General features: G+C 43.9%; 5 protein-coding genes and 1 pseudogene across 19 annotated transcripts; 3 read left to right on the forward strand and 3 right to left on the reverse strand.

Moving 5' to 3' along the window:
• Positions 1-523: 523 nt before the first annotated feature.
• Positions 524-23,209, reverse strand: LOC133230924 (orphan sodium- and chloride-dependent neurotransmitter transporter NTT5-like). Of its 2 annotated transcripts, XM_061388995.1 has the most exons (12): positions 21,952-23,209; positions 6,686-7,084; positions 6,109-6,266; positions 5,811-5,934; positions 5,461-5,636; positions 5,147-5,257; positions 4,739-4,980; positions 3,206-3,392; positions 2,615-2,816; positions 2,338-2,497; positions 1,088-1,250; positions 524-852 (listed from the first exon to the last, which is right to left on the reverse strand). In XM_061388995.1, exons 2-12 carry the CDS (start codon positions 7,026-7,028, stop codon positions 571-573), a joined length of 2,148 nt encoding a protein of 715 aa, XP_061244979.1. In that variant the 5' UTR covers positions 7,029-7,084; positions 21,952-23,209; the 3' UTR covers positions 524-570. The 2 variants fall into 2 exon arrangements, with proteins under 2 accessions (XP_061244979.1, XP_061244980.1); XM_061388996.1 differs by lacking the exon at positions 1,088-1,250 and having other exon boundaries at positions 741-852.
• Positions 23,210-23,300: 91 nt separating this feature from the next.
• Positions 23,301-65,862, reverse strand: SLC6A16 (solute carrier family 6 member 16). Of its 6 annotated transcripts, none has more exons than XM_061388993.1 (13): positions 65,677-65,862; positions 50,471-50,546; positions 48,597-49,090; positions 48,002-48,159; positions 47,687-47,813; positions 47,296-47,471; positions 46,950-47,060; positions 46,535-46,776; positions 27,084-27,270; positions 26,542-26,743; positions 26,241-26,400; positions 24,143-24,225; positions 23,301-23,932 (listed from the first exon to the last, which is right to left on the reverse strand). In XM_061388993.1, the coding sequence occupies exons 2-13, from the start codon at positions 50,473-50,475 to the stop codon at positions 23,736-23,738; spliced, it is 2,142 nt and encodes a 713-aa protein (XP_061244977.1). In that variant the 5' UTR covers positions 50,476-50,546; positions 65,677-65,862; the 3' UTR covers positions 23,301-23,735. The 6 variants fall into 6 exon arrangements, with proteins under 6 accessions (XP_061244977.1, XP_061244976.1, XP_061244974.1 ...); XM_061388992.1 differs by having other exon boundaries at positions 24,143-24,305; positions 26,241-26,346; positions 65,677-65,861; XM_061388990.1 differs by having other exon boundaries at positions 24,143-24,305; positions 65,672-65,857.
• LOC133230925 (GTP-binding nuclear protein Ran-like) lies at positions 59,937-60,605 on the forward strand (annotated as a pseudogene).
• Positions 65,863-74,920: 9,058 nt separating the features above from the next.
• CD37 (CD37 molecule) lies at positions 74,921-80,045 on the forward strand. The gene is made up of 8 exons (XM_061389008.1): positions 74,921-75,123; positions 75,226-75,298; positions 76,330-76,454; positions 76,582-76,656; positions 77,173-77,277; positions 77,985-78,218; positions 78,564-78,647; positions 79,659-80,045. Exons 1-8 carry the CDS (start codon positions 75,055-75,057, stop codon positions 79,734-79,736), a joined length of 843 nt encoding a protein of 280 aa, XP_061244992.1. The 5' UTR covers positions 74,921-75,054; the 3' UTR covers positions 79,737-80,045.
• Positions 80,036-94,331, reverse strand: TEAD2 (TEA domain transcription factor 2). 5 transcript variants are annotated; one of them, XM_061388997.1, is made up of 13 exons: positions 94,247-94,331; positions 92,375-92,612; positions 91,924-91,988; positions 91,385-91,447; positions 90,264-90,275; positions 89,927-90,034; positions 89,769-89,827; positions 87,295-87,359; positions 86,101-86,249; positions 83,400-83,573; positions 82,188-82,349; positions 81,351-81,503; positions 80,036-80,839 (listed from the first exon to the last, which is right to left on the reverse strand). In XM_061388997.1, the coding sequence occupies exons 2-13, from the start codon at positions 92,604-92,606 to the stop codon at positions 80,726-80,728; spliced, it is 1,356 nt and encodes a 451-aa protein (XP_061244981.1). In that variant the 5' UTR covers positions 92,607-92,612; positions 94,247-94,331; the 3' UTR covers positions 80,036-80,725. The 5 variants fall into 5 exon arrangements, with proteins under 5 accessions (XP_061244981.1, XP_061244985.1, XP_061244982.1 ...); XM_061389001.1 differs by lacking the exon at positions 90,264-90,275; XM_061388998.1 differs by lacking the exon at positions 90,264-90,275 and having other exon boundaries at positions 89,927-90,031; positions 91,370-91,447; positions 94,247-94,330.
• Positions 94,332-94,347: 16 nt separating this feature from the next.
• Positions 94,348-100,130, forward strand: DKKL1 (dickkopf like acrosomal protein 1). Of its 5 annotated transcripts, none has more exons than XM_061389006.1 (5): positions 94,348-94,428; positions 96,040-96,214; positions 96,645-96,785; positions 96,918-97,010; positions 99,741-100,130. In XM_061389006.1, exons 2-5 carry the CDS (start codon positions 96,059-96,061, stop codon positions 100,050-100,052), a joined length of 702 nt encoding a protein of 233 aa, XP_061244990.1. In that variant the 5' UTR covers positions 94,348-94,428; positions 96,040-96,058; the 3' UTR covers positions 100,053-100,130. The 5 variants fall into 5 exon arrangements, with proteins under 5 accessions (XP_061244990.1, XP_061244987.1, XP_061244988.1 ...); XM_061389003.1 differs by lacking the exon at positions 94,348-94,428 and adding an exon at positions 95,403-95,458; XM_061389004.1 differs by lacking the exon at positions 94,348-94,428 and adding an exon at positions 95,435-95,458 and having other exon boundaries at positions 96,918-96,959.
• The last annotated feature ends 7,070 nt before the right edge of the window (positions 100,131-107,200 follow it).

Below are 107,200 nucleotides of genomic sequence, written 5' to 3' on the forward strand. Positions count from 1 at the left end.
TATTGACAAGGTCACCAATTAGCAGATAGTTAACTACTTTGCCATAATCAGTGACTCTACTCTATTTAGCCTAATGTACTTATAGGAAGAACCAGGAAGAGAGAACCTGGGGTTCTAGCATTTGAATTTAACAATCAATGGGAGGCAATACTGGAAACTGGGATTTTCTTTATGACAAAAGTAAAGTTTCACTGAACTGATTAATTTACCAGGATTATTTTTGCCCTGATTTCATAGGGACCAGACCTTATACACCAATTCCAAGAGGAAAGTAGCCTAGGAGAAGTAGTATCAGCATTTACCATTAACCAAATACCAGAAGTCAAGAACACCATTGTTATAGGTCTGGTGAGGGAAAGTATGGGAAATACAGGGAATGACTGCTAATGTTAATCCCTATCAGGCCAGAAAAACTCTGCCAGTCCAGGAAAACTAGTATTTGGGTCCAGTTACATTAGCAGTTTCTGCATTTGCCTCTTCTAATACAAGTTACCAACCAGAGAGTTCCACCTTGATAAAGGAGTGATGTTGTGCCAAATGAACCAAGTCTTTATTTCCAATAGGAATTATTCACAGGAAAGAAAGTTTTCCCTCTGTTTTTGGTTTATCCATTTTAATAATCTTTTGTCTTTTTTGCCTCACCTGAAGCCGTGGACCAACCTTTGGTGAGTCCCCCTTAGCTTCAGGTTGGAAGGTTATTATGGCCGTATTGTGGCTCATGGAGACAGGAGAAGCCACCCGAATGATGACGGTGTAGAAGAAGTAGACAGGGACAGGCAGGACGGTGATGACGACGAGGAATATAAGCAAGGCTTTAGCCCATGATGGATAAATTCGGGTCACCTCATGTGACTATGGAGAAAAGGGAAGAAGGTTTAGAATGCCCAGGTTCTCTGAAGTGGAAGGCTGAAGAGGGTAGGGATAGGAGACAAACCAAGGCCACAGACTAAATAAATGAATCCCCAGGGAATCAGATGAGTCTGTCCTAGTTGTAAGAGTGGATTTAGGAGTGGGAGTGGGGAGGAAAAAAAGTGGACTGAAAAGTCTCATGTCCACTCCTTAGGGGGGTCTGGGGAGGGAGGCTCACAATTCTTGAGTCCCAGGCCAAGTAGGTGATCTCCTTCACAGACAGGTGAATCAGGGTGCTTAAAAACAGGACTAGCAGCACAAATGGAGACAGAAAACACCACAGCCAACGATAGATGGGGGAGATGGGGTGGCCCATCATGATACTCAGGTCTGTAAGGAACCTGGGAGGAAGGGTCACAAGACTTTGGGAGGCCCATTCAAGCCTTACCCAGCCTTGGTGTGGGGGTCAGTCCAAACCTAACCTGGGAGAAAACCCTTAACATTTCTTAAACCTTTCTGTTCACACCTCCACAACCAGCCTTCTTGCCACTAATTCATCCACTTTCAGTCTGGTTTCTGTCCCATCCCAGGGTTTTTCTTTTAAATCTCTCTCCTCCATCACCCTTCAGGATAAAAGCCCAACTTTCTGAAAGTAGGTTCTTTAAGCCCACACATCCAGCTTTCTTTGGTGAACCTTCTTAATCCCAATACATACAATTCAGGTTCCTTCTGCTTAGAACACCCTTCTCTCTTTCTCTCCCTTGACAAACTTCTCCTTCATCTTTCTATATTCTATTCATGCATCCTCTCCTTGACTGACTCTTCGATCTTCTTTAGATAAAAATCTGTGTTTCTAGAGTGCCCTCAGTTGCCTCCATCCTGCTCAAAGATATGTCTTTCTCCTTGGACTCTGAGAGCAGAAACTAAATTTAATTTATCTCAGTATCCCCCAGTACTCACCACAAGGCCTGCCTGGCACATAGGAGGCTCTAAGAAATATTTGAGAGTGACTGGTTGCATGAATGAACAAACTGATGCCAAGAGTCACTGTCACCTATAAACACGGCCACCCTTGGATTACACGGGGCCTCTCAAATGGTAGTGTGCATATGAATCACTTGAGGTTCCTGTTAAAACACAGATACAGATCCAAAGGTCTGGGGTGGAGCCCAAGGGTCTGCATCTCTGATAAGCTTCCAGGTGCTGCCAATGCCACTGATCCACAGAGCAAGCTTTCAGAAGCAAGGGATTACACATTTCAGATGTCCACACTACCCTGGTTGAAAGAAGAGCTCAGGAGCCCCTAGGACTTGATCTAGACTGCTCGCCACTTTCCCTCTTTATATTGATATTCCCCTGGAACCAGCATGCTCTTCTTTTTTCCCACCCTCTTGGGATCTCTCCATATGCCCTGTGATAAGAGCCTGGCAGTGAGAGCAAAAGGGACTCTTAGTTGTGTGGCAGGAAATCCTGGGATTGGGACATCACCTCCTGGCCCCATAGATCCAGGCCATGGCGATGGTCTCAAGGATGACGATGAAGAAAAGGGGCAGAGATACCCAGTAGTCATCCAGCAGGTTCACATAGTAGCTGCCGGAGGGCCTCACAAAAAGGAGGCTGCCCAGGAACATAGGCACACAGACACCCACTGGAGAGAAACATCAGATATAAATCAAGATCAGTACCGAACTTGTGCTGTGTAAGTCCCATTGGGGTTACAGTAAATGATGGCCATAGGTGGGAGTAGAGTCATAGGTCCGAGTACCTGTGAGCAGCTTTGAATGCTCCCTGAGGGAAGAGAAGGTATCCTGGAGAGGGGTGATGATGCCTTGTATGATTCCTATCACAGTGCTCAGCCCCAGGTTCACCAGCAACAGGAAGGTAACGATGGACCAGAAGGTGGGTCCAGAAAACAAAGAGACGATGTCACTAAACGTCACAATGACCACACCTGGACCGATCATAACCTGTGAATGAAGGAAAGAACGGTGAGGGCTCTGAGCTCAGTCTGGGGAGCCCTAACTCTGTTTCCATCCTCTCCCCTAGAAAACTATCTGTAGCCCTGTTCATGGCTATTATTATACTCATTTGGCCTTGAGGCATGAAGATTTCCTCCTGGTCTAGCAACTCTTTGGGGTTGGGGTAAAGAAGCTTATATGAATTCTAGTGCTTTGTGCTACAAAGGCTACAACTGCCTTATCACAAAAGGATACTATGAATCTTGGTCTTGGTTGTCCAAGATGCTTCTGAGAATTGCCTTTCCGAATTCTACAGACATCTAAGCAATGTGGAAGTTTCTGGTGCTCTGGGGGCTTTAAGGGGAACTCTACAGCCCTATCCCCAACCCCCTACCTACCTTATTCAATTCCTTAGATAAGTCGCAATCGGTCAAATTGGGTAGGATTCTGCTTTTGATGTATTCAGGGAGGTTGTTGAGCCACTTGGGGTAGATGGAGCTCGGATCATGGTACAGACTGTCTGGAGGGTGGGCCTCAGGCGGCAGGACCTGGGCAGTGACCAGATCCATCACTTTTTCAGCATTCCTGGGGACAGGAGTAGAATTATATAGAACCATTTGGCCTTTGATGATAACCTCCTCCCTCAGCCTCTAGATGAAGAGGGAAATTACTAAAGTTTTTGATTTGATTAAAGTAGGGCCTGCACTGAATCCTAGGTATCCAGGATCCTGCATGACACCTATTTTCATAATCACAGAAATGTTTGTGTGAGGCCAGAGAATTTCTGACTGAGGCAGACTCTTGGAGGGGTCTTTCCTACAGTACCATTGAGGGTTTTCAGATTTTTACCTCCTACTGGACAATCTCAGGATAATGTTATGGCTTCCCAGCTTTCTTGACCTGCTGGCCTCTTCAACTTCTTTACTCACAACTCTCTCAACCTTCTGTACTTCAGCTGTCCTCAATTACTAAGCCTTTTTCAACTTGCCATGCTCTCTCGATTGTCTTAGTGTCTTGGTCCCTGATGTTCTCTCTGCTTAGAACTATCCTATTCTATCCGCACTTAGTGTACCCCAATTCTACCCCCTAAACATTCTCCACTTGGCAAATTCCTCCAAATCCTGACTCAGCTCACTGTACTATTTACTCCCATGGAAATCTGTTCATGATCTCTTATGAGGGCAAAGCAACAAACTGCAGAAAAGTAGTACGGTATAGGCCAATTTTTTAAAAAATAACATGTTTTTATAAACGGGTCTGTGAATTCGAAACACTTGAAAGAACACTCCCAGTGATTACTTGTCAGGAAACAAACTCAGCTCAGGATTGCCTCTACCAGGAAACCTTCTCTGACTTCTCCCAGTTAGTAGCTCCCTCCTCTGTGTCCATTCATCATCCCTACCACTAGTCCTCATCTAGTTTGTGATTATCTGTTTACTATTTGCTTCCTCATTTTCTTGAAGTCAGGGATGGTAGTCTAGTTTACCATTGTCTGTGCTGACAGAGCTCAACACAGGGGCTGGTAGATAGGAGATGTTTTTATAAACGTCTGACGAGCATTTTTGGAATGAACATTATAGGAGAAGAAAATGGGGAACAGGCTATGGGGACCCTGGTGCAGCAGGACATTTTTTTGTCTAATGGTTCAGCTGAAAGTATCCTCTAATTTGTCCATGGCAGCCTCCAGTTAAGAATGGGGTGAACACACTTTTGAAAACTTCCAACTTTGGGAATTTCCTAGTTTAGAAAAGCATCTCTGAAAGAGACAGAGGTGGTAGGATTCAGGTGTTTCTAAGGTTTAGGATGCTCCAATTGGAGGACCCCATATTGACAGCCAACTTCCTTGAGTGATGGGAGCCTAGACTGGAGTTGTGTGGGCTATTTCTAAGACTGGTTTTTGTGATGATCTCCATATGAAAGATTGGGCTCACATCAAGTAACATTTTTCGTTGTTTTTTGTGGCCAAGTGGCCCATTACAGCAAATACAAACACTGTGGTAGTCAGTGAAACAAGCAAGTTGAGAAAAGCCACAGCATAGGCATCAATGACACAGTTATTGGACCGAGGGATATACGAGCTGATTGCTGTGAAGCTGCCAAAGCCGGGGCCCAAGGACAAAAAGAGCTGGTTTCCTGTTCGGCGCCACACTTCCACAGAGTACAGGGCTGGTACCTGAGAAGGAAAAGTACCATGTAAATGGGGATACATAGAGGGGAGAGACAAGCCATGATGGAAATAGAAGATGAGAAGGGAGTGAAAGAGGGAGCTAGGAGGGTTTCTATCAGACTATTAACCCTACTATTTGGATAAGAGACTTAAAGAGTAGGTGATGCCTTACCTTGGCAGCCAACAAATTCTTGAGGCCAAAATATGCGCCTTTCATCGTGAGACTCCGGATAAGAAGAGAGAAAAGGATGATGTAGGGAAGGAGTACTGAGATATACAGCATCTGAGTAGGAAGTATGATTCACAAAGAAAAGTTCAGCAGAGGCAGAAGTCTGTAGAGTAAGATCAAAGGCTATTGGGAATCAGAGGGAGGTCAGATTAGAGGGAATGAGAAGTTGGAGATGTATAGGCATCAAGTTAGGAGAATATTAGGGGATCTCAGATAGAAGGAAGTCCACCGCATTAGTAAGTCAGAGGGTAGCTCACCTTCCCAGTGGACTTTGGCCCTTTGATCATGGAGATGCAGATGATTAACCAGATCACAAGGACAGAGGCACTCAAATGCATGACTGGTTTCCCATCTATCTCAATTTCATCTGTGGCCTTCAATACCTTCCGGTACCAGAAGTATGTGGTGGGGCTGGTCCGTGCGCATTCAGAATCTGAGGTGAACTGGCCATGGAGGAAACTGCAAGGCCAGGTGTGCCTCCCCCTTCTTCACATCCACCCACTCCTTCCAGTCCCATTTCATCGTATTCTCCCAAGGATCCTTTTCCTACTTCATTCCTCTGTCCTCTCAGCCCTCCCATTTACCCTTTTCTTCCCTCACTTCTCACCAATACTGGAATTCTTTGATAGGGGGCACAATAACCAAGGTAGTGGAGACTGGAAAGACTGAACCAAATAGAAGAGATTCCATGCCATGAGCACACTGTAGTACAAGCCCACGATGATGCACACCTAGGGACCATGAAGAGTTCTGGAGATGAGAAAAAGGTAGGCTAGCCGGAGGGAGAGCTGGGGAACCGAACAGACTTCACTCTTGGAAGCGAAGTCATGGGACCCATTCCAGGATGAGGGTTAGGATGGGGATGGGGTGTAAAGGGTAGGCCTGGGCAGCCCAGGGCTCCTTACCATGAAGCTTGTATACCCTACACCACCAATCCAGGGGCTGATGACCTTCCACACACCAATGCTGCCCTGACGCATCCTCTGACCAGCTGCCATCTCCAGGAAGAGGAGAGGAATCCCAACCAAAAACATCATCAGGATGTAGATGATGAGAAAACTGCCTGTGCAGGGATTCAAGGAGGAGGTCTCAGAACCAGCCATCTGGCCTGGACTTCTTCATAGGTCCAGGAAGACATGTTCCCCACCAGTGACCTCCCTCAGGGCCACAGGCATCAAGGGTCAACTGCTTCCACATCCCTCACAGTCCCAGGTGTCTAGACCCCAATTCCTGGGAGACCAAGATACCTAGTCTCTCTCGCCTTGACCCAGGCCTCTAGCTTCACCGTTCTTATGAAACTAAGTATTCAGATATCCTGCTCCCACCCTCCCAAGGTTCCAGGGGTTCAGGTACTTGGCCCCTGCCTAGGTCAGTTTCCCAAATCTTCAGCCCCTACATATCTCAGGGACCCCAGAGTAGCCAGGACAGGTCTCTGGCTCCTCACCCCCTTGTGGGTCCATGATTTCTGGTCCCCAGGCTTACCACCTCCATTGTGAAAACACAGATAAGGAAAGCGCCAGATGGTGCTCAGCCCCACAGAGAAGCCCACCTGGGCCAGGAGATACTCAGTTTTATTGGCCCAGATTGGCCGTTCATGGGGGGCTTCATACTTTGGCCCATCTTTGTTTGGGGTCTCCAGTATGTCTTCATTATCTTCATCAGACCAAACGTGTGCTGACAGGTCAAACTTCTGGCTCTCCTCAGTAGGTATCTCGGACACTAACTGGTAAGCTGAGGTAGTAGCAGTGAGGGATATGGAAGTTGAAGGTACAGACAGCTGAGATTTCTCTTCCTGAGACTCCGTGTCTTCATTAACAGTTGTCATCCTGGGTGAACTCTAATTCCTGCTTCTGCAGGGATGGGGCCTTCTTCCTCGTTGACCTTAAGGACATTAAGAACTGCAGACTTTAGGTTTATGAGCTAAAGGGAAGACGAGATTAATCCTGCAAAAAACCCCTGAGGCCTCCCCAACCTTCTTATCCTTATGTGGTAAGAATATGGAGTCTCCACTCTAGAAAAGATCTCTAGGAAATAATAACTTAAAACAATACCATCTACAATACCAAAAGGCTTAAAATAATTTTATGAGGAATAATTTTATAACGAAAAATAAGAAGACCTTTACACACACACACAAACTATAAAATGTTGTTGAGAGAATAAAGAAGCCCTAACATGCTCATGAATTGGAAGTCTCAGTAGTCTAACAACATCCATGTTGCCCAATTTGATCTATAGATTCAATACAGTTCTTATTAAAATCACATCAGGGTCTTTGAGAAAATCAACAAGCGAATTCTAAAGTGTATATGAAAAGCCTAAACTGGTTAACACAATCTTGATGGAGAAGAAAAAATGGAAAGACTAACTATAAAGATATAGTCATTAAAAGAGTATGGTATTGATAGAAGGATCTACAGCACAAATAAATCAATGGAGTAATATGCTACGCTGTCCAGTGTGATAACTACTAGCCAGGGGCTATCTAAATTAAAACTAAGTAACATTAACAATTTAGTTCCTCAGTCATACTGCCACATATCAAATGCTTAGTAGACACATGGATACCATATTAGAAGGACAGATATAAAAATTTCCATTATCACAGAAAATTCTCTGGATACCAGTGGGAGAGCTCAGAAACACACTCACACATATACAGACACCTGATTTACAACAAAGATGGCACTGCAAAGCTGTAGAGAAAGGACACTGCTTTCAATAAATGACTAGTTGCTTGCGCAATTGGATATTTATACAGAAATAAATGAACCTCGGCCTCCTCAACACATTAAATAAAAATATATTCACAGCAGACTGTAGTTATATAAAAGGTAAAACAACAAGATTTAAGATGAAAACCCCAGGAGAATACCTGTATGACTTGAGGGTAGGCACAGATTTCTTAGACAGTAGTGCACAAAAAGCACTAGTCATAAAGGAAAAGTTTGACATATTGGACAAAATTAAAAATAGAAGTGTCTTTCAATCAAAAGTTACCATTAATTGAGTAAACACAGACAAGTCACAGAAGATATCTGCAACGTACATGATGGAGAGAATCATGCCCTCTTCCAGGATATCCACATCCTAATGCCTGGAACCTGCCAATATGTTACCTCACATTTCTATGTGATTAAATTATGGATCTTGAAACGGGGAGATTATTTGGGATTATCTATGATAGACACATAGGTAAGAGAAATGGCAATTCCTGGAGAAGGAAATGGCAACCCACTCCAGTATTCTTGCTTGGAGAATCCCATGGACAGAGGAGCCTGGCGGGCTACAGTCCACGGGGTTGCAATGAGTCGGACATGACTGAGCAACTTCACTCCACTTACTCATGATGGACACAATGTAATTACTGGGTCCTTGTAAGGGAAAGAAGGAGATAGCAGGTTCCAAATCACAAAAGGAAATAGGATAGCAGAAGCAGAAATTGGAGTGATATCCTTTGAATATGTAGAAAGGAGTCATGATTCAAGGAATGTAGATGAATCCTAGTATGTGGAAAAGGCTAGGAAATGGCAAAGCTTAGGTCCTATGTAAAGAACACAGGCCTGCTGACAACTTGCTTTTAGTTCAGTGAAACTGATTTCAGATTTCTGACCTGCAGAACTGTAAGATAATACATTCATGTTGTGTTAAGCCACTAAGTTTGTAGTTATTGTTACAGCAACAAAATACATAATCAAAAAGGGCATGTTTTTCCTCTAAAATTTATTTTAAAAAAAAACACCCACAAATAAATAACAAAAGGCAGGGAGGGAAAAAGTGGAGGGAAGGAAACAGAAAGCTCAAACAGGCATATTATCAAAGAAGACATACAAATGGCCAAGAAAGAGGAAAAGATACTCAATGCTCAACTTCATTCATCAATAAGAAAATGTAATTTAAAACCATAAATGAGAACAGATGGGTGTATATGTGATAAATCAAGTAAGGTAATATGTTAACTGTAGAATCTAGGTTGATGGGTATATGGATGGTCACTGTATAAATCTTTGAACATTTCTGTATGCTTAAGAATTTTTTCACAATAAAATATTTTGAAGGACACCACAATAAGATACCACTATATATCCACTAGACAAGCAAACATGAAAAAGACTGATTAAACCAAATAATGGCATGTGTAGAAACTTCTGGAACTCATATACACTGCTGGTAGGAACACAGATCGATACAGCCACTTCAGAAAACTAGTTGAATGTACCCACATACTTTAAATATTCTCATACGTTATCACCCTTTTCAAAGTGATTATCTAACAGAAATGTGTACATAAGTGCGCCAAAAACCACATCCAAGAATGCTCATAGCTGCAGTATTCATAACTGCCAAACCTGCTGCTGCTATGTCGCTTCAGTCGTGTCCGACTCTGTGCGACCCCATAGACGGCAGCCCACCGGGCTCCCCCATCCCTGGGATTCTCCAGGCAAGAACACTGGAGTGCGTTGCTATTTCCTTCTCCAATGCATGAAAGTGAAAAGTGAAAGTGAAGTCGCTCAGTCATGTCCCACTCCTAGCGACCCCATGGACTGCAGCATACCAGGCTCCTCCATCCATGGGATTTTCCAGGCAAGAGTACTGGAGTGGGGTGCCATTGCCTTCTCCGGCCAAAACCTGAGAACAGCTCAAATATCTTTCAACAGTAGAATTAATAAGTGAGAGTATATTCATATAATGAGGAGACAACAGTAAAGAGTTAATTACAGGTATGTGCAACAATCTGGATGAATCTCAAAAATCTTTTGAATGAAGGAAGCCAGGCCCAGAAGAGTACATACTATATAATTCTATTTATAAGAACAGGCAAAACAAATTTATGGTATCAGAAGTCAGGATAGCATGTTCATGTTGTGACAATTTATCTAGCCATAATTATGATTTGCACATGCCTTAATATGTGATACTTCAATAAAAGTTTATCTAAAAATAAACGTTTGGGGGAAAAGCTGGATTTCTATACAAAACAATAAACAGAAAGTGGATTTTAAAAAGAAAGATAGCACAGTAGCAACAAAAACTTTATGACATCAAGAAGTAAATATAAACAACATTAAACGTCTTAAATAAAAGCAGAAATATTCTATGTTCATGGGCATAAATACTCAGTATGGAATTTCTCCCCCAAATTTATAGATTCAATGCAATTCCAATCAAAATATAAACTTTTTTTTTTTTTCATGAAAGCTAGCAAAGATTTTACTCTATATTTATTTGGCTGTGCCAGGCGGCATATGGGATCTTAGTTCCCTGACCAGGGATCAAACTCACACCCCCTGCATTGGAAGTACAATCTTAACCACTAGGCCACCAGGGAAGTCTCTACAATTTATATAGAGGAATAAAGTGTCAAAAATAATGAAGAGACACTGTCTGTTACTGGCCAAGTTGGAGTAAGCTAACGATATATAACCAATCCTCACTAATTAGCTAAAATCTCTGGATAGAATATAAAAAGCAACTACCTGAGGACTTTGAAAAGTAAATAGCAGCAGTCAGAATGGGTATTTAACTTGAACAATGACTTATAATGGAGAGAATGAGTGTCACATATTTTTTCCCTCCTTTGTCTCTGGTCCAAGAATAAGCCAAATCATAGAACTGTACAACAAGCACTAAATAAAAAAAACTCCAGGAGAAATCTCCTATTTCTCAAGGACCAGGAAAAGGAGCTCCTATGCCTACTCCTCCCCCCAAATAGGATGGAGGAAATACCAATTTCCCCTTCACAACCTGGAGGCTCACCTCTGAACTACACAAGTATGGAACGAATGCAAAGAAGCACAGCAAGGCTTTGAAAACTGAACAGTGTAGAAACAACTTCCCAAGCCACAGACTAACCCTGGGGTGGCACATGCTAACCCAAATAGCATCACAAAGGCTGTGAAAATTGAACTAACACTAACCACACCCACAGAAGATATGACAAAATTTTCCATCTGAACTCAACCAGGTTGATGGTCTGTTAAAACAAAATAAGCAAACAAATTCAACATTCTCCAGAGGATATTAACAGGATCTTGAGTCTCAAGACATAATATTCAAATTTTCCAGGATACTAGCCAACATAACTCAGCGCTTACACACACATACACACACACACACACACACACACACACAAATCTGACCATTTCCCAAGGGAAAAGACAATAGATGTCAACCCTGAGATGACCCAGATGATGGAATTATTACACAGACTTATTTTAAAATTTTTTATTATTTTTCCAGCTTTAAGGAGGTATGATTGACAAGTAAAAATTGTAGGGGCTTCTCTGGTGGTCCAATGGCTAAACTTCATGCTCCCAGTGCAGTGGGTCCAAGTTCAATCTTTGGTCAGGGAACTAGAAGCCACATGCCACAACTAAAGATCCCCTGTGCTGCAGCTAAGACCCAGTGTAGCCAAATAAATATATACATATGTAAATACATGTATATATATATTTTTTTTAATTATATATATTTATGGTATACATGTGATGTTTTGATATATGTGTTCATTGTGAAATGATTACTACAATGAAGTTAATTAACATCTCTCACCTCACACCATTAATTTTGTGAGTGTGGTAAGAATACTTAAGATCTACTTTCTTAGTAAATTTCAGATTTACAATACATCATTAACTGTAAAGTCATCGCGCTGTACATGGAGAACTTACTCGTTTTATAATTGAAAGTTTGTTCTCTTTGACCAACAACTTCTTTTCCTCCTTCCCTCTGCCCCTGTAATCACTCTTCTTCTCTTTGTGTGAGTTAGACTTTTTTAGATTCCACATATAAGTGAGATCATGCAGTATTTATCTCTCTGTGCCTGGCTTATTTCACTTGGTTAATGTTCATGAGGGCTTCCCCCATGGGTCAGCGGTAAAGAATCTGCCTGCCAATACAGAAGACTCAGGAGACGCAGGTGCAATCCCTGGGTTGAGGAGATCCCCTGCAGAAGGAAATACTCCAGTATTCTTGCCTGGAAAATCCATGGACAGAGGAGCCTGGTAGGCTATAGTACCGTAAGGTTGCAAAAGAGTCAAATAAGATTGAGCACAGCACACAGCACAATGTCCATGAGGTTCGCGTGGTCACAAATGGTAGTTTCCTTAAGGTCAATAATATTCCAGGGTGCACACGTATGTGTGTGTACATGTGTGTGCTGTTAATACATTTTCTTTACCCCACTAAACCACTGTGGACACTTGGTTGTTTCCATTTCCTGGCTGTTGAGGTGAACGCTGCAATGAATGTGAGAGTGCCGATATCTCTTCAACATTCTGATTTCATTTCCTTTCAATATATACCCAGAATTGGGATCGCTGGATCATATGGTAGCTCTATTCTTAATTTTTTGAGGAACTGTCATCCTGTTTTCCATAGTGGCTGTTCCAAGTTACATTTCTACCAACAGGGTATAAGGGTTCCTTTTTCTCCACATCCTTGCCAACATTTGTTATCTTGCGACTTTTTGATAATAGCCACATTAACAGACGTAAGGTGATATCTCATTGTACTTTTGACTCGCATTTCCCTGATTAGTGATTTTGAGCACCTTTTCATATAACTATCGGCGGTCATTTCTATGTCTTCTTGGAAAAAATGTTTATTTTTGAAGTTGGATTTTTTTTTTGCCAAAGTTGTATGAGTTCCTTAGTATATTTTGAATGTTAATACCTTATGGATACATGGTTTGCAAATATTTTCTCCCATTTCATAGGATGCCTTTGTATTTTTTTGTTTCATTTGCTGAGGAGAAACTTTTAAATTTAATGCAGTTGTTCTTGCTTTTGTCCTGTGTTTTTGGTATCATAACTCCCTCCCTCCAAATCATTAGTTCTAGGAGTTTTATGGCCTCTGGTCTTCAAACAACACAGAATTGTTTTGTATGGGGTTAGATAAGGGTCTTATTTCTTTCTTTTGCATGTGAGAATCCAGTTTTTCCAGAACCATTTATTGAACAGAATATCCTTTTCCCACTGTGTATTCTGGGATCCTTTGTTTAAGATTGGGGATTCCCTGGTAGCTCAGCTGGTAAAGGATCCGCCTGCAATAAGGGAGAACCTGGTTCAATTCCTAGGATGGGAAGATCCCTTGGAGAAGGGATAGTCTACCCATTCCAGTATTCTCGGGCTTCCCTTGTGGCTCAGCTGGTAAAGAATCCGCCTGCAATGCGGTATACCTGGCTTCAATCCCTGGGTTGGGAAGATCCCCTGGAGAAGGGAACAGCTACCCACTCCAGTATTCTGGCCTGGAGAAGTCCATGGACTGTATAGTCCATGGGGTCACAAAGAGTCGGACATGACTGAACAACTTTCGCTTCACTTGTTTAAGATTAGTTGACTGAATATGTGTGGCCTTATATCCAGGCTCTCTATTCTGTTCCATTGGCCTAGGTGTCCGTCTTTATGCCAGTACAATATTGTTTTGATTTACAATAGCTTTGCAATATAATTTGACATTAGGAAATGTGATGCCCCCCAGCTTTGTTCTTCTTGCTCAAGATTGCTGTAGCTATTTGAGATCCTTTACAATTCTGTACAAATTTTAAGATTGTTTTTCCTATTTCTATGAAAAACCATCACTGGAATTTTGATAGGGATTGCATTTAATCTGTAAATTACTTTGGGTAGTATGGACATTTTGACAATATTAATTCTTTCAATACATGAACACAGGACACACTTCCATTTATTTTCATCTTATTCAGTTTCTTTCATCAGTGTTTTATAGATTTCAGTGTATAGATATTTCACCTCTTTTTTTAAAATTGTGTTTCACTTTATTGCACTTTGCAGATATTGCATTTTTTTCTAACTGAAGGTTTGTGGCAACCCTGCACTGTAAGATGATGGTTAACATTCTTTTAGCAATAAAATATTTTAAAATTATGTACAATTTTCAGACACAATGCTATTGCACACTTAATCATATGGTAGTTTTACTTTAAAATTTTGAGGAAATTTTTTTATAAAAATAGAAAAATTCATCCTAAAATTCATATGGACTCTCAAGGGATCCTGAATAGCCAAAACAATCTTGAAAAGAAGAATAAAGCTGGAGGACTCATACTTCCTGATTTCAAACTTTACTACAAAGCTGCAATGATCAAAACAGTGTGGTACTGACATAAAGATAGACATATAGACCAGTGGATTAGAATGAAGAACCCAGAAATAAAACCCTTACATATACAGTAAATTGATTTTTGACAAGGGTGCTAAGATCATTCAGTGGGAGAAGAACGGGGTATTTTCAATAATTTGTGCTGGAAAAACTGGATATCCACATGCAAAAGAATGAAGTTGGACCTTTACCTAACACCCTATACAAAAACTAACTCAAAATGGATCAAAGATCTAAATGTAAAATCTGAAATTATAAAACTACTAGGAAAAAACATAGGGCAAAACTTGCACGATACTGGATTTGATTTCTTGGATATGATACCAAAGGCACAGGCAATAAAACTATATGTAGATAAACTGGACTCCATAAAAAATTTTTGTGTATAAAAAATAATACCACTAAAGTAAAAAGGTAATCCACACAATAAATATTTTCAAAACCATATGTCTGACAAGGGATCAATATCCAGAATATACAGTGTGTATGCTAAGTCGCTTCAGTTGTGTCTGACTCTGCAACCCAATGGATGTAGCCTGCCAGACTCCTGTGTCCATGGGATTCTCCAGGCAAGAATACTGGAGTGGGTTGTCATGCCCTCCTCCAGGGGATCTTCCCAACCCTGGGATTGAACCCATGTCTCCTGCATTGGCAGGCAGGTTTTTTACCACTAGAGCCACCTAGAGAACACCACAAATTCATTTAAAAATGGTGAAAGGATTTGAATAAATATTCTGCCAAAGAAGATATATAAATGATCAAGAAGCACATGGAAAGATGCTCAACATCACTAATGGTGGTTTCGTCGCTAAGTCGTGTGCAACTCTTGCCACCCCATGGACTGTAGTGTGCAAGGCTCCTCTGCCCATGGGATTTCCTAGGCAAGAATACTAAAGTGGGTTGCCATTTCCTTCTCCAGGGGATCTTCCCAATGTAGGGATCAAACCCGGGTCTCCTGCACTGAGGGTGGACTTCTGCACAGGAGGTGGATTCTTTACCAACTGAGCTCCGAGGGAAATACAAATCAAAACTACAATAAGATACTATATCACATCCATGAGAATGGCTACTTAAAAAAAAAAAAAAAAACAGAAAATAACAAGTGCTGACAAAGATGTGGAATGACTGGAGTCCTTGTGCCCTGTTGGTGGGAATGTAAAATGATATAGCTACTGTCTGGAAAATATTATGAAGGTTCTGCAAAAAATTAAAAATAAAATTGCCACATGATCCAACAATTCCACTTCTGGCTATATACCTAAAGTAATTGAAAATAGGGTCTTGAGAATTTTGTACGTTCATATTTATAACAGTATTATTCACATTAGCTAAACGTGGAAGAAATCCAAATGTCCACTGACAGATAAATTGGTAAACAAAATGTGGTATATCCATGTAATGGGATATTATTCAGCCTCAAAAAAGGAAGGAAATTGTGACATATACTACAGCATGGATGAACACTGAGGACGTTATGTTCATTGCTAAGCCAGCTACAAAAAGACAAAGACTATATGTTTCCACTTGTATGAGATACTTAGAATAGTCAAAGTCATAGAGACAGACAGCTGTAGAATGGTACTTGTTAGGGTTAGAGGGAGGGAGTAATAAGGAATTACTGCTTAATGGGCAGAGTTTCAGTTTCACAAGATGAAAGAAGTTATGCAGATGGATGTTGGTGATGGTTATGCAATATTATGAATGTATTTAACCACTGAACTGGACACTTAAAAATGGTTGAGATGGTAAATTTTATATTATGTGTATTTTTCCACAATAAAAAAAAAGGGAAAAAATGGAATGCACGGGGTATAGCCAGCTTGGAATCAGATAAGATTGCAGTTTTAAAATTGACCTTAGAACAGATTTTTAATGAATAAAAATGAGAAATTAAGGGATCTGGAACACAGGAAGAGAAAGTCAACATAAAGGTGAATATAATACTTGGGAAAAAACAAATCTTTTCATATTTGTAGTTTATCACTTCAGACTGTTGTTAAAAAGGTTTCCTTTTTTTAATTAAGGGAGAAATAAAATTTAAAGTGGAAAATTCTGGCTTTTAGACTGGCAGCTGCTTTTACCTACTTAAACATCAACTTCTGGGATTAATCTGTTCACTGAACAAATATTTGACTGCCCGTTTGTCCTTAAAAATACATGTCTGACACTGTTCTAAGCCTTATAGACAGAGCAGTAAACAAACAAAAGTCCCACCTTCCTTGAGCTTACATTCTAGTAACTTAAAGTTATCTGTGTATAAAATCTGAAAAAAAATGTACAGATTTAGAGAAAATTACATAATCTTAGCATACTATCATCTCTATTAGCTCTTTAATTTTGTGATAATTCCCTTATGCTTAAACATTAAGTTTACCCAACAAATCTGTGGGATTGTTTCACCATCTCCATTTGACACATAAGAAAGCTAAGAACAAGAAGAAAAAGCAGCTTGCTGAGAGACTCAGAGAATGACCTAAGGATATGGTATAACATGAACACAGATTTGTTTGTCTCCAAATGCTATTTTCTTCCCACCAGGCCCAGAAGCCTCTCAAGACAGGGATTGGAACAGCAGAACCATCAGTGAGTACATCTGGGATTAGTCTTGCTGCCCACGGACCACTAACACAGTGAGAGAACATGTGAACATTTCCATTTTAGATGGGTACAGACCCTACCACAAAGAGTCCTAAAACAACGTTCGGCTCAATTTCCTACCTGGACTCTAGGCCCACCAGGTCTAGGTCCACCTGCCCTACTCCCTAGGTGGAAACACACATGTAGGTCTGGGGATGGGGAAATTGATGAGAGACAATTGATAAGAGACAATTTGGGGAAATGATGAGGGTGAGGGCATGTGGGTACCAACTTCTAACTGAGAAACAAACATCAAGAGCCTCAACTGGCGATTTCCCTGGTGGTCCAGTGGCTAAGACTCTAAGCTCCCAATGTGGCGTGGGGGGCCCAGATTCAGTCCCTGATCGGGGAACTAGATCCCACATGTTGCAACTAGGGGTTCACATGCCTCAACCAAAGATTCTGCAACTAAAGATCCCACATGCTGCAAATGAGACCTATTGCAGCCAAATAAAGAGATTTTTAAAAAAGAGAGAGAATCTAAAACCACATAGAGAAAAAAATATATAAAGTAAGATCCAAGAGGCTAAGTAAAAACTCTATAGTCCTAAATTTGAATTGAAAAAAAAATAAGTATGCATTTATTATATATTTTTAGGGAAAAAAGGATTTCTTACCTGTATCTATTAAAATGGCTTACAAACAATGATCAATGCAATACAACAAACACTGCAAGCACAAAATTGTAATCTCTAAATAGGAGAAAGAGTACATCAAGGCTGTATACTGTCACTCTACTTATTTAACTTATATGCAGAGTACATCATGAGAAATGCTGTGCTAGAGGAAGCACAAGCTGGAATCAAGGTTGCAGGGAGAAATATCAATAACCTCAGATATGCAGATGACACCACCCTTATGGCAGAAAGTGAAGAACTAAAGAGCCTCTTGATGAAAGTGAAAGAGGAGAGTGAAAAAGTTGGCTTAAAGCTCAACATTCAGAAAACTAAGATCACGGCCTCTTATCCCATCACATCATGGTAAATAGATGGGGAAACAGAGGCTGGCTTTATTTTTCTGGGTTCCAAAATCACTGCAGATAGTGAGTGCAGCCATGAAATTAAAAGACGCTTGCTCCTTGGAAGGAAAATTATGACCAACCTAGATAGCATATTAAAAAGCAGAGACATTACTTTGCCAACAAAGGTCCGTCTAGTCAAGGCTATAGTTTTTCCAGTAGTCATGTATGGATGTGAGAGTTGGACTATAAAGAAAGCTGAGCGCCAAAGAATTGATGCTTTTGAACTGTGGTGTTGGAGAAGATTCTTGAGAGTCCATTGGACTGCAAGGAGATCCAACCAGTCCATCCTAAAGGAGATCAGTCCTGGGTGTTCATTGGAGGGACTGATGTTGAAGCTGAAACTCCAATACTTTGGCCACCTGATGAGAGTGCCAAAGAATTGATGCTTTTGAACTGTGGTGTTGGAAAAGACTCTTGAGAGTCCCTTGGACTGCATGGAGATCCAACCAGTCCATTCTAAAGGAAATCAGTCCTGAATATTCATTGGAAGGACTGATGCTGAAGCTGAAACTCCAATACTTTGGTCACCTGATACGAAGAACTGACTCATTTGAAAAGACCCTGATGCTGGGAAAGATTGAGGGCAGGAGGAGAAGGGGACGACAGAGGATGAAATGGTTGGATGGCATCACTGACTCGATGGACATGGGTTTGGGTGGACTCTGGGAGTTGGTGATGGACAGGGAGGCCTGGCGTGCTGCGGTTCATGGGGTCACAAAGAGTTAGATGCGACCAAGTGACTGAACTAAACTGAACTGAGCTGAAATAGCATTTTTCATTAAAATAAATTAGGTATTCTTGGAAAAATAATTGATTTCAGATTTGGGCCATAAAATGTAAGATAATTTCAAGGTTAATTTCATTGACCATTCAGTCAGTACCAGAAAGCAAGGAAATTTTATATATACTCGGGTCTTGTCAAAAGGACTCAGGAGTCAACTTGAAGACACTCCCATGGGTCCAAGATGAGATGATTTGAGCATCAATAAGAATGACTGCAATGGACTGAAATACATCAAATAAGTTTAAATCAGTGAGTTCAGAGAGATACTAAAATAAAAAATTTCAGTGATCATATTCAGAGGATATTAGGCAATGAACTCATTTTTCAAGCTGGTAAATAAAGGAAAAGAATAAAAATTTATTTTGCTTTTCCTGTACAAAGTGTATGCCAGGGTAATGAATGTTTGACATGAAGTTCTCTTCCTAGGATTATTCCAACTAAGAAAAAAAGAAGGAATAATAAACATAGAATACCACATCTTATCTCTCGTTGAAAGGCGAATCTAGACAATGATCATCAATGGCCGCTAACACCACAAAAGGAGAGCCATCTGGGCATTTGAGGGGTTTTTTTTGTCCTCCTAATTGAAATATATAAAACCAATCATGAAGTATTCTTGCCAGAATATTGAACCTAGAAGTAATAATCTTCTTCACCTAATTACCAATTTACTTGAAACACAGGAAACATAAGAATATATTAAATAACATCACAAGAGGTAATCAGCAAATTCCAGATGGCCAGAAATTGTACAGGACAAATAACCCAGTTTTATCAATAAATACATTTCAAGGGGGGAAAAAAGAGGGAGGGAGACCTACACATTAAAAGATGCTTAAAAGGTATAGTAATGGATTGCAACATATAAATTTTATTTGGATAATGATTCAAACCAACTTTTTAAAAAGTTATGAGACAGTCTCTCAAATAGTTACACATAGAGTTAGCATATAATCTAGAAATTTCACTCCTAAATATGTCAACAGAAATAAGAACATATGTCCAACCAAAAAAACCCACTTTTACATAAATGCTCATAATAGCATTATTATTATAATAGCCCCAAAGTGGAAACAAGCCAAATGCCCATCAACTGATAATTGGATAAATAAAACGTGTTATATCCATACAATGGACTATCATTCATCAATAAAAAGAAATGTGTAATGATACATGCTACATATGGGTGGATTTGAAAACATGCTATGTGAAAGAAGCCACTCACAAAGAATTACATACATCGCATGATTCCATTTACATGAAATGTGCAGAATAGGTAAATCTACAGGACAAAAAGTAGATTAGTGTTCATCTAAGGCTGAGGTTGCCAGCTGGGGCAGTTACAGTGCTGGCTAAGGAGTGTGGGGTTTATTTTGGGGGTAATGAAAATGTACAAAAGCTGCAATGACAGACACACAACTCTGAATATATTAAAAGCCAGTGAATTGTAGATTTTAAATGAGTGGATTGTATGGTGTAAGAATTACTGATATATCTTATATCTCAATAAATCTGTTAAAAAATATAAAGCTACCAGAAAAAAATTATGAAACAATCAGAAAATTTTAAATATTGAATGGATATTTAATGATATTAAAGGATTACTGTTATTTGGTTTTGGTGTGATAATAGTTTTTCAGGTTTTTTAAAAGTGTTTTTATTTTTTAGAGAATATACTGACATCTACAGGTGAAATGATAAATTTGGGATTTGCTTCAAAATAATGGAGGGAGCTTGACAGCCAGGCCTGTCGAGCCTGGCAGCCTTGGGGAAGGGTCTTTACTACAAGGACTCCCTCCACCCTCCAGGGTCCTTTCGGGTTGCCTTTCTTCATGCCGCGGAGAAAATGCAGAAGATTGTATTGCAGCTTAAGGAAGGTAAAATAGACTGTCTCCTTCCCCCAGGCACAATTAGCAAACCCAACTCCAGAGACCCCTGTCCGCTCCGTCAAGCCAACCCCCTGGCCCGATCTCTGAGCCGAGCTTACCTTGTGGGTCACTCTGGGCACAGCCTCTTACCCTGCTAGGACCACTCTGGGTCCAGCCCCGCCTCCGATGCAAGGTTACCTCTAGCTGGGACAGCTTTGTAGGACAGTCCTGTCCCAGACTAGCTCGGGCCTCTTCATGGATCTGTGTCTGACCCTGGGCACTCTGTGACACGTTTCCTTTCCATCCGGGGCGTCTTAGTGGGCTACGTCCAGCCTGGCCACACCTCTAATTGGGCCCCCTAATTAGGCTCTGTCCTCTCCGATGGAGAAGGCAATGGCACCCCACTCCAGTACTCTTGCCTGGAAAATCCCACGGATGGAGGAGCCTGGTGGGCTGCAGTCCATGGGGTCGCTAAGAGTCCGATATGACTGAGCGACTTCACTTTTCAATGGAGAGGCATGTAGTGGGGAAGGAGAGAGAGAAAATCGTATTTGTGGCAAGTTGGTCATTATTGAAGATGGGTGATAAGTGCAAAGCAATTCACTACATTATTTTTTCATATGTGTTTGAAATTTTCCAAAATAAAATGGCCAGAGGCCACAAGACAAGAATCTTTCTCAGGTTTTACCCCTGACTTCCTTTGTGAACCTCTCTTATTGCAGGGTTCCCGATTAAACTTGAAAATGACAATATCTTTATCTCACACCACTCTTGTGAGGCATAAAAGTGAAGACGTGTAAGGTTCCCTCCCCAAGTAACAGGGCTCCATTTTGTCTAACACGGACAGGGATTCCCAAAAACAATCCAAAAGAAAATCCGCTCATCACATATACTGTGCACGAAACCCAATTTTAGACAATATGAACCCAGAGTAGAGAAACACTCTCTGTAGAAATCAGTCTGCCTATCTCTAATCACTTTCCTTTACAGCAATGTGAGATACTCCCAATTTAAACATCCTTGACGTTAGGTGTCAACGGACATTCAACAGGTGGTGTGAGGAGAGAAAGATTTAGAGTGGGAGGCAGAAAAACACCAAGATCTTCATTCCTCTCCCTTTGGTTTATCCGGTAAAACCCTACTTTCCAATCCTCCCTGCACCGACAGGTTCTATTCCCCAAACTGGAACTGGAGCAGCGGGGTGTAAGTACAGAGGAGGATGAGCTCCCGGTTTCCCAGATAGGAGGAGGCTGAAAACTCAAGACTATTTGATCATGAGACGGTGACTGCCTCCTCTCTCTGATTCCCACCTTACCCGACTCAATAGAACGGGACTTGAAGCAGACGGATCGTTTGGATTGGGGTGGGGGGTGGGCAGGCACAGCAGGAAGGAAGGAGCGTGGGAGGGTGGGGCTACAAGGTACCGGAGCCAATGGGTGATGACCCGGAGGTTCACATCCCTTCCAGCCCTGCAGTCTTCAAGCTTGAGCTCGAAACGTCCGAGGTCCGGATATATCTGGGATCTCTGCTCTTCCCATTCACCAGACTCACCTAGGGGTCCCACGCTCCAGTGGTTGAGGATGTCCGCTCTTTCTTCTTTTGTCACAGAAACTTACACAGGGACAACCTCCCTGTGAGTCCTAAGCAATTTGAAGTCCTGGGATCTCTTGAGCGTTTAAGGGAAACCCATTCCCTGGATCTTCGGAAGTCTCCAAAACCTCCACCCACAGCCTCCAATCCCCAGTCCCTAACGGACTGACCCCACCTCCTCTTGAGAAGTGCTTCAGCTGTTATGGAGTCACCCCTCCCACAAGTTTTGAAATACTCAGTTATCATCCACTGTGGGGGTTCCCCGGCGGCTCAGCGGTAAAGAATCCGCTTACAGTGCAGGAGACATGGGTTCAATCCCTGGGTCGGGAAGATCCTCTGGAGAAGGAAATGGCAACCCACTCCAGTATTCTTGCCTGGAGAATCCCATGGACAGAGGAGCCAAGTGTGTTAGTCATTCAGTAGTGTCCCACTCTCTTGCGACCCCATGACTGCAGCCGTCCAGGCTCCTCTGTCCATGGAATTCTCCAAGCAAGAATACTGGAGTGGGTTGCCGTTTCCTCCTCCAGGGGATCTTCCTGACCTAGGGATCGAAACCGAGTCTCCTGCATTGCAGTCAGATTCTTTACTGTCTGAGCCACCAGGGAAGCCCTATCATCCACTAGGCAAATTCATTTGACATAGCTCTGTGGTAAAACCTGCCATGTCTCTCTTACCAAACAGATATGGGACCCTGATGGGCTCAGCAATACAATTTGGTAGTTCCCCAAGCTGGTTGTGTGTCAATTCACAGATACACAGTCCACAACAGTCCTGGAATCTATTGAAAATTAATTTTTAGACGAATGATAGGGTTACCACTTCCCATCAGCAAGTGTATTAATATCCTTTACATCTTTATTGAAGTCACCATTTCCTGGGTTTCTTCTGGCTCAAGGTCAATCCTTGGATAAAACAAGTCGAGTAATCTAGCATTTAATTTACCATGGCAAGGAAAGGCAGGAACTCAGGGCTGGACATTTGGCTCTCAAAAGAATGGAAGCCTCATGAGAGGAAGACTGAACATCTGAGATATTTATAGAAGAAGAAAAAAAAAAATCTGCTCACACCCAGTGCTTAGAACCCAGTGGACTAATTTATTGACCAACAGCATTATTCCTCCAGATTCATTCCAGAAACTGGGTAAACCAGTTGAGAAGCAGGTTCTGTAGGCATCACCAATGGCATATAAAATGGTAAGTGTATATACTCAGGCAGGGATGGGGAAAACACAATGAAAGTAGTGACCAGGGAGGATGTGGTCTAGGAGACGAACTGCAAAGCCAGGCTCCATGAGCTCCCCCACCCCTCCCAAAAATGTCCCTATCCTTGGGAATAAAAGCAGCTCTGGGTCTAGAGACAAAGACAGTTGCAATTTGATATTGACTTGCCTATTAAGAGCTGCTTTGAGGGATATATGATGTCAGGCCAAATAAATAGTTAGGAAGTCACACTACAGGTTGATCAGCAATTTCAATATCACCTTGGAGGATTTCTTCATTTTCGACCTCTTTAATGGGTGTCAGTTGGAAACTTAGGGGTAAGGACTTGGAGGATATCACAGGCTTGTCCCAGCTGGTGGAGTTGAAGGGAATCCCATGAGTGAAGCAATATACAAAGTATATAGGGATGGGAAGGATGACAATGAGTAAAAGGGCGAACAATGTGAACAGCCCCCAGGATGGGTATTGTCGAACAATTTCTTTTGACTGTGGAGAGATGGGAAAGGGGTTCAGAATGTAGAAGTTCCCGGAACAGGAAAGACTGGGGAAGGGGAAGGTCAGAGGAGAACCAGGACAGAGGACTAAGGGTTTTCAGGGAGTCGGAGAATGAGATGATAGTCTTTAGACCAAGAGTGGATTGAAAAATCTAGCCCCCCACTCCCTATGAAGGTCGGGGGTCTGAGGAGGGTGACTTACAGTGCTTGAGTCCCAGGCCAAATAGGTGATATTCTTCAGAGATAGTTGAAATACAGTGGTCACAGACAGGGCTAGCAGCACAACTGGAATTAGATAGGACCACAGCCAACGAATGATGGAGTACATAGGATGGCCCCACAGGTTAGCCATGTCTGCAAAGAAACTGAGAGGAAGGGCCACAGGACTGTAGAAGGGCCTTACAGTTGGGCCTTACCCAGGCTTGGAGGACAAGATCAGCCAGACCTTAGCCCCCGCCTCAGCTCAAGCCTCATCCTCTATCTTCTTCTCAGTCAGTCTTCTATCCCTACTCAAGAAAAAAATTTCAAACATTCCTCTACTGCTCCAAAACATTTCATGGATATCAGTGCCCTCAGGATAAAGGCCAAGTCCCTTTCATTCACTGTGAATATGAGAGTGTCTATGACATACCAGGGATTCTTCTAGTTGCTGGGTATCCATAGTGAACAACACAGACTCTAAAAGAGTAACATTTGGCCCTCCTTCAGCTTTTCTTCCCTGGAGAAGGAAATGGCAATCCACTCCAGTACTATTGCCTGGAAAATCCCATGGACAAAGGAGCCTGGTAGGCTGCAGTCTATGGGGTCGCAAGCTTTTCTTAGCTTCTTCCAGCCAATATATTCAGCCTCCTTTACTGCATGTTCTCAATCTCAATGAATACACAAATGGGGTCCTTTGGTCTAGAGTGCCCTTCTCTCTCCCTCTTTGTCTGCATATTCATCTGTCCAGACTAAGCTCAACCATCCTCTCGCCTAGGATGCTTTCCCCGACTCTCCAGATGCCTCTAAATGTCCCAGGCTACCTCTACTATAGGCTTTCCTTCTTGTACTGGGATTGTCTGCTCATACATATCTTCCTCCTTGGACTCTGCCCTCTTTGAGAGGAGGAGCTTATTCCATTCATTTGTACCCCAGTACCACAAGACTTTCTTGACACAAAGAAAGACTCAAGATACATGTGAGTGAGTTAATGAATGAGTAAACTGACTCCAAGAACCACTGTTAGCTGAAAACCCTGCCACCTGAAACTTCTACCCTTAAATTATACCACGTAGATGACTACACATCTGCCTGTTTAAAAATTGGGCCTGGGAGTTGTTTGTATTCCTTGTATTTTATTTGGATTTTCCCACTCTTCCTTCCAGTTATGCTTGATGTTCCTGATTATCCTGTTCCCTCTTCCTTAGTAGCTTTTCCTTGCAGAATTAGACCACATCTCTCAATCTACACCTCTCCCACCTTAGCCCAAGCCATTCAATAGCTCCCATTTGGAATATTACAATAGCTCCTAACTGCTCTCTTTGCTTCACTCTTGATTCCTCATAGTCTATTCACCATACAACAATCAATCATAGGTATCTTTTTGAAAAAACAAACCTGATAATGTCAATCCCCTTCTCAAAACCCTTCCATACCTCCTCTCTCATTCTACATAAAAAACTAAGTCCTGCCATAGCTAAAAAGTCCTACATCATCTCCCATTACCTCTCTGGTGTCAGCTCGTAACATTCTATTCTAATCTCTGATTTCCTCATTGCTCAAAAACTTCAGGAATGATGCTTCCTCTTGCTTTGGTACTTACTGTTTTCTCTACTTGGAATGCTCTCTCAAAATTTTTTCATGGTTCCTCCTCTCATTTCATTCAGGAGTCTGCTCAAATGTCACCTTACCAGAGAGGCCTTCCCTGTGATCCTATCAAAGTTATTAATAGCACATACTCCCACTCTTGATCATCTTATCTCACTTTTTTATTTTTCTCCTGTCAGTTATCACCTCTTGACATTTGTATTTGTTCATTTGGTTATTATTATGAATCTCTACCACTAGAATGTAAACTCCCTGGGGACAGGGAGTTTTACTCAATGCTTGTTTTATTCAATGCTCTGTCCTTGATTACTGAAACAGTTCCCAGCACATATTAAGCACCCCAGAAATATGTTAAATGAATGAATGAATAAAAGGTTTCTCAGAAGGCCCTGGAGTTGCCTGAAGTTAAGGGTCCCTATGTCACTGTTGTCAAGTGAAAATAGAGGCAGGCAATAAGAAAGGGGTCAACCTTCCCTATAGACCCAAGCTATCACCTGCTAGCCTCTCTGGCCCATTTCACAGCCAAGTTTTCAAATATGATGACGATGATTATAGGGAGGATTGTCCAGTAGTCAGTCAGCAGTCTGATGTAGTAGCTGCCTGAAGGTCGAGTGAAGAAGAGGCCACACAGGAACATGATCATTAAGACAACCACTGGAGGGAACATTGGATTTAGATCAAGGTCAGAGGTCTGGCTGGGTAACAAGGGCTAGGCAGAGGTGATAGACTAGGGCTGGATAAGAATCTGAATGAAGTCAGGGTCATTGATGGGTATACACATGTAGGTCAGAGTACCTGTAAACAGCTTTGTATATTTCTGGACAGAAATAAAGATGTCTTGGAGAGAGGTAATGATGCTGTCCATGATCCCTATCATGGTGGACATCTCCAGATTCAGCAACATTAGGAAGAACAGGAAGGACCAGAAGACAGACCCAGGAATGAAAGACATGGCTTCAACGAAGGCCAGGAAAGCAAAGTTTGTGCTCTCCTTAATCTGTGAAGGGGAGAAAGGGCAGGAGTTAAAGTGTCCTTGAATTTAACAAAAACAACAAAAAGTACAGAGATACATCCTATCTTTCCTGAAAATGTTCTTAAAACCCCTGTATCACTGAGAAAACCAGATTTCCAAGCTGACCCTCTGACATGGAAAACCAATCCCACCTAGTATTACTCATAGAAGGGCATTCTGCAAACTATAGTTCTTTGCATTACCAAGGTTGCAGCTTATCCTGGTGCTTCTGGGATTTTTTTTCTGGTGCCAACAAAAGCTGAAATTTCTGTTTTACAAAAGGTTTTGAAGGAACTCTAGGACTCATTCACCTATTTTTACTAACCTTCAAAAACTGCTCCTCTAAGTTGCACTCAGGCACATGGCTGAGGACCTCCTTCTTGATGGGGTTGGAGAGGCTGTTGAACCAGGATGTGAAGATGGAGGTTGGGTTGCCAATCAGATTTTGAGGTGGCTGGGCCTCAGGAGGCAGTATCCCCATGTTTACCAGATTCAAAAGTGTTTCAGTATTCCTGAGGATAAGGAGTTGAATCACATAGAATCATTTTGCTTCTTAGAAAATGATCTGCTTTTCCCTTATCTTCCAGATAAGAAAGGACATCATGTTACTGATCTGGGTAAGGTAGAGCATAAGATTAAATCTAGAAGCCATCCACCTTCAAAGTCATGAATTGTTATGAGCCTGGATAATTTATGACCCTAAGGGGATGGGGCAGAAGCCTTTCCTATAGTCTTCTTGAGTCTTATAGAGTTCTTGGAAACTCTGAGTCTCTGCTCCAATGATGGGGTCTCTTATTCACTCCCTACCTCTTATTCACGCCCTACCTCTTTCTTAGACTAACAGGTGGAAGTCAACCTTCTAAGCTTTGTATAACTGAATATCAGGGAGCATTTACTTAAGTGTACCATATGCATAACAGTCCCATGAAGTTGTACTATGCTGTGAGAAACTTCTTGCACTTTTTGATCTGGGTCCTGCTCTTTATTTTATCCCATGACCTTCTGCAGATCTACTCAGCTCACACTTAACTTCTTACAGTTTCAGGGCATGCGATGCTCTCTCATGCTCAAGACCAACCCAACTCCCACCATCATTCTTCACTTGGGCTAATTCCTATAAATCCTTAAAACTTCAGCCCATTGCTCTATAATAACTTCAATGGAAGGTTTGCTGATAATAGCAAAATGCAAGTGGCAGAGATCAAACCAGTCAATCCTAAAGGAAATCAACCCTGAATATTCACTGGAAGGACTGATGCTGAAGCTGAAGCTTCAATACTTGGGCCACCTGATATGAAGAGCTGACTCACTGGAAAAGACCCTGATACTGGGAAAGATTGAAGGCAAGAGGAGAAGGGTAGGACAGAGGATGAGATGGTTGGATGGCATCACCGACTCAGTAGACATGAGTTTGAGCAAACTCCGAAAGATGGTGCTGGATAGGGAAGCCTGGCTTGCTGTAGTCCATGGAGTTGCAAAGAGTCAGACATGACTTAGAGACTGAACAGCAACAATAAAGTGGCATTTCTAATCACGTTTTAGAAAATAAAATACTATGTGCTCTTCTGGTAATAGGCAAGTTAAATATTTGAACCAAACTTCTCACTGGAAATAATTTAAAAGACTCAAAGATATTTTTAAATCTTGAAAAATAAAAATACTGACAAGATAATAAGGAATTACAGTATTGGACAAAAATCAGAGTACAAACAAAAGCAGTGGGGAAAGAAGACTTGCAAAGCAATTTTGCCTTGAAGGGTATGTCAAATACATCAAACTATACCTGAAGTGTCCAGGCATAGTTTGATGTAAAAGCACCAGAGCATGCCCAAAGTAAGGATCAGAACAGAAGGTCTTCCCCTAAATCTGGCATTTCAAAGGGTTGCACCTTCAATAATAAAAAATGAACCAGAAGCTTGCACCCAACTGTTCCACACCACAGGGAACACAAGGAGGGCTGCTTCAGAAAAGGGCAAAACAAGGGCAAATTTTTAAGGATCCTGAATGTCATAACCACAGCCAGCCCTAGCTTAAACTTGGAGCCCAAATATTTGAGCCCGGTTGTCACAAAAACTCAAGTTGGAGTCTTTCTAATGTCCCTATGTATCAAGTAAAAGCAAAAGTCCTATCTGGATGAATATACCCTCTTCTTAGGCCTTAAAGAATTCTTACAAATAATAGTCAAATAAATAGGACATGGAGAGAACCACACACATAAAAACAAGACATCATGAGAAATAACACAATAAAAATATCCCTAAAGTTACTACAAATATTAGAATTACAAAAAAATATAATACAACTAAGTTTACTATGCTTAAATAATAAAAGACAAGCTTGGAGATATTTGCAGGAGACAAGAAACTATAAGTCAACCATAACGATTTTTAAAAATGAAACAGAACCTCTTGAAATAAAAAGTAACTGAGATTTAAAAGTCAGTATGGATAATTCTAATTTCACAATTAGGCACAGGGGCACAACTTATCCTCCCACTTTAAACAACTATACAGCTGGACAAAATGTATAAAACAACTGTTTTTAGACATTAGATAACAGGCAATACAGAACTGTGATCCCTGCTGCTGCTGCTGCTGCTGCTGCTAAGTCACTTCAGTCATGTCCAACTCTGTGCGACCCCAGAGACGGCAGCCCACCAGGCTCCCCCGTCCCTGGGATTCTCCAGGCAATAACATTGGAGTGGGTTGCCATTTCCTTCTCCAGTGCATGAAAGTGAAAAACGAAAGTGAAGTCGCTCAGTCGTGTCAGACTCTTAGCGACGCCATGGACTGCAGCCTACCAGGCTCCGCCATCCATGGGGTTTGCCAGGCAAGAGTACTGGAGTGAGGTGCCATTGCCTTCTCCGTGATTCCTGAGAAAAGGAAAACAAATGAGGTGCACCATGTAATTATCCTGGTTTTCTGCCTGAAAGCACATTCTAATCTGCAGAGCAGAAAAGATCACAAGTAAACCATGGCAGTCTCACTGAGTTGGGGACACAAAGAAGGAGTTCAGGGAGGCCAAAGAAGTTGAAGTTCCAAGGAAGAATTCTGGAGGAAATGTAGTTATGAAGAAAAAGAGTTCTAGAAATTTGCATCCAGTCTGTTGAGTGTGTGCTGAATTTTAAGATTCACACATACAGGATGAAAATCTGCAAGGCTATATATAAAGAATAACTCAGTTCAGTTCAGTCGCTCTGATTCTTTGCGACCCCATGAATTGCAGCACGCCAGGCCTCCCTGTCCATCACCAACTCCCAGAGTTCACTCAAACTCACGTGCATCGAGTCGATGATGCCATCCAGCCATCTCATCCTCTGTCGTCCCCTTTTCCTCCTGCCCCCAACCCCTCCCAGCATCAGAGTATTTTCCAATGAGTCAACTCTTCGCATGAGGTGGCCAAAGTACTGGAGTTTCAGCTTTAGCATCATTCCTTCCAAAGAACACCCAGGGCTGATCTCCTGTAGAAACAATAACTGGAAAACATCCAATCTGAATGGGGTATTCGGCAGAGAGTCCAGGAGGGCCATGCCTTCCAAATGGGACTGAGGGACTCCTGGAGGAAAGAGGGCTCTAGACGCACCCTACTGAAGCTTAAAATCAAAACTCAAAAGTATCAAACTGTAATTACTTGCTAGAACAAAGCTCAATCAATACTCATTCAAGGAAGGCAACAAAAAGTCAGACACTCAAAAATACAGAATTCACAAAGTCCAATCTCCAGTCAAAAATTAGTAAACAAATGAAGAAAGAGAAAAATGTGACCTTGATCAGTATAAAAACCAGTAAATAAAACAGTCACAAAATAGAGCAATAAATGACAGATGAAGGACTTAACAGTCAGGGATATTAAAATATCTATTTAAAAAAAAAACAATGTTAAAGTATTTTTTAAAAATATGAACCTAACAAGTAGAGAAATGGAAGAGAGAAAAAAGAACCAGGGGAGACTTCCCTGGTGGTACAGAGGATAAGAATCCACCTGCCAATGCCGGGGACACAGTTTCAAGCTCTGATCTGGGACGATCCCACATGCCATAGAACAACTAAGCCCGTGTGCCGCCACCACTGAGCTTGTGCTCTAGAGCCTGTGCTCCACAACAAGAGAAGCCACCAAAATGAGAAGCCCACACACCACAGATAGAGAGCAGCCCCCACATGCCACAACTAGAGAAAAGCCCATACAGCAACAAAGACCTATCAGAGCCAAAAATAAAAATAAATAAATGCTTCAAATTAGTTTTTAAAAAATAACACTTGATGAAACAAAAAGAGCCCCACAATATACTAGATAAATTGAAGTATAATTAAGAATCTTCCCACAAAGAAAATTCTAGGCCCAAATGGCTCACTGGCATATTCTGTCAAATAATTTGAGTCAGAAATAATAATATTACAGAGATTCTTTTGGAAACCAGAAAAGGAGGAGCTATTTCCCAGGTTGTTTTATGAAGCCAGTATTACCTTGATAGTAAAACCATGCAAGGACACTAGAAGAATATCGCACATCAACCTAGATTCAACATCCTTAACAAAAGTCAACAGACTTAATCCAGCTATAGATAAAAATATAATACACCATGATCAAGTGGAGTTTATTTCAGGAATGCAAGAATGTTTAAACATTCAAAAATCAACCAATATCATGGATCACACTAAAAATACAGAAGAAATAAACAATCAACTCAGTAGTTGTAGAGTAACTGTATAACAAAATTCCAGCATTCATTTATGTAAAAAATTGCACAAAACAAGGAATATAAGGGAACTTGCTTAACCTAATTAAAGACATCTGGGGAGGAAATCCTGCAAATAATATGGTACATACTAGTGATTCACTGCTTTCCCCTGAAAATGGCAAAATGCGTGAATGTCCATTCTCACTCTTTCTATCCTCTACTGGAGATTCTAGTCAGTGAAATAAAGCAAGTAAAATAATTTTGTTAGAGGTTAGAAAGGAAGAAGTAAAAGTCTTCATATGCAGATATGTGATTGTGTATATATAAAAACCTAAAGCTACAAAAATAAGTGAATTTATCAAGGCCAATACCCATAAATTAGTTATATTCCAATATACTAAGAGTGAACAATTAAATGATTAAAATTTCAGAGTATTATTTACAATAGAACATAAAACACAAAATCATTATAGAAAAACTTTACAAAATATTATAAGACATGCCATATATTGAAATTTACAGAATACTACTGAAAGAAATTAAAGAACATATAGGTATATACCATGTTCTTAAACAAGAAGACAAAATTTTGTTAATTATTCGTTCTTCCCAAAATGATCCATAGATTCAACGCAATCTCAACAGCAGAGCATAACTCTTTTTGTAAAAAAAAAAAAAAAAATTGACAACCTATTTCTAAAACTTACATGGGGGACGTGGCCAAGAGGGTGGAGTACAAAGACCCTGAGCTCACCTCCTCCCACAGGCACACCAAAACTAAAATTATTTACAAGGCAATTATTGATATGAACAACAAGAAGATTAGTAGAAAAAAATCTTCTACAACTATCTTTATATAAAGATATAAAGAAGGAAATACAATAAGATGGGTAGGAGGAGCAGAGACAAGGTACAAGCAAGACCCCAGGGCAGGTGACTCACAAGTGCGAGGATAATTACAATTGTAGAGGTTCTCCCCAGGGAGCAAGGGGTACAAGCCTCTCATGGGGCTCCCCATCCCCTAGGTTCTGTACTGGGAAGATGAGACCCCAGAATCTTTGGCTTTGAAGGTCAGTGGGGCTTATTTCAGGAGAGTCAGGGCTATGGGAAATAGAGATTCTACTGTTAAATGGTGCACACAAAATCTCATACACTCCAGGACTCAGGGCAGAAGCAGTAATTTGAAAAAAGCTTGAGTCAGACTCACTTGCTGAGGGAGGAACCAAGATGGCGGAGGAGTAGGACGGGGAGAACACTTTCTCCCCCACAAATTCATCAAAAGAGCATTTAAACATCGAGTAAATTCCACAAAACAACTTCTGAATGCCGACAGAGGACATCAGGCACCCAGAAAAGCAACCCAACTCTTCGAAAGGAGGACCTCATCAAACGCCTCCATACCGACACTGAAACCAAGCACCACACAAGGGCCAACGAGTTCCAGGGCAAGACATACCAAGCAAATTCTCCAGCAACAAAGGAGCACAGCCCTGAGCTTCAAGATACAAGCTGCCCAAAGTCACCCCAAAACCACAGACATCTCATAACTCATTACTGGACATTTCATTGCACTCCAGAGAGAAGAAATACAGTTCCACCTACCAGAACACCGATACAAGCTTCCCTAACCAGGAAACCTTGACAAGCCACCTGTACAAACCCACACACAGCGAGGAAAAGCCACAATAAAGAGAACTCCACAAACTCCCAGAATACAGAAAGGACACCCCAAAATCAGCAATTTAAACAAGATGAAGAGACAGAGGAATACCCAGCAGATAAAGGAACAGGATAAATGCCCACCAAACCAAACAAAAGAGGAAGAGATAGGGAATCTACCTGATAAAGAATTCCAAATAATGATAGTGAAATTGATCCAAAATCTTGAAATTAAAATGGAATCACAGATAAATAGCCTGGAGACAAGGATTGAGAAGATGCAAGAAAGGTTTAACAAGGACCTAGAAGAAATAAAAAAGAGTCAATATATAATGAATAATGCAATAAATGAAATTAAAAACACTCTGGAGGCAACAAATAGTAGAATAACAGAGGCAGAAGATAGGATTAGTGAATTAGAAGATAGAATGGTAGAAATAAATGAATCAGAGAGGATAAAAGAAAAACGAATTAAAAGAAATGAGGACAATCTCAGAGACCTCCAGGACAATATTAAATGCTACAACATTTGAATCATAGGGGTTCCAGAAGAAGAAGACAAAAAGAAAGACCATGAGAAAATACTTGAGGATATAATAGTTGAAAACTTCCCTAAAATGGGGAAGGAAATAATCACCCAAGTGCAAGAAACCCAGAGAGTCCCAAACAGGATAAACCCAAGGTGAAACACCCCAAGACACATATTAATCAAATTAACAAAGATCAAACACAAAGAACAAATATTAAAAGCAGCAAGTGAAAAACAAATAACACACAAGGAAATTCCCATAAGGATAACAGCTGATCTTTCAATAGAAACTCTTCAAGCCAGGAGGGAATGGCAAGACATACTTAAAATGATGAAAGAAAATAACCTACAGCCCAGATTATTGTACCCAGCAAGGATTTCATTCAAGTATGAAGGAGAAATCAAAAGCTTTTCAGACAAGCAAAAGCTGAGAGAATTCTGCACCACCAAACCAGCTCTCCAACAAATACTAAAGGATATTCTCTAGACAGGAAACACAAAAACGGTGTATAAGTTCAAACCCAAAACAATAAAGTAAATGGCAACGGGATCATACTTATCAGTAATTACCTTAAACGTAAATGGGTTGAATGCCCCAACCAGACTCACTTGCTGATCTTGGAGAGCCTCCCAGAGAGGAGGAAGACAAATGGGACTCATCCTGGGGACAAAGACACTGGTAGTAGCCATTTTGGGGAACTCATTCTACCACGAGGACAGTGGAGCTGGCAAGTGCCATTTTGGAAATGTACCTCTAGCTTATTAGTCCCAGGACCCAGATCTACCCACCAGTCAGTTGGCACCAGTCCTGGGATGCCTCAGGCCAACCAGGTAGCTTGATGGAGACCCAGTCCGAACCACTAGAGGGCCCAGGATTCAACCCCACCCACCAGAGGACAGACAACATACTGGAATCTTTTATGACCAAACACTATGCAACTAAAAATCAACTACAAGGAAAAAACTGCAAAAATTAAAAAAAAAACAAAACCCACAAACACACGAAGGCTACACAATATGCTACTAAACACGGAAAGAAATCAAAGAGGAAATTTTAAAATACCAGGAGACAAATGAAAATTAAGACACCACAATCCAAAACCAGTGACAAAAGAGGCAAGAGTATACAACGGGGAAAAGACCACCTCTTCAGTAAACGGTGTTGGGAGAGCTGGATAGTTACAAGCAAAGGAATCAAACTGAATGACTTTTTCACACCACATACAAAAATAAACTAAAAATGGATTAAAGACTTAAACATAAAGACCTGAAATCATAAAACAGCTAGGAGAAAACTTAGTATACTTTTTGACATCAGTCTTAAGAATGTATTTTCTCAGGCAACAGAACAAAAGCAAAAATAAACAAATGGGACCAAATCAAACTTAAAAGCTTATGCACAGTGAAGGAAACTATTAATAAAACAAAAAAAGGCCACCTATTGTATGGGAAAAGATATTTGCAAATGATATACTAGCAGGGGGCTAAAATCCAAAATATACAGAGAACACATACAACTCAACGTAAAAACAACCCAATTAGAAAATGGGCAGAGGACTGAGTAGACATTTTTCCAGAGAAGACAAACAGATGGACAACAGGCTCATGAAAAGATGCTCAAGATCACTAATTATTAGAGAAATGCAAATCAAGACTACAGCAAGATATCACCCAACACCTGTCAGAACAGCTATTATCAAAAAACAACAATAAAAAGTGTGCTGAGGAAGTGGAGAAAAGGGAACCCTTATACATTGTTGGTGCAATGTAAACTGCTACAGCCACTCTGGAAAACAGTATTGAAATTCCTCAATAAATTAAAATAGAACTACCATATGATCCAGCAATTCTACTCCTGGGTATTTACCCAAGAAAATTAAAACACTAATTTGAAAAGATATATGCACCCCATGTTCATTATTACTTACAATAGCCAAGATATGAACTCAACCTAAATGTCCTAATAGATGAATGGATAATAGGTAAAACTGAATCTCTTTGCTGTACACTTTAAACTAACACAACATTGTTAATCAAGTATGCTCCAATATAAAATAAAAAAAATTTTTAATTGATGAATGGATAAAGAAGATATATATATATATATATACACATACACACACACACATACACACACCAAGCTTCCCAGGTGGCCCTGCTGCTGCTGCTGCTAAGTCACTTCAGTCGTGTCCGACTCTGTGCGACCCCATAGACGGCAGCCCACCAGGCTGCCCCGTCCCCGGGATTCTCCAGGCAAGAACACTGGAGTGGGTTGCCATTTCCTTCTCCAACGCAGGAAAGTGAAAAGTGAAAGGGAAGTCGCTCAGTCGTGTCCGACTCTTCGCGACCCCATGGACTGCAGCCCACCAGGCTCCTCCGTCCATGGGATTTTCTGGAGTGGGGTGCCATTGCCTTCTCCGCCAGGGGGCGCTAGTGGTTAAAAAAAAAAAAACAAAAAACACACCTGCCTGACAACGCAGATGTAAGAGACTCAGGTTCAATCCCTGGGTCTGGAAGATCCCCTGCAGAAGGAAATGGCAACCTACTCCAGTATTCTAGCAGGGATAGTTCCATGGACAGCCTGGCGGTCTATAGTCCACAGGGTCGCAAAGAGTTGGACACGACTGAGTGACTGAACAACAACTATATATATATATATATGTAAAATGAAATATTTACTCAGTCACAAAAAATAAGGAAATCTTGCCATTTGCAACAATACAAATGGATCTAGAGGATATTATGCTAAGTGAAATAAATCATACAGAGAAAGACAAATGTTGTATGAAATCACTCATACACGGAATTTAAAAAACAAATGACTGCACATAACTAACAGAAACAGAGTCATAGATACAATCATAGTTATAGAGAACAAACAGATGGTTGCTAGAAGGGAGGTGTTAAGGCAGGAGAGAAATTGGTGAGGGAGATTAAGTTACAAAATAAATGAGTCATAGGTATAAACTGTACCATGTGGAGAATACTGCCAATATGTATGTAATATCTTTGTATGGTGACAGATGATATCTAGACTTACATTTTGAAATGTAGAGAAATAGTGAATTACTGTGTTATGTGCCAAGAATGAACACAGTGTTGTAGGTCAATTATACATCAAAAAGAAAGAAACTCATAGAAAAAGAGATGAGATGTGTGGTTACCAGATGCATCGGGGCAGGGAGCAGGAGGAACTGGATGAAGACAGTCAAAAGGTACAAACTTCCAGTTATAAGTAAGTACTAGGATGGACTGAATCGGAGGTAAGTTGGTGAACTTAAATATAGATCAATAGTGTTATACAATCTGAGGAGCAGGAAACCATATTTTAGAACATAGTGAACAGAGCCTCAGGGGCTTACAGGATGTAACAGAGTTTAACATACATACACGTAGTTTAGAGTTCAAAAAGGAGGAGAGAATGAGGCAGAAAAAATATTTAAAGAGAGAATGATGGTTAAGTTCTCAAAGTTGGTGAAAAATACACATTTACAAAGTTACAAAGCTTAGCCAATTCCAAGTAGGATGAACATTTTTTGAATGTCTTCTCATCAGAAATGACAGAGTTCAGATGTACATTCTACCCTACTTTCATCTGATGCAACTGAAAGTCCTGTACACGAAAGGACTCTGAAAAGTAAGTGGTAGAGACAGGCAGCTCAGAGAAGGAAAGCCAAATTCAAAGTACCACTGTATTAGCAGTGAATTTACAATGATTTTTCCCAATAACATCTCCTGACCTGGACTCAAAAGTAGCCTGAAACCAAGAACTATCTATCGAGTATGGACATAATTCCAAGAGAAAAGTCTGATATTTCTGGCCCAAGGAATAGAGGCCTCAAATTTCAGAGAGAACAAGAGAAATCCCCTAATTTTTCTTGTTCTTTTCTGTTTTATCAAACATGTCAGACAATCCTGCAGCGACAGAGGTGGCTGGACGAGCACCTATACATCTGAGATGGAAATCCTCCTCTGACCAAATAAACTGTGGTTCCAAGTACACGCATAAGGGAGGAAAATCCATGTTACTTTAAATATTTTTTCTATTGTCTCAATATGTAGCCCTGGAGGCAGATGGAGTTGATGAAATGAGTAGCAGAGCAGGGAAACTAAAGCTCTAGTTTTCTAGGCAGAAAGCCAAGTAGCAGGGCTTCTTAAGAACTGGAAAGTGTTGGGGAGACTTCAGATAAGAAGGAGCTGAAGAAGGCGACCCCATAAAATGTTATATGAAATTCTTGGTAGCACAGGGTTATATCTGACCCTGAACAGCATTCCAAAGACTGGGACAACTAGAAAATAAGGTATACCACTGCCCAGCTTCCAAACTATTAGTGGCACACAACTAAATGGATCCAAACAGCACTGAAATTAAAAACTGAACTGACATTGGAACCACAGCCCACAGAAGATGGGAAGAAACTTACAACATAAATCTAGCCAGGGCAGTTCTCTCATAAAACTGTAAAAAAAAAAAAAAAATTCTCCAAAGAAAATGGATACAGTCTCATATATGTTTAAAATAACTATATACAACACAAAATTACTTGATGTATAAAGAATCAGGAAAATCTCAATATGCCACAAGGAAAAACATAATCAATACATAACAACCCCAAAATGACATAGAAGTTTTTACTATCAGACTTTAAAGCAATTATTATAATCATACTCTGAGAAGTCAGAGTGAACACTCTTGAAACAAGTAGAAAGACAGACTATCAGCAGACAAAAGATACAAGAAAAATACTAAGTGGAAAATTTTATAACTGAAAAATACAATAACAGAAAATTCACTTGACTGGCTAAATAACAGAATGAAGATGACAGAAGAAATAGTCAGTGGCCTGGCTGAAAAAGTTCCCTGAAACTTTGGAATTTGGTCAAAGTCATAAAACTTTAGATTCAAGAATCTCAATGAAACTTAAACAGGAGTTGATAAACCTGAAAAACCTATGCCTAGACACATCAAAATCAAACAAATGAAAACTAAACATGAAAAAATCTGGAATATATGGATTTGTGTATGCAGTTTGCTGTATACCTGAAACTAGCAACACTGTATATCAACTATACTTCAGTTTTTTACAATTGTTTTTAATCTGAAAGCTGCCAAAGAAAAACAACACATTATATACAGGGGAACAACAATTTGAGTGACTGTGTTTCTCATCAGAAATGGAGACCAGAAAGAAACAGTACATTTTTTAAGTACTGAAAGAGAAGGATTGTCAACACACAATTCCTCCAAGAAACAAGTGTAAAATCCTCACTCACCTAGAGCCAGACATCCTGGAATGTGAAGTCAAGTGGGCCTTAGAAAGCATCACTATGAACAAAGCTAGTGGAGGTGATGGAATTCCAGTTGAGCTATTTCAAATCCTGAAAGATGATGCTGTGAAAGTGCTGCACTCAATATGCCAGCAAATTTGGAAAACTCAGCAGTGGCCATAGGACTGGAAAATGTCAGTTTTCATTCCAATCCCAAAGAAAGGCAATGCCAAAGATGCTCAAACTACCACACAATTGCACTCATCTCACATGCTAATAAAGTAATTCTCAAAATTCTCCAAGCCAGGCTTCAACACTTTGTGAATCTTGAACTTGCAGATGTTCAAGCTGGTTTTAGAAGAGGCAGAGGAACCAGAGATCAAATTGCCAACATCCACTGGCTCATGGAAAAAGCAAGAGGGTTCCAGAAAAACATCTACTTCTGCTTTATTGACTATGCCAAAGCCTTTGACTGTGTGGATCACAATAAACTGTGTAAAATTCTGAAAGAGGTGGGAATACCAGACCACCTGACCTGCCTCTTGAGAAACCTGTATGCAGGTCAGGAAGCAACAGTTAGAACTGGACATGGAACAACAGACTGGTTCTAAATAGGAAAAGGAGTACGTCAAGGCTGTATATTGTCACCCTGCTTATTTAACTTATATGCAGAGTACATCATGAGAAACGCTGGGCTGGAAGAAGCACAAGCTGGAATCAAGATTGCTGGGAGAAATACCAATAACCTCAGATATGCAGATGACACCACCCTTATGGCAGAAAGTGAAGAGGAACTGAAAAGTTCCTCTTGATGAAAGTGAAAGAGAAGAGTGAAAAAGTTGGCTTAAAGCTCAACATTCAGAAAATGAAGATCATGGCATCTGGTCCCATCACTTCATGGGAAATAGATGGAGAAACAGTGGGAACAGTGTCAGACTTTATTTTTGGGGCTCCAAAATCACTGCAGATGGTGACTGCAGCCCTGAAATTAAAAGATGCTTACTCCTTGGAAGGAAAGTTATGACCAACCTAGATAGTATATTGAAAAGCAGAGATATTACTTTGCCAACAAAGGTCCATCTAGTCAAGGCTATGGTTTTTCCAGTGGTCATGTATGGATATGAGAGTTGGACTGTGAAGAAAGCTGAGTGCTGAAGAATTGATGCTTTTGAACTGTGGTGTTGGAGAAGACTCTTGAGAGCCCCTTGGACTGCAAGGAGATCCAACCAGTCCATCCTAAAGGAGATCAGTCCTGGATGTTCATTGCAAGGACTGATGCTGAAGCTGAAACTCCAATACTTTGGCCACCTCATGTGAAGAGTCAACTCATTGGAAAAGACTCTGATGCTGGGAGGGATTGGGGGCAGGAGGAGAAGGGGACGACAGAGGATGAGATGGTTGGATGGCATCACCGGCTCGATGGACATGAGTTTGAGTGAACTCTGGGAGTTGGTGATGGACAGGGAGGCCTGGAGTGCTGCGATTCATGAGGTTGCAGAGTCGGACACGACTGAGCGACTGAATTGAACTGAAAAGGCATTATTAGATGAAAGAATCTCAAAAAATTCATTGCCAACATATCTTTAATATTAAAGAAATGCTAAAAGTTTTTCAGATGGAATGGAAATAATACTGGAGGGAAAATTCAAACTTCAGAAACTAAGGAAGAGCAATAAAAATGATATCCAGGTAAATATAGCAGGGTATTTTTCTCCTCTTAAGTTGGAGAATACGTATGTCAGTTGAAGGTAAAATGTATAACATTGTTTGATAGAATTTTCAGTGTATGTGGTACATATGACAACCATAAAACAAAGTGGGGAAGACAAAGGGTCTTATTATGATTATACAGTTTTACATGTCACTTAAAGTGTTAAAATATTAATTCTAATTAGACTGTAAAAAGTGCACATTTTTATTGGGTTGTTTGCCTTCTCATTGAGTTGAAAGATTTCTTTACATATTCCAAATAACATGTAGTTGATCCTTCAACGAAATGGGGGTTAGAGATTTCCCTGGTGGTCCAGTGATTAAGAATCCATCTGCCAATGTAGGGGACACAGGTTCAATCTCCGATCTGGGAAGATTCCACACGCTGCAGGGTATCTAAGCCCCTGTGCCGCAACTAGAGAAAGATCTATCACAGCCAAAAATAAAATAAATTTTTTTCAAAAAAGCTCATTGAAAGTTATCTATTTTTTAAAAATGGGATGTTGGGAGAGCCATCCCTCTGCACGGTTGAAAGTCCACTTTTAACTTATAGTCAGACCTCCACATCTGCAGCTCCTCAGTATCCAGTTCTGTATCCATGGATTCAGCCAATTGCAGATCATGTAGTAGTGTAGTACTATTGAAAAAAATCCACGTATAAGTGGGCCTGTGCAATTCAAACTTGCATTGTGCAAAAATCAACTGTGTACAGAATATATAAATTCCTCCAATTTTGTAACATGTACTTTCATTATCTTAATGGAATCTTTCAAAGAGAAAATGATTTTAATCCCAATGGTGTCCAATTATTAACCATAATAAGGGCTCTCCTACTAGCAGCAATGAGAACTCTATGAAGTATAGAAAAATAGCAGATATACAGAATGGCAGGCAATACCACTAGGCCTAAGGCAAATTAATAAGAAAGGAACAAATGTGAAAGAGTGATTTCTAGGATATCTTTTTAAATTCTTTAAAACTGGAAAACAAGAGTATATATAGTATCCCATCTTCTGTGTAAGAAAGAAAGTAAATAAGAAGATACACATTTTTCTACTTATTTTTACAAATACAAGAAGGATAAAGTAAAAAATAATGAGTTTTCTTCAGAGGACAGGTGAGAATAGGGTTGAAGAATTGGTTGAGAATTGGATGAAGGTCAGTTCAGTTCAGTTCAGTCACTCAGTTGTGTCCAACTCTTTGCAATCCTGTGAATTGCAGCATGCCAGGCCTCCCTGTCCATCACCAACTCCCAGAGTCCACCCAAACCCATGTCCATCAAGTCGGTGATGCCATCCAACCATCTCATTCTCTGTCATCCCCTTCTCCTCCTGCCCTCAATCTTTCCCAGCATCAGGGTCTTTTCAAATGAGTCAGCTCTTTGCATCAGGTAGCCAAAGTATTGGAGTTTCAGCTTCAACATCAGTCCCTCCAATGAACACGTAGGACTGATCTCCTTTAGGATGGACTGGTTGGATCTCCTTGCAGTCCAAGGGGCTCTCAAGAGTCTTCTCCAACACCACAGTTCAAAAGCATCAATTCTTCAGTGCTCAGCTTTCTTTATAGTCCAACTCTCATATCCATGCATGACTACTGGAAAAACCATAGGGTTGACTAGATGGACCTTAGTTGACAAAGTAATGTCTCTGCTTTTGAACATGCTATCTAGGTTGGTCATAGCTTTTCTTCCAAGGAGCAAGCGTCTTTTAATTTCATGCCTGCAGTCACCATCTGCAGTGATTTTGAAGCCCCCAAAAATAAAATCTCTCACTGTTTCCACATCTATTTGCTGTGAAGTGATGGGACAGGATGCCATGATCTTCGTTTTCTGAATGTTGAGCTTCAAACCAATTTTTTCACTCTCCTCTTTCACTTTTTTTTTTTTCTCCTCTTTCACTTTCATCAAGAGGCTCTTTGGTTCATTTTCTGCCATAAGGGTGGTGTCATCTGCATATCTGAGGTTATTGATATTTCTCCCAGCAATCTTGATTCCAGCTTGTGCTTCTTCCAGCCCAGCGTTTCTCATGATGTACTCTGCATATAAGTTAAATAAGCAGGGTGACAATACACAGCCTTGACGTACTCCTTTTCCTATTTAGAACCAGTCTGTTGTTCCATGTCCAGTTCTAACTGTTGCTTCCTGACCTGCATACAGGTTTCTCAAGAGGCAGGTCAGGTGGTCTGGTATTCCCACCTCTTTCAGAATTTTACACAGTTTATTGTGATCCACACAGTCAAAGGCTTTGGCATAGTCAATAAAGCAGATGTTTTTCTGGAACCCTCTTGCTTTTTCCATGAGCCAGTGGATGTTGGCAATTTGATCTCTGGTTCCTCTGCCTCTTCTAAAACCAGCTTGAACATCTGCAAGTTCAAGATTCACAAAGTGTTGAAGCCTGGCTTGGAGAATTTTGAGCATTACTTTACTAGCGTGTGAGATGAGTGCAATTGTGTGATAGTTTGAGCATCTTTGGCATTGCCTTTCTTTGGGATTGGAATGAAAACTGACGTTTTCCAGTCCTATGGCCACTGCTGAGTTTTCCAAATTTGCTGGCATATTGAGTGCAGCACTTTCACAGCATCATCTTTCAGGACTTGAAATAGCTCAACTGGAATTCCATCACCTCCACTAGCTTTGTTCGTAGTGATGCTTTCTAAGGCCCACTTGACTTCACATTCCAGGATGTCTGGCTCTAGGTGAGTGATCACACCACCGTGATTATCTGGGACAGTGACATTTCTCTATATCTTCTTGTATAATTTTGTCTTGGGAATCCATATTAATGTTTAATAAAATAAAATTAGGGGCCCTAAAATGTCATACAAACAGAAACAAATGAACATAACTGTATTTCAAGTGAATAACGTAACTACACTGAACTGAGGAGAAAGAACTAGCCCAAGTTAGTTTTGAACACAGCATTCTGGCCATAAAGTTCAGGATAAAGACAAGTTGTCAGTGAACACTGGAACATAGGATCAGTGTAGTGTGTGTGTGCATACACGCTCAGTCGTGTCCTACTCTTTGCTACCCCATGGACTATAGCCCACCAGGTTCCTCTGTCCATGGGATTTCCCAGGCAAGAACACTGGAGTCGGTTGCTATTTCCTCCTCCAGAGGATCTTCCTGACCCAGGGATCAAACCCACGACTCCTGTGTCTCCTGCACGGAAGGCAGATTCTTTACCACTGAGCCATCAGGGAAGCCATATTCTAGTATCAGAATTAAGCAATGGGTGTGTGTGAGAGACAGACAGACACAGAGAAACACTGTGGAAAGCAATTTGCATTATCTAGTGAAGCAGAAGATAGATGCAGTAGATTGAAGAAACATGGTCACAATATTTAACAGCTCTTCCCATCAAGAGACAAAGTCTATTTTTCCACTCCTTGAATCTGGGATGTCTTTGTGAATTCCTTTGACCAAAAAAAAGTAACAGCAGTGACAACTGGAGCAATCTCATGCTTAGGCTTCAAGACATTTTTCTGATTCCACCTTTATTCTCTGTGAGCTGCCATATGAGGAAGCCTAGGCTAGCCACAAGGTGAGGCCTCCTGGAGAGAACAGCCTTTGCTGACCCGCCAACTGTGCAAGCAGAGTGAGCCCAGCTACCACCATACACAGCAGAGCAGTGCTGCTCCAGCTGGGCCCAGCTGAATGCAGACATGTGAGTTAACCCACCCACACCCAGAAGAAGAACTTTCCAGTAAACCCACAGAATCAGAAGGAAATAATAAACCACTGCTGTTTTCAGCCACTTACTTTTGGAGTGATATGTCTCACAGTAATAGATAACTACACTCCAACAATTTCACTTATACTTATATACCCTTGAAAAATGTACACACAGGTAGTGCACTGAGGAAAATGTATAATGTTTAGAGAAACATTGTTTCAATAGCCAAAAACTAGAAAGATTGTACAAACATTCACTAGTAGTAGAATGGGTAAATAAACTGTGGTATGTTCATTTACTGGAATATTATACAGCACTAAAAAAAGCACAGACTAGAGGAAGATACATGGCACCCCACTCCAGTACTCCTGCCTGGAAAATCCCATGGATGGAGGAGCCTGGTAGGCTGCAGTCCATGGGGTCACTGAGGGTCGGACACGACTGAGTGACTTCACTTTCACTTTTCACTTTCATGCATTGGAGAAGGAAATGGCAACCCACTCCAGTGTTCTTGCCTGGAGAATCCCAGGGACGGGGAGCCTGGTGGGCCGCCGTCTATGGGGTCACACAGAATCGGACATGACTGAAGTGACTTAGCAGCAGCAGCAGAGGAAGATACAACAATACGGATGAATCTTTCAAGGACAGGTTGAATTTAAAAAAGTAAAACACAAAAGAATACAAAGAATATGTGTATGTAAATGAACAAATTAGACTACATAAATGGATACATTAAACTACTGCTTTGTATAAATGTTCAAATTAAACTATATTGCTTAGATAAGCATACATATAAGAAAATGGAAAGAAAATAAAGAACTAATTATCATAAAAGTCATGATAATGGGTACCTCTAGGAAGGAGGAAAGAAGTAATAATTAGAAGTCCCTCTATATGTATGCAATATACAATAAATGTTTTTTAAAATATTAAAAATACCATTACACTCCTACCAGGCTGGCAAAATTTTAAAGTTTGACCAAGCTTAATCGAGTGTTGTGCAGAAAGTGAAATACACGGAATTCTCACTATCATAAACCATGTTGAAAACCAGACAATGTATGTTAAGTCTATAGGTGTGCCAACCCTACCCAGCAATTCCATTCTTAAACATATATATTAGAGAACTCTTGCAGGTGTGCGTCTGAATATGCCCAGCCTTCTAGAAGGAAAACAGTGGCCATTTGCATGGATTAGGATTACCAGCGATAAATTCAGCTTAGGTTTGCCTCCTCTGGGAGTTCTTCTCTGAGTAGCTTAGGAGGAATGAATAGCTCTGTATTTTGTCCTCCCCATGACTTCTGCTCCTCGTTATCATGAGTTTAAGACCATATAATCAAGTATCTAATTCCCCTCCCCTTCTCCTTCCAAATCTTAAAACTCAGTGAAGGCAAGGTCTATGGTCTGATTCACCTGTCCAATCTTCATGTTATACAAGGAGTACTTTCTAAATGTTTGATGAGTGTTTTTGAAATTAATGCCTAAAGTATTAAAAATGGGGATGAATTAAAGAATAAAAATAATTTAAAAATAAAGGCTTTAGTTCTGAGAGTCCTTTTAGGGTTAAGTATGATAGACTGGGTGTTCATTGGAAGGACTGATGTTGAAGCTGAAACTCCAATACTTTGGCCACCTCATGCGAAGAGTTGACTCATTGGAAAAGACCCTGATGCTGGGAAAGATTTGGGGCAGGAAAAGAAGGGGACGACAGAGGATGAGATGGCTGGATGGCATCACCGACTCGATAGACATGAGTTTGGGTAAACTCCGGGAGTTGGTGATGGACAGGGAGGCCTGGCGTGCTGCGGTTCATGGGGTGGCAGATAGTCGGACACAACTGAGCAACTGAAATGAACTGAACTGATGACAGACCAACAGAAATCCCTAAATTTAGGAGCTGACGGTAAAGAATGAAGGCATTCAAGAAGTGGAGAGTTCTACAGATGACTGTGGTTCTGGATGCGATCTGGGACTGGAGTAACCTTGAATGCTTTCATATCTCTGTGGTGGTACTCTGAGGTAAACAGTTGGCATTCTCAGAGTTTGAAGATTTCTAGGACTAAAAAAGGGCTCTAAGAAGGATACTATATGACAGGGATTCTACTGTCTGTTTTTCACTCTAGGGAAAAGTAGAGGCTTGCAAGTACACCTGAGATTGAGATGTGTGAATGTAGGTCTTTGTAGAAACTTTAAGGTTAGGCTCCCTGTGTTTTGTAGTTCCCTGAGGTTGGGATCCTCAACTAAGAGGTTGGCCTTACTTCTCATTGCAGCGGTGCGTGAGCTGTGTGGCCCAGAAGCCCAAGACAGAGAAGATAAAAGGTGTGACAAGCATCATGGAGATCAGGTTAGCCAGAGCCACAATAACGGCATCATTGAGACAGCTGCTGGATGATTGAATGTGCGAGGCTATGGAGATAATGGAGCCAAAGCCGAGGCCCAAGGAACACAAGACTTGGTTCCCTGCTCCGCGCCATACGTTCACGTTGTATATAGCTGATATCTAAAAGGGAGAAGACAAGTGTTAAGGGAAGATGTCAAAGGAGAGGAGAATCTTAAAAGGGTTAAAATGGGGGAGAGGGGACACAGAGAGAGATAATGGGGAAAGGATGCCCTAAGAATAAGCAGGAAATGTCCTCCAAAGCCTGAGAGGGGAATGAGGAAGATACACCTTACCTTGACAATTGTCATATAGTGAAGGCCAAATACTGCCCCTTCTAGCATTATACTCCGCACGACAAAACAGAGCATTATGAGACCGCTGCTTGATACCAAGACGCACATTACCTGAATTGAGAGTGGGACAAAGCATGTACCAGTGGGAGTCAACAAATAATCAGCAAAATCAAAAGTTCTGAATCAGAAATAAGGAGGAGTTAGAAGACAGCTTCTAGCAGGGGTCAGGGGCTACTGGGAGTAAAAAGTCAGAGGGAGTGAAAAATTAGGAAACCAAGGAGTAACAAAGTTAGGTGAGGACCAAAGCATCTGAGAATGTCAAGATATAAAAAAAATGGTGGCTCACCTTCCCAGTCCACTTGAGCCCATTAAGCATGAAAACACCAAGAAGACACACGGACAGGAATAAAGGCAGGCACAGACTGAACACTGGTGGCCCATCATCCTCAATACTGTCTGAGGCCTTCAGAGTCATCCGGTACCAGAAGTACAGGGTGGGTGTCGTCCGTGCACATTCAGGATCTGAGGGGACCTGGCTCTGGACATGCCTGCTAGACAGGATGACCCCTCCCCTCTTCTTTATCCCCCCCCCACTTCCCCCTCTTCCTTTCCCTTCCCCCCATTTCTTCTTCCTTCCACAATCTTCCTCTTCTTTATCACTCCTTGCTCCTTTCTCCTCTTCCAAATTTCCTCCTACCTCTCTGTTTCCCCCTTCTCATCTTTCACTTCCTCCTCACCAAAGCCACTGGCGTTCTCCAGTAAGGGACATTTCTCCCATGGGACAGGATACTGGAAGGACTGACTCAAGTAGAAGAGGATCCAGGCAGTGACCACATTCAAGAACAAGCCGTTGATGAAGCACACCTAGGGGCCAGGGAGGAGGTGGCTGGGGAGGAAGGGAGGGATCAGGAAAAAGGAGGGGATTTGACAGAGGATTGGGGAACTGAAGGGATCTGACCCATGGAAGTGCAGTCTTGGGACCCATTCCAGGATGAGGGTTAGGATGGGGATGGGGTGTAAAGGGTAGGCCTGGGAAGCCCAGAACTCCTCACCATGAAGCTTGTATACCCTACACCACCAATCCAGGGGCTGATGACCTTCCACACACCAATATTGCCCTGACGCATCCTCTGGCCAGCTGCCATCTCCAGGAAGAGGAGAGGAATCCCGATCAAGAACAGCAAGAAGATGTAGATGATGAGAAAAATGCCTGTACAGGGGATTCAAGGAGGAGCTCTCAGAACCAGCTGGCTTTTTGGTACCTGGACTTCTTCATGGGTACAGAAAAACTCGTTCCCCACCAGTGACCTCCCTCAGGGGCATAGGTATCAGGGGTCAACTGTTTCCACATCCCTTACAGTTCCAGGCGCCCAGTTCTTTGGTCTCTAATTCCTGGAAGACCCAAACATCTAGTCTTCACCTCCACCCTTGACCCAGGCTTCTAGCCCCACCATCCTCCTGTTCAGATATTCTGTACCTCTAACCCCTCTCATGATCCTTCACGTTCAGGCATCTGACTCCTATCCTGCTCAGAATACCAAGTCTTTATCCTCTACAGGTCCCAGAGACCTTGGGAGTTTGAAGTCTAGACAGGCCTCCATCTTGTTAGCCCCTTGTGGATCCGTGGTTCCTGGTACCCAGACTTACCACCTCCGCTGTGAAGCCACAGGTAGCAAAAACTCCAGAGACTGGCTGGCCTCATGGTATAGCCCATCTGGGCCAGGAGGTACTCAGCCTTGTTGGACCAGAATGGACGAGTAATGAGGACTTCACTCTTCTCCTTCTCTGGCACCTGAACTTTCTCAGGTAAGAGTCTCTGTTTTAGGACTGGGGCAGCCTCTGCCTCCGTGACAGGGGTTGCCTTGGGATGGCTGGCCCTGCTCTGAGCCTCAAAAGCTTGCGTCTCCCAGGCCTGAGCCCTCACAGCCCGGGCCTCAAAAGCCTGGACCTCGGAGACCCAGGCTGTCAGAGACCAGGTGGCAGTGCCCTTGTCTTCCAAAGCATGACTTCCGGGGGAGCTTTCAGCAGATGAGACTTTAGCCAACGATGTTCCTGAAGCCTGGGCGTCTGTTGTAATTTCAGGCAGACTTTCAGGAGCAGCTCCAACTTTCGCAAGGGAGGATTTGATTTTGTAAGTAGACCTGAAGGACACCAAAAACTAGATTTTAGGTTTTAAAGTAAAAAGATGACTGAGTTACACAACAATCCTCAACACCTCCTAAGGAAACCTTCCATTTCTGTCCCTGTGTGTATATGCTAAGTCACTTCAGTCGTGTCTGACTCTTTGAGACCCCATAGACTGCAGCCCGCCAGGCTCCTCTGTCTATGGGATTCTCCAGGCAAGGATACTGGAGTGGGTTGCCATGCCCTCCTCCAGGGGACCTTCCCGACCCAGAGATCAAACCCACATCTCCTGCATTGGCAGATGGATTCTCTGCCACTGAGCCACCTGGGAAATCCCAGATTTTACCATGCATGTGTGCGTGCTAAGTGGCTTCAGTCATATCCGATTCTGTGCAAGCCTATGGACTGTAGCCTGCCAGGCTCCTCTGTCCATGGGATTCTCCAGGCAAGAATACTGGAGTGGGTTGCCATGCCCTCCTCCAGGGGATCTTCCCAACTCAGGGATCAAACCCGCATCTCTTATGTCTCCTGCATTGGTAGGTGGGTTATTTACCACTAGCACCACTGGGAAGACCCATTTCTGTCTCTTCCACCACTGAAATTCAAAGCACAAAAGAATCTTTCACGTAAGTTTTACTTCTTAGAAACGTTTCAGTGCAAGGGATAAAGACAAACAGCCAAGCTAATAGTGAGGAATTCCACTCAAAAAGTTTCTGAAAACTTTGAGGTACACTCCATACAGAGGATAGTACTATTTATAGTGGGCTTCTGAATCAAAGAAAGGACTTTAATACTAAATCTGCCTGGTAAGCCAATCTTAGGAAAGCTGTTGTACTTCTCTGAGCTGTTTCACCTGTAAAACACTCAGGTTTCTGCTCAATTATCACCTCACCAGAGACGCCTTCCCTGCCAGCCTATCTAAAATAGTAGCTGCTGCTGCTGCTGCTGCTGCTAAGTCGCTTCAGTCGTGTCCGACTCTGTGCGACCCCATAGACGGCCACCCACCAGGCTCCCCCGTCCCTGGGATTCTCCAGGCAAGAACACTGGAGTGGGTTGCCATTTCCTTCTCCAATGCATAAAAGTGAAAAGGGAAAGTGAAGTCGCTCAGTCGTGTCCAACTCTTAGCGACCCCATGGACTGCAGCCTACCAGGCTCCTCCGTCCATGGGATTTTCCAGGCAAGAGTACTGGAGTGGGGTGCCATCGCCTTCTCCGAAAATAGTAGCTACCTACCCACAACTCTACCTACCCACAACTCTCTCCATCAAACCTACTTTTATTTTTCTTCATAGCATTTCTCACCTCCTGATGTGATTATCTCTTGACGGTTAGTCTAGTCACATCTAACCGTGCTCCCCACCCCACTGCTCTGTTCCCAACAAGTGGATGGTGCTTTACCTCATATCTAGGGCCACTTTCCTCTCTGTTCTCTGTGCTTCCACCACTCTGACCTGTTGTTGGCTCTTCAAATGCTCTACAAGAGAATAGAAAAGGAAAAAAACAAGATGTGGAAGAGGGGAAGAGAGGGAACTGGAGTTTTCTTTCAAAGGAGGAAAGAGTATGCCACCCAAAAGCAGAGGCAGCGAGTAGGTGCCAAGACAGCACAGGCACATCTAGGGCACAAGGATAAATCAACTGTGAGACACACTGTTTCCAAAGAGTTCTTAAGTAGCTCAGGAAATGCTTACATTTCAATGATAGGTTAAAAAAAAAAAACAACTCAGATATAAATTTCCATCTTTAGTTCTATTTCTACTACATTTTAAAATGCAATGAAAAAAAAATGCAATGAAAAAAAAAAGAATTAAAAAAACGCAAAGAAAGTCCAAAAGAAAATACATTAATATATAGAGGACAAGGATTATAGGTATTTTTCTAGCCTTCCCTCTGATTTTAAATCAGTCTAGTAAATTGTCTAAAAGTGTTACTTAATTATCAATAAAAATATATATCAATAAATAAAAACTAAAAATAAAATGATGATACTGGACACAGAAGTCAAATTGAAAGAGCTCCCATCAGCCAAATCTTGGACAACTGGAGCATCAAGATAAATAATAACAGATAAGAACACACAGAATAAAATAAGAATCTATGAATCCACAGTGATATAAATAAGGAAAAGGAAAATCTCTTCCTTACAGTAAAATGCAAACTAATAAATGCATAGGAATGATGAAGTTAGAAAATTATCATTTGCCATGAGTAATAATTGACTCAAGCAATAATTGTTAATCATTGCTCACACAAGAAAGTTTGACAGGGACAGAAATGAGTGCTTAGTATAATGTGTCTCCCCACAGGATACTCTCCTCCCCACCAAATAGAAAAATAGTATCTTTACAGTCTTAAACACTACCTTAACCACATAGTGAAAGTCAGTTGATACCATCTGCTTCCCAATCTGAGGCGCTGAGAAGAACACAACATCATTTCAGTGGTATTCTTGCCAAAAATGTGCGACCAGAATCTAATCATGAAGAAATAGCAAACTGACGGACATTCTATAATGTAACTGACCTCTAGGCATTAAAAATGTTGAAGTCAGGAAGACAAGAAAAGACAAAAGAATTTTAAGTCCAAAATTACAATTGTAAGCCTGAAATTATGTCAAAATAAAAAATTAACGCTGGAACTTGAAAAACATCTGGGTTGGACTTCTAGTGTCTGATTCTCATGTAAGGAGCTTGTAAGGAGGGCCTGCCACTCCATCTTAATAAGCAAAAAATCTGAACAGACTGAAAAACCAGCAACTCTTGTTGGATCCCTAAGGGAAGTGAGGACAGAGGGAAAATCACTGCCCTTAAGACTGGAGAGACAGATAGGCAAATACAAAAATTCACTGAATAACAGAATATCAGAGGAAAAAATCCCCTTGGGTTTCCAGCAAGGGAAGGGGAAAAAAGAACCATGCTAGTGTTATCGTATTTTCATAATTTAAAAATGAAGAAAAAGAACCATTTTGAACCACTCTAGAATACTCTGTTCTTAATGATGCCTCCCCTCAAGAGAAACTAGTTAACCAGAGCCTCATCTGTTAATATCAGAGTCAAATTGACCTAGGGTAAGGAAATACCCAACTCCAGCCCACTCTAGACACCCTGTCTCACCTAAAAGGGAAGGGGAAAAACAAAAACCTGAGAAACATTTGTTAAGTTCACAGTCCAGAAACACAGGCACTAAAAGACTGAGATCTAGTCACAGGATTATTGAACATTTCCCCTCGTCCTACAACTCACCACATTACTAAAGGCTGATTTATAGTAGTTTACCATTACAGCAAGTTCAGGCTATCAAGGTAAAAATTAAAAGGCATACCAAAAAGTAAAAAAACACAATTTGAAGAGAGAACAAGGATTAACCAGACATGGTTAATTAACTAACCAGACATGGTTGAGATGTTGAATCATCAGACCAGGGATTTAAAATAACTATGAGTAATATGTTAAGGGTGCTAATAGATTAAGTAGACAGCACACAAGAACAGATGGGTAATGTGAGCAGAAAGATGGAAATCCTACGAAAGAACCAAAAAGGACTGACAGAGATTTAAAAATACTGTAACAGAAATGAAAAATATTTTTGATGGGTTTTATTTGTAGACCAAACATGGCTGAGAAAATCATCTCTGAGCCTGAGAATATCTTGAATAGAAGCCTCCAAATCTGAAAAGCAAAGAGAACAAAGACTGAAAATCAGCAGGCAGAAAATAAGTAAAGATATAGTTAAACTCAACACCACCACCAATCAAAAGGATATAATTGGCGTTTACAGATTACTTCCTCCAGTAACAGCAGAATACACATTTTTCTCAAGTTCATTCACCACAACAGACCACATTCTGAGCCATAAAACACCTTAACAAATTTCAGATTTGTTATTTGAAGTCATACAATGTCTGCTTTCAGTCCACAATCAAATTAAACTAGAACTAGATGAAATAGACTGATTCTTTGAAAGACACAGTCTTCTAAAACTCATACAAGAAGAAACAATCTAAATAGGTCTGTCTCTATTAAATAAGTTCAACAAATAATAACCTTCCAAAACAGAAAGCACAAGAACCAGATGGGTTCACTAATGAATTCTACCAACAATTTAGGGAAGAAATTATACTGATTTTCTACAATCTCTTGGAGGATAGAAGCAGAGGGAATAATTCTATGAGACCAGCATTACCTAGACACCAAAACAAAGATATTACAGAAAAAGAAAACTATTAATTAATCTCTCTCATAAACATAGGTGCAAAAATCCTCAACAAAATATTAGCAAATACAACCCAACAATGTATAAAAAGAATTATACATCATGACCAAGTAGGACTTATCCCATGTATCCCATGTATACAAGGCTGAATGAATACAACATTCAAAAGGCAATTAATGCAACAACAGGCCCATGAAAAGATGCTCAACATCATTAATCATTAGAGAAATGCAAACCAAAACTATAATGAGGTACCACCTCACACCAGTCAAAATGGCTATCATTAAAAAAATCTACAAATAACAAATGCTGGAGAGGGTGTAGAAAAAAGGGTCTCTACCCCTCCTACACTGTTGGTGGGAATGTAAATTGGTGCAATCACTATGAAAAACAGTATGGAGGCTTCTCAAAAAACTAAAAATAAAGTAGCCATATGATCCAGGAATCTTGCTCCTGGGCATATATCCAGACAAAACTATAACTCAAAGAGATACATACATGCACTCCAATGTTCATAGCAGCACTACTTACGAGAGCCAAGACATGGAAGCAATCTAAATGTCTATCGACAGATAAAAGCATAAAGAAAATGGTATAAATACACAATGGAATACTACTCAGCCATAAAAAAGAAAGAAAGAATGTCATTTAACGGGTGGACCTAGAGATTATCATGTGTGCTTAGTTGTTCAGTCGTGTCCGACTCTGCGACACCACGGACTGCAGCCCACCAGGCTCCTCTGTCCATGGGGATTCTCCAGGCAAGAATACTAGAGTGTGTTGTCATGCCCTCCTCCAGGGGATCTTCCCAACCCAGGGATCAAACCCAGGTCTTCCACACTGCAGGCAGATTCTTTACCTTCTGAGCCACCAGGGAAGCCCAAGAATACTGGAGTGGATAGTCTATCCCTTCTCCAGGGGATTTTCCCAACCCAGGAATCAAACCAGGTCCTCCCGCATTGCAGGTGGATTCTTTACCAGCTGAGCTACCAGGAAGCCCAGAGATTCTTTACCAGCTGAGCCCAGAGATTACCAGCTGAGCGACCAGGGAAGCCCAGATAAGCGTAAATCAGAAAAAGAAAGACAAATAACATAGGATACCATTTATATGTGAAATCTATCAATAAAGTAAGACACAAATGAACTTATCTATGAAACAGAAACAGATTCACAGACACAGAGAACAGACATATGGCTGCCAAGGAGGAGATGGGGTGGGGGAGGATAGGACTGAGAGTTTGTAATGAGTAGATCAAACTGTATATGAAAACCATATACAAGATGAATAAATAACCATGTCCTATTGTATGGCACAGGGGACTATATTCAATATCCTGTGATAAACCCTAATGGAAAACTATATGAAAAATATATATGTGTGTAACAGGATCACTTTGTTGAACACCTGAAACTTAAAATTTTTAAAAAATAAAATTGTCAAGCAGAACCGCATTAAAATTCACTGCATGGTCTAGTGATAGAACAAAGAGTCAGTAAACTTCAAGATGCACTCATATAAATCATCTAATTTCTGAAAGAAAAAGAGGGAGGAAAATATGAAAGTCATAGTCTTAGGGACCTGGGTGGCCAATCAAAAGATCTAACAATGGATAAGCAGAGGCCTTAAAGGAGAGAAAAGAATGAAAATAGGTCAGAAAAACATATTTGAAGAAATAATGGCAGAAAACCTCCCAAACTTGGTGAAAGAGATAGATTTTTATTTAAAGAAGCTTAAAGAGTACCACATAGGATAAACACAAAGAGAAAAATGTCTAATATGAGCACAGTCAATCTGCTGGAAATCAAAGATAAAGAGAAAAATCTTGAAAGCAGCCAGAGAAAAAGAACATATTACATACAAGGGAACAATACTAAATACTATGTACTTGTCATCAGAAGTTATGGAGGCCAAAGGGAATGGAATAATATCTTCAAAGCACAAAAAAAGGGGAAAAAAGATTGCCCATCAGAATTCTATAATCAATAAAAATATCCTTTAAAAAAAAAAAAAAAGAAGCCGCAGACTTCCCTGATGGTCCAGTCATTAAGAATGGACCTGGCAATGAAGGGGTGACAGGTTCAATCCCAGGTCCAGGAAAATCCCAGATGCTGCAGGGCAGCTAAGCCTGTGGGCCACAATTACTGAAGCCTGTGCATCCTAGACGACTCCGCAACAAGAGAAGCCACCACAACGAGAAGCCTGTGAACAGAAACTAGAGAGCAGCCACGGCTCAGGGTAACTAGAGGAAGACCACAGGCAGCAACAAAGACCCAGCACAGCCAAAAATAAACAAATAATTAATTTAAAAAATAGATAAAAAAAATTTTTTTAAGTTTGTTCTTTAAAAAGGAGACAAAACAAAAACATATTCAAATAAAGAAAGACTCAGAGAATTCATCACAGCAGACCACAAAACAAAAGATGATGAAATTAGTTCTGAGAATGAAGGTAACAATATCAGAGGGAAATTCAGATCTTCAAGAACAAATAAAGAACGTTGGAGATAGTATGTATGTGGGAAATAGTAAAACTATATTTTCCCCTTCTTTAAAATACATGTGAATTTTTAAAACAAAACTTACTTGTGAATTTTTAAAACAAAATTATGATTTTAAAAAACAAAAATTATAATTGTACCAATCATAAAGAAGAACAAAATAATGCCATTTGCGGCAACATGGATGGACCTAGAGATCATCATACTGAGTGAAGTAACTTAGACAGAGAAAGACAAATATATGGTATCACTTATATTTGGAATCTAAAAAATGGTACAAATGAACTTATTTACAAAACAGAAATAGTGTCATAGAAAACAAACTTATGGTTACCAACGGGGGAAGGGAGGGACAGATAAATTGGGAGATTAGGACTGACGTATACACACTACCATATATAAAATATATAATTAATAAGCGCAGGGAACTTTACTTAATACTCTGTAATGATGTATATGGGAAAAGAATCTAAAAGAGTGGATATATATATATATATATATATATATATGTATAACTTATTGAGAGTCCCTTGGACTGCAAGGAGATCCAACCAGTCCATCCTAAAGGAGATCAGTCCTGGGTGTTCATTGGAGGGACTGATGTTGAAGCTGAAACTCCAATACTTCGGCCACTTGATGTGAAGAGCTGACTCATTTGAAAAGACCCTGATGCTGGGAAAGATTGAGGGCAGGAGAAGAAGGGGACGACAGAGGATGAGATGGTTGGATGGTATCACCGACTCTATGGACATGGGTTTGGGTGGACTCTGGGAGTTGGGGATGGACAGGGAGGCCTGGAGTGCTGCAGTTCATGGGGTCACAGAGTAGACACGACTGAGCTACTGAACTGAACTGATTCACTTTGCTATACAGCAGAAACTAACACAATATTATAAATCAACTACACTCCAATAAAAATTAATTATAAAACAAAAAGTTTATAAGTTGTAGGTTTTATATTGCATAGTAGATGTAAAACACATTGAAAGCAGGGGGGCATACACTGGACATATACAATTGCAAGATATCTACATTATATATGAATTGATAAAATATTCTCTCTGAATAGACTATAAAAAGTTAAGAATATGACTTGTAATCCCTAGACAACTGCTAAATAAATGTTACAAAGAGTTACAGTTACCAAGGCAAAAGATAAATTAAAATGAATACTAAAAAACTATTCAAACTATCTAAAAGAAGATAGAAAGGAAAAATGGAAGCCTAAAATGGACAAAAAGAAAAATAATGAAATGGAAAACTAAAATCCAACCATATCATTTACATTAAAGGTTTTTAATTTAAGCATTCCAATTAAAAGGCAAAATTTGTCAGGATGAATAAAAAAGCAAGACCCAATTATATGCTGGTGAAGAGATATGCTGTTAAGTTCAAAGATACAGATAGATGAAAGTAAATTACTAGAAAAAGTTATATCATGCAAAACTTTTTTCGAGTAGGTGAGTCTTTATTTTTCGCACACCATTCTCAAACACTATCGTGTATGTGTGTGTGCGCTCAGTCACTAGGTCATGTTCGACTCTTTGTGACCCCACAGACTATAGCTTGCCAGTCTCCTCTGTCCATGGAATCTCCCAGATAAGAAGGACTGGAGTAGGTTACCATTTCCTTTTTCAGGGGATCTTCCCGAGCCAGGGATTGAACCCACAATGGCAGGCGGATTCTTTACCACTGAGCCACCAGGGAAGCCCAGTGGCCCTATTAGTATAACAAAATCATGTTTGAGATAAAGAATATTATCAGATAGAAAGAAGGACGTTTATTCATAATAAAAGGTCAATTCATCATGAAGGTAATATTTACAAATGTGTTCAAACATAAAAGTCTCAAAATACATGAAGCAAAAGTTTACAAAAATTAAAGAAAAAATAAATTCCAAAATCATAATATTAACAGAAGTTAGCACTCTTTCAGTAACTGGCAGGAAAAAAGAAGATGAAAATATCAGTAAAGATGAAGATCCAAAAACGCTATCAGCAGCTTTGGCCTAACTGATATTTATACAATCTCAGAACTGCAGAACACATATCGACCATAAAACACATATCAATAAATTCTCAAGGATTAAAATCACACAGAGTATATTCTCTGACTACATGTTAGTAAATTTAAAATCAATAACCACATATTTAAGAAAACTTCAAATACTTGGAAATTGAAGAAAATTGGGACTTTCCTTGGTGGTCCAGTGGCTAAGACTCTGTGCTTCCAATGCAGGGGGTCCAGGATTCAATCCCCAGTCAGGGAAGTAGATTCCACATTCTGCAACTTAAGATCCTGAATGCCACAACAAAAATCAAAAGTCCTGTGTGCCACAACTGAGACTTGGCAAAGCCAAATAAATAAAATATTTTTAAAAAGAATATATTACTAAACAATTCAGAGGTCAAAGAATAAATCACAAAGAAATTATAAAAATTTTAAAACTAAAGGATAATAAAATTATAAAATGCCAAAATCTGTGGAATATAGCAAAAGCAATGCTCTGAGAGAATTTTATAACTTTACATGCTGATATTAGAACAGAAAAGAGGTTTAAAGTCATTGTCTGAGGGACTTCTCTGGTGGTCCGGTGGTTAAGAATCCACCTGCCAACGCAGTGGACACTGGTTCAATCCCTGGTCCAGGAGCTCAAATCCCACATGCCATGGGGCAACTAAGCCCATGTCCCACAACTACTGAGCCCACGTGCCATACAGCCCATTCTCCACCATAAGAGAAGCCACCACAATGAGAAGCCTGGGCACCGCAACTAGAGAGTAGCCCCTACTCACCATCACTAGACAAAGCCCGAGTGCAGCAACGGAGAACCCGAGCACCACCCTGAAGACCCAGTGCAGCCAGAAATAAATAAATAGAGGACGGAACAGAAAACAGACTACTGATGAAAGTAAGAAAGCCAAAACTGGTTCTTTGAAATGATCAACAAAATGGGTAAACCCCACAACAGATTGATGGGACAAAAAGAGATATGCACATCACCAATATCGGGAATGAAAGAGGATTATTACCGCATATCCTATAGACATTAAAAGGATAACAAGAAAATATTTCATGCCAACAAACAACTTAGATGAAATGGGGGAATTCCTTAAAAATACAACTTAACAAAACTGATATCCAATGACATGGGAAATCTGTATAGTCCTATGACTATTAAATAAATTGCATTCCTTATCAAAATCCCTCCCACCAAGAAAATTCCAGGCCCAGATGGTTTCAATTAGTGAATTTCATAGAATATTGGAAGAAAAAAAATAACACCAAGTATAAGTACTTCTGAAAACAGAAGAGGAAACACTTCCCAGTCCATTTTATAAGGCTGCTACTGCTAAGTCACTTCAGTTGTGTCCGACTCTGTGTGACCCCATAGACGGCAGCCCACCAGGCTCCCCCGTCCCTGGGATTCTCCAGGCAAGAACACTGGAGTGGGTTGCCATTTCCTTCTCCGTTTATAAGGCTACCATCACCCTAATAACTAAACTTGATAAAGATATTAGTAAAAGAAACCATTTAAGACAAATATCTTCATGAACATAGATGAAGACAAAAATCCTCAACAAAAACTACAAATGAATCCTGAAATATACAAAAGGGGTAATAACTAATGATAACATGGAGTTTGTCCCAGAAATGCATGGTTGATTTAACATACAAAAGTAGCAATGTAGGGAACTTCCCTGGCAGTCCAAAGCTTAAGATTCCGTGCTCCCAATGCAGGTGTGCTGCTTTGACCCCTGACTGGAGGACTAAGATCCTGCACATCCCACCACATGGCAAAAAAAGTAGCAATGTAATTCGGAAATAAACCCATAAGCATATGGACTTTGATTCTTGAAATAGAGTACAAAGACATCCAACTGGAAAAGAAAGGTCCTTTCTGGAATAACTGAATTATACAAATAGGAAAAAAAAGAATGAAACTCAAATCCTATTTCATGCTATACACAAAGACTAATTTTATATGAATCATCAATCTAAATGGAAAATCTAAAACTAAAAAGCATTTAAAAGAAAACCTAAGAGCCTCAGTCAGGCACGGAGTCACTTGAGGAAGGAACATCGTGATGGTTGCCCAAGGAGAACCCAAAGTTCAGTTCAAACTTATAATGGTTGGTGATGGTGGTACTGGAAAACTACATTCATGAAACGTCATCTGACTGGTAAATTTGAGAAGTATGTAGCTACCTTGGGTGTTGAGGTCTATCCTCTCTTGTGTTCCATACCAACAGAGGACCGATTAAGTTCAATGTATGGGATACAGCCAGTCAGGAGAAATTTGGTGGACTGAGAGATGGCTATGATAGACAAGCTTAAAGTGCCATTATAATGTTTGATGTAACATCAAGAGTTTACTTACAAGAATATGCCTAACTGGCATAGAGATCTGGTACGAGTGTGTGAGAACATCCTGATTGTGTTGTGTGGCAACAAAGTGGATATTAAGGACAGAAAGGTTAAGGCAAAGTCAATTCTCTTCCACCAAAAGAAGAATCTTCAGTACTATGACATTTCTGCCAAAAGTAACTACAACTTGGAAACTCCCTTCCTCTGGCTTGCTAGAAAACTGATTGGAGACCCTAACTTGGAGTTTGTCGCTGTGCCTGCTCTTGCCCCGCCAGAGGTGGTCATGGACCCAGCCTCAGCAGCACAGTACGAGAGTGATTTAGAGGCTGCTCAGACAACTGCTCTCCTGGATGAAGATGATGACCTGTGAGAAAGTGAGGCTGGGGCCCAGCGTCAGAAGTCTAGTTATATAGGCAACTGTCCTGTGATGTCAGCGGTGCAGCGTGTTTGCCACTTTATTAAATAGCTAAGCAGAACGTGTGCTTAATCTTTGGATGCTTAAGGAGATGGATGGGCTTTGGAGTGAATGTGGCAGTTTAAAAAAAAAAAAACCTTCATTTTTTTTTGACCTGCATATTTAGGTGTTTTGGAACACAGTTGTTTCCTCCTTGAGTTTCAAATATAAGACTGCTATAGTCACATGACAATACTGAGAAGTGGAATCTTGTTTGTTATTGTCATTCCCATTCCTTTTCGTTTAGAATCAGAATAAAGTTGTATTTCAAATATCAAAAAAAAGAAGAAGAAAACATGAGAGAGTACCTTTATGACTTAAGGGTAGGCAAAAGTTTCAAATGTAGAACATAAAGTGCAATAATCTTTAGAATTAATCATTTAGATTTCACAAAGTTAAAAAACTCTGCTCATCAAGAAACTTAAGAAAATTAATAGGCAAAGTCAGAGACTAGGAGAAAATGATCCCGAGATACATAGATGACAAAAGACTTGTGTTTAGGGAATATAAAGAACTACTGCTTAATTAAAAGATATAAAACAGTAGTAGGGGTATAAGAGGTACAAACTACTCTGTACATAATAAATAAACTACAAGTATATATTGTACAACACAAGGAATATAGACAATATTTTTTAATAACTATATACCGAGTATAACCTTTAGAACTTGTGAATCACTATGTTGTACATTTGCAACTCATGTAATATATCAACTATATGTCAAATTTTAAAAGATGTACAATTAGGACTTCCCTGATGGTCCAGGTGTTAAGAATCCACCTGCTAATGAAAAGAACACAAGTTTGATCCCTGATTCTAAAAGATTCCACATGTCTCCAGGCAAATAGGCCCATGCACCACAACCACTGAGCCCACACACCCTAAAGCCTGTGCTCTGCAACAGGAGAAGCCACCAGTGAGAAGCCCCTGCGCTGCAACTAGAGAACAGCCTGTACAGCAATAGACCCAGCACAGCCAAAAATAAAAATAAATAATTAAAAATTATAAAAAGAAGAAAACACATAACCAGTATCAGGAATAAAAGAAGGGGACATTATTATAGATGCTGCAGATATTAAATAAATAATAATAATAAATATTAACATTATTGTACCAATAAATTTAAAAAATAGATGCGATACTCAAATACCTTTTAAAAATTAACCAAAGAAGTATCTCAGGAAAAATAAAGAACCCCCAAAGTCCTGTAGCCATTAAATAACTTGAAAATCTTTTAAACACACATGTGTTCATGCACACACTTACACACATACATATACAAACCTTTCTAATACCAGGTTGTCAGCAATGGCAAATTTTACCAATGTTTAAGAAAGATATACTTGTCTATAAAACAGAAAGAGGAACACTCCCCAACTTATAAGACCACCTCAACCTTGATACCAAAATTTATCTGAAAATTTTGAGTTTCAGCCAAAAAATAGCTGAAATACTTCTGAATAAAAACAAAGTGAGAAGTCATGCTCTAACAAGTATTAAGTTTTGTTATAAATTTGTAGTAAGACAGTGTGAATGGATACAAGGACAAACAGCCTAGTGGAAAAGAATAGAGAGCCTAAAATTAGACCCATCCTTATACGGAGTCTGATACATGAGAGATATGCCTTAGCAGATCTGTGAGTAGGGGCTGAACTTCTCAATAAACGGTGCTGGACCAACTAGGCGTCCATACAGGAAAAAAAAAAAAAAAAGGCCCCTACCTCAAATGACTGTCCATGGGGTCGCAAAGAGTTAGATACAACTGAAGCAACTTAGCAAGCATCTCAAAGGGCGTGCAAAAATTAATCTCACGTGGAAGAAAGAAGTAAATGTGGAAAAAAAATACTATAAAATTCTAGAAAAGAATGGAGGCACTGTTATACTACTCCAGGGAACAAAATTACTGATGATGCAAATGCTGCCCTTTAAAGCACAACACCTTGGTGTTTCTCGTAAAAGACACAATGACCATAAAATTTCAATTTGAGGACTTCCCTGGTGGCACAGTGGATAAGACTCCACCTGCCAATGTAGGGGACGGGAGTTCAATCCTGGGTTAAGGAAGAACCCACGGGCCATGGAACAACTAAGCCCATGCACCACAACTATTGAGCTTGTGCTCTAGAGCCTGGGAACCACAACTACTGAGCCCATGTGCTGTAGCTACTGAAGCTTGCCCATCTAGACTCCATGCTCCACAACAAGAGAAGCCACCACAGCGAGAAGCCTTCATACAACGCAGGCCCAGCGCAGCCAAAAATAAAATAAACAATAAAATTATTTTTAAAACTTTCATCTGATACATTCTACTACATTAAAATTTAAAACGGCTTTTCATCAAAAGGCTCCAAAAGGAGAATAGAAAGAAAAACTGTAGAGTGGGAGAATATATCCACAACCTACATAACAACAAATGACTAATATTCAAAAGATATAAAGAACATTACAAATTAGGAAGAAAAGGACAGACAACCCAATAGGAAAATGGGCAGGGGGCTGGAGAAGCACTTCAAAAATACTGTATAATATTTAAATAAGTATTAAATAATTCATTTAATTAAATTATTCCAATAAATATTACAAATTCTATGTCATTAACAGTCAATGAAAGGTAATTAAAATAACAATGAAATACCACTGCACACCAACCAGATTGGGAAAAAAATGGAAAAGTTTAATAATATCAGGTGTTGATGAGATGTAAAACAACCAAAAAGTCTCATCCTTTGTTAATGTCAGTGTAAATGGTTATAACTACCTTGGAGAACAACCTAGTACCAGCAGTAAAACTGAATACACACACACACTACGGCCCAACAACTCCCAATGTATTCTCTAGAGAAACTCTTTCACTTGAGCCAAAGAATACAGTAATAATTAATGATAACATATTGTGCTTGCTTTATGTCGGGCACTGTTCTAAATGCTCTATATTTTTAAATTACATTACTCTTCACCATAACCATGTAAGGTAGGTACTATTATTACTCCCATTTTACAAAAGTGAAAAAATTGAAATACGAAGCAACTTCTTCAATTGTACACTACCGATGAGTGGTAGTCAGGATTTAACACAGTTTGGTTTCAGAAACAGCTCTTAACCAACTACATTCTTCGACTTCTCACAAGAATGTTTTCAGAAACATTATTCATAATTGTCACAAAGCTGAAAAACACAAGTGCCCATCAACAGCAAAATGCATAAATCATAGACTTTTCAATCAAAAGAATACTATCCATATGTGAAGAAAATAAAGGAACTACAGCTACATGCAACAGTATAAATAAATTTCACAATGTTGAGCAGAAGAAGCACAATATAAAATATTCTAGACAGAGAATCCATAGTTCTAAGTTGAAAACAGAAGCAAAATCATGGCAAAAGTATAAAGAAAATCAAGGAGATGATCAGCACAAAAGTCAGACTTTAAGTTATCTCTAAAAGGTAAGAAGGGACTATGAAATGATAATGACAGAAGATCTTCCAGAGCCATGGTAACATTTATTTCTTGATCTGGGTGGCAATTACACAGATATAAGCTTTATAATTATTCATTTAAAACTCTGTTTATACATTCTATGCCCTTTGGTGGCCACAGATTTCATGATTTAGAACGTTAGAAATAAAACATAAAGAAAAGAAGAAATGGCCAGAGAACAAGGAGAAACACCAGAAGGAAATGCTGTCACAAAAAGGAAAAAGTAGCAAAGAACCTCCAATTATCAACACAAATCAAGTAAGATAAACCCTAAAGTGTATCCATAGGGAATTCTTTCATTTGGGTTTTTTTTTTAAGTGACTTTTATTCTTTAAAGGTAGTTAAAAACCCATGCAGCATATTATGTTATCAAATGTTAAGTCATTCATAACAGTATGTGTCTTAGTACTTCTTACTTTTTTTTATTTTAATTGGAGGCTAATTCCTTTACAGTATTGTGGTGGTTTTTGCCATACAGTGCCATGAATTTGCCAGGGCTGTACATGTATCCCCCTGCCTCCCCTCACCCCATTCCCACCTCCCTCCCCATCCCATCCCTCTGGGCTGTCCCAGTGCACCGGCTTTGAGTGCCCTGCTTCATGCATTGAACAGAAATCTTAATTCGATTTGTTCAAAAATTAACCAAGTTGAGGAAGCTGGAGATATTTCTCAGATAGCCGGCAGCCTACCTAAGAAAGGCAAATCTTCACTATTACCAGATGGTTTGCCAGCAACTGAAATGAACCATAACTCAAATAACAGGAAGTACTTCTGATCCCCCGTACTTCTGATCCCCCTAATTCTTGCTAACACTGACCCTGACACTGAGTTCCACTAAAAAAAGGAAAACTGTGTTTATGAAAAATAAATCCACCTTTCTTAAAAACATTCAAAAAGTGTAAACTGGTCAATTTACCAGAATCTAGACGTTTTCTGGTAAATTGGTAAATTTGACTCTTGCTAAGAGAACTAATTTTGGGCGAACAGATTCTGCAAACGGGCCACCTGCAACCCCGTGAAAGCCCCTTTGTGTTCTAGCAGCCGAGAGGCCCTGATGGTGGCCCAACGCCTGAGACCCTACCTCATCTTTCCCGGCAAAGACTCTCCTCAACCACTGCTTCCAGGGAGCTCTCGGAGCTCCTGGAAGTGCCCCTTTACCTCTTTCCCTGTAACTATAAACCCCAAAACGAAAGGAAGGAGCTGGTGTCCAGCTTCCTCAAGAAAAAAGCAATAACTTCGTCCCCAACAGGCCGGTGAAGGCCCGGTCTCTGCAGCCTGGGGGCCTGAACCCATCGGCTTCCCTGGTTGGGCGGGGACCGCGGCCTGCGGGTCGCGACTTGGGACGGCCTCAAAGTCGAATCTGGTGAGCGAAGGGGCTGACACCAGTTTCCCAGGTTCTAGGGGAGAAAAAAGGAGGGTCCTCTCAGGCCGTTTGACCCCTCAGCTCCACAGAGCCCGGGCAGTCTGGGAGGCTCCGGACGGTGGCCAGTTATCCCTTGGCTGAGTCCGATGACCTCAGGGCATGACGTCCAACCTCACACACCCGAGATTTATGAACGTTTCAGGGATCCCATAGGCGCCAATTTCACCTCACCCTCGAGGCCTGGGCTCTTCAGTCTGGTCAGTCAGGCGAAAATGAGGGTGTACAAGGCTCAACTGAGAAGCTTAGCGACCGAGGCCTCAGGCCCCACAGGCCTCATCTCGCGACGCTCCTCGCTCTACCTCTTGGCGCCTTTCCCGCATTCTTCTGCGCGCATGCGCGTCCCGCGTGCAGGCGCGAGCGACTCCGTGCCTCCGCTTTTTCAACAGCTATCTCCCTCCCTGTACATGTAAGTGCATGTACCCACACGCGCCTACTTCCACGCATGCGTCCGTCCATCCCGCCTTTCCTTATGTTCCCATTTAGACCGGGTATCCAATCCCTTCCCTTTCTACCTCCTGGCACTGTTCAGTCCAGGCTCTAAGGCGAGTCCCTAGTCTGGAGCACTGGCTTCACTTCCACTTCCCTGAGTAATGTGGAAGTAAGGGTGAGGTGGAATCGTTCTTCACATTCATTTCTTCTTGCCTTCTAACCTTTTGACAGTAATACTTAAGGCTTCCATACTACTAGCCAAACCCTAAATATATGTCCTATAAGACAGATGGGGATCTTGCCTTCAGAGTTCAGTAATATGCTGGGCTTACAGAGAAGATTCTAAAACCCAAGATTTACTCAAAATTTCTGGTCTTAGGACTGCTTTGATACTCTTAAAAATGAAGGACCTCAATTATTTTTGTGGGTTATATTTATATAGATTGTGTTTATGTGAGCTATATCTATCAATATTAAAATGAGAAATTTCTGAAATATGTATTGGCATCATAACACAAAAATCCATTGCTTTAACATAAATAACATTTTTAATAACTAATTTCCACACCAAAAATAACAATCCCAAAGAAGGACAATGCCAAAGAATGCTCAAACTACGGCACAATTGCACTCATCTCACATGCTAGTAAAGTAATACTCAAAATTCTCCAAGCCAGGCTTCAGCAATACGTGAACCGTGAACTTCCTGATGTTCAAGCTGGTTTTAGAAAAGGCAGAGGAACCAGAGATCAAATTGCCAACATCCGCTGAATCATGGAAAAAGCAAGAGTGTTCCAGAAAAACATCTATTTCTGCTTTATTGACTATGCCAAAGCCTTTGACTCTGTGGATCACAATAAACTGTGCAAAATTCTGAAAGAGATGGGAATACCAGACCACCTGACCTGCCTCTTGAGAAATTTGTATGCAGGTCAGGAAGCAACAGTTAGAACTGGACATGGAACAACAGACTGGTTCTAAATAGGAAAAGGAGTACGTCAAGGCTGTATATTGTCACTCTGCTTATTTAACTTATATGCAGAGTACATCATGAGAAACGCTGGACTGGAAGAAACACAAGCTGGAATCAAGATTGCCGTGAGAAATACCAATAACCTCAGATATGCAGATGACACCACCCTTATGGCAGAAAGTGAAGAGGAACTAAAAAGCCTCTTGATGAAAGTGAAAGTGGAGAGTCAAAAAGTTGGCTTAAAGCTCAACATTCAGAAAACCAAGATCATGGCATCTGGTCCCATCACTTCATGGGAAATAGATGGGGAAACAGTGGAAACAGTGTCAGACTTTATTTTTTGGGGCTCCAAAATCACTGCAGATGGTGACTGCAGCCATGAAATTAAAAGACGCTTACTCCTTGGAAGGAAAGTTATGACCAACCTGGATAGCATATTCAAAAGCAGAGACATTACTTCGCCAACAAAGGTCTGTCTAGTCAAGGCTATGGTTTTTCCAGTGGTCATGTATGGATGTGAGAGTTGGACTGTGAAGAAGGCTGAGCGCCGAAGAATTGATGCTTTTGAACTGTGGTGTTGGAGAAGACTCTTGAGAGTCCCTTGGACTGCAAGGAGATCCGACTAATCCATTCTGAAGGAGATCAGCCCTGGGATTTCTTTGGAGGGAATGATGCTGAAGTTGAAACTCCAATACTTTGGTCACCTCATGCGAAGAGTTGACTCATTGGAAAGGACTCTGATGCTGGGAGGGATTGGGGGCAGGAGGAGAAGGGGATGACAGAGGATGAGATGGCCGGATGGCATCACTGACTTGATGGACGTGAGTCTGAGTGAACTCTGGGGGTTGGTGATGGACATGGAGGCCTGGCGTGCTGTGATTCATGGGGTCGCGAAGAGTCGGACACGACTGAGCGACTGAACTGAACTGAACTGAGAAGAGTATTTTACATTTTTGCAAATCTCTTTTAACACCTGGCTTAATAGACGACAGTTGCATTATCATTTGTGCTTGGGGTGTTGGGGGTGGTGCGGCTTGTCAAAATAGTTCACATGCTGTAGCTTCCAAAATACATCGCTGTATACTCAAGAGAAAGTGAGAGTGACATGGCAAATAACATCTTAATAGTATTATGAAAATAATTTTCACTTTATGAACCCCTGAAAGTGTCTCAGGAACCACCAGCAGTCCTTAGGCCACATTCTGAGGACTACAGGCTTAGATCATTATGACTGAACAAAAAGATATAAAGAAAAATGCTAGGTGCTATAAAAATACATCACAATCTGAGGGAAATTATCCAATCCTTCAACACAGAGACCTAATTTGGAGAAAGCATGACTGAGTCTAAGCTCATACTACTCATCACACAACAGGCCAATAAATCCAGAGACAAATTGCTGGGGCAGGAATAGAAACTTTATTTGGAAAGCCAACATACCAAGAAGATGGTGGACTAGTGTCCCTAAGAACCATCTTACCCAAGTTAAAATTCAGGCTTCTTTTATATTAAGAGAGGAGGTAGGGTGTAGCTGGTTGTTGCAAACTTCTTGGTGCAGGAATCTGTTCTTGAAGCTGTCCATGTGGGTCTGATCACAGTGTTCCTATAAGCGTCCAACAAGACAAGTTATTTTCTGTTCTGCAGCTCTTTATCTTCATATGAACGGAAGAGTGTTATACTTCTAAAGGTCAGAGCCTTGAGAATGGACTATCATGTGTATTTCAGGCTATAGGCAACATTCTTTTACAAAGGTGCGGAGCCAGGATGACTAAGCACAGGGAATAGAGCACAAAGTTTAGACCTAAAGGAATAGATCCGATATGCAGTTAGGGTTGTTCTTCTCTGTTACAAGAGGAGTTCTCTGAGAAAGTAACACTGGAACTGAGACATAAAGGATAATTTACTAAGTGTAAAATGGAATATGAACATCTCAGTCCCTGAGGCTATGCAAAGGCCCTGGAGCAGGAAAATTTGTGAATTCTAGACACCAGGAAAAATGTCAGTCAGTAATTGTTTTAAATTGTATTTTTGGTTGTGCTGGGTCTTTGTTGCTGCATGGGCTTTTCTCTAGCCGCAGAGAGTGGGGGCTACCCTGTAGTTATGGTTCAGGGCCTTCTCATTGCAGTGGCTTCTCTTGTTGTGGAACACAGGCTCTAGGTGCATGGGCTCAGTAGTTTCAGCTCCCAGGCTCTAGAGCACAGTCTCAGTGGTTGTGGCACACAGGCTTAGTTGCTCCATGGCATATGGGATCTTCCTGGATCAGGGCGCTAACCCTTGTCCCCTGCATTGGCAGGTGGATTCTTTACCACTGAGCCATCAGGGAAGTCTCAGTAAATATTCAATGAATGATGTACCCTACACTGCCCTAGACCCTCAGGATGCTGTTGTGAAAAAGATTTTACATTTTAGTTGCAAAAGCAGGAAACATAAACAAATAAGAATTTCTGAGCATGGGAGTGCTGTTAAGAAAGCAAGACAGAGTGTTATCAGGGGACAAGACAGAGAACTGTAGACAGTAGTCAAGTAAGACCTCTCTGAGGAAGTGACATTGGCAGAGACTTGAAGGAGATGAGGAAAGCAACCAGGAACAACATGAGGAAGAGCATTCCAAGCAGAGGGAACAGCAATGACAAAGATCTGGAAGCAGAAGTATACTTGATAGGTTCTTGAAACAGTAAGGAAGCCAATATAACTGGATCCCAGTGATTGAAGGGAAGGTGGGTAATAGGTGAGATAAGAGAAGTAATAAGGGTCAGAGTATTTTATGGAGGCCCTTGGAGGTCATGGTAGGAAGTTGGGTTTTTTTCCCTGAGTGAGATAAGAAGCTATTAGAGGGTTCTGAGTCAAGAAGTGACTCATGTTTTAACAGAAGGATTCCTATGGCTTCTAGGCAGACAATAGGATGTGTGTGGGCTAAGGGTAGTTTCCAGGCATTCCTTGGCTTATATCTGCATAACTCCAATCTCTGCCTCTGTCTTCTTCTCCTCTAGGAGTGCCTTTGCTTTGAGTGTCTCTTTTAAGAACATTTGTCATTAGATTTAAGGCCCACTCAGATTATCCAGAATAATCTCATGTTGAAATCCTTAACTACATCTTCAAAGACCCTTTTTCCAAATAGGGTTAAAAAAACAAGTAGGGTCACATTCACAGGTTCCAGTGGTTCGGACAAGAACATTGAGTCGGTGATGCCATCCAGCCATCTCATCCTCTGTCGTCCCCTTCTCCTCCTGCCCCCAATCCCTCCCAGCATCAGAGTCCTTTCCAATGAGTCAACTCTTCGCATGAGGTGGCCAAAGTACTGGAGTTTCAGCTTTAGCATCATTCCCTCCAAAGAAATCCCAGGGCTGATCTCCTTCAGAATGGCTGTGAATTTGAGGGACCACATTCAACCCACTACAGTAGGTCTGGGATGAGGACTGAGAATATTAACAAATGCCCAGCTGAGGCTGATGTGTGGGGACCGCAACCAGTGATATAGAGAAGTCAAGTAAGATGGGGACCAAGAATTGACCACATGGATATCATTGGTGACTTTGACCAAAGTGGTTTTGGTGAACAAGTCAGAATGAAAGTCATATTGAGAGACTTGGAAGAGAGGAAGTAGCAGTGAGTATAGCCAAATTTTTAATGGATTTTGTTATCAAGAAGAGGAAGAAATGGGACAGAGGTGTAGAAGGATGTGTGGTCAATGAATGAGTTTTTAGATGGAAGAAATAATAGCATGATTGTGTGCTAATAGGAAAGTATTGGTAGGGAGGGAAATTTTGATGATTCACAGGAAGGAGTCAACCATGTGATACCACACTAACAGAATGAAGGATAAAAAAGCATACAATCATTTCATTAGATGAAGAAAAAGCTCTTGAGAAAACTCAACATCCTTTCATGATAAAAATTTCCAACAAATTAGGTATAGACGGAATGTAACTCAACATAATGAAGACTATATGAGAAACCCTCAGCTAACAGCATACTCAATGGTGAAAGGTTAAAAACCTTTTCTCTAAGATGAGGAACAATACAAAAATGCCTGCTCTCACCATTTCTATTCAACATAGTCTTAGCCACAACAATTAGGCAAGAAAAAGAAATAAAACTTATCCAAATCAAAAAGGAAGAAAATTATCTGTTTGCAGACAACATGATCTATTGTAGAAAACCCTAAAAACCTATAAAAAAAAAAAAACCCTGTTAAAACTAACAAATGAATTCAATAAAGTTACAGGATAAAAATCAACACAAAAAAGTCAATTGCATTTCTATACACTAACAACAAACTATCTTTAAAAAAATTATGAAAGCAATTCCATTGGTAACTGTGTCAAAAACAATAAAACACTGAAAGACCTGAAAATTGAAATCTATAAGACACTGAGGAAAGAAACTGAATAAGACACAAATAAATGCAAAGATATCCCATGTTCTTGGACTGAAAGAACCAATATTGTGAAAATCCCAAAGTGCCCAAAATAATCTACAGATTCAGTGTAATCCCTATCAAAATTCTCATTGCATTTTTCACAGAAATAGGAAAAAAACTATCTTAAAATTTGTATGGAACTACAAAATACCCTGAATAGCCAAAGCAATCTCAAGAAAGAACACGATGGGAGACATCGTACTTCCTGATTTCAAACTTTGTAATATATACAAAGTCATAGTGATCAAAGCAATATGGTAGTGGCATAAAAACTAGCACATAAACCAGTGAAACATAATAGAGAGCCCATAAATTTACTCATGCATATACAGTCAACTAATTTTTATAAGGGTGCACAGAACACATGATAGGAAAAGAACAGTCTCTTCAATAAATGGGAAAACTGCATACCCAGATGCAAAAGAATGAAACTGAACCACTATCATACGCCACTCACAAAAGTCGAGAAGGATTAGACTTAAATGTAAAACCTGAAACTATAAAACTAGAAGAAAGCATAGGAAAACAGTTCCTTGAGTTTCACCAAATTGGTCTTGGTAGTAATTTATTGGATAAGACACCAAAAGCACAGGAAACAAAAGCTAAAATAAACAAGTGAAAAAAAATAAAATAAAATAAAATAAAATAAACAAGTGAGATTACATCAAACCAAAGATCTTTTGCATACCAGAAGAAACAATCAAGGGCTTCTCTGGTGGTCAGTGGTAAAGAATCCACTTGCCAATACAGGAGACACGGGTTCCATCCCTGGGAAGGTCCCACATGCAGAGTAACTAAGTCCATGCACCACAAGTATTGAGCCTGTGCGCTAGAGCCCGGCGTTGCAATTACTGAAGCCCAAGCGCCCTACAGCCCGAGCTCTGCAACAAGAAAACCCACTGCAATGAGAAGTCTGCATACCGCAACTAGAGAAAAGCTGGTGCAGTAACAAAGACCCAGCCCAGCCAAAAATAAATAAATACAACTTTTTTAAAAAAGGAAATGATATATTGAAAAGACACCCTTTTCAATGGAGAATGGGATAAAATATTTGCAAACCATATATCTGATAAAGGACTAACATTCAAATTACATAAATAATTCCTATAACTCAACAGCAAAAAAAGCCAATAACTCAATTTGAAAAAATGGGGGAAGGATTTGAATAGACAATTTTTTTCTGAAGAAAACATCCAAGTGGCCAATAGAGGCATGAAAAGGTGCTCAGCATCACTAATCATGTGTGTGTGCACATGTGTGTATGCTCAGTTGCTCAGTCGCATCCAACTCTTTGCAACCCCATGGACTATAGTCCACCAGACTCCTCTGTCCATGGGTTTTCCCAGGCAAAAGTACTGGAGAGGGTTGCCATTTCCTTCTCAGGGGTTCTTCCTGACCCAGAGATTGAACCCACATCTGTTACGTCTTGCATTGGCAGGCGGATTCTTTACCACTAGTGCCACCTAGGAAGCCCCACTATTCATGAGGGAAATGTAAATCAAAACTATCAAAACCATAAGATACCACCTCGTAAGAGTTAGGATAGCTGGTATCAAAAAGAGAAAAGATATCAAGTCTTGGCAAGGATATGGATAAAAAGGAATCATTGCGCACTTTTGTGTGAATGTAAATTGGTGACGCCACTATGGCAAACAGTATGGAGATGCCTCAAAAAGTTAAAAATAGAAGCACCATATGCTCCAGCAATCCCACTCTGGGTATATATTTAAAGGAAATGAAATCAGTTTCTTGAAGGGATATCTTTTCACTCATGTTCATTGCAGCATTATTCACAATAGCCAAGATATGGAAGCAATCTAAATGTCCTTCAACAGATGAACAGATCAAGAAAATGTGATTATATATATATATATATTTCTAATATATGTATTACAATGGAATATTATTCAGCCATAAAAAAGAAGATAGTCCTGCCACTTGGAACAGTATGGATGAACCTGAGGGGGACATTATGCTAGATGAAATTAGCCACAGATAGAAAGGTAAATACTGGTATCATTTATATGTAGAATCTTTAAAAAAAAATTTTAAGTCCAGTTTCATAGAAACAGATTATAGAATGGTAGGATGGGTTGGGGAGTAAGGAAAATGGGGAGACATAGATCTAAGGGTATAAATGTTCAGTTATAAGAGGAATAAGTTCTGATCTGAGGGTCTAAATGTACAGTATGGTAACATAGTTAATACACTATTGTGTGCTGGAAAGTTGCTGAGAGTACATTTAAGTGTTCCACACACACACACACACACAAACACTGTTTACTATGTGAGATGAAGAACATGTTAATTATCTTGAGCATGGTAATCATTCCACTATATATATGTATATATATAATACACATATATAAAATCGTCCCGTATACTTTAAATATACATAATCATACTTGTCCGTTATTCCTCAATAAAATTGGGGCTAAAAAAAAGAAAGCCTAGAGTTAAAAATCAGAATATTACTAATATGAATTGATTTTTTATGATATTAATAAGAAAATAAATTACATTTAGAGCCTTAAAAAAAAAAAGGTAGATGAGATTGCTCAGAAGAGAGAGGGGGAACTGGCTCTCTAAGGAGGTCTGGTTTTCCTGGGTACATGTCGAGATGGTAGGAACATCCATAATGTTAAATAAACATCTATGGGGATTTGGGACTTGACAAGTGAGAAGCCTGCAGGATGTCAGGGGAGATTTCAGAGGCTGCTGGCTGTGGGGCTCAGGCCTAAAGATGATCAGGTATTGCAAACCTGGATCTAACGGCCAAGGTCCTGGGCTCAGTCTTGACTCCTGTGGGGCCTCCCCTTCTTGGGGCCTCGTTGCTGAAGCAGGAAGTACTGCCCTAGGCTCAGCTTCCGCTCTGGGTGTTTTGGTACTGCCAAATCACCCCTTTGCACTGGGGATCTTCCCACTTGGGGCCTGCAGCACTTTCACTTCCCCCAGGTGCCCAGCCCCTGCCCCAGCACATGGGAGCACCTTGGTCTACCTTGTTGCTAAGAACTGGACACAGATTCGGAGAGCGGGAAATGATAGGAAGGTGGGGGTGGGTAGATAAACAGAAGAAGAAGGAGAGCCATGCAGATAACGGGCCAGAAACCAGAGAGGAAGAGGATGCAGACCTGGTGGGGAAGGGGACAGAGAACTAGAGGTAAAGAGAGTGATAAAGATCCACAGAGAAAAGAACAGAGACCCAGAGATCGCAAAGGCCAGGAAGTGGTGGAGGGGTGGGGGGGGCGGGGGGCAGAGATGAATGCAGAGATGGCAGATCTTTGCAGGCAGTGAGGTCAGAGTGTCTGTGAGGTCGGCTGCTGCCCAGGGCCAGCCTGGGGTCCTGGTGCCCAGAGTAGGTGGGCTGCAAGTACATCAGGATGCCCTATGGGTCACCCAACCTGAGCCATGGAGATCTGGGAGGAACTGCCTGGCATGTCCTTGGTGCCCATCAATTCCAAGACCCCTCAGGTACTGGGGTGTGCATCCCAGTGGGTCAGGCAAGGGGAGATGGGGATGAAGACCCAGAAGAAAGTCACCCTGCATGTAGAGAGGCAGGGGGTGGGGCTCCAGCCCCAGCACTTCCTCTTTCTCTGAGTTCTTCCTTTCTCTTCTGTCTCAGTCTCTCCCCCTCTCTCTCTCTCAAGGTCTCTCTGCCTGTTCTCCCTACTGCCACCACCCCTTCTGTCCTGTCCCTCCCACCGGTGTCTCACCCCTCTAGGAGAAGATGTCAGCCCACGATGGCTGCCTCAGCCTCGTCAAGTACCTCCTCTTCGTCTTCAACCTCTTCTTCTTCGTAAGTTGCCTCTTGGCTCTGGAGCCCAGGCCCCAGCCCCTGCCGTAGCCACCCCATTTCATTTCCCTGTGTCACCCACCAGCCATACTCTCCTCTCCCCAGGTCCTAGGCAGTCTTATCTTCTGCTTCGGCATCTGGATACTCATCGACAAAACCAGCTTCGTGTCCTTCGTGGGTAAGGGGGCTGAGGCAGTCCGGGGCTGGGTGGGGACGTTGTGGGTCGGGGTGGGGGGGTGGAGCGGTCTTCCTGGAGCAGATATGAACAGGGCTCTCCTCCTAGGGGACTCCTGGGGTCTCCCTCATCCCAGGGAGGCCTGCAGTGCCCAGCTTTCTTGTTTGATCTTAGGCTCTGCTCCACTCCTTGCTATGGCCACAACTTCTGAGCCTCAGATTCTTCCTCTGGCAAATGAGTTGTGCGTACCAATAACAATAATAGTGGCCATTTCTCAGGGACTTAGGTACCAGACAGCTCAGTGTCACACTTTAGGTGACATGTAGGTGTCAGATCTTGGGCAGAGATGCTCACCAGATTCTCCCATAAGTCTTCCCTCTCTTGAGGTTCAGAGAGGGGAAGTCACTGGATGTCACACAGCAAGGAAGTAGAAAAGCAGATTAACACTAATAATCATTGTAGGAAAATAATACTGGGTAGTAGTCAAAATCCCAATAACTCATATTTAATAAATGTTTACAAGATTTATTAAATATGAGGAGGACTAGAGGACTGGTGTAGAGGAGCAGACTGAACACATGTCTCCCATGTGTTCCTCAAAACAACTTTAGGAAATAGATATCATTATTCCCTAGGTCTCAGGGAGGTTTAGGTGGCTGATCCAATGTTGCAGAACTAGTGATGAGGCTGAAACTACCGAGGGTGAGAAGGGGCTGAAGGAGGAAAGCGGGACTGAGAACAAGAGGGAAAGACAGAGACCAGGAAGAAAGAGGGACAGAGATCCAGAAAGAAGGGAACACAGACCTAAAGACAGAGAGGGCCAGAGACCAGCGAGAGGTGGGAAGAATTCCAGGAGACAGAGATTCAGTGTAGGACAGGGACAGAGACTCAGAGAAAAGGATACCAGGAGACCAGGAAGAGGCCCCCCCACCCCAAGTTTACTGTTCCCCTCTTGGGAGGTGTGTGGGTGGGGAATGGGGCTGTCTGGAGCTGTGCACATGGAGCCCAATGTCACTGCCTCCCATTTCTCCCAGGCTTGTCCTTCATGCCCTTGCAGATCTGGTCCAAGGTCCTGGCCGTCTCAGGAATCCTCACCATGGGTCTTGCCCTCCTGGGCTGTGTGGGGGCCCTGAAGGAGTTCCGCTGCCTCCTGGGCCTGGTGAGTTTCCCTCCACCCTTCCACTTCTAGGATCGTTCACATCTTGTCCTTAAATAGAGCCCTGGCAGCCCCTTCATCTTGGGGAGTTCAGCCTGACCTGCCCACTCTGTCTTCCTCCCTGCTCCAGTATTTTGGGACACTGCTGCTCCTGTTTGCCACACAGATCACCCTAGGAATCCTCATCTCCACTCAGAGAGTCCAGGTGAGCTCACCTTCTCCTCTCCTCACCCGAGCTAGTGGGTGGGGAGGGAGAGAGTGGAAACAGACAGAAGCAAAGGCAGACAGGGGCTAAGACAGACAAAGATAAATAACAGAGAGAGATAGAGAAGACAGAAAGACAGAGACTGGTAGAGAGACACAGAGAAGGATCTAGAGACAGACAGGGTCAGAGAAAGACTCACCAACACAAAGGAAGACAGAGATCCAAAGGGAAACAGAAGCGAGGAAAGAAAACCCTTGGAGAAACAGCTCCAAGAAAGAGAAACTTAATGAGATCGTGGGAGACAGTGGAGACCCGGAAAGACAAACGGGGGAAACAGGCAGAGGGCGGTTTGGAGGGACAGAGACATAGCTAGCCATTCAGTGAAACACCGAGGCTGCCACGAAGATGCTCAGAGACCACCAGAGGCTGGGACGGCTACGGAGTGGCTGGGGTGGGTTGGAGCAGAGGGCAGTGGGGAAGCAGGTGGGGGATTCAGCCTCACTCTCGGCCTATCAGCTGAAGAAGAAAGTGAAGGACGTCGTGCAGAAGACCATCCAAAACTACCGCACTCATCCGGAGGAGACGGCGGCGGAGGAGAGCTGGGACTACGTGCAGTTTCAGGTGCATGAGGCCCCGCCCACCAGGATCCTTCCCTCTAGCTCTGGGATTCTGACTTGGCTCCGCCCTCTGCCTGGAGGAGACTTGGCCCCGACGGGATCCAAGCTCCCAGCTCTAGGACCCTAACGTAACCCTACCCACCTAAGCCACCTCCAGCCCGTGGCGACTTGGCCCAGTCCCCCAGCTCTCAACCCCTGCAGTGACTCCTCCCCCTGGCTCGACAGACTCCGCCCTCAGTCCCAAGGCCCTAGCCTGACCCCACTCTCTGCCCAGTAGCGACTCTGGTTCCCAAGGGACCAGGCCCAAGCGAGATTCCTTTCCCTGGTCACTCACATGGCCCCGCCCTCCCATCCATTATCCCCCTACTTACAGCTGGTTTGTACTGCCTACCCAATCCTCCAAAGCACGATTCTGCAGCTCTTTCCCCAGCCTCAAGACCCCCGCCCCCATGACACCTCTCTCCCAACCTCATGTACCCCTACTGTCCCTTGGCCCTGCTGTGATCCCACCCCAGCCCAGTTTTGTTAGCCCTCTACTCCTCAATATGACCCAGTACCCAGTCACACCCATCACCTAGTCCTCTGATCCCCCAAAGCATCTTGCATCTCTCTAGTCCTTGTTCCTGACTTTTTTTTTTTTTTTGGTAGTTGCTTTACAATGTTGTGTTAACTTCTGCTGTACCCTGTTCCTCTGACTTTTGTTCTTCTCAGCTGCGCTGCTGTGGCTGGGAGTCTCCTCAGGACTGGTTCCATATCCCCAGCATGAGACGCAACGAGTCCGAAGGGGACCGCGTGCCCTGCTCCTGCTATAACTCATCAGCGACCAACGACTCCACAATCTTCGATAAGATCTCCCCCCAGTTTAGCCGGCTCGGATCACTGGGGCAGCCCCGACACAATGTAGAAGTTTGCTCGGTCCCCGCGAACAGCCACATCTACCAACAGGTGGGGAAGATGTGGAGCGCAGGACCAGAGGGGTCTGACAGGGTGGGCCTACGGGAAAGGGCTGTTTTACAACAGGGGCAGAACCCCTACAAGGGGCGAGATCTTTTGGAAGGGCGGGGGCCTAAAGAAAAGGCCCAGGCGAAAGGGCAGAATCTGGAACGCTGATACCTGGGGATGAGGTCTTCAGCTTGGATGGACTGAAGCCCAGAGACTAGAGACCCCTGATAACTAGGGAATGGGGTGGTACCTGAAAGAGGGGTTAAGGCTGGACTGAGGACAGTGGGCTCCGGGCTTGAGGGCAAATCCCAAAAGTAACCTACCTATAACCTGTCCCTGTATCCTCAGGGCTGCGAACGGAATCTCTCCAACTGGTTGACCAACAACCTCATCTCCATAGTGGGCATTTGTCTCGGCGTGGGTCTACTCGAGGTGATCTGGTCCCGCCCCCACTCGCGATTGGCCTAGATGGCCCTGCCCCAAATTGCGCGTCCAACCAGTCTCTGGGAAAGGCGCATGCATTGATAGAAGTACAGCCAATCCAGGCCTTCCTGGGACTCCACCTGACCTAGCCTCTGTGAGCCCTGATTGGTTGCACGGGAGCAGGCGTTCCCGCCCTTCCTCACGAGGCTCCCATTGGTCCTCCTTGATATCTGGGGATATACCTTGCTATTGGCCGCAATATCCCCCTTTCCCCGCAGGTGAGTGTAGCGGGGTTGAGCCTGCTATTACCGCGCAGCCTGTTGCACCGCGAACCCCAGCCGCAGGTGCCGGGTGCCTACAGTTCGAGCTCCGGGCGCAGCGGCGTGCTGAGCAGCAGTGGGCGTAGCGGCAGTCTGTGGGGTGGCTGGGGCATGGCTGACGCCTGCCCCAACTGGGGGGACAAGGCCCCGCTGGGCAAGCTGCCTAAGGTGCTGGGGCTCTGGTTGCTTTGGGATCAAGACGAGGAACAACTTGAGACCAGGAGTGCAGGCGCAGAGATGGAGGCCGAGATGGAATTAGAGGCAGAGACGGAGGAGGAGATAGATGAGTCTCCAGAATAAAGGACCCTGGGCTTTCTCTGGATCACACTCCTTCTCAGACTCTAGACCCTATGCTAGACGGAGCTGAGCTCCCCCTACCCCGCCCTATTCGCCCTTCCTGCTTCAAACTCTATTCCCACCCCTCCCCGGCCTGCCCATATCTTTGGTGTCCCACCCAATTACCCCTAGCCCTTTTACACTAATGCCGCCCCATTCTCCAAACTGCCGTCCCTGAGTCTTTCACCACCAGGCCCACCTCCTACCTACTCCCTTCTCCACACCTCCCAAGGCGAAGCCCCGCCCAACTCGCGGGTCCTCGTTTTCTGCCCCTGGCCCGACCCCCTAGATTTTTTTCCCTAGGGACCCCCCGATTCTCCTGGCACTCTCTCGACCTCTCTGACCTCGTCTCCTTTCTCTGTAGCTCAGCTTCATGACGCTCTCCATATTCCTGTGCAGAAACCTGGACCACGTCTACGATCGGCTCGCTCGGTACCGCTAGGCCCCGCCCTTCCCGAAGCCCCATCCCGACCCCCTCAAGTGTCCAGGGCATTTGAGTTCCCTGTCGCCTGTAAATATTTGTTTAATCCCCAGTTGGCCCCAGCCACTGAGCCCTCATTCCCCTCGGGGACCCAGGTGTCTGCCTTTCCCGCTGCTGTCACCTTGCCCCCCGTGGGACCTGGGGTTTCCGGCCACCAGCTTCCTGCCCTGAAAGACACCTCATTTCCTTGCCTCAGCTGTCAGCCTACCACCTCCCACTAGATTTATTTTTAGCCCAAGCCCCAAATAAATCCCCTGCGATTTGGTAAAATAGCTTTATCCTCTGTCAAAACACAAACCAACACATTTTAGCGGGGGTGGGGAGAGGAGAGGGAGGCAACACAGTCTAGCCCCACGGCACATTTAGAAGAGGGCATGAGATTAAAAAGCCTCACCCCACTGCTTGCCCAGCTGAGAAAAGTCACAACCCTAACACCCACTTATAAATATCTCGTTATATTAAAAAAAAATAATAATATATTTCCAGGGCCCACCTGACTCTGCCCCTGCACAGAAAGGGTTAACCTTCAATATTTGATGTCAGGGTTCCCGGGATGGAGGTGGTAAGAAGAGGGAGATTGAGAAGAGGGAGATGTGGAAAAACAGGGAGGGACGAGCTCATGTGTCACTGGGGCCCTCCAAGACATCCAGAACAAAGAAAAGGGAGGGCACCTGTCTGAGACAGAAACCAGTGCTATCCCAGGGGTTGTCTCACTCCTGTCCTCAGTGCCTAATGCTCTGGGGTGATCTGTCCTTTCAGACACCCCTGTGAGGTTCCAAGATCAGGATCCGTCTTCCCCTCTCAGTCCTAGCCCATTCCACTCACCACCCAGCTTTTACAGTCCTAACAGGGAGCAGTCCCCTCCCCACGTAAGAAGCATGGGGAAAGCTGGAGGTCCTGCCTGGGAGGAGAGGGTATTCCGGAGGGTGAGCCACTTTTGGGGTCCCCCTTCAGTCCCTGACCAGGCGATAAATGTGGTGCTGGGCCCCCCGCTCACTGGTGGAGACTTCAAAGACGTAGGCGGTGCAGAGCAACAGTTCCTGGGTGTCTCTGTTTGTCACCACCTGTCAAGGAGGCCAGGAGAAAGGGGTTTATGCTTGGAACAGAGAGCAGGGAACACTGTGGACCCCCCAACCAAGATGTCATGGGATAAGGGGTCCCCACCATGTCATGTTCCCCCAGGTCGACGGGATGCCCCACATGCCAGGCTCTAGGTCTGAGGGTCTGCAGGGAAGGGCCTCACATCACATGGTGTATCATGTTACAGGGTCATCACACTCCCCAGACTTAAAGGATATCCTACCATACATAACATGTTCCATGGGCTCAGGTTAGGTTCCCTGTGAAGGGGGGTCCCCTAAGCTGAAGATCCACTGTGGGGCGTCCTTCAGGTCAGTTTTCCTCTTATGAGAATGCTGTGGAACCCCCACGATATCAGTTTCCTGGGTAAAGGGGTCCCCTAAGTGACGGGTCAAGCGTGAGGTGCCCCCGTATCAGTTTCACAGGCTGAGGGTCAGTCGTGGGCACTCCCCTCCACATCAGGGGCCCTGCTCAGGCAGGGAACCAGCGCATCACCTGCAGGATGGTGAAGTTCTCCAGGACACTGTTCATCATATAACGCTCGGGCAGCTGCCGCAATTTGTGCAGAAAATTCACCAGGTACTCGCACATGGGTGAGCGCAGCAGGCGGTACACGAACCTTCCATCCTCCAGCTGGGCACGCTCCGTCTGAACCAGGGGTTGGGAAAGTAGGGAGGACAGTGACTCAGAGACACAGGGGTTCACCCCCAGAGTCCGAACCCACTCTGTGCGACTTCTCAGATGCCACACCCACTCCCCATTGCCATCTGCTCTCCATTGCCCCATCTGCAGTGACCAGAGATGAAAGCCTGAACCCTCAGGTACCCAGTTCAGGATTACTGAGCCTGCAATGAAGGACCCCTCTAGCCTCTCAGAGCTGTCCTCTGAACCCTCAAAGACCTCTGAACTCATGTGATCTCCAGGTCCTCAGATACCCTCAAACCCTCCAGAGATCCCTCCATGAGCTCCCCAAAGCCTGTATGACCTCTGTACTTGAGACGCCTCAAGACCTCAGCAACCTCTAAGTGTGACCCCTAACCACCTTGCCCTGAGGATTCTTTCATATCCACAAGAACCTTTTGAATCTTAGTGACAGTAAATCTCTGTACCACACAGTAACCTTAAACCCTCAAAGTGACCCCTATAGATAACTTTGGAACTCCAGATTAGCTCTAAGTCCATGTGTGAAAGAGGCTAGGGTACCCCCGCCCCACCACGCAGACCCTCAAAGGCCCGGAGCTGTTGTAACTCCTGGTCCGTTTAGTCTGCGCCCTCCCGAGTAGCAGGTGGCTGGGTGCTTACCCACCCAGAGTGCCACCCCTCCAGCCTCACCTCCACCTTCTCCACCACCTGCTTGCCGAAGGAGCAGACCTTGGAGGAACAGGTGAGGGTCATGTGTTCCAGGCTCTCATACTGGCTGCTCACTCCATAGAAGCCACCGCTGCTGCCGCCTGCCCCCACCTCCTCACCACTTGGGCCCCAGTTCAAGTCCGCCTGGGGGATGGGGAGGTACAGGTAAGTTGGAAGGGATGGCCCTTATAAACAGTGGGAACTCTTCTCAAGTGGGAACTCTGCCCCGCAGGCTGGTGGCGCCTATTGCTTTGCAATCAACCATCTGTCTTCCTTAACAAAGTCCCCACCTCTCCAGTTTCTGGAAAAAAAAACCCACCCTTCCTTCCAGCAGTTGGGTCCCCCAATGTCCCTGACCCTCTCTCCCCGGTAACTTCCCCATCAAAGAGGCCCCGGAATTCAAGTTTTTCTCCTGAAACCTCCAGCTCAGGAGGTCAGCCCCTGCCAAGAGCCTAGTTACTAAGGAGGTAGCTATTCCCTAGCAACCAGAGGCTCTCCCTCAAGGCCCTTCATGACCCTGGTTGCTAAGACAAGCGCCTACTCCCTAGCAGCAGGGCCTGGTGAGGTCTGGGGAAGCCCGATGCCTCTGGAAAACTCTCCCAGGCCCTTTTGTCCAATTCTCAGAGGTCACATCCCGTCATAATCCCAGTGGCCAAGTGGACAAACAGCCCAGGGATCGAACCCTCACCCCCTGCAGTGGAAGCGCAGAGTCTCAACCACCGGACCGCCAGGGAAGTCCCAAGGCCAGACAGTCTTAGGAACAGGGCCTGGTGGAACCCAGCAAAGCCTCATCCTCTCTTTAGAAACCAAACACTCCAGGATTCATTTGCTAAGGGGATGGGGCCATTCATCAGCAACGAGGCTTGGTGTGGTCAGATGGGACACAGGGAAATCTGAAATGCCACAAGCCAATCCCCAGGGCTGTATCAGTCGCATGACCGGGTGTAGCAAAGTCTAGTGGAGTCTGCGGAGGATGGAGGTCCCCACACCTGCACTGGTCCCATCCATCCCACCCTGTGGGCAAAACTCCTTCCTGTTCCTTGCTGCTAAGGGAGCTGACACTGGGAGCCATGAGAACTGGTAAAGCTCAGGCTGACCTGGGCAGGTCCTGAGACTGTCTCCCTTAGAGCCAGTGGCCTGAGCTGGGAGGCCACGTGACTTATGAGCCCTTTTGTTTTTAGTGGTGGAACTCACCCAGAATTTGACCAGGAAGAAGGCATGGGGGGGCCCACGATCATACAGCTCCCGCAGACCGCCCTTTTTCTCAGGGAATTTGTCGTAGATCTGCCGGACATCCACACTCTCGAGGGGGGGCGCTCCAGGGCTGGGGCAGTGCTGGCTGATGTGTACAAACAGGTGCCTCTGGTACTAAGGAGGGACGGCCAGGGGTAAGGAGTGGGAGATGGGCTGGACCCCCAGTCCTCACTGCCCAAGCCCATCCCTCACTCCATCACCATCTTCCACAGCTCCTGCAAACTGTTCCACTGGGCCCAGCTCTCAGGCACTGTCCCCACTCCCTGCTGCCCTTTCACTCCCACAGTCCCTCAGGCCCCAAGCCCTGTCCTTAGTGCCCAGTTCTCTGCCCTGTCGCCTGATCTCCATCCCCACAGCCCTTTCCTCTCCCACCCTCACCCCAGCCTTCTCCTTGGCCTCCCAGCCTCCAGTCTCTCCTCTCCAGTTCATCACTCACATGGCTCCAGAGCTGACCAACCCTGCTCATAATCCTCCCATGGCTCCCCAGTGCCTCCCAGGACAAAGCCCACAGCCCCTCAACCTGACCCTATATTAAAAAAGTTTTCATGGATGGATGGATGGGAATCCACACAGCCCACATCAGGACTTCCTATCTGTTCCTTTTTTTTTTGGGGGGGGCTGCACCAGGTCTTAGTTGCCATATGTGGGATCCTCAATCTTTGCTGTGGCATGTCGGTCTAGTTCCCTGACCAGGGATCAAACTCCGGCCCCCTGCTTTGGGAGCGTGGACTCTCAACTAGTGGACCACCAGAGAAGTCCCTCTGCTTCTATTCTTATCACTTCTGTTCATACCCTGAAAATATTCCCCTTCTTCTTTTCCAGAACTAATCCCCTCTCTGATCTTCCCAGGCTCAAGTCCATCCAAATCTGCCTTTTCCTGGAAGCCTCCCTGGATCGCAATCAGATGGCATCTCTCTACCCTCCCTTTCCCATGGTTCCCCATAACCCTCTAGACAAAGCCTGGGTCCCTCACTCAGCTTGGCAATGCCAGCTTCTCCAGAATCAGCTCCCACCATATTCGATTATTTGTTTTCCTGAAAACTTCATGCTGTTTCTATCTCTGTGTCTGAAGCATCCAGTTCTGCACATGGCAAAATCCTATGTAACCCTCAAAACTCAACTCAAATGTTGTCATCTCAGGGATGTCTTCACTCACTCCCCAGATATGATTCTTCTGTACACTCAGAAACACATGAGCTTCCCTTATCCCAGTACATACATGACATCTATCAAAACTGCAGGGACTATTCTGGGTCCCAGGGCTACAAGGCAAAGTCTCTGACCTCAGGGAGCTACTGGCAGAAACAGGAAAATTTTTAAATCTTTCCATAGATGATAGAACCTTCAGAGAGTGATGTATGCTATGAAAAACTAAAGCACAGGGATGAGGGGAAGAGTGATGGTAGTTGGCATTTCCATAAAGTGGCATGGGAAAGCCCATCTGAGAAGATAATCAAGCAAAGCAATGAATGGGTGGAAAGAGAGAATGGGGATATCTGGGATATCTTGCACATCCAGGTGCAAAGGCTCTGAACCAGGAGCGGGTCTGGCATGTTTCCAAACGGGCGTGGAGGTCAGTATGGCCAGACCAGAGTAAACAAAGTTGAGAGGACCGGAAGTAAGGTCAGAACAGGAATAAGGGCCAGACCACCCAGAGCCTTGTCGGCAACTGAATGATGCTAGCTTTTGCTCAAAGTGAGATGGGAGGGTTTTAACCTGATTTGACGGGTTTTACCAGGACCACGATATACAGAAACTGGTGTTTAGATCTCTGTGGCAGATACTGCTGTGTTCACAAACCCCATTTCCTTTTCCCACCACTAAACTACACTTCCCAGGCTCCTTTGCAGTTAGATGTGACCATGTGACTAAGTTCTGGCCAATGGGATGTGAGCAGACCTGATAGTCGCCACATCCAACCCAGACTCATAAAACTTGCATAGTTCTTGACTCTCTGCCTTCCACCATCTGCCAGCCAGATGCAGAGCATCCAGCAGCATCTTCTAGAGTGCTAGAAAATGGCAGAGCCACAAAATGGAAGAAGTCTGGATTTCCCAAATCATTCTGTGGAAGGCTCCTTAACGACCAGCCATATTGAAATGTCAATGAGTGAGAAACTTCTATGATGGTCAACCCCTGCAGGTTGGGAGTTATTACTTCTAACAGTCAGTCCACTTGGGCTGTTATTGGCACCTGTCTTCATCCTAAGCCAGGAAAGCTCACACCTAGAAAGATTTTCTTCCCCAGGTTCCCAGTATCCACCACAAAGCCTAGTGCACAGTTGGCATTCAAAAATGTTTACTTAATGAATGAGCGATGTCCTGAGGGATTTCTCTGGTTTTCCCAACCCATGACCCCATGACCTTCTAGTTCCTTTATTCTAGTAGTTCTCAAAGTGTGGTCCCTGGACCAGCAGCACCAACATCACCTGGTAGCTTGTTAGAAATGCAGATTCTCAGATCCTACACCAGATCAACTGAATCAGAAATTTTAGGAGTGGACCTAGCAAACTATGTTTTAACAAGCTCTCCATGTTATTCTGATGCATGGTAAAATTGGAGAACCACTACTTTATGCTTGCCCTTGCTAGAACCGTCTTCATTCCAAAACCCTCCCGTGACTATGCCAAAATTGTACTCACAGAGTCAGTTGCATCCGGTGGTTCCACAAAGGCCGAGAACTCCACCAGCTGCAACCGAGCAGTGCCCAGAGCCCGAGCCTGCCAGGCTGGGGGTGATGGGGCAGGTGGGGGCAAAGCGGGAGGTGAGAGGGCTTGGGGGGGCTCGTACCCTAGAGAGAGAGAAGAACAAACAGTAAAAATTGCTAATGTTGATTGACTCTGTCAAGCACTGTTCTCTCTTGCCTGCCTCCTCTTAGAAGCTGAAAAAGCTAAATACTCACTTTCCCAGCCTCCCTTGCAGCTAGAGGTGGCCATGTGACACAGTCCTAAACAATGAGACGTTATGGAAAATCTGCTGGGGGGCTTCTGGGAAGGAGTTTCTTCCTGAATGAAAAAGATAGAACTTTGGGAGGAGAGAGCATTTGGCTCTGGCCAAGTCCTGCTTGGGATGTGATGCCTGGAGTCACAACAGCCATCTTGGGATAAGACAGAGGCCACTAGAGAGATGCCAGTCCTGGTATTGCTGAGCTGCTAAACCAGCAAAGGAGCAGTCCACCTCCAGACTTTTTGTTACATGGAATCATAAAGCCTTTACTATTTAAAGCACTATTAATTTGGATATTCTGTAACTTGGAGCCAAAAGCATTCCCACTTGATGAATCTGTGAAACCTGAGAGTTCTTTCACCAATGTGAGTTCTTAGGACCACCCAGCATGGACTTCTGGAAATCATCTTTGCTACCAGGTGGACAGAGCCTGCCAGAGAATGAAGCCACCTTAGAGGAAAGCAGCACCAAGCAACTCCTGTTGCTACCATTTGAGCTCCTGTATCCAGCCATGCCTGAAGCCCTAACTCCTGAAATTTCAGTTACCTGAACCAATAGAATCTCTCCATTTTGTTTTTTACTTTTTTGGGTCATCTAGCTTGAATTAGATTTTTATCACTTGCAGCTGAAAGAATCTTGATTAACATATCAATGTCCCTGCTATCCTTCAGGTTAGCAAGTGATCAAACATAAACCCAGTAGATCTGGTTACAGAAGCAAGGATCTCAACCACTACAAATTCTGGGACATCTTTCCACACTCCCACAGGCCCTGCCTCAGAGCTAGATCTCAATAAGACAGTGTCCCCTAACTCATGGAAGGTAGAAAGAAAGGCAGCTGGAGCTGAGAAGAGAGGGGAAAACAAGGCAGGGCAGAGAAAAGGCTCTTACCTGGGAGGTCAGTAGATGGAGGAGTCAGTGACAAGGAGAACGGTGTCTGCGAGAAGGGCTTCACACTGAAGGAGAAAGGAAGCTGGGGGTCAGCAAGAAGGAAAGATGCTAATCATACCAGCTAACAATTACTGAGGGGCCATGGCAAGCCAGACCCTGTGCAAGCACATTATGGGCACCATTTCCTTGAAGACTCACAGCCTATCAAGGTAGGTGTAATGATTGCTCTTCTCATTTTGTATAGGAGGAAACAGACAAACAGGGGTCAACTGACCTGCCCAAAGTCACACAGCTGGTATGGCGGAACCTGGGTCCAAACCCAGATCAGCCCCAACCACAAAGCCTGTGATCTTAAGGGGCCCCCAACTTTTCTGGCACCAGGGGCCGGTTTCATGGAAGACAGTTCTTCTCCAGACCAGAGGTGGGAGGGAGGGGAACAGTTTCTGGATGATTCAAGTACATTACATTTATTGTGTGCTTTATTTCTATTATTATTACATCAACTCCACCTCAGATCATTAGGCATTAGATCCTGGAACTTGGGGACCCCTGGTCTCGAGGATATTCTGGTACCTCTCACAAAATGGCAGAAAGAGAACACAAATGGGGTCTCAAGAGGTGGGAAGAAACCAAAACATAGGGAACTTGGAGAAAGAGGAGGCTGAAGGCTCAGGAAGGTAGGGAGAAAAAGACCAGTGGGACATCAGGCCAAAGTTCAGGGTAAGGGAGCAGTACAATAGAATCTAAAACAGTGCTGTCCATCTCACAATAGCCAAACATGGAAGCAACCTGTGTGTCCATCAACAGATGAACAGGTAAAGAAAATGTGGTACATATATACAGTGGAATACTACTCAGTCATAAAAAAGAATGAAATAATGCCATTTGCAGCCACATGGATAGACCTAGAGATGATCAGACTAAGTGAAGTAAGTCAGACAGAGAAAGACAAATACTATATTATATCACTTACATGTGGAATATAAAATATGACTCAAAGGAACTTATCTACAAAACAGAAGCAGTCACAGACCCAGGGAACAGATCAGCAGATACAAACTATTATATATAGGATGGATAAACAACAAGGTCCTACTACATAGCACAGGGAACTATTTTCAATATCCTCTGATAGACCATAATGGCAAAGAATGTGCAAAAGAATGTATATATATGTGTAGCCGATAACTTTGCTATATACCCAAAACTAACATTGTAAATCAACTATACTTCAATTAAAAAAAATTTTTTAATAGACATTCTGAAAAACATAATACTGAGAGAAGAAAACTAGCATATGGATCACACTTCAATTTTGTGTTTACATAGGTGATGATTTAATTAACATTCATTGTCCCGCATTTGACTACTAACTCCATAAAGACGGGATCCCGGTACCCAGGGCAATGCATGCTGAACCACCTCTCCTTCCAGCCCAACTTCCTCCCCTGCAAACCTGTGGTTCCTTTGGCCCCCAGAGACTTGTTCAGACAATTTTCTGTGCCCACATACAGCAGCAGCTCCTAATGAACTTTCTTCTCTCCCAGACTGGACCCCACAGCCTGTCTTTCTCTGGTAACACTCGCCATGCTCCTGCCTCACCATCCTGAGGCCACACTGCTCCACCAATGCCCACCTAGCCTGGATCCACTGCTACCTCTCTGGGCTGAAGACTCCATGAACCTCTGTGGCCCATTTCTAGTCTTCCAGACCGAAGGACAGGGAAGTCTGGTGTGCTGCAGTCCATAGGGTTGCAAAGTGTTGGACACGACTAAGCAACTGAACAACAAACAACAGGACTAGAAGCATATCCTGTCACCCTCAGGGCTCTCGGAGATGAAAAGGGGCCCATTTCCTTCCTTCTGACCCTGAGAGAAGATAAGGATCCCTGCTCTACCCTCAGGCCCAAGAACCACCTTTATGGGATGACAATGAGCCTTCCCATGAGCCTCTGGGGCTCCACTCATTCCTCTGGACCTACAGAGGTTCCCAACACTTTGGATCTACAACTGCCTTTCCCATGAGCCTCTGGGACTCAGACAATCTCTCTGGGAGGCCATTACCCCCATGGACATCCTACAGGACTCTCACATTCATCAAATCCCACTCTGAGCTCATTTCCGCCCCAAACCCACTCCTCCCCCAGGCTGCACATCTCTGGATGGTCCCACCTACCCCAGTCACCAGCCAGACCCCAAGTACTGCCCTTGTCTCCTCCCTCCTTACCCCAGCAGACCCCAGCCTCATTTCTCCTCCTCCTATCTCTCTGTCCCCGCTCAGACCAGCTCCTCTTCTCCAGACCACTGCCCCAACCTCCTCCCTGGGATCCAAATCCAGACAGCCTGACTCCAGAGGCTACCTTCACAAGGGAGTTAGGAGCTGGAAGGTGGAGCAAGAAAGGTCTGGGTAGGGAGGAGGGAAGGGGTTGTAGGGGGATGGGGAGCAGGTGCTGAGCTGGAATAGAAAGAACTTACTCAGGAACATTCCACGGGGGCCCAGAACTCCCCGACCAAAACTGGAAAAGCTCCGGGGTCTGAAAAAGAGACAAAGAAGTGTGGCGTCAATCAATTTCCTGTTGCAACTGCAACCCCTTCCCTCCAGCCCTGAACCCCACAATTCCCGCCCAGGCCACCTGAGGACCGGCGGGACCCAGTTTGGCCTGCAGGGAAGGTGCTGAGATGAGCTGGGCAGAGGACATGGTGGCCATTGTCTGGAAAGCCTTGTCCTTGGAAACCTGGTCCTGGAGGAGAAGTTGGAGGTCCCTGTTAATGGGGAGTCCCAGTGGATACAGGCAGGGTGGGACAAGGACAAGGCAGGGCAAACCTGGGGAGATGCAGAGTTGGGGAGTCAAGACAAAGCGTTGGGGCGGGTTTAGGTCCCTCTCACTACAGCCCCCTGCCCCTCCTGGCCTCCTCAGGAATGTTTGTCTGGGTAAGGGAGCGAGCGGGAGGATGGGCAGGGGGACTTACCACATTCAGGGCCTGCCCATGGTGGGGGGGGGAGGGTGCCAAAGAAGGAAAGAAAACATAACTTAGGAAATGAGGCCCGGACTCCTCCCATCCAGCCCCTCAACACACACCTTCCTGCCCTCCCAGCCCCTACAGCCCAGCCACCCTGAGCTGAGCAAAGGGAGGAAGGGGGAGCAAGGGATGAATATGGAACAAGAAATAGAGAAGGCCAAACCTAGAGGGGGAAAGGGGCTCCCCCATCCGGAATATAAGACAGCAATGAGGGTTCCTAGGTTTCAGAAATAGCCGGAAGTGAAGGCTTCTGAATATGCAGACCACAGGAAATGAGACTATTAGACCCGGAGGGAAGAGACGCTGAAGGTTTCCCAGCCCAGACAGGGCAGAGGAGGAACAGCAAGCCCCAGAAAAGACCAAAGACTGGAAGTGAAGGTTTTCAGACTTAGTAAAGGGAAGGGGACCTTCTGGATACAAAAAGACCAGGAAGCGGTGGTCCCCAAGTCCTAGGGAAGAGCAAGAAAAGACCTCAACTCGGAAGAGAAGAAAAACGAGGATCTCAGGCCAAGAGGGAACAGGAAATCCAGAGGATGCAAAAAAAAAAAAGTAAAGGGATAGGAACATCTCCAAAAGGAAATGAAGATTTCTGGGCACAGAAAGTGCAGGCGGGCCACATGGGAAGATGAACCAGGAGACGAAGAGGAGATCTTCGCAGCACAAGAGGGAAAAGAGCAATGACACCAGGGAGAGAAGAGGGAGGGGAGGGGAAGGAAGACAGGAGCAGCCAGAGGAGAAGCCCAACACCCCATCCTTCTGGCCTGTCCTAAGCTAAATCTCAGTCCCACTCTCTCTATGACATTTTTCTACCCAGGGTCTCTGTTCACCCCCTGGCTGGGCCACGAACCCCCCACCTTGGGTCTCTGCTCTCCTGCCCTGTATGCCTCTCTGGGTGACTCTGTCCCCCTCTCCAGGTCTCTGCCCCCACACCCTGGGTCTCCGCTCTTTCTCTGGATCTCTACTGCCCTCTCTCTCTCTGGGTCTCTGTCTCCCCTCTCTGGTGCCTGTCCTCCTCTCTCAAAGTGCCTGCTTCCCTCTCAAGGTGTCTGTCACAGTTCCTTGACCTCTACCTTGAGCTTGGACTGGATTTCCCTCGATTTCCTTCGGGCCAAAACCTGGATGTGACTAGAGACCTGAAGGGAGAGACAAAGAAGCAGATTCAGGCCACAGCCACTCACGCCTTGCATCCCCTACCCCTTCCCTCCCTCCCCCCATCCAGGTGCCCCCATGAAGCTGGTGAACACGAAAGATGACAAATACACAGAATGGGCCCGTCATCTCGGCGCTTCGGAACAGATGTGTCCATAAAGACCTTTCTCTTCTCATGAACACTACTAATCATCCCCAGATCCAGTAAATCCAGGTCTTATTTCCCTTTCACACCTTGTTCTCTTTGGCCCTCTGTTCAGTCTTACCCTCTGGTTCCCATGCAACTGCTAAGAGAAGTATATACCAAAACAGGCGCAGTTAGCGCACACTAACCAAGGTGCGAAGAGGAGAGACAAAAGCACATGAACAAGCCCCTCCTCTAACCTGAATCTGCCAGGAGGATGAGAGCCTAAGAAGACAAGCCCACCCAAGACAGAAGCCCACCAGACAGTCCTGAAACCTGTTTGCGAGTTCGGGTCTTTCCCGTCCTCAGCTTGATGTAGCGGGCAATCAGTTCATTCCGACCTGAAAAGTCAAAGATGGAAGAGAGTTAGACCTTCAGCAGAACTTCCCAACAGAGAAGACACCAGGGAAGGAGAGAGACGCAACATATCCTCAGCAAGCCGCGGGCTACACAGGAGAGGAGTTATGACTGCAGGCTTTGGAGCCAGGCAGCCTGGGTTCAGATCCCAGTTCTGCCACACACTGGCTCTGTGTGGCCTCAGGCAAATCACTTAGCCTTGCTGGGCTTTGGGTTCCTCATCTGTGCAAACGGTGATGCTAACTCCTACCTGAGTTATCGTGAGCACACGATGTGCTTTTATGTGAACAGTGATTAGAGCTTCCGCCAATGTTCCTTAATATTTTTACTAACCGGTGGGGGCTAAGGCAAAAACGAGGGCTGGACTCACCATACATCTTGCCTTCATCAGACAGGATGATTTTCCGCCGGCCACAGGGCGGGTAGATGGCCAGGGCCTCCTGGAAGCTCTGCTCGATGTCTGGACTCCAGACACCTTCTGCATCTGGGCCCCCGTCGCCCCCCGCCCCCTCACTGCCGCCGGTGCCCTCCTCGCTTCCTTCCTCACTTCCTGTCCAGCCGCTGCCATCGTCCAGAGGGGCCCCAGCGCGGGGTTCCCCCATCTGGGCCTGGAGGAACACAGAGTTCAGCAAGGTTCCCCGGATCCACCCAGAGAGACCTCAGAACAGAGGTCCAGATCACTGGGTCTGAGGGGAGAGGCTGGGGGCACCTGGACTCCCGGATCTGAGGGAGGAGGGGGCTGGAGGCTGAACTCCTGGATCTGAGGGAAGCAGGAGACTGGGAGCCTGGATTCCTGGGTCCTGGAGAAAAAGGGGCTGGATTTCTGGGGAAGTTTAGGGTGAGAGGGTTCTCCTCTGTATTCTCAGTGGAGCCTAGATTGTGATGAAGTCTTGAAGACCCCAGAACAATGCCTAGGGTCCAGGAGGGCTGAAACTTTGGCTGTGGATTACTGGTTTAAAGAAGATAGGCGTCAGAGCCTAGCTGCAGGGAAGGGGGACGTGGGTGAGATCTTCTCAGTCCCATGCCAAGAACAGGTGCCAGGGTGTGAGCAGCAGCTGCTAGAAAAGGAGGGGCACAGGCCCCAGGAAGGCTGAGGGCAGATCCAGACACAGAGACTCAGAGAGGACAGAGATCCAGAGAGAGGAAACACAGACCTAATGTCGGGGGACAGAAACCCAGAGGGAGGGGGACCAGAGATCCAGAGACAGGGGGACAGAGACCTAGAGAGAGAAGGACAGAGACTCAGGGCAGAAACTCAAGCCAAGACCAGGAAAGACCCACAGAACCACAGACTGGGGCGCAGGGGCGCCCTGCCATCAGGAGAGCCAGAACAAAGGGCCCAGGCGTCCCCTCCCCCAGTTTCCCACAACCCCTATCAGGGGAGGGACTGGCCAGCGAGGGCGCCTCCCCTCTGGCCCCCAGCCCCGCCCCTTCCCTCCCCTCCCCCCCGTCCCTGCGCCGTGGGCTCTGATCCAACTCAAGTTCCCAGTGACTTTCCGGAGGCCGGGAACAGGGGGAAACTTTTTCCAATACAGTCAGATCCCGCCTCCCTGGCGGCTCCACGTCTTCCACGGCTTTCCCAGGACCCCAGAGTCCGGACTCCCATCCCCCTCCTCCCTCGGACCCCGGAGCCCCGGTCCAGACAGACAAAGACCCCAGGCCGAGCCCAGTGGCGCTGCGGCATTCAGGACCCCCGTAGGCCAAAATCCCAGCCCAGCTCTCCCCCATGTGGCCAGACAAAGGGACGGAGGAGCAGAGTCAGAAAGGTTCCCCTTAATTTCCCGCCCCAGGTCCCAAACCTCCAGAGAGACAAGATGAAGATCCAGAAAGTCCCGGAGCCCCCTTTCGGCCACCCAGGAGGCCTCCTTTCTCCACGAGGAGGACCAAGCGTCCATAAATGACACGCACAAATCAATTCGGTCAGAAACAAGCATGGGGCCCTTTCTCACTTGAAACCGACACCTCCACAGACACTCACACCCCTCAGCGTCCCCAGCCCTTACTCCCAGGCGCACACTCCCAAACTCAGACACATCAACAGACACCCCAACTCTGGCGAAAGTTGCAACTCCACACTTAGACTCGGTCAAGAGCGCAAATTCCGGCCCCCCGGCATAAAGAGGGCGGCAAGCAATTCAGAGACCATCCCACGAACACCTCAACTCATAAGGTGTAACTTCCCACTCGAACTCACACACCCCAAAGCACGATCCCCGACTCCCGCCGGCGCCTTCCTACCTACCTCCCGGCCTGGGGCTGGGGAGCCGCGGGCGGGCGGGGCTGCGAGGGAGAAAGTTGCCCGGGAGCTTTGTTTGGGAAAAGTGGGAGGGACCGGAGGGGGGGGCGGGTCCCGGCGCCGGACCGCGGGAAGGGGGATCCTACGGTGACAGTTTCGGAGAGGATTTTTGCTTTGGCCAAAGAGAGGTGAAGTCTAGCTGGGGCCTGTGAGAATTCCGAGATTCTGATGCTTGGATCCCAGAGAGAGGAGGGGAATGGAGGGTCTGGACACCTGGGTCTGAGGGAGAATTGATTGGGGCCCGGAAACCTGGGACTGAAGGAAGAGGAGACTGGGGGCCAAGATTCCTGAATTTGGAGGAGGAAAGGTCTGGGGCCCTGGCCTCCCAGCCACCCTCCAGTGTAGTTTGTGTGTTGCAGATGTGGAAGTGACTGATGTTAATAGAAACACAAAAGAATCTTCCCTGTTCAACCTCAAGTGTATTTTTGAGGATAGAAGTATGGAGATGGGTTTCTTGTTGATTTCCATTGGTTTCTCTTGATTGATTGGCCTCCTTGTGACCTCATCAGAGTTAAGGATCTTGGGCAAGACGACTGGGAGTTTATTGGAAGTTCACGAAGATGCAGACTCCCACATCCACATGCATTAGTGGACTAGAGGTGGCCGCTGTCCCAGGACCAGAAGAGAGCCTTGGTTGCCAGAGGAGAGAGATGAGAGTCCCTTAATTATATCCCTTAAAGATGAGTGTTCAAACTGACAAGACTAGAGGGGCTGGATCAAGAATCTCATGTCCTGAGGAAGAAGGGAGCCCAGGTTCCGGGTTCCCTGTAAGGTGGGACATAAGGCTGTCTTGAGGGTTTCTAGGGAGGAATTTTTTGGTGGAACCGTGGAGTTCAGCGTCCCTACATTGCCCTCTGTTGAGCGCCTTAATCGTTTCAAAACCTAAAGACGACGAGAAGGGACACGGAGCTTTCAAAGATAGATACAAAACTAAGCAGTGGGCGAATCAGAAGGACTGTTCGGACACCTGTATTTCAAGAGCAGAGGGAGCCTAGGAATGGAACTGAGGGCTCTAGGGACAAGATCCAGGGCACAGAGGCGTGGCCTAGATGTGGGGCGTGGCCCTAAGTCGGGGCAGGGCCACCTTCGACTGGAGCGAGACTCCAGCACGTGGCCAGGATCAGAGAATACCGGCCACACTGAGTCTCCAGGGCAGAGGTCAGCCGACAGGGACGCGGTCTGACTATGGGGGTGTGAATTTGAAATCAATGCCCCGCTCTGGCTTAAGGGGCGTGGCTCCTACTCGTGGGTGAGACTACCCAATAGTGGGCCGGCCTCAGGGGTGAGGTAAGCAGATGGGGCGTGGTCAGACAATAGGGGCGGGTCCAGGGCTCGCGGATCCCCTCCAACGCTCCAGTATCCGACCTGGGCTCGAGAACAGAACTGTTTGGATTTAACAGTCCGTGGACGGCGGGAGTCTTGAGTCCGGTGACCGGGCTGTGGTCTAGCATAAAGGCGGGGCCCAGAAGAAGGGGCGGGGCGTGGGAGAAGGTGAGGAGGAATGAGATCTGGATACGAATGTGGGAGAAGGAAAGAAATGAGATAGATCCATTGTGTGAGACCGAGCCCTGAAGAGCCGGGTCTGGGGGGAGGGGAGGGACCAGACTGGACCGGGGGTGTTGGCGTAGAAGGTAAGGGGAGGGGGGCAAATGGCCGGAGTCTGAGGAGTTTCCGGACCAGGGGTCGGGAAGTGTCCTTGTCTAGGGAAGGGGGAGCTCTGACCCCTGTCCTCGCCGCAGCCTCCCGGCCCGCCCCGCCATGTGGCACCAGCTATTCCCGTTACTGCTGCTCTCCTCTGCCTCGGTGCCCCCCTCCACTGCAGCCCCGATCCGCGATGGTGACGTCCAGGAGAGCTCCTCAGGTTTTCTAGGTCTTCAGAGTCTACTCCAAGGCTTCACACGCCTTTTCCTGAAAGTAAGCGGTGGCCTGGGTTGGGGGAAAGAAGAGGTACAGAGAAGAGGAACAGGGGTGACAGATGGTGACTGAGGGACGGAAAGAGTTCAGAGAAGAAAGAGTGGGAGAGAGGGGTCGTGGCCAGGTAGAAAGATAGACAAGAAGAGAGGGAGTCAAGGGGCAGAAAGATGGATGGAAAGACCGAGAGATAGGAAGAGAGGGAGGGAGACAGAGGGAGGGAGGGAGAGGGAGGAGAGGGCAATAGGGACAGAGAGACAGAAGACAGATGAGGGGCAGGAATAGAAAGGTGATGGGACATATGGAGGCAGGAGGTGACCGAGTTAGGCCCTCAGGGTCAGAGGATGGAGAGAGAAGGGGGACCCTAACAAGGCTCCAGGTGTCCTGGGGAGTCTGGATGTTCCACAGCTCACTGATTCCTCCTCTGGCCCAGGATGACCTGCTTCGGGGCATGGACAGCTTCTTCTCTGCCCCTATGGACTTCCGGGGCCTCCCTAGGAACTACCACCAAGAAGAGAACCAGGAGCGCAGGCTGGGAAACAACACTCTCTCCAGCCACCTCCAGATTGACAAGGTGCCTATGCCAGGAAGTCCCTCCTGGAGTATCTCCAAGATCCCTCATGTTGCAGTATCTGGTGGAGGTGGGGGTGAGGAAGGCAAAGGAGGAAGGCAGTTTTGTTCTCACTCTCTCCTCCTGTCCTCACAGGTGACCGACAACAAGACAGGAGAGGTGGTGATCTCCGAAAAGGTGGTGGCATCCATTGAGCCAGGAGAGGGGAGTTTGGAGGGTGACTGGAAGGTTAGGACACACCCCTGGCAGTGTCCAAGCCCAAACATTTTCTGTAGTTTAGCAAGAAATGATAGATTAATGAATTGACTCTCCCACTCCCTCTGTGCTGGACTTCCTCTCTCTGGGCCTCAGTTTTGTCATCTGTCAAAAGGGACTAACCAGCTTTCGGAAATGAGGTTTACAACCTCAGAGATACATCCTCTCTTACTTTAAACCCTAGAGGATTTTGTAAACCAAAGAAAGTGCATTTTTCCCCAAATAAGATTCACCCTCATAAACCTCAGAGTGTTTTGATCTCAAAGTACTCAAACCTCCAAGTATTTTTTAATCTGTCCCAAAGAGCTTGGTAAATCTCTCCCTTGTAAACGTCAGAATGTGATTTTTTAAATAATTCCTAAGTACTTTATGAACCCCCAATCCTTTGTGCATCTCACCTTTGTAAACCTCTAAGAGCAATTCTGATCACAAAATGCTTTTTTTTTAACCTAAAAAGGTTTAAGAACCCTTAAGTGCTTAGTAGACCCACATGGTTCTCCCATACACATTCCCAGTTTTTTATTTTAAAAACTTCAAATCTACAGAAAAGTTTTTTAAAAAAGTACAGTAAACCTGTATCCCCTTTCCCACAGAGCAGGGTTTCTCAACAGCATCACTGTTGGTGTTTGGGGCCATGTAATTTTTTTGTTGTGGGGGCTGTCCTGTGCACTATACAATGTTTAACAGCATCCTTGCCTCCACCGCTGGATGGAAGAGGCACCCACCCCCTCCAGCTGTGACAACCAAAAATATCTCCTTGACCTGATTCACTACCTGTATAACATTTTACCAGATGGACTCTTTTTTACCTTATTTTTGAACCATATGACAGTAAATGATTGACATCACGACACTTCACCCCTAAACCCTTCAGCAGATATCTCCTTCACCTCCATGACCATAGTTCCATTTTTACACCCAAGAAATGTAACATTGATATCCATTATCTCAGGGCTTCCCAGGTGGCTCAGTGGTAAAGAATCCATCTGCCAATGCAGGAGACACAAGAGATTCTGGTTCAATCCCTGGGTCAGGAAGAACCCTTAGAGGAGGAAATGGAAACCCACTCCAAAATTCTTGCCTCAGAAATCCCATGAACAGAGGAGCCTAGCAGACTATAGTAGATGGGGTCACAAAGAGTCGGACACGAGTGATCGACCCAGCATACACACACACACACACACACACACACACACACACGTCAATTATCTCTGTATTTGTTTTCTAGGGCTGCCTGTTGGCTTCAACAACAGATGTGTATTTCTCATAGTTCTGGAGGCTAGGTGTTCAAGATCAAGGTGTCAGCAAGGTTGATTCCTACTGAGGGCTGTGAGGGAGACCCTGTTCTATGCCTCTGCCCTAGCTTCTGGTGGTTTACTGACAGTTACTTAGTGTTGTTGGTGTGTAGATGTATCAGCCCCATCTGTCTTTATCTTCTCATGCAGTTCTCTGTGCATTTCTAGGTCCAAATTTCTAAGAAACTGGTCGTGTTAGATTAGAGCCCACGCTAATGACCTCATCTTACCTAATGAAAACCGCAGTGATCTTATATGCAAAGAGGTCACATTCTGAGCTATTAGGGCAACCTCTTTGGCACCACGGATGAGTTTCATGGAAGACAGTTTTTCCAGAGACCGGGGTGGAGGTGGTTTGGGAGCACCTTTATTGTACATTTATTGTACACTTTATTTCTACTATTATTACTCAGTTCCACCTCAGATCATCAAACATGAGATGTCAGAGGTTAAGAACCCCTGTACTAGGGTCCTAATGGACCTCAACACATGAATTGGAGAGCAGGGATTACAATTCAATATGTAACCATCTCCTATAAGGCTTCCCAAACCTCAAGTGACTGAAACACAGACTCTGATTCAGTAGGTGGTTGGTGGGGGATTGCTCATTTGCATACCTAAAGGCTCCCAAGTGATGCTGATGCTGTGGGTCCACAGCCCTCACTTTGAGTCACAAGGACCAAACAGACACTGAAATGTCCCTGCTGGACCGAAAGCTGTCCACAAGAGCTCATATGATTTTTGACCCAGGATTCAGTCAATTTTGATCCAGGATCACCCGTTGCAACTATGCTCATGATTCATTAATCCCAAAGAGCTTTGTACATTTCAGATTACTTTCTAAACCTCAGGGGGATGCTTAATCTGGAAGTGCTTTTGAAACCTCCAAAATGTGTTTTAAAACCCAGAGTATATTATAAACATCAGAGTATTTTTATTTCTAAAACACAAGTCCTTTGTAAAAAAGACAAAGTGAGCTTTATTGAACTGGCCCAGAAGTTTGGGTTTGTCCATAAGCTTGTATGAAAAGGGCTTTCCTGGTGGCTCCAACAGTAAAGAATCTGCCTGCAATGCAAGAGACCTGGGTTTGATCCTTGGGCGGGGGTAGGGGGAGATCCCCCGGAGAAGGGACTGACAACCCACTCCAGTATTCTTGCCTGGGAAATCCCATGGTGAGCTACAGTCCATGGAGTCCCAAAAAGTAGGACACGACTGAGTGATTAACATGCTTCTATCAGTTCAGTTCAGTTCAGTTCAGTTCAAGCAACCCAAATTAACTTTTTGGTCAACTCTGTAATTCCCAAAGTATTCCCTAGGTGGCAGAGTGGGTTGAGTATGCCAGGGGAGCATCCTGAGGCTGACCCTTGGAGTTTGAGAGGGTCTCCTTGTTCCCCGCCCCCTTCCACAGGTTCCTAAGATAGAGGAGAAGGAGGCCCTGGCGCCGGTCCCGAAGGCCGTGGACAGCTTCCACCCGGAGCCCCATCCCCGAGTGGCCGTCTGGATCATGAAGCTGCCACGGCGGAGGTCCCACCAGAATACCCAGGAGGGCGGCCACTGGCTGAGTGAGAAGCGACACCGTCTGCAGGCCATCCGGGATGGGCTCCGAGAGGGGACCCGAGAGGACGGACTTGAAGAGAGCGTGCAGAGCTCCTCTCACTCCAGGCTGCCCGCCCGCAAGGCCCACTTCCTGTACATCCTCAGGCCTTCCCAGCAGTTGTAGGGGTGGGGCCCGGGGAAGCCTGCCTGTACCCTCCACCAGACCCCAGCACCATATGGAAATTAAACCTTTTTTCCAGCAGCACCGTCTCCTTTTGGGATCTGTCCCCAGGCCTCAGCCAACCAAGCCTAGCTTTGAGCATGGCCTCTGGCTGAGCTGTAACTTCTTGCCAGCGTCCCCAGGTTGTTCCCTCATTCAGACGCCATCTGTCTTCCAACTGAGCAACTCTGTCATCTCCTCTGTCACCTCTGTCCCACCTGTACCCTCTGCTTCCATCTCTGTTACCGCCTGCTCTGCTTGCCCTCGGGCTCCCAACTCTCACTCCAGTCCTTTCTGTCCACTCTGCATTAGCTTCCTATCCCTGCCACACAAACCTAGCCACTGAAAACAGTGCAAATGTATCCTCTCACTAATCCATAGTTCAGAAATCCAGGATGGCTGGGCTGGTCCTCTGTGCAGGTCTCACAAAGGCAACATCAAGGTGTTAGCCAGCAGGGTTCTTACCTGAGGCCCCGGGATGCCTCTGTTTCCGAGATCATTCAGGTTGTTGGCACAATCAGGTCCCCTGAAGGTTCAACTGAGGTCCCTACTTCCTTGTTGGCTGTCTTCTGGGGCCACCCACTCTTAGCTCCTGGAGGTCTCTCTACAGTTCTTGTATGTGGGTCCCACACCTCAAATCTCACAAAAATACACAAAAATTTTCTCTGAATGTCCCTTCTGCCCCATCTCCCTTATGCCTTCCTCCTCCTCTTCTAGCAGGACAGAGTTCTCTGCCTTGAAGGACTCACAGGATTGGATTGGGCCCACCTGGACAGCATATGAAACAGGTTCCAGGAATTAGAGGGGGGCCGTCTTTGGGGGAGAGGACTTCCCTGGGAGCTCAGCTGGTAAAGAATCTGCCTGCAGGAGATCCTGCTTCGATTCCTGGGTCTGAAAGATCCCCTGGAGAAGGGATAGGCTAACCATTCTAGTATTCTTGGGCTTCCCTGGTGGCTCAAATGGTAAAGAATCCACCTGCAATGTGCGAGACCTGGGTTCAATCCCTGGGTTGGGAAGATCCCCTGGAGGAGGGCACGACAACCCGCTCCAGTATTCTTGCCTGGAGAATCCCCATGGACAGAGGAGCCTGGCAGGCTACAGTCCATGGGGTCGAAAAGGGTTGGACACAACTGAGCGACTCAACACGGCATGGCATCTTTGGGGAAAGCCATTATTCTGCCCACTGCATGTCCAGACTGTCACCTCCAGCCCCCAACTATGCATGTACACTTCCATCTCACATCCACACCACTTGTTTCCACTCTCATCTTTTTTTTTTTCCTGGCCATGCCACACAGTGTTGGATCTTGGTTCCCAGACTAAAGATCAAACCCATGTGCCCTGCATTGGAAGTGCACAGTCTTAACCCTTAGACCACCAGAGATGTCTTCCTCATTTTTATCTTCTCCTTCCCTCTCAAATCATATGCTGACTCCATCTTGACTCGCTCTGTTTCTCTTTCCCTTTGTCCCTCTGTCTGTCCCTCCATGCCTGGCACTTCAGACTCCATCTTTGAGAGCCAGGCCTGCTGCCTCAGCCACCTGGAAACTCACAGTCCCTGTCTTGGGCACCCTGTCCACTTTGCCCATTCCTTCCAAATCCTTGGAGCAACTCCTATTCCCTCCAGAACACCTCCCTCAAGACACACCATTGAGAAGGCACATCTGGGTCTTTAGGTGCTGGGTCCTGCAGGGGAGGCAGACACAACGTGTGTTTTCCCCCCTCGGAGCCCAGGTTCCAGTTGGAATCACCCTGCACAGAGACTCAGCACATTCAGGAAACTAGCAATATGTGAGTGTAAATAAAAGAGAACTTTCTTTTGGGGGGAAAAATAGATTTTTTTTTATTATCCCAAATAAGCATCAATATGTCTTCATGGAGAATATCAAAACCTGATTGGCCTTTCCATACCTTCTCTCCCCAACCCACCCCCAGTCCCATTCACTTTCCCACCATTGACAACTATTTGCGTTTAATGTTTATTTTTGGTAAGTGTATTTTTGGTATATTAGTCAGCTAGGACTGCCCTAAGAAAATACCACAGATGTGAGTGACTTAAACAAGAGACATTTATTTTCTTACAGTTCTGGGGCTGGAAGTCTGAGATCAAGTTGTTGACAGGTATCATGTCTTCTAAGTCCTCCCTCCCTGACTTGTAGGCAGCCATCTTTGTATCTTCATGTGGTCTTTTCTCACGCACGCACACATCTGTGTCCAAATTCCCTCCTCTTATAAGGACATCAGTCATTTTGGATTAGGGCCCACCCTAGAGAACTCCTCTCTTTTTTAAAAAGAAAGATATTTATTTCTTTGGTTTTGAGGGGTCTTAGTTGTGGCATATGGGATCGTTAGCTGTGGCATCTGGGATCTAGTTCTCTGGCCAGGGATCGAACCCCAGCACCCCCCTGTATTGGGAGCACAGAGTTTTGACCACTGGACCACCAGGAGGTCCTGAGAACTCATCTTAATAATTCTTTTTTTAGATTTTTTTCTAATGTGGACCATTTTTAAAGTCTTTATTGGGTTTGTTACAACACTGCTTCTGTTTTAAGCTTTGATTTATTTTGGCTGCGAGGCATATGGGATCTTAGCTCCTCAAACAGGGATCAAACTCCATCTCCTGCACTATATGGCAAATTCTTAACCACTGGACCTCCTGGACCTCCAGGGAAGTCCCATCATCTTAATTATCTCTTTAAAGATCTTTTCTCCAAATATGATAGAATTCTGAGGCACCAGCAGTAAGGGCTTCAACATATGAAATTTCAGGGGACACATTTCCGCTCCTAACAGTAAGTAGTCTTATTTAATATAATTCCTTTTGATGCATGTATCTTTAATTTTCATTGGAAAAGATGATGGGAAAGATTGAGGATACGAAGAGAAGAGGGCGATGGAGGATGAGAGTTGGATGGCATCACCGACTCAATGGACATGAGTTTGAGCAAACTCCGGAAGGTAGTGAAGGACAGGGAAGCCTAATGTGCTGCAGTCCATGGAGTTACAAAGAGCTGGACACGGTTGAGCTACTTGAACAACAAAAAATTTTAATTTACATTGGTGGTATTACATATGTCATTCCGGTGGGCCTTTTTCTTTTCAGTACCATCTTTATTTATTTTCTTGGTTGAATTGTGGAACATATGGGATCTTAGTTCCCCAGAGAATGAACCCACACCCCCTGCAGTGGAAGCACGGAGTCTTAACCACCGGACTGCCAGGGAAGTCCCTCAGTACCATCGTTAAGATGCCTCCATATTGCACTGGTACATCCAAAATCCACCCAGTTCCATGGTCAACCTCGCCACCCTCTCAGTGATCCACACCTGAGTTGCCTCTGATTTCCCACCATTACAAATAATGGTACAATAAACACTGGTAGAGAGCTTCGCGGGGCTTCCCAGGTGGCACATTGCTGAAAGAATCCACCTGCTAATGTAGGAGGAGGAAGAGACACAGGTTAGAGCATTGGGTTGGGAAGACCCCCTGGAGAAGGAAATGGCAGCCCACTCCAGTATTTCTTGCCTGGAAAATTCCATGGACAGAGGAACCTGGCAGGCTACAGTCCATGGGGTCGCAAAGAGCCAGGTATGACTAAGTACAGCACAGAAGCAGCAGCAAACACTAGTATATAAGCCCCTTTGTGGTCCAGAAGGACAGGATGGGGGGGCTCTAATCAGCAAAAGAATTGCTGGGTTGTAGGGGATGTATCTACCTATTTTGATTAGGTAGAATTTTCTGACAAGTCTGCTCCCTCTAGCAGACTATACATGCATGCTAAGTTGCTCAGTCGTGTCCAACTCTGTGACCCCACAGACTGTAACCCGCCAGGTTCCTCTCTCCATGGGATTTCCCAGGCAAGAATACAAAAGTGGGTTGCCATTTCCTCCTCCAGGGAATCTTCCAGACCCAGGGATCAAACCCACGTCTATTAAGTCTCATGCATTGGCAGGTGAGTTCTTTACCTCTAGGGCCACCTGGGAAGCCCCCAGTCCATAGGGATACCATAAACCTTAACCACATCTGGCATCTGGGGAAACAGATGTTTGTCTGCAGAACAGTTGAAGTATGCATCCACATGTGTTCCAGATACTAATATTAAGACACAGATTTTAAAGTAACTATGATGAATAAGTTCAAAAAATAGATGAAAAGATGGAGAATTTCATCAGAAAACTAGAATCTAAAAGAGAGGGGAAAACAGAATAAAAGAGAGGGGAGAGAGGGAGATGGAATCCAATGTATATTTTAGGATTTATAAATTAAAAAATCAGTAGATGAGTTTCACAGCAGATGAGACACAGTGGGAAACAGATCAGGAGACAATATCCAGACTGGGGACTTCCCCGGTGGTCCAGGGGAAGTCCACACTTTCAGTGGAAGACTCCTCACTGTGAATGCAGGGGGCAAAAGTTCAATCCCTGGTTGGGGGGTGAAGATCCCACATCCTGTGCAGCCAAAAATAATAAACTCAAAAAAAAATCTAGATGAATCACACTGAATAAGGAGAGAAAATACAGGGCATTTCCTGGTGGTCTAGTGGTTAGGATTCAGCGCTTTCACTGCTGTGGACCTGGGTTCCATCCCTAAGATATCCCACAAGCCAGAAGGCATGGCAGAAAAAAAAGAAACAACTTATATCCAGCTTTTAGGCAAATAGAGAAGGGCATCTATATCTGTTTCTCGACTGTCTTCAGCTCAAAATGATCCTTATGTCATAGTGGGATATTTTGGGAGTGGTATATTCTGCTACCCTTCACTGTATATAATATTAACCTACAAAAATCAATTATATCCCTAAACATTATGAACAAAAAGATTTTTACTGAAATTTTTAAAAATATGATTTGAATCAGCATAACAAGCAAAATACCTAAGAATAAACCTAACAAAAGATTTGCTAGATCTCTAAACAGGAAACTATGATACATTACTGAGAGTAATTAAAGAAAATCTAAATAAATAATTCATAGTAACAGTATTCATGGCTTCCCTGGTGGCTCAGTGGTAACGAATCAGCCTACCAATGCAGGAGACACAGGTTCAGTCCCTGGTTTGGGAAGATCCCACGTGCTGCAGAGCAATTAAGCCCGTGCACCACAACTACTGAGTCCGTGCGCTGAAGCCCAGGAACTGCAACTACTGAAGCTTAGGCACCTAGAGCCTGCACTCTGCAAAAAGTGAAGCCACTGCGATGAGAAGCCCCAGCACTCTGAATAGAGATTAGCCCCCGCGCATCCCAACTGGAGAAAAGCCCGTGCAGCAACAAAGATCCAGCACAGGAATCAATCAATAAATAAAATTCTAAAACAGTATTCATAATTGCCAAAAAGCAGAAACAACCGATGTCCATTGAGAGTAAAATGGTTCAATTGTGGCATATTCAGAGACTGGAATATTATACGACAGTGAAATGAATGACCTACTGCCATGGAATGGATTTTATAATGTTGAGCAAAAGAGGCCATAATTAACAGTGGTCACCTTTAGAGGGGCAATAATTAGGAGGACATGTGAAGACTTCTGGGCTGCAGGCAATATTCTCTTTTTTTATATGGGTGGTTTCATTACTGTATTACTCTATTAAAAGCTTAATTGACCCATAACCTAGAATTTAGCACTTTATGTATGTTACAATTATACTATAAAACAGTTTTTTAAATTATTTTAGGTCTTACAAAATTATATTCCTCAAAAAAAAGGGAAATAAACAAGAACTACTGAAGGAATAAAATGAAAAATAACAAAAAAGGAAAAAATGAAAGAATGAAATCATATTAATAACGTCAGCAGGATCCACCACTTGTCAGCCGTGCTAAGAAAACACTAGGCAAACATTCTTATTGAACTCTTATAAGACTCCATAAAGTGGATATTGTTTGTTCCCATTTTAGGGAAGAAGGGGAGGCTCAGAGAGGTAGAATCACTTGCCAAAGTCACACAGCAATGGCACTAGGCTTTCTGATTTCAAATCTCACACTTTTAACCAATCACCACATCACTTGTTAAACAGGTTCTTTCCAAATGTTATAACAAGCCACCACATAATAGCCAAAATAATAACTATCACCCAACAAGGATTACTACTTCAAGCCCGCAAGGTACCTAAAAAGCAATTATCTCCATTTCTAGGTGAGAAACCTGAGGCTCAGAGAGAGGGTAAGCCTTTGTGCCAAGGTTACAGGTAGAGAGTGATGGAGTCAAAATTCAAACCCAAGAATGTCTGACTCCAGTCTTATCATCATTCTACACAGTCCAACAGTTTTGAGGCGTAGATTCTGTCCCTTCATTCATTCGACAAAAAATGTTTGAGAACTCACCCTGGGCCAAGGATATTCTAGTTCCCAACAACCTTCTACCGCTAGGAGCTCACATTCCAGTAGGGGGTGACAAAGACAGTGCACAAATACAGACTATTTCACGGCGGAGAGACGAGCCTCGAGGACGAATAAAAAACTAAGTAGAGAGATGAGTCTGAATTATAGACTGTGTGTCAGAGGAAGGACTCTCTGAGGAAGTAACAGCTGAATGAACGATGATGGGATGAATGGGAGAATGTAAAATGATTTCTGGGTCTGGGCTAGCAAAGAGGCCGAGTGAGTGGGTCACGTGTGCATGCTAACTCGCTTCAGTCGTGTCCGACTCTTTGTGACCCTTTGGACTGTAGCCCACCAGGCTCCTCTGTCCATGGGATTCTCCAGGCAAGAATACTATAGTGGCTTGCCACTCCCTCCTCCTAGGGATCTTCCAGACCCAGGAAGATCTTGCATCTCTTAAGTCTCTTGCATTAGCAGATGGGTTCACTAGCGCCACCTGGGAAGCCCGGGTGGGACATCTTTTATCCTAAATGCCCCTCGTTAGGAGTCTGACGGGCTACAGTCTATAGGGTCGCAGAGTCGGACACGACTGAAGCGACTGAGCACGCTCAGAAGTCAATTTGGGATGTAATTCTCGAGACGTAAGAGACGCGGGTTTGATCCCTGGATCGGGAAGATCCCCTGGAGGAGGGCATAGCAACCCACCCCGGTATTCTTGCCTGGAGAATCCCACAGACAAGGGAGCCTGGTAGGCAACAATCCATAGGGTTGCAAAGAGTCAAGTGACGATTTAAG

The sequence above is a fragment of the Bos javanicus genome, chromosome 18, assembly GCF_032452875.1.
Source record: "Bos javanicus breed banteng chromosome 18, ARS-OSU_banteng_1.0, whole genome shotgun sequence".
In the NCBI taxonomy this organism is placed as follows: domain Eukaryota; kingdom Metazoa; phylum Chordata; class Mammalia; order Artiodactyla; family Bovidae; genus Bos; species Bos javanicus.

Coding starts and splice junctions, on each gene's coding strand:
- LOC133230924 (XM_061388995.1), bottom strand. CDS start 7,028: ATGACAACTGTTAATGAAGACACGGAGTCTCAGGAAGAGAAATCTCAG. Junction 6,267..6,685: donor GTGTTTTCACAATGGAGGTG/GTAAGCCTGGGG, acceptor ATCCCTGCACAG/GCAGTTTTCTCATCATCTAC. Junction 5,258..5,460: donor GGCCAAAGTCCACTGGGAAG/GTGAGCTACCCT, acceptor CTTCCTACTCAG/ATGCTGTATATCTCAGTACT.
- SLC6A16 (XM_061388990.1), bottom strand. Junction 46,777..46,949: donor ACTATATGACAATTGTCAAG/GTAAGGTGTATC, acceptor TCTCCCTTTTAG/ATATCAGCTATATACAACGT. Junction 26,401..26,541: donor ATATACAAAGCTGTTTACAG/GTACTCTGACCT, acceptor TGTTCCCTCCAG/TGGTTGTCTTAATGATCATG.
- CD37 (XM_061389008.1), top strand. CDS start 75,055: ATGTCAGCCCACGATGGCTGCCTCAGCCTCGTCAAGTACCTCCTCTTC. Junction 75,124..75,225: donor TCTTCAACCTCTTCTTCTTC/GTAAGTTGCCTC, acceptor TCCTCTCCCCAG/GTCCTAGGCAGTCTTATCTT. Junction 75,299..76,329: donor CAGCTTCGTGTCCTTCGTGG/GTAAGGGGGCTG, acceptor CATTTCTCCCAG/GCTTGTCCTTCATGCCCTTG.
- TEAD2 (XM_061388997.1), bottom strand. CDS start 92,606: ATGGGGGAACCCCGCGCTGGGGCCCCTCTGGACGATGGCAGCGGCTGG. Junction 86,250..87,294: donor TCCATCTACTGACCTCCCAG/GTAAGAGCCTTT, acceptor CTCTCTCTCTAG/GGTACGAGCCCCCCCAAGCC. Junction 83,574..86,100: donor CACCGGATGCAACTGACTCT/GTGAGTACAATT, acceptor GTCCCTCCTTAG/TACCAGAGGCACCTGTTTGT.
- DKKL1 (XM_061389006.1), top strand. CDS start 96,059: ATGTGGCACCAGCTATTCCCGTTACTGCTGCTCTCCTCTGCCTCGGTG. Junction 96,215..96,644: donor TCACACGCCTTTTCCTGAAA/GTAAGCGGTGGC, acceptor CCTCTGGCCCAG/GATGACCTGCTTCGGGGCAT. Junction 97,011..99,740: donor GTTTGGAGGGTGACTGGAAG/GTTAGGACACAC, acceptor CCCCTTCCACAG/GTTCCTAAGATAGAGGAGAA.